The sequence below is a fragment of the Neofelis nebulosa genome, chromosome 2 (genome assembly GCF_028018385.1).
Source record: "Neofelis nebulosa isolate mNeoNeb1 chromosome 2, mNeoNeb1.pri, whole genome shotgun sequence".
Lineage (NCBI taxonomy): Eukaryota > Metazoa > Chordata > Mammalia > Carnivora > Felidae > Neofelis > Neofelis nebulosa.
In genome coordinates, this window is record NC_080783.1 from 3,510,474 (window position 1) to 3,653,147 (window position 142,674).

Consider the following 142,674-nt stretch of genomic DNA (forward strand, 5'->3'; position numbering starts at 1 on the left):
GCCTCCCTGCTGGGCAAGGGGACGGAGCCCCCTTCCAAGGACAGCTCCCTCTTACACTTTCCTGGGGCTGTTGTAACAAGTCAGCACAAACTTGGTGACTTAAAACAACAGAAACCTATTTTCTCACGGTTCTGGAGGCCAGAAGTTTGAGATAATGGTGTGCACAGGGCTGGGCTCTGGCCAGAGGCTCCAGTGGGGGGGTCCTTCCTTGCCTCTCACTTCTTCCAGGGCTCCGGGTATTCCTTGGTTCGTGGTTACACCAGTCCATTCTCTGCCTCCATTTCCGCCTCCTCCTCTCCCCGTGTCTTCTGTCTTCAATCCTTTGCGAGGGCGCTGTTCATCGCCGCCCACCAGGTCTCATGTCATAGTCCTTAACTTAGTCATATCTGCAAAGATCTGTTTCCAAATAGAGTCACATTCCGAGGTTCTGGGGCTTAGGAGGTGGACATATCTTTTGGGGGGGGTGTACCACCATTCAACGCACTATACTCTCCCAACTCCCTACACATCTCCTTTTCCAACAGAAATCCCTGTAGAGTGAGTTCTCTGCAGAGACTTGTGGGAAAAGATGAGAAGATTCAGGCCCCTCTGGGTCTGCAGGGAGCCATCCTGCTCTGTGTCACTGAACGGAAGGATAATAAAGTGTACGAAGGAGGGATCTCTCAATTTGTATTTATTTTTTATTATTTTTTTAATGTTTATTTATTGAGAGAGAGAGAGAGACAGAGACAGAACATGAGTGGGGGAAGGGCAGAAAGAGAGAGGGAGACACGGAATCCAAAGCAGGTTCCAGGCTCTGGGCTGTCAGCACAGAGCCCGATGTGGGGCTCGAACCCACAAGCCAGGAGATCATGACCTGAGCCGAAGTCGGATGCTTAACCAACTGAGCTCCTCAGTTTGTATTTATTTAACGGGTATTTACATTCTGTGTGGCACAGAAGAGGTACAGTGGCAGACTGGCTTCTCCTGGGTGCCTTTCTATGGTTCCCCTTTGGATGATGCTGGTGCCTGAATCCTTCTCCAGGCTCAAAGACTCTTGGCTGGACCTTGACATTGGCCTTGCTCCCTCCTGATCTGCCTTCCTCTGGGTCGGCTAGTTGTCTGTCCATCGAGCAATGCCTAGATACTCTCTTGAAATTCTCCTTAAAACCCCGACCCCCGTGATGAAGCACAAATTCATTGGCCTTTCAAGGTGGACATTTCAACCGAGTCGAATCTTATTCCAGAGAAGGCACCAGCATGATAATTTTAAGGCATGTCTGGTGAGTCAGAGAGGGTCATTTTAGGCAGGTAAGTACTCCTCATAGTAAAAAAACACACATGAACCCTTAAAAGGAATGGTAAAAATAAAAGGACAGAAACTGGGTAAAGAAAGGAAAGGGGTGGGGGAGAGTGTACCAGAAACCCTGCATTATTCCTCAGAAGTGCTGACATTTTCTGTTTGGGGCCTGTTGCCTAGCGAAATTCCACAACCGGAGCGTCATTCCTGCTGGATCCAGGCTGGTCCAGAAACCTCATGAGACCAATGGCTTCTACTATTTTAATATGTGGGTCAATGGAAAACAGTTGGAAATCTGGTAGTTGGTGAAAATTTCACTGGCCAGGCCCCCTGTTTGAATAGACGCATTTATAATTCAGTTAGTGCTCTAATAAATTACACCAAGAGGTAGTTAGAACGTTTAGGTTGGCCTTTTGGGGGGGCGGGGGAGTACAGCTGGGAGGGAGCTGAAAGACGGGGGCCCTCCCCATGAGGAGCCTCTGTTTGTCATTTGGACCTTCTGCAAAGCAGACTTGAAGGCAGGAGGCCTGCGGGACGTGTTTGGTCCCAAGGGATATTTGTTCCCACATTTGAAAATTCGAGGTCCCACCAAAAGTGTAGTTTGCAGCCTCTCTTGAAATGCTGGAAAATTCTGGCCGCTGTGGGCTGACACCCTTCGAGGAAGCGGGGTGTTCTCTTCAGTGGCTCCCACCTCGAATTAACTCTGCCAAACTGGGTGAGGGGGGGAGGCTCGGGGGGGGGGTGGAGTCTGAGAGAGGGAGGCCAGCTATGTGATTATATATGCTGTATATAATATTTTGTAATTTATATACTCACTTTTCATAAAGCAATTGAGATTCCTTACGACCACACGCAACCCTTTAAGAAAAAAAATTAAAGTACGAGAAAAGGAGAGATCCGCTGGGGAGATGGTTACAAGATCGAGATCAAGAGAACTAAAATTTTTTTGAAAATTGGGGGCGCCTGGGTGGCTCAGTCGGTTAAGCGTCATGTCACGATCTCATGGCTCATGAGTTCGAGCCCTGCATCGGGGCTCACTGCTCTCCTCGCAGAGCCGGGTTCAGATCCTCTGTCCCCCAATCTCTCTGCCCTTCCCCACTCTCTCTTTTTCTCTCTCTCTCTCTGAAAAATAAAATAGAACATTAAAAAAAAAAAAGAAAATTGGTTGTAGATGGAACTGATCACTTGGCTTCTGAGACAAAATTCTTGAAGTGTCAGTCTGTAGAACACGGTCTTTGTGGTGCCTTTTTGTAGCTATGCCCCAAAGATGCGGGAAACAGGGTGAAGACAGCATTTCGGGGGCCTGGCCAGTGGGGTCCCAGGAGGTGGGCCCTGCCCGCCAGTGAGAGCGACGGGCCACGGGCCGCATCGCCTGGGGGCCTCTGCCATTCTGCGCTCTTGGACGGCCTGAGGAACCAAGGACAGGGCGCATCGCGGCGTTGCAGATTCCTTTTATCGGTTTGGGATGAGTGAAGGTGGTCTTTTAAAACCCACATGTGTCATCGGGATGTTGGTGTAACCGTAGCTGCCATAACTCAGAGTCAACAGAGTGACACGATGTTAAGGCTCTGCTGTCGACCTCGTTCCGGGTCCGGCCCCTCCTTGCCCACTAAGGGCTGCTGTGGTGTTTCTTCGTAAATAACACCAGCACGTGCCCAGAGCATACATTACACGGATCAATTCCAATTGTCTTAGACACCACTAACTTAAAAAGCAGCTGTGTCATCAAAATAATCCCAATTATAGACTCGCTTTTTTGTCTTTTTCTTTTCCTGCTGTTGTATTTTAAATTCTCCCAGGGCTGGGGCTGGGGCTGTTTGCTGTGCCGAGACATCAGCCCCTAGGCTGTGCTGACAAACAGTAAATGCCCAGGAACACTGAAGAGTTAATGCTGTGTTGTTCTGATGCACCCGTGCCAACCCCTTTCCTCAAGGATCCCTTGGTGAGTGAACTCAGCAGCTGTCATGGCTGGAGAAGGACGCCGGTTCCCTTGGCACCTTCTGTGGGTTTGGGAGGAAGGCTGGCTTCCATAGGGCCAGCCGGACGCCGCCCACCTGGGGATGCGATTCCGGGGATCTTGGGAGGAAGCCGCCCCACCTTTGCCCACCTTCTCACCCGGCAAAGATAGCCCCTGAGGGTCATAATGGGATGAAGGAGGGCGGAGACGGAAGCTTCTGGAAGGCACTCCCAGGTCTTTGGAGTCATTGTTAAGTTCTAGTGGCCTGACAGAGATGCCTCTTGAGGACTGGTCCCACTGCAGGGCCTCATGGCTTACCTCCTGGGGTGATGCGGGGAGACAGCAGGGACAGCCAGCGGGGGCTGTGAGAGCCTCCAATCATGGCTGGTGCAGCAGCATGACCATCGCGGGCATCGTGAGCCACTGCAGTCGCTCCAGACCTGCCACCTCCCTGCCATTCCAGCCACACAGGAGTGCTTACAGGTCTGTTCCAGACCCTGCACTCCTCTCACTGTCCTCTCTGCTTGAGAGGCCCTCTCCCTGACTGCCTCCCCCTTTGGACAACTTGCTCTCCTCGCTGCAGACCCTGTGCACCTGTGCAGTATCTTCTCCTCCGGGAAGGCTTTCTATGGCCCCGCCGTCTTGGCTGCTTGTCAAGGGTGCAGGTCCCCAGAAGCGACTGAGTTAGACATTCAGGGGTGAGAGGTGGCATTGGAGGGGAGCTAACGTTTTTAATAAGCTCCCAGGTGATTCTGACTGGCAGCCGTGTTTCCAATCACTGCTCTGCTCGGAGCAGCCTGCAAAGGCTGTGTGGATTTATGTACTTATTTCTGGGGTAAGCTTCATCTGTGCTTTGTGCTTTCTCCCTGGAAATGAACGTTCAGCCTCAGATGCAGGCTAAGAAAATGCCTAATGCGGGGCGCCTGGGTGGCGCAGTCGGTTAAGCGTCCGACTTCAGCCAGGTCACGATCTCGCGGTCCATGAGTTCGAGCCCCGCATCAGGCTCTGGGCCGATGGCTCGGAGCCTGGAGCCTGTTTCCGATTCTGTGTCTCCCTCTCTCTCTGCCCCTCCCCCGTTCATGCTCTGTCTCTCTCTGTCCCAAAAATAAATAAAAAACGTTGGAAAAAAAAAATTAAAAAAAAAAAAAAAAAGAAAGAAAATGCCTAATGCATGTGCCTAACGTGAAAAATAGGTACATGGCTGGTTTGACCACGACATTCTCCAGGGAGAGGACTGAACGGGTAGCGGGTGTGTGACACATGGCTCCGGAAAGGTCGCCTACACGTCTCAGAGTGAACAACCGACTCTCAAAGGTGCTTTCTGTAGGCTGGGGTTTGCCCCAATCTCTTCCCGTGTTCACACACACACACACACACACACACAATGTGCACAGCAACTGTGTCCCTAATTTATAGAGGAGGAAACGGAGTCTGCAGAGGTTAAGGACCTGGCCCAGGTAAATCTCTGCAGCTGGGATTTCCTGCAGATACCCTGGCTCACAGCTGTTTTGGGTCTGGCTCCCTGCATGTGGGTTCAGTGACGCCCTGGAGCACATGTAGGAGCTGCTCTGGAGTGCTTTGCACCCCTGCCTCCATCACTCTCTGGCTTTGGGTCTCCCCTCTGGAGGGGGCACGGCTGCCAGCATTTCTGGGCAGGTGACTCCCATTCATCGGGGACAAGCCCGCAGAGATGCTGCAGGTGACAACCTTTATGAGCTGTGGCTGCTGCTTTTTGGGTGATGGGCTTCCCCTAGTGATCCCAGGGGCTGGGTGGAAAGCCTGACGGTGTGGCTGTCAGAGCCCTTTTCCCTAAGCACTCTGCAGAAATGTACTCCATCCCCATAGATCTAAGCAATTGTGCGCTGGGAATGCTTCTGGAATTTTTCCTGGGCTCCAGCACCTTGACCGTGGCAGCCACCAACAGGTCCGATTGCCGGCTACCTGGAGGGGATCCTTCCCTTGCGAATGAGAAGGTGACAGAGGGGTGTCCTGAGAATCCGTAAGCCTCCCTTGGTGCTGAGAGCCACATACATTTGTCTGTGTTTTGATTCTCTGGCTCCTGGCAGGTCCCGGCAGGTAAAAACCCTCAGGGGTGGCTTGCTGGTATGAAGGACGAATGGATGAGCGGATGAATGAATGAATGAAGCAGTGAATGAGTGGATGAATGAATGAAGCAGTGAATGAGTGGATGAATGAATGAATGAAGCAGTGAATGAGTGAATGAATGAAGCAGTGAATGAATGAAGCAGTGAATGAGTGGATGAATGAATGAATGAAGCGGTGAATGAGTGGATGAATGAACGAAGCAGCGAATGAGTGGATGAATGAAGCAGTGAATGAATGAAGCAGTGAATGAGTGGATGAATGAATGAATGAAGCAATGAATGAATGAAGCAGTGAATGAGTAAATGAGTGGATGGATGAATGAAGCAGTGAATGAATGAAGCAGTGAATGAGTGGATGAATGAATGAATGAAGCAATGAATGAATGAAGCAGTGAATGAGTAAATGAGTGGATGAATGAATGAAGCAGTGAATGAGTGGGTGAATGAAGCGGTGAATGAGCGGATGAATGAATGAAGAGGTGAATGAGCGGATGAATGAATGAATGAATGAAGCAATGAATGAAGCAGTGAATGAGCGGATGAATGAATGAAGCAGTGAATGAGCGGATGAATGAATGAATGAATGAAGCAATGAATGAAGCAGTGAATGAGCGGATGAATGAATGAAGCAGTGAATGAATGGATGAATGAATGAATGAAGCAGTGAATGGGCGGATGAATGAATGAACGAGTGAATGAAGCGGTGAATGACCGGATGAGTGAATGAATGAATGAAGCAGTGAATGAGAGGATGAGTGAATGAATGAATGAAGCAGCGAATGAGCGGATGAGTGAATGAATGAACGAAGCAGCGATGCCCCCATCCTGTTGCCACCGGTCTCCCCGGCCATGCGGCTGCTGGGAGTCCTGCTGGGGACATCGACGCCTCCATTTCCGCCCCTTCTCCGTCTGTCCGGGAAACGGGACAGAAGAGGCAGCCCACCCCCTGCCTCTGCTTGGCTGGCAGCGTCGACCTCCGTCTCCGGTGCTTCTCCAGGATGCGGCTGCGGCAGCGCGGCGAGGGGCCTCCGCTCGGGGCCCGGAGAGGTCAGGCGAGGGGAGGGCGCGGTGGGGACCCACTGGCACGGTCACCGTTACTGGGCACAGCACCTAGTCTGTTGCAAACAGTGGAAAAAGGAATTCACCGTTGCTTGTACACCATGAATCAGCGGCCGCCCTTGCTGACGGCGTCCTCGGTGAGTCTCCCATTACCGAGCCCTCGGAGGAGGGCAGGGGTGGCAGCCCAAGAGGGCGTGCCGGTGCCAGCTGCCATGAATGGCTGGCTGGCAGCCTGCCGGCTCCTCTCGGGACGCCTCGTCCACCCCGGCTCGGTGCCCGGCCCCTCCCGGTCTGTGGCTGCCGTGGCTGGGCTGGAGGTGAGCTGGCTCCCCACGCCTGCTTCCACCCTTACTCACTGCCGCGTCATCTTCCGGGAGTGTCCCCACCCGCCTGTCACCTTCCTCCCCGTCACCTCCCACCTCTATCCGCCTTCCCCGCGGAGGGTGCCTGGCACCTTCTCCCCCGGGTGCTCACCCTCCCCTCCCAGGCCTGTCCGTCAGCAGCGAGCCGGGTCCCTTGGCCAGGGCACAGAGGTGACGCCGGGGAACGTTGAACACAAACCCACTGGGGCGCCCTGTCGGGTGCTAAGAGGAGGCGACAGTTGCAGGTGTTCTGGGCAGAGAAGAAGGGAGAGGTAAAGGAACACTTCCAGGCAGGGAGAGCAGTAAGAGAGGCTCTGAAACGCCAAGGCTGCTTTCCTGTCACTTCTGCTAGACCGTCCTGCAGCCTTGAGAACTCCCTCACAGACTCTTGTCAACCAACCTCCACGGCAGCCCTGCGGGACCGGAAAGATGGGCGAATGACTCTCATTTTACCACAGAGAGAACTGGAGCTCAGAGACAGTAACCGGCTCAGAGTCCACGGCCACAGTGGTGGAGACCGGTGCCTACGGTCCAAGTCCCCTCGTCCGGTCCTCTGGTTCTTTCTGGCCCCTTACTTCTTGATTGCTTGGTCAATACAGGACCGGTGCTATCCTATCCTATCCCATCCCATCCCATCCCATCCCATCCCATCCCATTCCATTCTATCCTGTTCCATTCCATTCCATTCCATTCCATTCCATTCCATTCCATTCCATTCCAGTTGGTTTTTTTGAGGACAGAATATTTTTTTTAAATTCATTCATTTATTTTGAGAGGGTGAGGGGAAGAAAGAGAGAATTCCAAGCAGGCTCCACAATGTCAGTGCAGAGCCTGACGTGGGCTTGAACTCACAAACCCTGAGATCATGATCTGAGCCAAAATCAAGAGTTGGACGCTTACCTAACTGTGCCACCCAGATGCCTCTATTCTATTCTATTCTATTCTATTCTATTCTATTCTATTCTTTTCTTTTTTTATGAGAGAGAGAGAATCTTGTTTTTTTTTTAATCTTTTAAAAATCTTTCATATAAGTGGAATCATACAATACATGGTCTTTGTGATTGGCTTCTTTCATTTAGCATAATGTTTTCAAGCTCCAGGGGCGCCTGGGTGGCTCATTCGGTTAAATGTCCAACTTTGGCTCGGGTCGTGATCTTGTGACTCGTGGGTTTGAGCCCCGCGTCGGGCTCTGTGCTGACAGCTCGGAGCCTGGAGCCTGCCTCGGATTCTGTGTCTCCCTCTCTCTCTGCCCCTCTCCCACTTGTGCTCTATCTCTCTCTGTCTCTCAAAAATAAATAAATGTCAAAAAATATTTTCAGGCTTCATCCATGTGGTAGCTTGTATCAATCCTTCATTCCTTTTTAAAAAAAGTTTTATTTATTTATTTTTGAGAGTGGGAGAGGAGCAGAGACGGGGGAGAGAGAGAATCCCAAGCAGACTCCACACTGCCAGTGCAGAGTCCAACCCGGGGCTCAAACCCACGACCTGTGAGATTGTGACCTGAGCTGAAATCAAGAGTCGGTTGATTTCAGTCGGTGACTGAGCCACCCAGGCACTCCACCTTCCTTCCTTTTTAATGTTGAATAATATTCCATTGTATGCGAAGACCACATTTCATTATCTACTCATTGGTTGGATTGTTTTTGCTTTTTGGATACTATGAATAGTGAACATTTTGTGTGGATGTATGTTTTCATTTCTTTCTGATATAGGGCTAGGAGTGGAGTTGCTGGCTCATAGGGTGGGTAACTCTATGTTCAAGCTTTTGAGGGGATGCCAGACTGTCTTCCCAAGCACCCAGCAAAGTGGTGGTGTTTCATTCCCACCAGAAGCGCATGAACATTTCACGTTTTCCACGTTCTCACTTCCTGTCTAAGCCATCCTTGTGGATGTGAAGCGGCATCTCACTGTGGTTTTGATTTACATTTCCAAAATGACTGATGATGTTGGGTCTTTTCATACACTTATTGGCGATTTGCATGCGTTCTTTGGAGAAATGCCTGTTCAGATACTTTGCCCGTTTTTTTAAAAATTGAATTTTCTTTTTATTGTTGAATCATAAGAGGTCATTATATATTCTAGATACAAATCCTAGTTAGATATATGATTTGCAAATATTTCCTCCCATTCTGTGGGATGGGTTTCCACTTAAAGGTGTTTGTTTTTCAAAGCATGAAGGTGTTTTCAAATCTTTTTTTTAAAGATTTTATTTTTAAGTCATCTCTACACTGAATATGGGGCTTGAACTTACAACCCTGAGATCAAGAGTCACATACTTTACAGAATGAACCAGCCAGGAGCTCCTCAAGGCACAATAACTTTTATATTTGATGAAGTTCAATTTATTTTATTGTAGTCCTTATTCTTTTAGTGTCATATCTAAAAACCTTTGCCTAATCCATGTTGTTAAGATTTATCCCTAGTTTTTTTTTTTTCTAAGAGTTTTATAGTTTTAACTCTTACATTTAAGTCTTTGGTTCATTTTGAGTTAACTTTTGTAATATGATGTGTTATGATGGGAGGTAAGGGTCAAATTTAATTCTTTTGGATGTAGATATCCTGTTTCCTAACACCAGTGATTGAAAAGATGACTTTTTCCCTCGAAATTATTTTGGTACCTTTGTTGAAAATCAATTGAACATAAATGTATGGGTTTATTTCTGTACCCCATTCGGTTCTATTAATCGATATGTCTATCCTTATGCAAGTTCCATACCATTTGATTACTGGTGTTTTGTAGTTAGTTTTACAATCAGGAAGAGTGAGTCCTCCAGGTTTGTACTACTTTTTCAAGATTGTGTTGACTGTTCCAGATCCCTTGCAAATATCTATGAATTTTAGAATCAGTTTGTCAACTTCTACAAAGAAGTCATCCAGGATTCTGATAGGGAATGCACTGAATCTGTAGATCAGATTGGGGAGTAGTGCCTCCTTAACAATATTAAGTCTTCCAATCCATGAACATGGGATGCCTTTCCATTTATTTACTTCTTCTTTGATTTATTTCAACAATGTTTTGTTGTTTTCAGAGTGTAAGTTTTGCACTCCCTTTGATACATTTATTTTTAAATATTTTATTATTTTTGTCACTATCTTTAGGGTTTTCTACTTAGGTAATCATGTCATTTGTAAACAAAGATAGTTTTACTTTTTCGGTCGCAATTTGTATATCTTTTGTTTCCTTTTCTTATCTTATCAGAACTAGCTATCACTTTCATGAGATGTTGAATAGGAATGGTGAGAGAGGACTTCCTTGCCTTGTTCATGATCTTACCGGCAAAGTGTCTAGTTTCTCACTACAGATTATGATGTAAACAGTAGATTTTCTGTAGTTTCACATTATTTATAGTTTGTTGAGAGTTTTTTTTTTTTATCACAAAGGCTGTTGAGTTTTGTATAATATTTTCTCTACATAAATTGGTATGACAATGTGATTCTCTTCTCTAGCCTATGGATTTTCAATTTTTTTTTTAACGTTTATTTATTTTTGAGACAGAGAGAAACAGAGCATGAATGGAGGAGGGGCGGAGAGAGAGGGAGACACAGAATCTGAAACAGGCTCCAGGCTCTGAGCTGTCAGCACAGAGCCCGACGCGGGGCTCGAACTCACGGACCGCGAGATCGTGACCTGAGTCGAAGTCGGACGCTTAACCTACTGAGCCACCCAGGCGCCCCTGGAATATTTTTAACCTATCAATTAGATCAAGTTAATTGATAGTGATGTTCATCTGTATCTTCACTGAGTATCTATTACCTACATCTTATTGATTATCTGTTTAAGTGATTTATCAATTACTGAAAAAGGGGCTGTAGTCTTTAATTATGATAGGGGATTTAGTTTTTCTCCTTGCATTTCTATTAGTTTTTGCCTAACATATTTTGATGCACTGCTGTTGGGTGCATACATGTTAAGGATTGTTATCTCTTCTGGGAGAACTGGCTCTTTTATCATGCAATGTCCCTCTTTATCCCTGAAAATTTTCTTTGTGTTGAAGTCTACTTTGTCTGAAATTAAGATAGGTATCCCAACTTTCTTTGTGTAATGTTAGCATGGTATATCTTTCTCTATTCTTTTACTGTCAATTTATCTGGATCTCTATATTTAAATTGGGATTCTTATAGAAAACATGTAGCTTGGTTATTTTTCAATTCACTCTGACAATTGCTATCTTTAGTTGGCACATGGAGACTATTTCTATTTTCTTAAATGTTTATTCATTTTTTGAGAGAAAGAGATATAGAGTGAGTGGGGGAGGGGCAGAGAGTGAGGGAGACACAGGATCTGAAGCAGGCTCCAGGCTCCAAGCTGTCAGCACAGAGCCTGATAGGAGGCTAGAACTCACGAGCCATGAGACCTTGACCTGGCCGAAGTTGGATGTTTAACCTACCGAGCCACCCAGGTGCTCCTAGCTTATTCCTATTTTAAGTGATTATTGACGAAGATGGATTAACGTCTACCACGTTTGTAACTGTCTTTTATTTATTGTACTTGTTCTTTGTTCTCTTCCTCTCCCTTTTATGCTTTCTCTGGCTTTAAATGAGCATTTTATATAACTTAATTTTCTCTCTTCCCTCAAGATATCAATTATACTACATTAAAAACAAACTTAGTGGTTGTTCTAGAGTTTGTCATGCAAATTTGCAAATAATTGGCCCAATTTCAATGAACACTAAACTGTTTCACAGACAGTGGAAGTATCTTATTTCCAATCCTTCCCCCCTGCACCTTACAACTTTGCTGTCATGTGTTTCATATCCACAGGCCATAACCATCTCATCCATTGTTGCTATTATTATTTTGAGCAACTATCAATTATATCCATGAAGAGTAAGAACAATAACAGATTTTGTTTTACCTTCATGTATTCCCTCTTTGATGCTTTTCCTTTCTTTTTTTTTTTTTTTTTTTTTTTTTTTTTTAAATTTTTTTTTTAACATTTTTATTTATTTTTGGGACAGAGAGAGACAGAGCATGAACGGGGGAGGGGCAGAGAGAGAGGGAGACACAGAATCGGAAACAGGCTCCAGGCTCCGAGCCGTCGGCCCAGAGCCTGACGCGGGGCTCGAACTCACGGACCGCGAGATCGTGACCTGGCTGAAGTCGGACGCTTAACCGACTGCGCCACCCAGGCGCCCCGATGCTTTTCCTTTCTTTATGAAGATCCAGGTTTCCAATATCCTGGCCTTCTTGAGCCCAAGGGCTAAGGTCAGGCCGGCACGGGAAAAGTGTTAAGAAAGTCAGGTGCTACGGAGACCGAGGGATGGGCAGGGAGGGCAGGAGGTGATGAACTCCATTGGGGCCTTGGGGTCATGCTTGTTTTGGTTGAGTGGGTTAAGGACTCTGACAACCCCCAGAGTCCAATAGGGCTGTTCAGCAGCCTTTGCTAGAAGTTCTCACCAGTTTAGGACAAACTCATGCTTATTTTGGGGCTGATTGGAGAAGAGAATTTTTCCCTCGACCCTGCACTTAATCTGCCCTCAAATTTTGCACATCAAACTTGGATAACATACATGCTCATCATCTTGGAGGCTTGTGACCCCAAAGAACATTCTTAAAATTTGTATGGAAACTTCAAGTGTTCTAATCTTGGATGTGAATCCAGGGCTGGCAAGCTAGCAAGGATGGGCAAAGGAAACGTCTCTCTTTCCCCATGAGGCTTGCAGAGATGTGACTCAGAGCCACTTAAGTGATGTGGGTGACATGAGGAAAAGTCAAATCTCATTACAGTATATCTTCCGACAAAGACCAAAAATAGTGAAAACTGCCTACATTTTGAGGCTGAAAATAGACAGACTAGAGAAAAACTTGATGTTCTTTTCAGGAAGATTGTGGTTAGGGGTGAGAGAATAGAGCAGCCCCTAGGGGGAACCACAGGAAAATGAGAAGGGCGTTAAGGGAGACCCTGTGACTTGCAGGGCTGGGGAACCAGGAGGCTGAGTTCGGAGCTGACTGTGGTGCCAGCTCGTCCTGTGCCTGATGAGTCATGGTCTTTTCCTGCCTTGGTTTCCTCATCTGTAATGTGAAGAGTTTATACTAGATGCTCTCTCAGGGAGCCTTCGATTCTCAAATTCTCTACTTCTCTGGATTGACACATTCTGACACAATATGAGCTTCTCTTCTTTTGTTGCACCAGCAGCTGGAACGGACTCATGGGGAACGAGAGGCATCTATTGGACTGAAGGGCAAGCTGAGTTAACATTTCTCTCCTTTGCTGACTCACAACATCCAATTAAACCATGAGAGAAGAGGTTTTGGTTGGCAAAGCATGTGTTCCCTTGGTAGGTGTTGAGGAAGCAGACGTCCTTCGGGTCTCTTACAGAATCAATCAGGGCAGACGTCGTGGTGTTTGAAGAGAAGGGAGAAGTGAGGAGCATCGGGAAAGTTATGAATGGAGAAGGAAAGCAAAAGCCAGGGCTGGGTTCTTGGTACCGTCTGCCTGTCCCCGTCCCAGGTGCCTTTAGGGCTGCACTCTGGACCCAGCTGTCTTTCTTCATATCCTCACCTTGCCATGATGTTCAGGGCTCAACTGTCCGGGTTCACACCTCTTCCCTGCCATTTATTAGAAGGGTGAGCTTGGGCAAATGTCTTACCTGCTCCAAGCCTTGGTTCCCTCACCTGTAGATGCCAGAAGTGCCAGGGGTACCTGCTGGAGTTGCAGTGAGGTTAGGTGAGGCAAAACATGCCATGCCCTTGGCATTGGGCCTCCATTTGATGGTGGTCATTATCACTTGAGGGTGATGGCAGACGTCTCTACCAGAGTGCTCAGAGAGCCTATGGCAGATGAGGCTTCCTGACCTTGGGCGCCCCCGTCCAGGGACCAGGCCCCCCCACAGAGACTCAGAAGGCTGAGAAAAAGATGAAGGCTCAGGGAGGTTCCTGATGGTAGACGAAGAGTTGGCATCATTGGGTGGTGACCAACACCAAGATCAAAACCAAGCTTCAAACTGGGCCTAAGACCTGAAACTCAGCCTGCCTCATGTCCTCCATTAATGGGGCAGAGCAGAACAGTCAGGACTGTGTCTTTATAGAAGACTCCCAGCTGTGCTGAGGGCCCAGGAGAAGCTTCTGGCACTGAGAGGGAAAGTTGCTTTGGGAGGAGGTAAGAAAGGGGCTCAAGTCAAAGGGATGCATTAACCCCCCCAGAATGGCCAGGAAGGACCACTGTGCCTTTGAGTCGCAGAAGCTGTGAGAGCCGAAGTACAGATGTCAAGGGCACGTGGGAGGGTCTGGTTGGCACAGCCTCCCTGGGATCCAGAAGCTCAAGCGTGGGCACTGGCACTGAACGTTGATGAGCTCTGAGTTGGTTTGCAACTCTACATTCTAACTCCCTCGCAGATGGATGGCATCCATGTCTGAGGAGTGGTGGGTCATGACAGGATGACTCCTTGACCTGTCCTCCCTTCGGGGCTCTTAAATATATATGGGATATACGTACATATTGTAAAACACAAATTAAGTCCAAAGTTGCTGATCTGGAAAGTTACTATGACATAGAGTGACTGGTAATATCATGTGACAAACCAGGGAGAATCATTTAAAAATTTTTTTTAATGTTTATTTATTTTTGAGAGAGAGACTGAGTGTGAGCCGGGGAGGGACAGAGAGAGAGGGTGGGGGGGAGACACAGAATCGGAAGCAGGCTCCAGGCTCCGAGCTGTCGGCACAGAGCCCGACGCGGGGCTCGAATCCACAAACCGCGAGACCGTGACCTGAGCTGAAGTTTGTTGCTTAACCGACGGAGCCACCCAGGCGCCCCCAGGGAGAATCATTTTTCAGTAAATAAGTTCTTTTTTTAAAGATTACTTGTTTTGAGAGATAGAGGGCAAGTGAGCGGTGGAGGGGGGAGAGAGAGACAGAGAGAGATAATCCCAAGCAGGCTCCAGGCTGTCAGTGCAGAGCCCCATGCGGGGCTCGAACACACGAACCATGAGATCGTGGCCTGATCGAATCAAGAGTCCGATGTTTAATGGATAAATAAGTTCTTTCATTGGAAGCTTTCAAAGAACTCACCCAGAACAGGAGGTGCAGAGAAAATGTAACGGGTAGCATTTGACTTCGAGGAACACGAAGCCGGACACATTTAAGGAGAAGAGGGCATACGGGCAGATAGAACACTTTTATCTCAGGGAATGGTCTTGAGCCGTCTTTGCAGTACGTAACTGTTGCAATTACTACTAACCTAGTCTATTCGGCAGCTGTGTTATGATAGCAACCCATCCTCAGATCTCAGTGGCTTTCGACACTGAACGCTCATTTCTTTATCATGTTGCATAAAGGTGGCTGTGGGTGGCCTGCCGAGGCTCGGAGCCACGCATTTTGCAACCTGGACGAGCCTAACCTGGAGAAAAGGCAATTTTGGACCCACCGGTTTTGCAGCAGAAGAGAATGTTTGGGTGTTGCAAAACACACTGATGCGTTTCCGTTCTACCTTAGCTACTCATGCCGAGCTCGTCACCCCCGACAGTGGGGTGGGGGTTACAATCTGCGTGAGAGCAGGTGCTATAAGTCAACGGCAATGGGAGGGAATATACACTCTTCTCGTGGAGAAGAGGATGAAAATCGGCGGGGAAAATGATACACTCTGATAGACCCAGCAGTTTTCCTCTCTTCCTTGTAGACAAGGGAAAAAGAGGAGACTACTGGAAATTTCAGACTGACTTTGCATATGGCGGAATGAGTGGATCATTAGCTGGAATCCTTAAGTCAAATGCAGTGTGTCCTCTTCTCTAAGCAGCAACAGTTTCTTGGAACGCAGAGATGGCCGTTCATCTGCAATTAATGAAGACCAGATATTTTTAGCCATGTTTAGAAGTGGAACTCTTCCCTAAATAAGCGCTTTGTCTCAGAAGGATGATCGAAACCCTTCTGGAAGGCCTAATGGCATGGCTGACACATCTCTGTCCATGTCAGTGTCAGGCGGGGTTTGCAAACCGCGTCGCTGTCCTGTGCGCACCACGCGCCCCGCCGGTGTCCCCAGCAGCCACTCCACACACCTGCTTCAGACGAGCCTGAAGTTCGCTTATCGGTTTGTGGTAAGGTTGGAATCTGTTTCACGAAACACAGTCTGTTTGAATCGGGACAGAGACTCGGTGGCAGAGGAAGAGAGGAGAGGAAAGTCTTTTCAATGAAGACTCTCTCTGCTTCAGCCTCCTAGAGGGCAAATCCCCAAGGCTGAGACATCAGGTCACAGTAAAGCATTCCTTGGCTGTGTTCAGATTGTCTTTCACGATTACCTGCTTTTGTTTTGCAGGGCATTATGGGCTTCAAGAAAGGGTGTCAAGCCTTCTTCTTTTCCTTCCTCTCTTCTTATTTTTAACGTAAACATTTTTTTTGATGTTTATTTATTTTTGAGAGAGAGAGAGAGAGACAGAGACAGAGACAGAGCATGAGCAGGGGAGGGGCAGAGAGAGGGAGACACAGAATCCGAGGCAGGCTCCAGGCTCCAGGCTCCAGGCTCTGAGCCGTCAGCACAGAGCCCGACGTGGAACTCGAACCCACGAGCCGTGAGATCATGACCCAAGCCGGAGTCGGACGCTTCACTGACTGAGCCACCCAGGTGCCCCCCCCCCCCTTTTTTGTAATGATGAAACAAAACAACTATGTTTACATAAATTTATGCCTGGAAGTTAATTTTTTAATTTTATATATTTGAGAGAATCAGAGAAAGTGTGAGTGGGGACGGGGCATAGAGAGAGGGAGAGAGAGAATCAAAAGCAGGCTCTGTGTTGGTAGCGCAAAGCCCAATGCGGGGCTTGAACTCACGAAACCGCGAGATCACCACCTGAGCCGAAACCAAGAGTCAGACGCTTAACCGACTGACTCTCCCAGACGCCCCTGTTGCCTGGAAGTTTTAAACTCTAAGCCAAAAGATCCCTTTCTCCAAACTGAAGAATCGTGCTTCAGGACGCATCAACTTGATGCTGTGGTTAGGAACCCCCTCCTGCTTCTGCCCTCTCACCATGTTCAGAAAATTTGGAAACTAAATCTTAAACCCAGAGCTAAGTTATTTGATTTTCTTTCTGATTTTGTTTTTTTTTTATTCTTATTTTTTTAAAAAAGGATGTATTTTTTTTTTTATAAATTAAAGTTCAGCTACCCTCTGTCCCACCCTTCCTGAAACCATTTTAACTCATCGTGTTCTCTCTCGTTCTTCGTTCATCCATCTATCTGTGTGCGATGCCTGTACTGTTCTCAGTGTTTTCAGGACCAAGTTCTGACCTCCTGCTGTGGACGTAAGTGCGTAGCTCCCTTACCCACACCATCCCCTTCCCCCGGTTGGTAATCATGTCATGTGATTTGGTTCAACAAGTCTTCCATTATTATGAGAGTTATAATGGCCTCTTCTTTGGTTTGCTTGTCTAAGGGCTGATGCGTCTTTCCTCCCCCAGCTTCTTTCAATAACCATCAAACACTTCACTCATCTATGTGTTTTGTAAGTTCCTGGGACCTCCCTTTTGGAGACCCCCCACACTCTTGCTCTGGTTCTGGCCCGCTGGTTTCCAGATGGGCTGCACAAGCTGCTGTCCTTCATCATCTACTTGGAAATGTCCTTTTTCCTGCACCTTCTGTTAGATCCCTGCCTCCCGGAGCCCTAGTTTTCCTCTTTCTTGGTTTTCTTTCTCCACAAGGTAGAGCACATCCTTTAGCAGACTCCTGATAAAGGTACCGGGAAATAAATATTTGAGATCTGGCCTAATGGTGTCTTTACTCTGCCCTTGTATTCGATTAATAGCTGGTCGTGTGTAGCATTCTAGGATGGAGACATTTACTCTCGCAGACGTTTGAAGGCACCACCTTGTTTCCAACGTTGCTTCTGAGCATGGTTGACAAGTCTTCTGATCCCTAATGCTTTGTATAAAACTCCCCCCTTTGTTCGTTTTAGCTCTCAGTAAGCTTTTAGGATCTTTTCTCTTTATCAGTGTTTGTGAGATGTCACCGTAAGGTGCCTTGACGAGGGTCCTTCTTCATTCACCATTTCATTGTTCAGTCCCTCCGATTCAGGGCTTTAAAAAAAAATTACTTATCTGATAATTTCCTCCCTTTGGTTTTTTGTTCTTTCATGTTGTGATTCTGTTCCTCAGATGTTGGATCTCCTGGATGGGCCTGTAGTTTTCTTGTCTTTCCTGTTTTATTTTCCTTCTCTTTGATTTTTGGTTATACTTTCTGAGGGATTTCCTCTAGTTAACGTGCCAACATCTTATATTGATTGTTTTTGAAGTTTATTTTGAGAGAGAGAGAGAGAGAGAGAGAGAGAGAGAGAAAGCACTCCTGCACACGAGCAGGGCAGTGGCAGAGAGAGAGGGAGGCAGAGAGAATCCTAAGCACTGCCAGGATGCAGGGCTCGAACTCATGAACTTCGAGATCATGACCTGATCCAAGAGTTGGATCAAGCGTCGGATGCTTAACCGACTGAGCCACCCAGGCGCCCTTTGATTTCTTTTAGTTTTGCTATGACGTTTTCCCCAGATTTTTGGCAAATGAAAATTGTATATATTCATGGTGTACAACATGATGTATACATTTGAAACGATGACCACAATCAGGCTAACTAACACATCCATCACCGGACGTAGTTACCACTGCGTGTGTGTGTGTGTGTGTGTGTGTGCGCGCGCATGTGTGTGTGGTGACAATACTTAAGACCAACTCTCTAGGAAATTTCAAGAGTACTAGACAGCGTTAGTGGCTATCGTCACCATGCCATACATCGAATCGAATCCCCGGGACTTATCTTAAAACCAAGTCTGTGCCCTTTGACCAACATCTCCCCACTTCTCCAACCCCCTCAGCCTCTGGTTGCCATTGTTTTATTCTTTGCTTTTCTGAGTCTGGCCTTTTTAGAATTCACAGAGAAGTGAGATTTGTTGTGGTGTTTATAACTTCTGAAAGATTTCTTGTTCAGTAAATATTCTCCTTTCAGAACAAAACACCTTTTCTTGTTCTATGGATGCAACATATATATTTTTTTGCTTTCTGTGAGTATTCATTATTACCCCGTGAAAAGTTTTCTCTGCTCCCTGCATTATCTCTGTTTCCTCTAAGTCCCTTAATTAAATAACTAACTAATTAATTTCTGTTTATTATTTAAGTTTCTGCTTCTGGGGTGCCTGAATGGCTCAGTCGGTGAGGCGTCCAACTCTTGATTTCGGCTCAGGTCAGGATCTCACGGTTTGTGGGATTCAGCCCCTCGTCGGGCTCTGCGCTGACAGCACGGAGCCTTCTTGGGATTCTGTTGCCCTCTCTCTCTGCCCCTCCCCTCCCCTGTCTCTCAAAAATAAAAATTAAAAAAAAGTTTCTGTGTCTTACTCCTGAGTTTCCATAGCGGCCTTGACTGGTTGCCCAATTTTAAGAATGTGCGGTGACAATCTAGTTGGAAGCTCTATGTTCACAGGTGGGGCTTGTCGAATAACGAGCTTCACGGGAGACTGAGGACTTACCTATTTCCTGAGGGACTCTATATATTAGCATCCGAACATGTTTCCTTTGGGTCCCTGAGATTCTCAGTGGAGTCGCTTTCTGGTATCTGCTGGGACGGTGTTGTGGGTTGAAATATGTCTCTCAGAAAAAGGCATGGTCAAGTCCCCAGCACTCAGAACGTGATCTTTGGAAGTGGGGTTGCTGCAGGTGTGATAGGTTAGGAGGAGGGCACACTGGACAGGGTGGGCCGCTAGTCCAAAGTGACTGGTGTCCTTGTAAGATAGACATGTACAGGGACAGGCCATGTGACAACAGAGACAGAGACTGGAGGAACACTTGCTGTCTCTGGAACCTGGGAGAAGAAAGGCAGTATCCCCTCCTGGAGGCTCGAGAGGGAGGGTGGCCATGTGGACACCTTGATTTTGAACTTCCAGCCTCTAAGACTGAGAGACGTTAAACTTCTGGTGTTTGGAGCCTGCTGTCTGTGGCTCCTTGTGACGGTAGTCCCAGGACACAGTTCCAGAAAGTACAGACGACTGACCGCTGCTTGCTGCAGAGGCTGAGGGGCCAGCGGCTCAGAAGGGACACGTCCTCAGGACAGTGAAGATCATACTCAGTGGCCCTCGTCCCTTCCGTTGTCACTGTAGGGTCTCACCTTGCCCTATTCTTTTTCTTTTCTTTTTTTTTTTTTTAATAATTTATCATCAAGTTAGCTAACATACAGTGTATACAGGATGCCCTCGATTTCAGGGGTAGATTCCCGTGATTCATCGCGTCCATACAACACCCAGGGCTCATCCCAACAAGTGCCCTCCTCAATGCCCATCACCCACTTTCCCCTTTCCCTTGCCCGCCCTCGGTTTGTTCTCTGTAGTTAAGACTCTCTTATGGTTTGCCTCCCTCTCTGAAGCTATTTTTCCCCTTCCCCTCCCCCATGGTCTTCCGTGAAGTTTCTCAAGATCCACAGATGAGTGAAAACATATGATCTCTGTCTCTCTCTGACTGCCTTATTTCACTTAGCACGATACCCTCCAGTTCCATCCACGTTGCCGCAAATGGCAGGATTTCATTCTTTCCCATTGCCAAGTAGTAGTCCGCTTTGCCCGATTCTGTGCCCCGTGTCCCCAGGACCTGCAGTTTCTTTGCTTCCATGGCTCTTGGACGTAGCCTCCTGGTTCCTCTGGAGTGAGGAAGGGGTGATCCTCACGGGGCTGCCGTCTAGGCACCTGCGTCCTTCGCACTCAGACTCCCAGCTAATCCTTGTGTTTTCAGCCTCAGCTCACTCCTGAAAAGTATCTGGAATCTCCTGTTCCTGAGCGACCCACAACCACATATCAAACGTCCTGTCCTCAAGTTCCTCAGCTGAAGGGAATCCGCCAGGCTTCTGGGAACCCCCCAGGTCTCCCCCACAGAATTGAGGGTGCCCTCTTCTGCTCCCCTCCCCCAGTGTCTACTCCATGCATTCTCCCAGACCTCTTCCTTTGGTTTCCATCTCACTTGGGGTTTATGCAGGGAGGTCCTGGAGGGACGTGTCCGTGTCTGATGCATCTGGGCATCACCTCTTCTTCCTGGCCCAACATTTTCACAAAAGAGCCCCTCAGCACACATGTGTGGAATAAATGAAGGAATTGAGATTGCTAAAAAAAAAAAAAAAAAAAGAACCAATCCACCCATCCTTTCTAAATGGAAATTTATATTTCAAAGTTTAAAAAAATGAGTCAAGATTGGAACTTTGGTGTAGTCTGATAATTGTAAAACCAAACATCTCCTTGCTCAGAGTTTTGAATTCCAATCAACTGCGAAAGTTTCTTGGCTCGTCTCACGTTTGGGTTTGACATCCTTAAAATTAATCGGCTGAGCATGGTTTATAGCTCACAAAATTCTGGGAAGAATGCTATATTTTTCACTGGGCAATTTTACACAGATTTTCCTAGAGCCAGCTCAGTGCTGGCGATCTTTTCATTCCCCCCAGACGGAGGGGTCTAACATGCTCCCCCATAGTTACCTGTTCAAGCTAAATAAAAATCTCTTTCTGGAGGGTGTTTCTTCGCAAGAATGCACATTGTTTCAAGGTATTTCCTGGGCACTGGAAGTCAAAGACTTCCTGGAGGACTCAACGATCTGCCTCATGTCTCGCTGGGCAGATGCTTTAGTGAATGTCTAATTTCTATTTTTGGCTTTTGGGTCCTTGTGCCATGGGCGACAAAGACTTCGCTTCCTCTCTGTTTGGTTCAAAAACGGTTTTAAGAAAAATCACGGGAAATCAGGATGGGGCACATTTTTACTATTAGCAGAAGTCATCATGGAATGACCTTGGTAAAGATGCAGTGCCAGACTGATCTGCTAACCCAGGACTCACATTACAAAGTCACCCCGTGGGGGCATCTGGGTGGCTCAGTAGGTTGAGCATCAGATTTCGGCTCAGGGTAATGATCTCATGGTTCATGGGTTCGAGTCCTGCGTTGGGCTCTGTGCTGGCAGCTTGGATTCTGTCTCTCTCTCTCTCTCTCTCTGCTCCTTCCCTGCTCCTGCTCTGTCTCTGTCTCTCAAAAAATAAATAAATGTTAAAAAAAAAAAAAAAAGAAAGTCACCCTGTGAACCGTTTTTATTTCTGCGTCAGGCAGGACTCCTTTGATTACAAGTGTGGGAAACCTGACTCAAATTAGTGTAAAAAATGAATAACTTTTGGCTCACATCATCAAAGGGAAAGTTGAGACGGATGGGGTGGGACCAAACTGTGGGGTAGACTTGGTTTTAGGACATCTGGAACCGGGAAGCTGATGGCACCCTCCCTCTCTATCTCTCCCTTCTGCTTTGCTCTCTCGGGCTGGCTTCCTCCAATGGCTGCAAATACGGTGGCTCCTGGGCTCATAGCAGAGAAAGCCTGAGACTGGCTGGCTCTGGCACAAGCTGGAAACCCCTGAGAAGAGCTCAGTTTCGACCTCCCGTGTCCTATAGCCCATCCCTGGATCAGCCAGTGGAGGTGGTGCTGGAAAGTTCTGCAGGAAAACGACAGCTCTCTTTTGAAGCACGTGATGAGAGGGTGCATGATGAGAGCACATGATGGAGAACACAGGGTTTTCCTTCTTAGCCTCACAGCCTGGTGCGCTCTAGTAATTGGAGGTGAGATGTCTTTTCTCTTTAGACCCTCAAAAATTGTTGCAACAGCATCATTTCAGCAGTGGGTTGGAGCAGCGGGAGGGTCGCGTCAATACGCAGGAGTCAGGTGCATCGGGAGCGCGGCAGGGGGTAGCCAGCCCAGCAGATCTTTTCTATCATTGCCCTTGAGCTTGGGGTTGGGTGGGCCTGAATCTGGAGCATCAGACGTTTATGGCCTGGGGCAGGGAAAGAAGTGGAGGCTAGAAATCAGGTAGAGGCGACTGTGGTTGAGAGAGCCCGGGTTCCTGGAGGGTCGGCGCTAGACCTGTCCTGATGTCGCCCTGCACAACTGCCGCGCGGTCTGTAGGCGAGGAAACCGGGCAGCAGAAAGCTGAGCTGACTGGTCCAGACCTGTGGGGCGTTAGCGGCACAGAAAGCACTAGGGCGTCATTCTCACTTCCCGCTATGCCGCTTGAGGAGGCTTGAAACCGGCTCGGGGTGGACGGAGGAAGCCCAGCTACCGTCCGGCTGTGGGGTCAGTGGAAACCTCAAATCCTCGTCTTTAGTTGGTCTCACCATCCTTCTTCTCTTGAAAGAATACAGCTGCGTCTCTGGAGCATTTGACGTTAAGCTGCCTCTGGAACCTCACGCACCCCCTGTCCAAGAAAGTCAACTCCAGCCCCGTGGGCAAATCTGAGCATCTAACTACAGGCGCTTCCCTGAGCTTCGAAAGTGCAAGCTGTGCAAGCAAGCCAGGAAGCCTGGACACTCTCCCTCCATCCACCCTAAGTCCCTTCTAGGAATCTGATTTTTATCTTTTTAAAAAAATTTTTTTTAAATGTTTATTTATCCTTTTGAAAGAGAAAGAGTGTGAGTGGGGGGAGGGGCAGAGAGCGAGAAGACACAGAATCCGAAGCAGCTCCAGGCTCTGAGCTGTCAGCACAGATCCTGACGTGGGGCTCGAACCCACGAACTGCATGATCGTGACCTGAGCCAAAGCCGGACGCTCAACCGACTGAGCCACCCAGGAGCCCCCTGATTTTTATCTTAAAGGCAGAAATGCCTGTTAACTTTCCTTTTTGTCCTTTTTCAGTGCTTTCTAAGCATTGGCAAGAGCAGCATTTAATGCACAGGACTGTCTCTCCTCAGGAATGCTCACTTCTCTGGCCGGGGAAGAGGTGCTCCCAGGAGAGTTTTGACCGGAAATGCTCGTCGACTGTGTGCCCTGACCCCCCACCAAGGAAGATGCGACTATTTGCCTCTCTAGTTGATGTCTTTGTGGAGGTGCATGTGGAGCCGATGACAATGTGATCATCCTTTCATTTTAGGGATCTCGTGATCTTAAGATCAGGGCAAATTATGCCCAAGTGGGACTCCGCCTATAATGCTGTAGTCTTCCTGTCTGCTTGTTGTTCGCTGAATCTATTGATGCTTCTTGGGAAGATCCTTTTGGTCTCAAGCAATATCCTTGGGGCTGAGGAGTTGAGGGCGTGGGCTGTGACCCAGAAAAGGCCTTTGCAAGTGTGGAAGGCAGTGAGGCACCTTGTGACTTGCCAGGGGATCAGGAGCTCATCTCTCAACCAGGGACAAAGGTCACGGTGATGGGCTTCTCTCAATTCCCCAGGTGTTAGCCCAACCTGTTTCTTTAAAAAGAATTTTTTTAAGTTTATTTATTTTTGACAGAGAGAGAGAGAGAGAGAGAGGGAGTGTGAGCCTGGGAGGGGCAGAGAGAGAGAGAGGGAGACACAGAACCCGAAGCAGCTTCCTGGCTCTGAGCGGTCAGCACAGAGCCTGACATGGGGCTCCAACCCACAAACCGTGAGGTCATGACCTGAGTTGAAGTTGGATGCTTAACGGACTGAGTCCCCCAGGCACCCCAGTCCATCACGTTTCTGAACATTCCCACAAATGAAATGGGTCTCCATGTCAACTGAGATACAGCATTTACCACCTCAGGGTCATGTCCGTTGTGTTATTTACACTTTCTTCTCCATCGGCATGGACTTACTACGTTGAATTAAAATGGTTTCTGAGGGGAAATCATTTCACATTAAAAAAAGAAAAGAATTACAATTCTACTTAAGGGCATTCTTCCACATTATATTATCGCATAGATGCGATGGTGCGATTCATTATAATAGTCTGGACCTCTGGGCAGATTTTACGTGTTTGCTGGTTTGATGGGGACTGCAAATGGCAGATGGAACCGATCAGAAGAAATGCCACGGGAGAGGTACCAAAAGAACAGTAAGAGAGGCCGTCTTTTCAAGAGAAGAGGCTCAAAGCCCAAGAGGCAACCAGGACCAGGAGTCCTGTGTGTGACTGAGCTGGAGACTAATTAAACACAATATGGCATCTTCAGTCCCGTGTGGGTCCAGCAGTATTTCTTCTTTGTGTCTGTCACACGATACACATAAACACAGCTGTTGGAACTGAAAGAAACTTCAGAGCTGATGTACTAGGCCTGTACTGGTCGGGGGTCTGTACAGGGAAAAGGAGCACTTCTAGCTGTTATGGGCAGAAAGGGTTCCATTGTGGGGAAATTTGGGAGGGTCAGTGGAGTAGGCTTGGGGTTGGGCCTCCGGGAATGATTCCCAGGACTCCCTAGTCTCTCCCCTGGCCCTTTCTGGAAGGTGGGGACACAGGGGCTTCCCTGGAGAGCCTGTGTGGCCACCACCTGGGGTAGGAATGGACAGGGGTTGGGGAGGGACGTGGACACATCCTTGGCTATTGCCTGGAGGCTGGAATGTGGACTCTATGATGCCCAGCCCAGCTGCCCCTGCACCCCCACCACCCCTTGGCACCTGGGAAGCTGGAGTTTCCTTTAGAATTCTGTCTACCCTCTACTCTGACATTTCCAGAGGAGACAGCTCCCAGCAGCCAAGGACAAGCCTCCAAAATGGGTGCAGGTGTGAGCCATTAACGGCTGACACCTGCTTTGGCTGAGGTGGGGGCCCCAGGCCACGAAGGGTCTGGAAGAGGCTCCCTAGCACCCACACACTCTGCTTGCCAGCAGAAAGTCTCCGGTGTGCATCCCTCCATTTTTCCCACGTCACACCAGAACATCCACATGGGGAAGTCTAGCTCCCACCCAGAGCCCTAAAAACTAGCAAACCTGGGAATGGGATGTGCAGCTCTCTAACTTGTACCGAAAGGTATGGGGAGAGGTGCCGAGGTCAGTCCAATGCGGCCTTCAGTGGGAAACTGAACTGAGAGCTTCTGTGGCTTATGAGGTCCCTCAGGTGGCCGGGGCCCAAGACCCTCGATGTTTGGGTCAGTGCTGACATTTGAGATGGTTTCCTCCTGGGACCAGGTGGGGGAGAGCAACTTAGACATTTCAGTGACAATCATAAATCCCAGTGATTAAGGGAGAAAAAAAGAACCCATAGGAGCCTGGGTTGAGTTGCCACCACCTGCCACCAGCTTCTAGAAGTTTCTCTAGTCACAAGCGGTGTTGGAAAGGGTCTAGATCACCTGAAAGTAATGTAACCTTGCGTGTCAACTATGCCTCAATAAAAAAACAAAAACAAAAACAAAAAAAACCCCACTAATTCCTAAGACCAAGCAATATTTGAAAGGAAATGGTTGTATTCTTTCAAAAAATTTTTTTAATTTTTTTATTTATTTTTGAGACAGAGAGAGACAGAGTACGAGCAGGGGAGGGGCAGAGAGAGAGGGAGACATAGAATCCGAAGCAGGGTCCGGGCTCCGAGCTGTCGGCACAGAGCCCCACGCGGGGCTCGAACTCACGCACGAACCGCGAGATCATGAGATGAGCTGCAGTGGGACGCTTACCCTACTGAGTCCCCCCCAGGCGCTCTGAAGTAGTTGCATTCTTAATTGCAAAGAGAGAGTGCTGAAAGGGAACATCTAGGACAGGCTTGTCCGGTTAACCTCTGCGGGGCCACACTGCTTGGGACAGGAAGTCTTAATCTGAGGTTGCCTTATTTGCAGCAGGTGATGGCCTTGGACCCAGGGTTCCCCCCAGTGCTGAACTTGCGGACACCAACCAATGAAGTGCAGCCAATGTCCCCGCATCATGGGGCCCGGTCCGCGGCTACCCTGTGCGGTGGGGTTGCAGGTGGGAGCACCGGCGTCCCATGGGTAATGCGGTGGCCACGCTGAGCCTCTGCTCATTTCTTCTTCATCTACAGGCGCCGGGCAGGGAATTGCCACAACCCAGGCCCCCATCTCTGTCCCCTAGGCTGACATTCTGCCCGCTGAACCTTAAGCTGCGGAGGAGAGAGGCTGGCTGTGTGCATGGAGGTCTCTGTTCTTGGATGCCCTGAGGAAGATTTCCATGAGGATCTGGGCTCGAATACAGGCAGCCAGAAGGAAAGTAGCAATTGCACAGCTGTTTAGGAAGGACAGTACACTCTCAAGATGGGAGAGAGGGCAGGTCCAGAAGTGGCCACTGCCCTGAGGCTACAGGGGTCTTTTCTTTTTATGGAGGTGGGGGCCTTGGGCCACAGGATGGAGTGATGTCTACTGGGGGCTCCTGCCAATCATGAGGGAGAGTTTTGGACCCTACAAGGTTTGCACTGCCTCCCTCCCGGCAGCCTTCCCCCACGGAGGAGGCAGACTGAAATACAAATGCATTATAATGAACCTCGGGGGTCACCCTGGGGCAGAAGTTCAAGAGGTGAGCACAGGTTTTGCACCTGGTCAAAACTCCTGGTCTGTGGAGTTTTGGTCTGTGGCTCCTGGTCTGCCAGCCCCCTGGGGTGTTACAAGCCTCAAGGCCATGATGTTGAAAGCCACAAAGGCAAGATGTTGTACCCTCAGGCTTGTAAAGTGTTGCCCCGGATATCACAGCCCAGGCCTCCCAGCTCCTGTCTAAGCTGCCTACTCTAAGAGGGGACAGGCTTGGTTTCCAACTGTCTCCCCCTCTTCCCTACATTTAAAGGGGATAATCTGTGGAGAGGAGTTAATGATATCTTTACTCTACACTTGGCTGGACGAAGATCTCAAAGTCGTAAGTATCTGTTAGACGTTTCTTCATCTTTCCCGTTAATCTCACAAAGAGCCCCATGATGCAGAGCAGGAGAGGCTTGGGGGTGTTGGAGGCCAGGGTTTGGGCTGAGCCCTGCTCTGGCCCCCAGGGTTTTCTCACCTATAAAAGGAGGCCATAATCTCGCCTGACAACAAGAAAAAATAACAAATATCTATTTAAAGGTGGGAGGTGGTGGTGATGTTTGAGATAACGGAGGTAATGTGTATTAAAGTGTAGTGAAATGTGCAAGGGGCGGCTGGGTGGAGGGTGGTGATGTTGGGGTAACCCAGATAATGTGTATGAAAGTGTAGTGAAATGTGCAAAGCCTGGCAAGTTGTTTCTCAAGAATTTTCTTGCAGCTCTGAGCAAGGAAAGCGCTCTGTGTCCTCTTGGATGTGTCCTAGAGTGGCACCATCAGCCGCAGAGTCAGAACCATTATGTGGAGAACTTTTAAAAAAGAAGTCGTCCCATTTTCTTGCCTTTTCACTGGCGAACAGAGCTTTGCTCAGCAGAAGGCGGGGGGGGGGGGGGGGCGGCGGAGATGTTGATTGCTGGGTTTTCTATTTGAAAGGGAAGTTATTAGGAGAAGTCCCGATTCAGAAACTTCAAGGAGAAACGGGAGGGCGTGGTGAGGGTGGAGGGGGGAGATTGCATTTCCTGTTTGCCTTCCAGATGGTGTTGGAAAACACTGCAGGAAAACCATGGATACCCACGGAAAAAAAAAAAAAATCCAAAACTCATTCTCTTTGCCACCAGGGGCCCAGCCCTAAAGGTGACGAGTGCAAGAGGTGGATTTCTTTTCAAGAGTCGGCGTTTGCGGGAGTCCAGCTAGAGGCTTGTAGGGTGAAGACCGCGTTGGGAGGGCAACATCAGCCTGCAGCAGGGGCCAGAAGCAACAGAGCTCAGAGAGTCTGGTTTTCATTTACAGTTGGGTCAGGCCCGCGGTGGGGAGGGGGAGAGGAGGGGTCGGGAGGAGGGGAGGGGAGGGGAGGAGGAGGGGGAGGAGGAGGAGCTGGAGAGAGCCCTGACTGTATCCCTGGATCGGGTCCAGTTCGGAGCTCAGTCTTCCACTGAGGGCCGCCGAGTTCTCCTGCACTCCAGCCTCCAGCGAGGACCCGGAGGGCTTTTTCCTCCGCCGCCCGGAGCCCCTCTCCGGCAGAAAGGAGAGCAGACGCAGTGAGCGGGAGAAACATGCGTCAGGTTCGACCATAAGTGAACGCGGGAGCCCAGGGACACACACGTCTTCAGGTTCGCTCAGGGTGAGTGCGATTGCCCCTCTGCTTTCCCGAGTCTGCGGGCAAGAAGGAAATGCTTTAAACCCGGGGATCGTCTCCAGGAGGCTCTCCCGTTCGCTTGAGTCCGTTTTCTGGACGCCTTCTCCGTCTCTGGAAGATTCTGCTGAGTTGCCTTTCTGGCTTGGTGGCCCCTGGGTTTCTCCAGCTTGGGTAGGGCCGCCGCTTGCCGGCGAGCTCTGGGCTGCCGTCGGGTGGCGCCGCGGGCTTTCTCTGCCTGTCCCTCGCCAGCCCTGACTGTGGTGGTGCCGGGCTTGCTGCCGTCTGTTTTTGACGGCACTCGGTGGGGACCTGCTCTGTTTTTTTTCTTCTTTATTTAATTAATTAATTATTTATCTTTAGCACGAAATTTATTGTCAGATTGGTTTCCATACAGCACCCAGTGCTCTGTGAGCAGACGTGTCTTGGCTAGAGGATTCAAGAGCTTCCTGTTGAGCAGCTCTCTGGGGAGATTCTCTCTGAATTCTCCCAGCTGGGGGTGTCGGGGGCGGCGGGGGGGGGGGTGCTTTCTGCCCGGGGCCTGGCGTGGGCGGGGGCTGGTGGAGCACATCTGTGGCCTTCAGGGGTGACGTTGGTGCCCAGGCTCGGGGCGAGTCAAGAGTTCTCCAGCCGGTGCCGCCGGGCCGACCTCTTTTGAGGAACCTGAGGTCACTATTGCAGTCTTTACCCTCGGGGGTTGCAGAGAGGAGCTGCCGAGGTCGAGGTCGGAGGAGGAGAAAGCGTTTGGTGTCTGGGCTGCGTGCCCACTGGATAAGGCAGGCCTCCGGGGGCTGTGGGCCCGGCCCGTGGTGCCCACATGTGCTGCGGGTGCCAGACTGGGACGCCCAGAGGCCTGTTCCCTGGCCGGGAGAGCGGGACGTGGGTCCTCGCTCGCCCACGATGGAAAGTGTCTCCTGAGAGCTGCCAGCCAGCTTTGGGGACCTGTTTCAAGAGCCTGGTGTGTTAGAAAGTGGGCCGGGGTTGAAGCATGGGTGGGGTCCCTGGGCAGGCCCAGGGGAATACTGGGTCTGGGGTGGGGGGAGTGTAGAACAAAAATCAGCAGCTCACAGCCTAGCCCCAGGAGCAAACTTAGAGGCTGGTCCGGACACCCAGACTGGCCTGAGTGTAGGGCTGTGTCCTGCACCCAGAGGGAGCACAGGGGTGCTGACCCGTGCCCGCCCCTCCTTGCCCTGCACACAGCTATCCCCACACGAGAGCTGTAGGATCTGAGAGCCGCAAAGGTGCTCGGAGCTCATGTGGGCGGATTTTTCCCCTGCCTGGGATCCCCCAACCTCCCAGGGCATCCATTCTTAACAGTTGCGAAGCCTGAACAGAAATGGCTTCAAAAACCAAACATTCTTTGTTCCTAACCAGCGTTCTATTGGAAAGCAGTTGGCTGTTGGACAGTGTACCAGAACTTCTGAGTTCTTTGCTGGGCGAAAGGTAATGGCAGAGATTCTTGGTTGGAAGCCACTGAGGTGTGGCCCGCTGGTTTTAAAGATGCAGAAGCAGGGGCGGGGGCCCTGAGGTGCCAAATTATTGCTTGCAGAGGCCACAGAGCCAGTACGTGGTTGAGATGGTGGGTAAAAGCATCACCATTTCAGGAAAGCAGATGTCCGGGCAATGGAGGATCCCAGACTCACTTAACATCTGAACTGGAACGGGCTCTTTGATTTGTTTTCCCCAGAGGATAGTGTCCTCTGTCCTGTTCTGTTCTAAGTAATGGGACAATGGGTTTAGGCCCCCTAAGGCTCTCCCAGCCCAGCGGAGGGAGAAGGAGGTGCTAGGAGCTGGCAGGGACGTTGGCCGTACGACCTGAGAGCCTGAGGAGGCCTCCTTCATTCAGGTCACCTCTGGGGCTGGGGCCCAGAGGGGTGGGAACTGTATTTTACTTGGTTCTTAATGTGGGCTCGTTGCTGAGGGTGAAGGCACAGGGATGGGGAGGTGAGGGGCTTTTGTAGGAACTCTGTGTATAGGAATGGCCGTGTGATCTTGACCGTCTTTGTGGAGGCAAGGGATTGTATTGCCGTGAGGCTGAGTTTTCTCTTTTCCTACTCCAGCAGGGAGACAGCCATTAAGAAGACACTGGGTGGAGAACAAGACCTGGGAGGGAATGGCACACAGCAAGGTGGGGAGGTGTGGTCGTCCTGCTTTTTTCTTAGGGGGGAATTGGAGGGTGTGGCCGGGGAAACCTCTAGACGGTTAGCCTGTGGCCCAGGCTCTTCCATTTCCTGGGAGGAAGTGTACCCCTCTCCACCATGCCGTGGCTGTCCACTGATGGCCTGTATGGCAAATGTCCAAACGAGGGGTCGTAAGGACCTGTTTGATACCAAATCTTTCTGAACAGAAAGGTCTTTTCTTTCTGCACCTCCCTTTATAACAAAGTGTTTAGCATTCATACATCTGACTCTGTCCTCAGGAGCCCCTTTTGTCCTTTTTTTGTTGCTTAGAACCTAACACGTCACTGGTGATAAAGCAGGAGGAAACATCTCTAATCGATGATCAGTGATTGATTCCTACGAGGCTCCCCCTCCGACCGTAGTTTGGGGTTAGGAGGCCACAGAGGCCACCGCTGTATGCCAGCTTGAAACCAGTCTTCTGTCCCTTTTGAGAGTCGGAGAGGGTTCCCGCCCTGGGAGCTTGCTCAGCGTGTTTGGACAACCGGATGAAGTATGGTCCCTCCCAGTAGCCTGTACCACCCGCCACTGTTATGTGAAATTCCACATTTAGGGTTTAAAAGTCACCGACAAGGGGCGCCTGGGTGGCGCAGTCGGTTAAGCGTCCGACTTCAGCCAGGTCACGATCTCGCGGTCCGTGAGTTCGAGCCCCGCGTCGGGCTCTGGGCCGATGGCTCGGAGCCTGGAGCCTGTTTCCGATTCTGTGTCTCCCTCTCTCTCTGCCCCTCCCCCGTTCATGCTCTGTCTCTCTCTGTCCCAAAAATAAATAAAAAATGTTGAAAAAAAAAAAAATTAAAAAAAAATAAAAGTCACCGACAAGCCACAAATTCTGCCCCGTGAGACCGTCTCGCAAGGCATGCTGATGGCCTCAACCCACACTTGTGTTTGACCATTGGTTTTGTCACTGTTCTCTTTGGAACAACCTGAGGATCTGTTATCTTTTGGAGAAGAATCCCAGGCTGTTTCCCCATCTGAGTGGGACACGGTGAGGCAGTCCCTTAGGGTTTATGTGCCATGGCTGCGTAAACATCCACTGCCAGAGGCGTGACCTGACATTAAAAAAAAAAAAAATCCTATTAGTAGCTCTAGCCGAGGAAACGAAAGCCTGACATAATTCAAATTTTAAAGCAGGGAAGCATCAAAAAGTTCCTGTACATTCAGCTTTGAGCAAGACAAGGACGGTTCTCTTCATTCCCCACACTTCCAGACATGGCTTCTGTCTTTCCAGTGTGAAAATTCTGGAAGGTTCTATGCTTTAAAGAAAAGATGCTCTTGGCTCTCTCTGCAGCATGGGCAATGGCCCCTGACACCTTACACTCAGCACACACTGTGTCCTGATTGACGAAGGGGGGGGGGGTCTCTTCATGATGTTAATCTTTGGAAGCACAGTCTTTAACACCTTCTGGTCTCCTGGGTCTGTTCTGGGAGGAAGACGAAATTCTGGCTTAGCACATTCACCCGGGTGTAGCCTTTCCTGAAAATGCAGTGTGGTTTTCTTTCCTCTAGAGGGCGGTGTATCTTTCCGAACCCCAGAAAAATCTCGCAAGGGATGGGAGTCCTTCAGGGTGGGGTTTCTGGGTTTGCAAGGGTTGATAGACATCTCAACAGGGTTCATGGGTAACTTTACACTGTTTAAACACGTATATTTTTAAATGTGCCCATAATATCTGAAGTCGATATAAATTTAGAATTTTATTTTATTTTTTTTTTTCTGTGCTCAGGTATTGAAGTGAGATTATGTGTTGAAACGAGGCATTCTGTACTCTAAAATAATTTCATTACAAGGGCACTAACCATGTAAGAACTTACAAAGGAAACATTTTACCCACATCTCCTAAGAAAAGTTTAAATTAACAGTAAGTTGTTTCAGAACCCAAGTGAATTTGCATGTTCATGCCTTAATGTGTCCACATAGAATTTTTGAACGTAAAACAGGCAGTAATAATGTTAAGGTAGTAAACTGATCCAGTAACTCTCAGACTTCTCATTATCCGCCCTTTGCTGTTTCCCCCCAAAGGGTGACTTGGTTGAACATATTTTAAAAAATGCACACAGACTACGATAATTATGAACGTCCCATTTTAAGTCTTGGTTAATAAAAAAAAAAACATATATTACTGACTCTCAGACTTCTCGTTTGCCGAGCTATCCACTGTTAGGATCCCGAAGGACAGGATCCCAGCTCCGAGAGGAGGAACTTAACCTTGTACTCTGTCCATCTGTTCTCCTATTCATTCAAGCTGGATAAGCCTTGCTGTGCTCATGGTATGGAGCTTTGGGGTTGAGGGAGGGCACAAGGGTGAGTGAGACATAGACCCTGCCCTCTGGTTGGCAAATATGTGATTGCCATTGGGCTATTTTAAATATCAAAAAATTGGGCGTCTGGGTGGCTTAGTAGGTTAAGCACCCGACTTCGGCTCAGGTCATGATCGCACAGTCCGTGAGTTCGAGCCCCGCGTAGGGCTCTGTGCCTGCAGCTTGGAGCCTGGAGCCTGCTTCAGATTCTGTGTCTCCTTCTCTCTCTGTCCCTCCCCCGCTCGCACTGTGTCTCTCTCGAAAATAAAAACATAAAAAAATTAAAAAATAAATAAATATCAAAAAATTACCACCCTGGTGGATACTTTCTCCACACCCTTGATATTTCAGATGAAGGAATGGGGCACAGAGAGGTGAATTACTGGTCTGAGGTCACAGTGCTAATAGTCGAGCGAAATCAGAATTTCTGGGAGCCCCTGCCCACGGTGATGCACGCCCATCAGCAGGTGTCCGGGACCAGGAATATCCAGGGAGTAAAAGTCGTTAGAGAATATTCTAGAGTCATGTGAAGAAAGGCACTTCTTCCCATTGACCCGTCTTCCGTGGAGTAGCATATTATCACAAGTTTAGTTGGCAGAAGGGTAATTGTTACTTTAAAAAAAATCTGGAAAGAAAAAGGAGAGGAGAAAAGACAAACATGTAAAGTCCTGCCAAACCCTTTCCCAAAGGCAAATTATTAATCTTTTGGAGGGGTCTGGCTGCGTCTAGCATAGCATAATCCCTGCCGTCCTCCTGAATTCGAAGACTCAGGAAATAACCGGGAAACATTTGCGGGTTAACAGCGGCCAGGGGAAAGCACAGTAGGAAAAGGTTCGGTAACATTTCCCCAGTGTGTGCTGTACATTTAGTTTTCATGGATCCAGAGCATCGAGAGTTGGCCGCTGGACGGAAGAGCCCCTCGGGTGAGTTTAATTTGAAAATTAAAAATCGAACAACAGCTGGAGATGACTCAGGTCTCAAGGGAAGCCATTCCAGGAAACTGGTTTTTCTCTTCTGGAATCTTCATCAGTTGATTCAGCAGCCCGGGGCCAGCCGCCAGAGCAAGCGCCAGCTCAGCTGAGGCCCACAGATTGCCCAATGTGTCCCTGGGGGACTCTGTGTTTCTCGTGGGGGCAGCAGGATCCCCATCACTGGTCCCGCCCAGGGAAACAGAGGAGAGGAAATAGTCTCCGAACCTTGTCTGTCAGAGCATCAGCAGTTAGCCTTATTTTACGCCTAAGATAAGTGAGCCTGGAGAGATCAGCTGATCATTACTGATAGAGAGGAAAGGAAGTAGGAGTTTTCCAGGCTCTTACACTAAATCTGGTGTTGAGGATGTCCTATCAGACGTCTCAGCTTAAGGTTTTAAAAAGTCTATTTTAAGTGACTTTCTCTTCTAGACTTGATCGTGAGTCGGAGTAGAAAACAAACAATGTTGAACTTTTCCTTTCAATCTGAGAGCGCTTTAGCCACTTCGAATAACCCAGCAACGGAATGCCATGGGTTTGGAGAGGCCAGTAGCCCCAAAAGTCCGTGGCCAAGAAAGGAAGAGGCGGATGGAACCCGGCACCACGCTTCACGGGGCTGGAATGAGATGGGTGTTTGTGCAATTTCTTCTGAAGCAATTTCTAAGGCATTCTCTTCCTTAATGTTAAATCCAACCTAGTCTCTGCTCAGCGTTTATAATTAGCAGTATAAATGGAGAAGTCTCGTCTGGCTGCCTTCTATGTTTGCATGGTGGTGCCTAGCTCTCCCATCTATAGCAGATGTAGAACCTTCTGCTTCACGGTTATTGCCTTGGACCCTAGGAATATGTCTTCAAATACATTTCCAAGTATCTGGCACTTAATCTGAAGGATCTTCAAGCTGCCTTTATGGGGGGAAGGGCGCGAACCCTGACGGCGCTCAGCACATGCTTGCACGTGACCTCCATGAGGGAGGAGGCTGCTTGCAAGGGGATGTCCAAACCCCCTCCCGCTTCCTTTCTTGCTCTGTTTAGAATTCTTTAAATATTTTTTCAAATTTATTTTTGAGAGACAGAGAACGAGTGGGGGAGGGGCAGAGAGAGAGGGAGACACAGAGTCTGAAGCAGGCTCCAGGCTCCGAGCTGTCAGCACAGAGCCTGACGCGGGCCTCGAACCCGCGAACCATGAGATCGTGACCTGGAGCCGAAGCTGGTCGCCCAACCGACTGAGCCACCCAGGCGCCCCTGTCTTGCTCTGTTTAAACACAGGAGCTGCGGAACGGGTGTCGTTTTACTTGATTTTGCCAGGAGGGGCCAAACATCAAAGATCTTGGGTTGGCTCTTCAGCGTCTGGCAAGGACACTGTGGGTGGCAGTGAGGCCAGGCCAAAACACATAATCAGAAGAGTTAAAATTTTGCTATCACAGGAAACATGTTCAGAGCCTGGGTCAACCAGATAATTGTTTGCAGACGTGGATGCGTGGCTGATAATTCTCTTCTCTGGTGCATTTTCATAGAATGGAAAGAAGAGGTTCAAGAGGTTGTAAAATAAACAGTGAAAAAAAAACCACCTCCTGAGTTAGAGGGGCCTTCTTAGGGTTCTCCAAATCGCTTGAGGATCCCCCAAAGCTCTTTCAAATGGCAGGCATATAGTAAATTCTGTCCTCTTCCTTCTCTGGGAACCTAATGAATCCTTTCAGTTTTCTCCCTGGGGACAAGGATGGGGACTCCTTTCCCAGGATTCAGGCAAGAAGGGAAGGGGAGTAAGGGAAAGAGAGAGAACCGGGGTGGCAGCCAGCTCAAGGTCCCTGGGGTTTCCTGAAGTGTGAGTCACAGCAGATAGGACGCACTCCCGCCCCCGTGTCCTACACTGCTGTAGCTCCCCTGTGAAATGGGACACCAGGAGTTAACAGAAGTCCTAGGACTCTGGTAGGAGCACCAGCCTGATTTTAAAAAGCAGTAGTCGGAGAGGACGGAATAAATGCCCTCAAAATGGAGCCTCTGGAACTCTGGAAGTATTTAAGCCTTTGTTTCAAAATGATTTCCTCGTGTGCATGTGTGTGTCTCTTTCTTAAAAAAGCTTTCCAGACATGGAAAATGAAACAGCTTTTGAGTAGACTTAATGAAAACTAATTTCATGGGGTTGCTAAATAGCTCGGGAGAGTCTTTGGAGTATGACTGAATACGACTGCAAGTTGGAGGTCCGGGGAAAGCAATCTTTGTAATAAGAGCTATCTTTTTAAGTTTCAAACGGGCAGCTACACAAAGGAAAAAGGCACCTGGAATCCTTTTCCGAATGAGGCGGAGTGAAAAAAGGAATTACTAATGCCCAATAGAAAGATGAGAGTGAAAACTTAATGAAATTCTATTATTGAATCTGTTGCCCTTTGGACACAGACTCTGTGACCCAAAGGAGCACCTCACTCCACCCAACCCAAGGGGCTCAAGCAGCCGGTTTGGACTTTTTTTCATATTTAAAAGAATGGCAACAGTCAAATGGATTCTGTCGACACAGAATCTGTTACCAGAGAAGTCTATTTTTGACCCCAAAGGGATGGGGAGTTTCCTTGAGATCTGGGCCAGGCCTGGCTCAGTCTCTCCGGGTTTCCTGGGGTCCTTTCCATGGGCTTTGCGAATGTGGACTTTGGTTAGGATTCTGGGTCTGTCTTGTCGTATCCATGTGGCCTTGGGCACATCGCTTTGCCTCGCCTGGTTTTAGTTTCCCAGCTATAAAATGGGGTCAGGGTAGGGGGGAAGCAGCCACTGGGCCATTGGGAGGAGGGCGTGAAATCCTACCGTGAGACAGACGCACAGTAAACCTTACTTGTGCTCTCTTGTCTCCATTTCCTGGGGGGGTGGGGAGAGGCTGGCGCAGAGGGGGGGTGGGTAATGAGGGCGTGGCTGCCTTCGTCCCCCTCATTGAAATGAGCAAGCTCGGTGATCACCGGGGGAGACGACGTTTGATGTCTTTCAAAAACTTCAGTTTTAAAAATTGGGACTCCGTGGCATGATAAATAGAATAGATTTAATTGCAAACGAAAATATTAACGAGTATTCAACAGCTGGGCCAGGAACACTTGAGCCACGAGACTGGCTCCCAAGCGTGATGGCAAGAAAAAGTTTTCCCACCTGGGAATTCAGCTCAGCCAAGCCACGTGAGCTCATCGGTCACGAGCGGAGCTTGGATAACTCCTTATCGTGGCACAAGCATCGTCTCCAGAGTGGGAAGAGCTTTTCCCTTCTGCCCTCGCTGCCCTCCTCTCCCCACCCTTCCCTTCCCTTCCCTTCCCTTCCCTTCCCTTCCCTTCCCTTCCCTTCCCTTCCGTAACTGGGCACATTTTGGAAAAGAGAACTCCTATGCTCTGTATTTTGTGTCTCAATTGGGTAGCACTTTGTTTAGGGGGCTTCTTACCCTTAAAGATTAATATCTTGGAAATAAACATTTTTACATGTCACTTTCAACCAACTTAAAATTCCTTTTCCTTAGAGAACGGGTGAAGTAAGTAATGATTCCGGAAGATATTACAGATTTCATCTCATTTCCATTTATATGTTACGAGCTTTATCAAAGATGAGAAAATTATATTTTAGAATTTCTCAGTAGAGGGCCCACTCAGTGTTTACCATATGAGAGGACTGGTGGATTCCAAGAAGTCAGATGTGAGGCCCTGTGAGATACAGAGATGGTTAAAATGCCATTAGCAAACTGCTGACCACACAACACATCCCATGGGTCCAGGTTGCCTGCAGGGGCCTGTGGCTCGCCCATCCAGCACCCAGAAGTGGGTGGGCAGATCTTTGTCTCACGTCCTGTTTTTCTCGGCATCCATTACACAGTCTAGTGCTTTCCAACGAGGCCCTGTGATATTCTCTCGCTCTAATTCTTGAACAGAAGTACTCCTTAGAATGTTGCGTCTTGTGCATGGATCAAATCTTTCAAACCATTGAGCTGGACTCCCCAGAAGATTTGCATCAAAATTTTTTGTGGAAACGGTACTGCTTACACTTTAGGGGGGAGGTAGAATGGATGCTTTTAGAGCCACACGCGAATGTGGATCCTACATGTACACAGATAGGGTTTTGTACACATTTGTGGGAGGTTGACAGACCCGTGGATCCCATATTTAAAAAAAAGTTCTCGACCAATTGTAATATTACAGGTTTTTTTTTTTTTTTGAAAGGACTTTATATTTTTGGAAAGAATCCAGTAAAATTTAAATAGTGTGGACAATTTTCCTACAAAACAGTTTTCTAGTAGGATGCTTACTGCCTATAGGAAAATCCGGTGTTTGCTGTAATCAGAGGACTCACGAATAGCATGTGTACAATGTACTTTTACATTGTTCTAAAGCGTGTATTCTCAATTTATTGAGAACACACATACGCAAATGACAGACATTGCGTTTACTTCCTCCCCCTGCCCCCAAAACTCAGGAATAGGCCCAGCAGAGTGTGGGGGAGGGAAAGTATGGCTGGATGGAAAGATCTGGAAGATTCCCAGGGTGGAGCATGGGCTTGAGGGATCTCTAGAGTGCGGAGGCGGTGATGCTGGGGCTGTGTTAGAGGGTCATCCTCAGTAGAGAAAACAGACCGACCAGCCAAGCAGTGCCTGTGGGGACTGTCCTGAGCACCAGCCAGGACTCAACTAGGACTTGGGGACATCGTGGAACCAAAGCACTGGGCACTGGGGACTGCCCTTCTCGGTTGTATCAATCCGTGTCTAACGTGTGTTCACCGTTTCAAGCCAAGGTGGTTGGGCTATGCCTTTGAAATGTTGCCATTCTCACCACTCGCTGTCACCTTCTTGTAAGAGAGAAAGATGTCCTCTTGATGACTGGCTTTCCGATCATCGTTAGAACATGTCCTTGGCAGTGTTGATACATTTCCAAGAGAAAGCTGGATCGACCGGTGGTTCTATTTTAGCTGCCGAGAATGTCTTCAGGCTCTCAGAATTGGAATCACAGGGTGGTCTCGTCACAGGTGATACTTTTTGTGGACTTTCCTTGGAAATGCAAAGGCACAGAGGATCTTGGAATCTCCTCTCTTGTTTATGGTTTTATCTTTCTCGAGTCCTCCAACTTTTGGCAGGCTGGCCTAGGGCCCACGCTCTGTGTCTTGCTGTTTGTTCCTCCCAGCTGGGCCACAAGATTTGGACTCCAGCTTCTCCCTCTGGGCCTGACCCCTGGCAGGCACGACCGTGGGCCTGAGCTCTGGTTTTCTTTGTGCCCCCTGCACCCATGTGCTTAGGTGGCAGACTGCATAAGGGGCTGTCTCTTTGTTCTCCTTGGCCCTCGATGCTGTCTCGCTGAGCAGTTCAGCCGGACATTGGTCCTCTGCCAAGGCCACGTCACTAATCAGTCAGACTTCCCTCTGGTATCGTGAGTTGTGTTGTTCTGTACGACAGCATTGACAATACCAGACCGTCCTTGACGTTGGCTTCATTAGCAATGTGGGGAAGGCAGAGCTCCTGCCTTGCACAGCGGACAGCTGTGAAGAGAATCTCTGGGCCCATGGAGTGCCTAGGGGCAAGAGGAAGGTCACGCTAGAGAGGTCAAGCAGGTGCCAAAGCTTAGGGCTTAGGTGGAGCTGATTTCATAGCTCAGCTGGGACTTAGGGCAGAGATAATTTTCGCACCAGGTCTCAGTGTTACATCAGATTTTTTTTTTTTTTAAGTTTAGAGAGAGAGTGTAAGCTGGGGAGAGGAGTAGAGGGAGAGAGAGAATGCCAAGCAGGCTCCATGCTTAGCACAGAGCCGGATGTGGGGCTCAATCCCACGAACTGTGAGATCATGCCCTGGGCCGAAACAAGAGTCAGATGCTTAACCGAATGAGCCAGCCAGGAGCCCCTGTTACCTGTTTCTAATAGTTGGCTGTGTCCCGTAAGTGGAGTCTCGCGGTATGTGTCTTTTTGGAACTGGCTCATTTCATTTATCCTAGCGTCCTCAGGGTTCATGCACATTGTAGGGATATGATAGGATTCCCTTTTTTTAAAGGCTGCATGAGATTTCATTGTATGCGTACATCGTCTTTATCCGTATCCATTCACCCATCGATGGGCATTCATGTTGTTTCCACCGCTTGGCTATTGTGACTCGTGCTGCAGTGAATTGGGGTGTTGATGTATTTCTTTGCAATCCTGTTTCATTTATTTTGGCTATATGCCCAGAAGTGAGATTGCTAGGTTATACAGTAATTCTATTTTTGATTTTTTGAGGAACCTCCATGTAGTTTTCTCTAGTGGCTGCATTGTTTTACATTCCCACCAACAGGGCACAAAGGTTCCAATTTTTCTGCCTCCTCATCGATAATTATTGTTTACTATTTTTTTTTCATAGCCGCCATTCTAATGGGTGTGAGGTGATAGCTCATTGTGGTTTTGATTTATTTGCATTTCTCTGATGATTAATGATGTTGAGTATCTTTTCATATGCTTAACGGCCATTTGTGTATCTTCTTTGGAGAAATGTCTGCTCAAGCCCTTTTCCCATTTTTATTTATTTTTATTTTATTTATTTATTTTTATTTATTTTTATTTATTCTTTTGAGAGAGAGAGTGGGGGAGGGGCAGAGAGAGAGACGGATTCTTTTTTTTTTTTTTTTTTTTAATTTTTTTTTTTTTTTTTCAACATTTTTTATTTATTTTTGGGACAGAGAGAGACAGAGCATGAACGGGGGAGGGGCACAGAGAGAGGGAGACACAGAATCGGAAACAGGCTCCAGGCTCCGAGCCATCAGCCCAGAGCCTGACGCGGGGCTCGAACTCACGGACCGCGAGATCGTGACCTGGCTGAAGTCGGACGCTTAACCGACTGCGCCACCCAGGCGCCCCGAGAGACGGATTCTTAAGCAGGTTCCATGCTCAGTGCAGATCCTGACGCGGGGCTGGATCCCACGACCCTGGGATTGTGGCCTTAGCCGAAATCAAGAGTCAAGACACTCAACCCGCAGAGCCACCGAGGCGCCCCTGGCCCTCCTCCCATTTTTAAGTCAGATTATTTTGTTGTTGTTGAGTTGTGGGAGTTCTTTATATATTCTGTATTTGAACCCTCATCAGATACATGGTTTGTGAATATTTTCTCCCATTCTGCAGGTTGCCCCTTTCACTCTGTTGGTGGTTTCCTCTGCCGCACAGAAGTTTTATACATTTGCTACAATCCCATTTGTCTGTTCTTGCTTTTGTAGCCTGTGCTGTTGGTGTCATATCCAAGAAATCATTGCCAAATCCACCATCATGCGGACTTTTCTATTTTCTTCTAGGAGTTTTATAGTTTCAGGTCTTACATTTCGATCTCTGACCCCATTTTGACTTCCCTTTTGTGAGTATTATAAGGGAAGCGTCTAATTTTGTTCTTTTGCATGTGGAGATGCACTTTTCGCAGCACCATTTGTTGAAGAGACTATTCTCTCTTACTGTGTCACTTGAACACCCTTATGAAGGATCATTTAGCCATATAAGTGAGGTGAGGGACACTTCTGGCATCTCTGTTTTATTCTATCGACCTACATGCCTGTCTTTATTCTATTACCATACTGTCGTGATTACCGTAGCTTTGTAATATGTTTTGAAATCAGGAAACGTGACACCTCCAGCTATATTTTTCTTTCTTAGTTTCTCAAGATCACTGTGGCTCTCTGGCTCTTTTGAACTTCCAAATGATTTTAGGATGTTTCCCTCCAGATTTCTACAAAAAAGGCCATTGGAATTTTGACAGAGGAGGGTGCCTTCTGGTTTGGGGTGAGGAGAGGGTTTTGTTTGCGGGGCAAAGATCTGCCCATCTGAACATGAGCGTGGCTGGTTGGAAGTCACGCTTGCGGCCACCAGCTGGTGCGTGGGGATGGGAGACCATGCCACCAGGTGGTCCGCCCTCAGGTCTGGCTTCACAGGCTTGTTAATTCAATGGCCCTGGGCTTCTTTCATTCTGAGATTGGTGGTTGGCACACAGCAGGATTTTGCTGGGAAAAAAGTGCTAAACGGGAACAAGGGCGGGGTGCCTGGGTGGCTCAGTTGGTTAAGCGTCGACTTCAGCTCAGGTCATGATCTCACAGTCCGTGAGTTCAAGCCCCGCATCGGGCTCTGTGCCGACAGCTCAGCACATGCTCTGTCTCTGTCTCAAAAATAAATAAAAACATTAAAAAAAATTAAAAAAAAAGCAACAGGAATGAGGGCAAGATTTGCAGTGGTCCCAGAGGCCATGGCCGTGTTGGCACACGCTCTGATTTGGGCAAAGCCCATTCTCTCCATGAACTGAAGATTTCCTGGGGGATTCTTTCAGACACGATCTACAGTTAAGCTGGGTGTCGCAGACCCACCGCTTTCTGCGGCCACAAATACCTTTACCCTTGACTCTCTCTCTCTCCCTCTCTCTTTCTCTGCCATTTTCTGGGTGACATGCTGTTGTGGCCTGCTTCAGTCTGAGAGGAACGAAGGTTTAATTACCCATTTTGTTTGGTTTTGTTTTAGGTATGACCAAAGGAGTACAATCATGGGATTCAAAGATTTTCACTGACTGTGTAGTCAGCACTCCTTTTCGTAGAAGGGCTAAATCCTTGGTGCGTTGGTTTGTAATCTGAGCACCAGAACTGATCATTTTGCCTCCACCCTCTTTTCTTGTTTAGGTTCCCACTTGGTGCTTAGACACGTTCAAAATGAGGAAACATCGACATTTGCCCTTGGTGGCCACCTTTTGCCTCTTTCTCTCAGGCTTTTCTCTTACCCGTGCCCAACAGCAGCAAGCAGGTAAGATCCAGAAACACTTCTTACTTTTATTCAGAGGAAGGTGCTCTCTGATGTTTTGATCTTAGACCTCGTGAGCTTGAGCCAGAACTTAGATGTGACATAGGGGATGGTGGGGCCCTTTGTCTCAGGATGTTCGTTCAATGCACAGACTTCTCCAGATGCTCTGTATCCAGTGAGAGATGGCCTACTTTTACTAACCCTTGGGTTGATATCTTGGAGTTGGTTCACAAGTGGTTTGTTTTCACACTGGGTATGAGCGAACATTTGTGTCACAAACATCTCACCAAAATGAAGGGCTTTTCCGCACTCCTGGCCCTGGTTTGATCTCACGGCACCTAAAACCAGGACGAGACAATTATTGAGAGTAAGCATTATTTTCCTTGAAAACAAAACACCCAGATCACCCTCTTTGTGTAATTCTGGATACAAAAAGACATTTTTCATCTAGAATCAAGTCTGGAAAAAAAACATTTCCCCAAATGATGAAAAAAAAAAAAAAAGATCCAAATGAACCCTCTTAAGAATTTGCTTGCAGAGTTTTGGAAAACTTAGAAATGCTTCACGCACTATGAGTTTGGAGGGATGGCCTTGAGTCTCTCTCTCCTTTGCCTGGAGAGTTGGGTCTTGGGCAGGGATTCTCCCACTGGACGCGGTGGTCCTTAGATAGTGGGAGGTGAATGCCACCTCAAGGAAAGGGGAGCATTGCTTGGGGCATCAGGGCAGCCTGAGGTAAGTAGAGTCTGGGAGCTGGCTGTGTGCAGCCAGCCTGGCCCACAGCTGCAGAAGGGCCCTCCTCGGGCACCCCCTGCCTGGCGCCCTGAGCTTCCTGCTCCCACTGTCTTTGAGAAAGATAAATAATATCCCACATCTGCAAAGACTCTTCTGGCCCTGAAAAATATATAGTGACTAGTTAGGGTGCCTTTCTTCATGCCAAAAAGTCTGGGAACAATGAGACCTTTCCTTTCTCTCCAGTTATTGAAGTCTTCACGTAAGGAAGACATACTTGCCATGTGTATTTTTCTGGCAAAGTACGCCAAGCATCGGACGCTAGTTAACGTAAAGCGGCCATTTTCACTGTTCCTTCTTCTCGAGGCCCCGTTTCAGAGCCAAAAATGAAGAAGGAATTTTTAAAATGGCGGTTGGTTATCTCTGATGGAGTAGCCTGGTCTCATCAGGTGGGTGTCGGGGCTCAAACTGTCACAGAGAATCACGCTTGAGTTAAAAGACACGCCAGGGAATGTTTTCTCCCCAATTCTGGAGCCTTCTATTGGTTCATGGATGGGATTCATTGCATATGGAAGTTGGGCCAAGGGTTGCTGACCAACAGCTGTCCCTGTGCCCAGGTCCCTGCCCCTCAGGTAAAGTCCTCCCGCCTGCCCGTAGTGCAAGCGAGGTGCGGGCCACTCAGCTAACAGCACAGCGTAAGCCGAGTTAGGTTAGGAAGGCTTTGCGCCGATAGGAAGTAATTGCCGAACAGGAGAAAAATCTAAACCAATGTCTTTTTTTAAAGATGTCAAAAATGGTGCCGCTGCCGATATAATATTTCTAGTGGATTCCTCTTGGAGCATTGGAAAGGAACATTTCCAACTTGTTCGAGAGTTTCTATATGATGTTATAAAATCTTTAGCTGTGGGAGAAAATGATTTCCATTTTGCTCTGGTCCAGTTCAACGGCAACCCACATACCGAGTTCCTGTTAAATACGTACCGTACTAATCAAGAAGTCCTCTCCCACATTTCCAACATGTCTTATATTGGGGGAAGCAATCAGACTGGAAAAGGATTAGAATACGTAATGCAGAATCACCTCACTGAGGCTGCTGGAAGCCGGGCCAGTGACGGAGTCCCTCAGGTTATTGTAGTGTTGACCAGTGGACACTCGGACGACGGCCTTGCTCTGCCTTCAGCGGAACTTAAGTCTGCTGATGTTAACGTGTTTGCAATTGGAGTTGAGGATTCAGATGAAGGAGCGTTAAGAGAAATAGCGAGCGAACCGCTCAATATGCATGTGTTCAACCTAGAGAATTTTACCTCACTTCACGACATAGTAGGAAGCTTAGTGTCCTGTGTGCAGTCATCCGTGGCTCCAGAAGGGGCTGGAGGCACAGAGACCCTTAAAGACATCACAGGTAATGGCACCATTGCCAAGCTGCTGCCTGCCTCGCTGTTCTTTGGAGATAAGCTTGGCAACTGCTGGCATTAAAGCGACACTGTGGCTAAAAGGTGGGGGGGTGGGTGGGGCGGGACTGGGAAGAGATGGCTGTTCACAGGTGTAAAAACAAAGGTTTGACCACGCTGTGTCGCCTTCTTCTAAGGTAGCACTTTCCCCTGCCTCCAGGAGGGTGTTTTCCGAAACAATTAAATTTTATTTTATTTAAAAAAGTGCTTTTTTTTTAAGTTGACTTGTTTTGAGAGAGAGAGAGAGAGAGAGAGAGAGAGAGACAGAGAGAGAGAGACAAATCGAGCAGGGGAAGGGCAGAGAGAGAGGGAGAGAGGGAGAGAGAGAATCCCAAGCAGGCTCTGCACTGTCCGCCCAGAGTCCAATGTGGGGCTTGAACTCAACGACTGTGAGATCATGACCTGAGTCGAAACCAAGAGTCGGACGCTTAATTGACTGAGCCACCCAGGCACCCGGAAACAGTTAGATTTTAGCTCTAAAAAACCCCATTCTCATATTATGACCCCACGGGAGGGACTTCTATGATCCTTAGCCAAGGAAGCCTCAGCGTGGCCAGGCGAGCAGCTCACAAAGATCCCTCGCATCTGTTATTGGGACAGAGAACCCGTGTCCTGGAGAGAGAGCACCGTGTTGTGAACGCACGGCAGGGCTTGCAAAGAGAGAGTGATGGAGGGGCAGGAGGATCTTCTTGGGAAGGAAATCCAGAATGGTGGCAAGTGAGTTCCTGCAGCAGCCCACGAGGGGGTCCTGCCCAGTGGGGAGGAGGGGGACGAGCCCACGGGGGCCGGGAGGGGGAGGAGTCCTAGAGACCGCTGGTCATGGGACCTGGGGGACGCTGCCACCACAGCGTATGGAGGGAGACCAAGGGCACATCGTGGGGGTGCAGTAGTTTTGCGAGATGCTCACGGGGTGGCCCTCACGTGCGTAGGGCACGGTGGATAGGGGGCCGCTGGGGACCTGGGAGGCCGGTGCTCGGGAAGGTCAGCCACATAGACGTTAAAGTCTCTGGAGAGGAGCACAGGTGTGCCGTGTGGCTGCAGGCTGAGCGGGATATAAGGGAAACCCAAGGAAGGTTGCAGGTCCCTTCAGTGCGCTTAGCTGGGGAGGCGGGTGATTGTCTGAATGCAAGGGGGTGGAGGGGACAGGCAGCCTCTGCACCGGCCCCAGGAGGTGATCACAGGAGCAGGATTCACAGCCCGCTTTTCTCCTACGCTTTCAAAAGTGGTTGCTCCCCAGAGGGCTCAAAAACAGGAGGCGGGAGGCAGGGTGACATGTTGGATGGGGCAGGGAGAAGCAAGACTGGGGATTTTGAGACATAAATTGGCCAATCTAACTTTTTAATGTCTATTTATTTCTGAGAGACAGAGAGCACGAGCTGGGGAGGGGTGGAGAGAGAGGGAGACACGGAACCCGAAGTGGGCTCCAGGCTCCGAGCTGTCAGCACAGAGCCCGACGTGGGGTTTGAACCCACGGACCACGCGATCATGACCTGTGCCGAAGTGGGACGCTTAACCGACTGAGCCCCCCAGGCGCCCCTATATCGGTCAATCTAAAGGGCCACACGGGAGGGGCTTGTGGAAAGACAGAAGGGGCACGTGGAGTCTGGAGAAAGGGAGGGCTTTCTGGACTGCAATCAGGATAACGGGGGAATTGTAGGTAAACGGTATGGACGTCAGGTTTTTGTAACAGATTCAGAAAGCAGGGGTTAGGGAACAATATGACTAGAGGTCAGGAGAAGGAACTAGTCGTTCTGGGCAGGCAGAGCTTGGGTGGGAGAAGGGTTTCAGAGCTAACCACCCACAAGGCATGTCGGGAGGCTGTTCATAACATGGTCCGCCCAGTGGTTGCCCATGATTTCAACTCTGACAGCAGTGGGAATGCTAATGTCCTGCCAGAGGCTCTGCTTCTGACAGAGGAGCGGGTGACAGTCTGGATTCTGCCCGTTTAACCCCAAAAAGCGTTCTGTGCTACAAGTGACATGCCTCACCCGTGTTTCATGATACATGTGTTGATCCTGTCAGATTATAGGAGAAGAAGGTGGGACCCCCCCCCCCCCACCCCCAGAGCATCCCAAACCAAAATCTCCGGGGAACAAGGGGATGCTGTGAGGCTGCCTATACTGACTTTTCACCGATCATCACATTTCTGAATATAGGGATGATAAGTGATCCATGTCAGAAGGGTGAAGGGGTCCGTGGAGACACAGGACATCTTTTCTTTATTGCTGTTTTGGCCAAGTGAGGGAAAAGAGCGGACGAGTTTGCTTTTATGTTTAAATGAACAATCGTATTCTTCCATGAATGCTAAATGAGCCTTTCAACATGATACGTTTCCACACAGATGAAAAAAAACCTTTGTTTTTATGCCAAGAAAGCATCTCTGTCTTCTAGTGTCCAAGCCACTAGCAGCTCCGTGGTGGAAAATTAATCCGTTTATGTTGTCTTTTCTGATTAACTTCACTCTGCAATTCCTCCAGTATCACGTACCATTGCATGTCCCACAGCATAAATGTAAAATAATAATAATCCTCTGCTTCCAGAGGGCGTTCTAGAGATTGCTAGTGAGTTAGGGCCATTTCTTCCCATTACCTGTCCACTGGGTAACTCTTCTTCCCCATAGAGTGTTCTTGACCGTAATCTATGGTGTGTATAAAACGTTAATGGCCCCCCCTGTTCTAAATGAACTCTACTCACATAATCAGTCTCTGAAGGTGGTGTTCTTGAAAAATCTCTTTGTCATCCTTTTACAAATGCACATCACTAAAATGCAAGAGCTGTGCTCTGAAGTGAAAGCCCAAAGTGGTCTGTATTCGGTGAGGATTTCAGTGTGAGCCTTCTCTTCTTTGCAAAAGATGAACATTTAAAGCACTCACGAAATCTATCTACAGTTTTGTGTTTGCAGAGGAAACACACATACGATCTCTTTAATTTTTCTTAAAAAAAAAAAAAAAAAAAAGCATCCCACAAGCTGAGGAAGGCATTGTGCCCACATCAGTGTGCTCCAGAAAAGAATGTTTCCAACAGTGTTGAAGGAGCCTGACTTTTCCATGGACACGGTGAAAGTTTTCTATGGAAAATGCCCCAGAAGTGTGTGTGTGATACGTGAGCCACGAAAGCGGAAAACCAGGCAACTTCACGTTGTAAATTTTAGTTAGAGCTGATTATCCTTAGACTTAAAGCTGGTCATCGGTACGCCTTGCTGTACACAAGAACCCACAGCTCTTGTGTCTGTTTGAGGCTTCAGCTCACCTGGATAACACAGCATGCCAGTGTGTGTCCCATCATTGTGTGCGTAAGAGGACAATGTTGTTTTTTCAGTGATGACAAATTATCCAACATTTTTCTATGACCTGCTGCAGTTCAGCCTTTAGGAGGAGAAAGGGTCAAGGGTTTTCCCACAGGGTTTCTCTTAATTTGTACACTATTATAAATTGCAGCCAAAAAAGATAATGTAATAAATTAAGTAAAAATTAATAAACGAATAAGGAATGTGTCACCCTATGTATTAGGTTATCGTTTCTCTCTTCCTGAGGACCCTAGGCTCCTAGCTAATCCTTCTTTTATTGGTATGCACATCTTTTACGGTCTCTCAGGGTCATTGGTTCACGCCTGGGAGAGGTTGAGGGATACAGTGGTGTGATGGACAGAGCCTACGGCTCATATGATGATGCGGGCCATTTCTATGGCACTGCGCCCTCCCAAAGTCCTTCAGGAATCTTCTGTTTTGGCTAAAGAAAAAGCAAATGCGTTGGGATTCTTAGCAAAGGCCCACTCTTATTTCATACTTTTGTGTGACACTTATTAAAAACACAAGATCTTATTATCAAAATTTTATCCTTCTCATTAACCCTCATGTTTCCAAGTTATTATCTTTCCCTGTGCAAGGGATTCACCTGCAAGAACGTTGTCAGGGATTGTGTGTGAGGGGAGGAAGAGTTCTTCTGATTCAGGCAACCTCTGGCTCAGCTTTCATATGAGGGAACTTGAGTAAGAACATAGTTTCACTGTAGCGGAATTCTTTAATTTTATGAGATAAGATTTGTATCCTGTTTCCACAGTGAAAATGGGAGCAACTTTTTCTGGCACAAGGAAAAATTAATTTTAAACATAAAATGTTCACTGTCATGAGAAAGATCAGAACTCATGGTCTTACATACAATGTTGTGATTATATCCCAACTATAGCTTCCTAAAAATCTCAGAATATAAATATCACATATGCTCACATACAGTCTTTTCCTGTTCCTAACACACACTTAAGTTATTAAAAAACATTCACCAGAATAATTTTTCTTTTCCTCTAGTTTTAAATCAGTCCAATTTAAATTTTCTAGTGGAGCCTTTGAAATATTTCACTCAGGTTTATAGATTATTAATTGTTACTCCTTACCCAATGCTTCTGTGAAGTCCCCATCTTCCATAGTGGGATGGAAGTTTCTAGTTTGCCATTGTAAGGAGGAAAGAGGCCAAGGTCCCCGTTTTTTTGTCCATCTGTATGACCCCAGAACTAATTCTGATCCAGGGTTTATTAGAGGCTCATGGTCTCGCTAGGCAGTCAGTTTAGGACGTCATAAAAATAAGGTTGGATAATTATGTCATGACTGGTTTCATATCACTCTGCTTAACATTGTTCTGCATTATGTGATTGAATACAGAGGCAATAGCAAAAGTACGTGAACAAAACATCTAGCCTAATCCCAGACCTGTAGGTGAGTTCCACGCAACTCAATATCGTATGAGAAGAGAAGATCAAACCAAACATTTATCAGATATTTTTAAGATTAAAACTTGAAGTGTAGCTTGAGGTCTTCCTTTCAAATTCACAAAGTTGCGTGCAGGCCGCCATCTTGGTTTTTAAAGAGAAGAAACAGTAGTCCTTCCAGGAATCAGGTGTTCAACATGCTGGGATGATAAGTCACCAAACCCTGACTCTGAGCTTCTGTTTCGTAGCTGTGGATTTGGGCAAAGAAAATTCCTATATGCACTTGAGGATTATGAGAGAAACATCCAAAAATTAGAAATCATGTTTGGACCTCCTGTAGGTATGGTAACGCACAATTCCACGTGACAACGTTTCCCTCCAAATTTAGTAGAAATTTCTGGAGTACGTACTCATGATTCTTCCCCCAGAAAAGTGAATATGATGTTTTGAATTGTAACTAAAAAGATGGTACAAATGAACATTTGATATAAATGTTCCTATTTTACGCCATCGTTCCCGAGGAGTTGCCTCTTATCCATTCAGAATGCAGAACTAAAAGAGAATTTCACGTTCCTTAATCAACATGTGTTTTGTTTGTCTGTATTTCGTGTTTCTTATTGGTTTCCAAAGAAACATGTCAGAACACTGAACAATGCATGTGGTCACTTGTTCTAACGCTTTCACATTTTTTGCATTTCTTTCTTTTAAAGCACAAGACTCTGCTGACATTATTTTCCTTATTGATGGATCAAACAACACCGGAAGTGTCCATTTTGCAGTCATTCGCGACTTCCTTGTAAATCTCCTTGAGAGACTCTCGGTTGGAACTCAGCAGATCCGAGTGGGGGTGGTCCAGTATAGCGATGAGCCCAGAACCATGTTCTCCTTGGACACCTACCCCACCAAGGTGCAGGTTCTGGATGCAGTGAAAGCCCTTGCGTTCACTGGTGGGGAGCTGGCCAATATCGGCCTGGCCCTGGATTTCGTGGTGGAGAACCACTTCACCCAGGCAGGGGGCAGCCGAGCGGAGGAAGGGGTTCCCCAGGTGCTGGTCCTCATAAGCGCCGGGCCTTCTAGTGACGAGATCCGCGACGGGGTCATAGCACTGAAACAGGCTAGCGTGTTCTCGTTTGGCCTCGGAACCCAGGCCGCCTCCAGGGCAGAGCTTCAGCACATAGCTACCAGTGACAACTTGGTGTTTACTGTCCCGGAATTCCGTAGCTTTGGGGACCTCCGGGAGCAATTACTGCTGTACATTGTTGGCGTGGCCCAAAGGCGCATTGTCTTACGACCGCCAACCATTGTCACAGAAGGTACGTATGCTCTCCTCGCCATCTGTGTGGGAGTGGGGTGTTCTGTGTGTTGGTTTTTGTAGAAACAAGGCAGGCACCTCCAGAACGCTGCGCCTCAGGAGAACCTGTAAGTACCCACGGCGGGGTCCTTCTGAGATAGGCTAGCTCTCGGGGGTGCAACACAAAAGATCCGTGAGTGAGTGGAAAGCTCTCGTTACCACGTGTGTTGTCGAGGAAGTGTGCTTTTGAGGCGAATTCAAGAAAGCCGGTACTTGGAGACTATTCAACATCATTGTATTATTCACTTGCGATCCAGTCATCTGAAAAATGGACCTCAGGGGCTCATTACAATTCTGAGAAAATTAGTCCAGGACGATGGCACGGCCTCTAAGCCCGCGTGTTACAAGCGCCCTTGCAGGTAGGTGAGGGCTGCCCCGTGGGGCCCTTTCTGTGCTGGGTATTGAGAGCTGCGCTTCTGAAGGTAAGAAACCACACAATGCTCACTTGGCGGGATATTTACGAGAAACCATTTTCCTGTGCTTCTCAAGTTTCGGAGTAGTCGCGTTGAGTCGCGAGGTCATGACGTACACCCATTCAAACTGAGGGCCTTTGGCAAACTAGCCCAACGGGACTCGTTTATAAACATCAAACGAATCGCATCACGTAACGAATACGCATTTAACAAGCGCGGGAGGAGAATGTGGTTTTCAAAATGGAAATAGGAATACGGTTTTGGCTGGCGCCGAGGCAGCTGAGCCTCAAGGCACATCCGGTTGTGCCAACTTACGTTAGTTGGTGATCTCCCCTGTCTGCCAGAGGTCACCAGGGGCCTTCTGCATTATCACCGGGTAGGGAAAATCAGAGTTGATGCAGAATTACATCCTGAAAATTCGCTTGATATTTCTAGACCTCCCTCTCACCGGACTACAACTTACCAAGGTTGCTCCAGGCTCGTGTGCGTGTGGACACACACGGATGGTTTCCGTAGCTTTTGTAAACGATGAGGGAGCAGCAGGGCTGTAGCCGGGAGACCTGGCCTTCGGTCCCCGCTCTTACGTTAACCAGCTGTGTGATCCTGGGCAGGCTGCGCAACCACCCTGGGCTCTGGTTTCTTGAATGTACGAGAGAGGAGTTCCCCTGGATGAAGAGATTTCTGTTCCAGGAGAAGTTTCAAATTCTTTCTTCTTTTTATTTGTAGCAACACGTTGCTCACATTTCAGTTTTCCCTAGCTACTCGAATATTACCTCCTCACGTGCAGACGGCATCTTTAATCCTTGTGACCGATTTGTAATAGTTAACAAATGGCCCTGGCGATCTGGTCTGAGCTGGATACACAGTGCTTGCTGGTGGACGAGAGAGACGTGGCCGCCGGCCTGTTGCAGGATAATGGGGAGGTGGTGGAAATGGGGACCAGTGTCCAGACGCAAATATTCCGAGGGTCAGAAGTTGTGTGGGGCTGTACACAGAAGAACAGGGGGAGAGAGCTTTGGACAGGGTGGCCGGGGAAGGCCAGTTGGAGAAGCCACAAGATAGAAAGGGGGCAGCTGGTGAAGAACAAAGGGACGGTGTTCCAGGTGCCGCGGCTCGGGGGCACCAAGGAGCCTGGCTGCTTTCCAGAACTTTCAGCAGGCCGTGGGGCTGGAACTCGTTTGATACACGGAGGCTGGAGAAGCAACCAGTTTAGGGGGTGAGCGTGAAGCCTAGTGCCGATGGCGTGTCTCAAGGGCTGGAGAGGTTGCCAGGGCCCCGAGCTGCTAAGAAGCTGAGGAGAATGAGACCAGGAGCCCCACTGCGTGTGTCCACACGTGCAGGTCACTGGAGGCCCTGGCAGATCAGTGTCACTGCAGTGCTGGGGGCGCATGGAGAGGAGGGGCAGGAGAAGCGGGTGAGGGCAGAGGACACATCCTGCAGGGGGTAGTGGTGCAGGTGAGGCCAGCAGCCCACTGACTGGCAGGACCTTCCGTTTCACCTCCCAACAAGGGTGTTTCAAACCCAGTCCGGGCAGAAGACAGCTCTGTTTGGGTTGGCATCACATGCCAGGAAGGGGGATGTCGCTTACTGGAGGTGGGGGGGCGGCTGCCACTCAACAGTGAGTGAGTCAGCCTGCTGGTCGGGGCGAGAGCTGACCTGTCTTTTTATTCATCGCCCGTGTATATTGCATACATATATGTCTATACAGGCAGGGGATGCCGGAATCTCAGTAGCACTTCTACATCAATGGTGTAGGAGGGCTATGTGTGTGCGTGTGTGCCTCCAGGCAGGTTCACTATCCATGTGTGCGTGAAATGCCACACATGTGGTTAACTGTGCATACATGCATATGTGTGCATATATGTATGTCTTTTACGTACATGTTGAGGGAAGGAGAGGGCAGGGCCGTGTGGCATTCCGTGTCTTTCGCACGTACATAGAGGGAGAATCCCGCGTGTATGCACGTCTCTACGGAGAACTTAAGGACTTGGAATTCATTCTTTGTACCACAAGTTGATGCCAAAGCAGTGGTCTCCATGTGCGTGTCCTTGTGTGCTTTGCATCTATGTGTGCATTTACGTGTTTTCTCTTTTCGTAAAAATTCTTTTGATGTTTTATTTATTTTTGAGAGAGAGAGAGAGAGAGAGAGAGAGACTGAGCACGAGTGGGGGAGGGGCAGAGAGAGAAGGAGACACAGAATCTGAAGCAGGCTCCAGCCTCTGAGCTGTCAGCACAGAGCCCGACGCGGGGCTCGAACTCATGAGCTTTGAGATCATGACCTGAGCTGAAGTTGGATGCTGAACCAACTGAGCCACTGAGGTGCCCCTACGTGTTTTCTCTTAAAGAGGAGAGTTTGCACTAGTGATGTCCGTATAGTCAAACGTCAAGGTATATAATCCATCCGACAGTGTGGAGTATTGGAGGCCTCCTCACGTCCAGATACTTAATAAACTGTAAGCACTCCTCCCTCTATATCCTTGGGAGTGTTGGAAGTCCTAGCAGGTTTTTGGATTGAGTGTCATGCCTGACACGGTACTTTGTGCCCACAGCTCAGGTGGGCGTACGGCAGGTGGACACAGGCTTAGAGTCACAAGCTAGTGACCTTGCCCAGCTGTCTTTGCTTTGTAGTTTATCACAGTCCTGATACGTAAGTTGCACCTTCATGGTGCAGGTCTCTTAAATGAAAATCCTTCTGTGCCTCTTGCTGGTTTTGACATCGATTTCCTTTTTATAAGTTTTGTGATGTCAAGGAATTGTTTTTTTTTTTTCATTGCCTGAAAAACCCAGGCACGGAGAAGAGAACGGAAGACAACGGGGGTGTGCCCGCTCTATACTTTTGTACTTGGCAGTGGGTGTTTATGAAGTCACAGTTGTGAGATGAAGTGCCCTCTGTGTAGACACTGATTGCTCCTTTAAGCATTTAAGATCTAGCTTCATTCTGGACCCTAGAATCTAACCTACAGACTTTTGGCAGAAAAGGGCTTCCTGGCTTTTTTACTGACAACATGCTGCACAGGTGGTTGCTAAAGCTCGTTTTGTTTTTGTGCAACTATTTTGTCAAAGGTACTAAGGGGGTGGGGGTGGGTGGGTCAGGAGCCCTACCTGCCACCCCATAGGGAGGATGCAGCTGTCAGATGTGTGTTACGACTGGTTCTTCGGGGACTCCCGCTGACCTCACACTGGCCAGAGCAGATGGGAGTGCCCCTTGAGTAGCGTTAGCTGTAGAGACGGTCATAGTTGAATGTGACAGGTAAGGCCATTGTACTCACCTTATAACGTTGCTACCTACAGTCATTGAAGTCAACAAGAGAGACATAGTTTTCCTGGTGGATGGCTCATCCGCACTGGGACTGGCCAACTTCAATGCAATCCGAGACTTCATTGCCAAAGTCATCCAGAGGCTGGAAATCGGACAGGATCTTATCCAAGTGGCAGTGGCTCAGTACGCAGACACTGTGAGGCCAGAGTTTTATTTCAATAGCTACCCCAGTAAAAGGGAGATCATTGCCGCCGTGCGGAGAATGAAGCCCATGGAAGGCTCGGCCCTGTACACGGGCTCTGCTCTGGACTTTGTTCGGAATAACCTGTTCACTAGCTCGGCTGGCTACCGGGCCGCCGAGGGGGTCCCAAAGCTCCTGGTGCTGGTTACAGGCGGTAAGTCCCTAGATGAAATCAGCCAGCCTGCCCAGGAGCTGAAGAGAAGCAGCATCATGTCCTTTGCCATTGGGAACAAGGTTGCCGACCAGGCTGAGCTGGAAGAGATTGCTTTCGATTCCTCCCTGGTGTTCATCCCCACCGAGTTCCGAGCCGCCCCTTTGCAAGGCGTGTTGCCCGGCTTACTGGCGCCTCTCAGGACCCTCACCGGAACCACTGAAGGTATGGTGCGGAGCAAGTCAGACGCACAGCGGGGTGGTCTCCAGGCAGAGCCTTTGAGCTTAGATGAGAGACGGCTCTTAAATGATGGAAACGAGAGTGATAAACAGAATTTATTTTGGGCTTCCTTTAGTTGGGGACTGTGTGACTTAAATGCCATATGATACAGATGTATGTTTTAAAATGCCATATGATAAGAATTGTATGAACTTTCCAGATCATCAAGTAGAAATCTTATGACGGAAGCTATAGGACCAGGACCACTCGTCCTTACTGCTTCTGGCCTAGGAGGTCACTTCTCAGTTGTTACCTCTTGTCAGATGCCAGGGCTGTGTGTCTCCCGGTGACTCCTGTCCAGCCTCCTTCTGCCACCACCAAGATGTGGCCTGGCTCTTGCTTTCCTGAGCTGACAGTCCCCTCTCAGTGGCCCAGCCCCGACCGGTGCAGAACATTAACCCTCTCTCCTTTTCCTAAGGGCCTTTCCTTCAGTCAGTGAATGGGCATGGAGACAAAAAGCCCAGTGGTTTCTAAAATCTTTCATTTAATGTGATTGTCAGGGAAAAGTTATTTTGAAAGATACGATAGCGGTCTATGAGCTTACAAGTGGATGAGTAAAATTCGCCGTCCTTAATGAAGATGAATATCACGGCAACCAGCTTTTCCGCCACACAAGTGCACCACTGGAGGACTGTTGGATGCATGACTCACGTTGCATGATGCATGCTTTCTCCCTAGGCTCTCTGCTCTTCCGAAAGCCTCCTTCTCTTCTCCTTACCTCCTGCACATTTCCGGTCCACACTTTCATGGCCAAAGTTGATGGATAGACCATAGGATGAAATTAGTTGTTAGGTTTAAATTTTAGGGAGACACCAGGGAAGAGAGGGGAGATAATTTTCCTAAAGGCACGTTGTACTAAATGTGTTGCTACGTATCCTCTAATTTGAGCACTCTACTTGTGATTCCTCGTGTGTATAACCTCAGCCAGACGTGGCAGCTAGTCTTTTTGTACTTTAATGTGTTTCCACGATGCTATTATCTCACCTTGGAGGAATTCCTACGGGCTCTCCATTGGATTATTGCCCGACAATGCTGTGACTCCCCACAGAAGAAGGGTACCGGTAGGGAATGACAAAGGGCTGGTCCTAGGAATACTTCAGGATGAGAACATTCCAATTTTATTATTATTTTTTTAAACCTTCAGGATCTCATGTTCTCAGGTGGACTCGGGCTAACACTCGTAATCTATCTGTAAGTGGAAATCTCTCTGCAAATGTGTAGAGGTGAATCCCGGGGACCCCCGTCTCACACACGTAAACCTGACTGTGACCGTGGTCATAGATAGGACTGAGGCAGAAAGGCACAGGTCCCTGGTAGCGTTCACTTCTAGGGAAGGAATGTTCCACTTGGAGGATTCTGATCATTTTTGTTCGTTGCAAACGTCCTAACTTTGGCACTGTATCTTTCCGCGAGCCAACTTGGTTTCGTCAACTTGGCTATCGATATGCCTCACAAACACCAGCCGCCACCGGTGGAAAATATGCAGCCCTCTGCCATATTTTATGAGATGGACGTGCTTTGCCTCACCGACTGTCTGTGTGTTCTGAATGTTGGCATGTGTGCCCCGTGTCGCAGGCACACGTGGCATGCCCTCTGTGGTTGTCTGTGTCTCACTTTGTTTTCTGTGCTCCACTGCAGTTCACGTAAACAAAAGGGATATCATCTTTCTTTTGGATGGATCGTTCAACGTTGGCAAGACCGATTTCCCTTATGTGCGGGACTTTGTAATGAACGTAGTTAACAGCCTTGATGTCGGCAGCGACAATATCCGTGTCGGTTTAGTGCAATTTAGCGACACGCCAGTAACAGAGTTCTCCCTAAACACATACCAGACAAAGTCAGATTTGCTTGCTCATCTGAGGCAGCTGCAGCCCAAGGGGGGGTCGGGCCTGAACACCGGCGCGGCCCTGAGCTATGTCCATGCCAACCACTTCACCGAAGCTGGCGGCAGCAGGATCCGCGAACACGTGCCACAGCTCTTGCTCCTGGTCACAGCCGGGCAGTCCGAGGACTCCTATGGGCAAGCTGCCAACGCCCTAGCGCGCGCAGGCATCCTGACCTTTTGTGTGGGAGCTAGCCAGGCGAATAAGGCAGAGCTTGAGCAGATCGCTTTTAACCCGAGCCTGGTGTATCTCATGGACGATTTCAGCTCCCTGCCAGCCTTGCCTCAGCAGCTGATTCAGCCCCTAACCACATATGTTAGTGGAGGTGTGGAGGAAGTTCCATTCGCCCAGCCAGGTAAAGCTCCCCAGCTGCGCGGGGCTCCCTTCCCCCAACACCTCCCCGGTGGCAGGTGGCCCAGCCTGAACTCCAGCGTGTGGTGAACTGTAGAAGGAAGACCGGATTTCTGTGCTTGAAGTAATCTGGGGGCTTGAGACACTGTACCAGCAAGTTGAGGTTCTCTGTCTAAGGTTCATTAATGAAAGAAAGGTCTGGGAAATGCATCTTATCCCAGCTCCCCCCACCACCTTTTTTTGCCCCAGTGCCCGTGAAGTTTCTGGAACACACATCCAGACGGAAGGGAGAGCGTGAGGGATTGACCCCCTCTCGTATCGGAGAGTGCGTTGGGGCCGGTTAGAAATATTAACTAACTTAAGTATAGGAAAAGAAAACAACAACAACAAAAAAAGACACTGACGTTATTTTATTTATATGATTCTTTCATGTTCAAAATCTGCTGTATACACAAAAGTTATTTTTTACAAACCCAACAAGGGCTGCATCTTTATGTGATGATAAAATGATTTCCAAAGGAAGTCGGGAATATTACTGTTCTCGCAGATTAATACGGTGCTGAGGCCCAGATGCGTGGGACCTGCCAGCTTGTGGACACCACACAGTTGGGGAGCAAGACCGAGCCAGTTTGAAACCTAATCAAATACCTCCAAGAACCGTTTGACCTGAAGATTATGTTCCCGTTACATGCTACATGTTGTGGCCCCCTGTGGGCCTTCAGCCCTGTTTTCTGTTGGCTTAGTACAGCAGATTGGGATGCACTGACAGACAGCCTGACCCACAGAGCAACGATGGGTGCTATTTGGGGTCCTGGCCCATAACTGCAAACTTAGTGAAAAGAAAATCCAGTTAGAGCAGATATGTGTCAACTCCGTTATCTATGGGTGGCTAACCCACATCAGCCTTTGGCGCTAAAGACTGGTCAGTTTTTAAGACAAAGGACAGTAAGGACCACATTTTCCGTAGCTTGATTTATAATGGCTTGAAAACACTGTTCTCTTACAGTGATTGTCACCAAGAGTAGGACCCTCTGGGGCTTATGTTGTCTCGCTTTGTGGAAGAACCACGATGGGGGATCGGGTAGACCCCTCCAGTTCTAGGCCTTTGCAGATATGAACTGCTCTGAAATGAGGCATCTTAATGACAGCTGGTGCTTCAGGCTTCGACAACGGGTTTTCTCCCCTCTTGCTGGTACAGTGATCATCAGATGAATTATGTGACCCCCCCGTTACCAAATCCTAGTGGCGCTGGGCTGAAGTCACTCTGGTGCCCATTAGGTTCTCATCCCTCACCGTGTCCTAACCTACTTCTGTTGTAGAAAGCAAGCGAGACATTCTGTTCCTCTTTGACGGCTCAGCCAATCTCGTGGGCCAGTTCCCTGCTGTCCGCGACTTTCTCTACAAGGTTATCGACGAGCTTGACGTGAAGCCTGATGGGACCCGGGTTGCGGTGGCTCAGTACAGCGATGATGTCAGGGTGGAGTCCCGTTTTGATGAGCACCAGAACAAGCCCGAGATCCTGAATCTCGTGAAGAGAATGAAGATCAAGACGGGCAAAGCCCTCAACCTGGGCTACGCGCTGGAGTACGCACAGAGATACATTTTTGTGAAGTCCGCCGGAAGCCGGATCGAGGACGGAGTGGTTCAGTTCCTGGTGCTGCTAGTTGCAGGAAGGTCCTCGGATCGTTTGGACACACCGGCACTCAACCTGAAGCAGAGCCAGGTGGTGACCTTCATACTGCAGGCCAAGAACGCAGATCCCGCCGAGCTGGAGCTGATGGTGCCATCCCCAGTCTTCATCCTGGCCGCGGAGTCACTCCCCAAGATCGGAGACCTTCAACCACAGATCGTCAATCTCTTAAAATCCGTGCAGGATGGGGCGCCGACACCAGGTATGGCATGGGAATTCCGGTTGCTTCTGCGGCCCGGTACTGGAGGGTATGAGTGACAGAAGGCCGCTGGCTCTTTCCCCACTTGAATTGTCTAACGGTTCTCAGGGCAAAACAGGAGAATCCGGGTGACATGAGAATAATTAGGGGCACCTGGGTGGCTCAGTCGGTTAAGCCTCTGACTTTGGCTCAGGGCACGATCTCACGGTTCATGAGTTTGAGCTGTGCGTGGGGCTCTGTGCTGACAGTGCGGAGCCTGCTTGGGATTCTCGTTCCCTCTGTCTCTGCCCCTCCCCTCCTTGAGTGCTCTCTCCATCCCCCCCCCCCCCCCCGTATCTCAAGATAAAACTTCAAAAAAATTAAAACAATAAGTTAAAAAAAGAATTTCTCATAATTAGGTACATGATAAAGATTTAGACATATCAGTAGTTAAAAATCCATTTAAAAACACTATTTCTACTATAAGCACAATAAAAGCCACACCCGTGGATACGTTATAGCTAAAACAGTCTTCATCCGTATGATCTACCAATGTCTTATTTTAAGCGGGTCTCACCGTGCTGTAATTCATCCACAGTCCACTTACCAAGAATACAAGGTGTGATGAGAGGGGGATAGATCCGCACCCTAACTGCTGACCTAAAATTTCCAGCTGCTACTCCACGTCACCATGACTTGGTGTTTAACCGCTTTCCGTTTATTGGTAAAAATGCGGTGAAGAAAGTCGTTAATTGCACCTATAACCCTTTGGAAAAAACCCCGAGAATTTAGAACTTCTACATTGACTGTGGGGCCCACACGCTGTTGGCTTTGGATGGTAACCCAGACATCTGGTCTGTACGTTTCCCTGTTGCCCCGCTGTGACTTACAACAAATCATTTGAAACCCCCATCTGTGCAACATGCTAATGGGCAGGCGGGATGTACCGTCCTGTTTCTCCCCTGCCCAACACCGTTTCTTGAGGACACCTTGGAAAGTTGACAATGCTGCACAGGCACCGAAGGTTCTAAATTAAAGGCCTGTCCTTCTATCTACCTACCTGTCTGTATTGCTGTATTCGTTTTTGATTTCCGCTGTGCCAAATTACCATAAATTTAGTGGCTTGAAACAAAATGAATGCATCGTCTTCCGTTTTCGAGGTCAGCAATCCAAAACCAGTTTCACTGGACTAAAAGCAAGGTGTCAGCCAGATTGCACTCCTTTGGGAGGCTCTGGTGGGTCATCCATTTCCTTGCCTCGTGCGGCCTTCGCTCCTTGGCTTGTGGACCCTTCCTGCATCTTCTTTTTTTTTTTTTTTTAAATTTTTTTTTCAACGTTTTTTATTTTTTTATTTTTGGGACAGAGAGAGACAGAGCATGAATGGGGGAGGGGCAGAGAGAGAGGGAGACACACAGAATCGGAAACAGGCTCCAGGCTCCGAGCCATCAGCCCAGAGCCCGACGCGGGGCTCGAACTCACGGACCGCGAGATGGTGACCTGGCTGAAGTTGGCCGCTTAACCGACTGCGCCACCCGGGCGCCCCCCTTCCTGCATCTTCAAAGCAGCAGCGAACCCTCTTCTCTCTTCTCTGATCTTTGCTTCTACCGTAAAGTTCTTCCCTGAACTCTCATCGTCCCCTCTCCCTCTTAGAAGGACACGGGATTGATCACACTGGGTCTGCCTGGATAATCCAGGATAATTTTCTCATTCCCCAAGCACTTAATTCAGTCATACCTGCAAAGTCCCCTTCACCAGTTCTGGGGATTCTCGATCGGCTACCTTTGTGGGGCCATTCTGCAGCCCTCCATGATCTGTAGGAGATGGTCCCTCTCGGGTCCTGTGTGTCATGGATGCTGTCTCTCTCCCAGTTTCAGGTGAAAAGGATGTGGTGTTTCTGATAGATGGCTCTGAGGGTGTCAGGAGCGGCTTCCCTCTGTTGAAAGAGTTTGTCCAGAGAGTGGTGGAGACCCTGGATGTGGGCCCAGACCGGGTTCGTGTGGCCGTGGTACAGTACAGCGACCGGACCAGACCTGAGTTCTACCTGAATTCATACATGGACCAGCAGAGTGTGGTCAGTGCCATACGCAAGCTGGCCCTCCTGGGAGGGCCGGCCCCCAACACCGGGGCCGCCCTGGACTTTGTCCTGAGGAATATCCTGATCAGCTCGGCCGGAAGCAGGATAGCAGAAGGTGTCCCCCAGCTCCTGATCGTCCTCACGGCCGACAGGTCTGGGGATGACGTGAGGGGCCCCTCCGTGGTCCTGAAGAGGGGAGGGGCAGTGCCCATCGGCATTGGCATCGGGAACGCCGACATCACAGAGATGCAGACCATCTCCTTTATCCCCGACTTTGCCGTGGCCATTCCCACCTTCCGGCAGCTAGGGACCGTCCAGCAGGTGATCTCCGACAGAGTGATTCAGCTCAGCCGGGAAGAGCTGAGCAGGCTGCAGCCAGTTTTGCTCCCCCCAACGAGCCCAGGTAAGGAGGGGATTCCTTGGGTCATTGTTTCTAGAAACATCCGGGGCTACACGTTTGGCCCATGGGCTCTGAGTGTTCTCTGTTGGTTTCCTCTGCCTTGGGGGGGGGGGCGGGGACTGGCTTTTCACGAAGAATTAGGAGCCGTGTGCCTTTGGTCTCAGTGGCCGGAAGTGGTACAGGCCTGGGGACATGCTGAGATTCATGTTTGGGGCCAAATTAAAGTTTCAAAGAGGGGCAGGTGCATGCTTTAGTGCAGACCCCCCACGTCTGTGTAGAGGCTTCTGCACAGATATCAGAAGGGACGGGGCCATCTAGCTGGTGGCCCCAGTTCAATGTCAGTTCTATGCTGCCCCTAGCAGGTCCAGTCGGCAGCCTTCTGTGATCAGGGAGGGAGCTTGACCATAGGGTCCACCCAGCTGGGGGCACAGTCTCTGAAATATTGGTGTTTCTAGAGCCCAAGAGTGATGATTGCTTTTGGCTTGCCTGGTGCTAAGAAGTAAATGGCTTAATTGGCAGAATCCCATCTTGCTCTTATGACTGCAAGATTTATTCTGTTTCATTGTTCCTGTGCCCCTTTTCTAGGCCTGGTTACAGTAAACTAGAAAACAGTGGGAGCCTGGCCGCTGAAGGGGCACTAAGATGTGTCCAACCCCCTCAAAATACCCACTGAGGGCCTGCCTCCCCAAGGTACTCAGGTGGGAAGGGTCACAGTGGTGGAAAGCCAGCAGTATCCTTGTTCCCTGTGGCTTACATCTACAGAGTGCCATCTGAAGCCTCATGGCATGGAGAGGGGGAAAAGGGAAAGGCAAGGGGGAACAGAAGGAAGCCAAGAGTAGAAGAAGCAAGTGAGAGAAGAGTCAGATGCCAGATACGGTGCCCTTTGGGTGAATGAAGGAGGTGAGGGTGACTGACGTGGTGTTGTTAAAAAGGGCCGGCGTTTCCTCGCTGGTGTCCAGGACAGAGTGCGGCAGGCCCCACAGGCCTCCATGGAATGTTCTAAATGGTTTGTGATCAAATAAGTCTGGGAACCAGAGAGAGAGGTTCCCCCCCTCTAATTGATGTGTTTTGCATATCTCCAATACAAGAATGACACATTTCCAAAACTTATTTGGCTGCAGGGTCCTTTTATCTATGATGCCTCCTGAGGTACCAGTGTTCCCAAGAATGCACTTTGGAAATCTTGTCATAGTGCATATGCAACTTCTTTATTTTAAACACAAGCATATATGTCTATAGCATAGCTGCTCTCCCACACTTCAAAATGAGTATTTTCTACCTTCACCTTCTTCCTTTCCCACATCTTCTACACTCTTCTTCTTACCAGAACTGCTATCCATATCTCAGCCCTGACCTGTTTCCAGGTGAGCTGTCTCTGCCTCCAGGGCACCTTCCCCTCTGAGCAACCCAGGGGCGCCATTCACCATTCTCTGTCCTGCCTCACTGGCTCTCCAACGAGGGTGGGAAGGATGATTCCCTTTACAATATAAACATATAACTTTTTCTTCTTTCTTAGAAACTCTCTCTTGACGCCTGCTCCCCTCTCCAATAGTGCCTGAATCTTTTAAAAGAATTCTCTCAATCTTTACAATTCCTCTCTTAACCCACCCCCATCTGTCATTCGCTGTAGCCACTCCACAGAAAGCGCTCTTGTCAAAGTCTTTACATCTGGAAAAACCCAATGGTCAATTCTCAGATGCCCTTCTTCTTGATCTAAGAGAGCCTGATGCATGTCACAGTTAAGATCACCTCCTTCCTGAAACACCATCCTTATTTGGTCCAGACACGGCTCTTGTGTATCTAGTCTCTGCCTCCCTCAGAGTTTCTCTTCTTTATCCTTTTCTCATTCTTCCTCTTCTCCCTGGCTTGTAATCACTGCAATGCCAGGACTAACTACCGGGACTGGTATTTTAGCTATAGTAGCCAGAATTAAGATACTTTTCCCGTCAGGTAGTGATTCCATGACAGACTGGGAGGTGGTTCATGAACACTAAGAATCTGGTGCCAACAAATGTGAAACCCGTGGTAACATGTGATTTGCAGGTGTCGGAAATAAGAAGGATGTGGTCTTTCTCATCGATGGGTCCCAAAATGCTGGCCCTGAATTCCAGTACATCCGCACCCTCATCGAGAGGCTGGTTGACTACCTGGACGTGGGCTTCGACACGACTCGGGTGGCAGTCATCCAGTTCAGCGAGGACCCCAGAGTGGAATTTCTGCTGAATGCCCATTCCAGTAAGGATGAGGTACAGAATGCAGTGAGGCGGCTGAGGCCCAAAGGCGGGAGGCAGATCAACATTGGGGGTGCCCTGGAGTACGTGTCAAGGAATATCTTCAAGAGGCCACTGGGAAGCCGGATTGAAGAGGGTGTCCCTCAGTTCCTGGTCCTCATTTCTTCTGGGAAGTCTGATGACGAGGTAGACGATTCCGCGGCAGAGCTCAAGCAGTTTGGTGTGGCGCCATTTGCGGTCGCAAGGAATGCAGACCAGGAACAGTTGGTTAAGATCTCCCTGAGCCCCGAGTATGTGTTCTCGGTGAGCACCTTCCGGGAGCTGCCAAGCCTGGAGCAGAAACTGCTGACCCCCATCACAACCCTAACCTCAGAGCAGATACAGCAGATCCTAGCCAGCACTCGCTATCCTTCTCCAGGTAAGATGGGGTATTTATTGTTGCTCTCTGAGTATTTTTGATATAAAAAAATAACAGGTTCAAAGATCCATAGTACTCATGATAAGTTAAGTTAAAATAAAGGGACACCTAATATTGAGCCAGTTATGTCAGTGGCTTGTTGCAAGGAGGGAGGATGCACATGATCGTGAACCACGGAGCATCTCAGTAGAGGGCGTTAGGTCTTAGGATAGGATCAGAGCCTGGGGTAGGCAATTTTGTGGGAGGCTTAAGGAAATACGATTTGGCCTGGATTGGATACTGTCAAGAAGTGGAAGTAATTCTATGATTTGGTATCTTGCTTCATCTTATGGCTACAGCTGTAAATGGTGAAGAAGCAGTAGTCGTTCCTATTAGCAGGGAGGACAGGTGTTTGGTTATTTTCGTCGTCTTTTTGTCAGTGTGGACCTATGATTCTGACGTTCTGTGAAATCTTTTGTGTTCTACAGGAGAACCCAAGGCCGGGCTCTGTGTGCTGGGCCAGCTTTTCTCTTTCTCAATGTAAATGGCTGAGTTCTATGACTTGCTCAGCTTTTGCTGTGCTGTGTTTCCATTACAAGCAGCCCTACGATTTGTGAAGCGAAAGACAGGCTGAACTTGTTGAGTGGCAACATAGGACTAGTTAATAAAATAGCCTCCAAGAAGTATCTAGAATTCTAACTAAAAGGAAAACATGGCTCGTCTTTCCCAGGACTTTTGGATTAGTTTTGTAGCCAAAAATAGACTCACATAAAGAAAATAGGGGAAATAACAGTGAAAACAAAAAAATTGTATAAATGCTAGGGATATGTGGGCAAGAAGAAATACCATGAGTCAAACACCTGGGGAGCTGTTGTGGCACACTGGGAGACAGTTGGCATTCTCCGGGTGTCACTACCTAAGTGGTGGCCTTGGACAGAGAGGACTTTTGACCTTAGCTGGCTCCCTCTTCTTGCACACCAATGATGTTCTGGGAGATCTTGATCCCTTCTGGTAGTAACAGCTCATGATTTTGTAGATTCTGATAATCCAGTTGCTAAATGCTGTTTACATTTAAAAAAAAATTTTTTTTAACGTTTATTTATTTTTGAGACAGAGAGAGACACAGCATGAACAGGGGAGGGGCAGAGAGAGAGGGAGATACAGAATCGGAAGCAGGCTCCAGGCTCTGAGCCATCAGCCCAGAGCCCGATGCGGGGCTCGAACTCGTGGACCGCGAGATCGTGACCTGAGCTGAAGTCGGACGCTTAACCGACTGAGCCACCCAGGCGCCCCAATGCTGTTTACATTTTTAAAACTGGTTGTAACCCAGACTTCAAAGCCATAATTAAAATAGAGTAAACTTAGAAACTTTTGGAGAACTTCAAAGATTTTAAGAAGTGGACACTGTTTTGGTGAAAAAAGCCCAATTTTTAATGAGGAGTTAAAAAAATTTAATGTTTATTTTTGAGAGAGAGAGAGAGAGAGAGAGAGCGAGAGCAAGCAGGGGAGGGGCAGAGAGAGAGGGAGACACAGAAACCAAAGCAGTTTCCGGGTTCCAAACTGTCAGCACAGAGCCCGACATGGGGCTTGAACTCATGAAACGAACCGTGAGATCATGACCCGAGGTGAAGTCGGATGCGTAACTGACTGAGCCACCCAGGTGCCCCTTAATGATTAATTTTAAAAAGCTCAAGAGATAAACACATGTGCGCTAGCTTGTAATTTTAATGCTAGTTAACACTGTGCAAGATAGTGTAAGATAGTTCCAAGTTCAGAAACAAAAGCAGAAACAAAGCCAAAGAAACACCAGCCACATACTGAGTTTTCCTCTTCCTTTCTTTCTATCCGCAGATGTTGAGAGTGATGCTGCAGACATTGTCTTCCTAATTGATAGCTCTGACAGCGTCAGGCCAGATGGCATTGCGCATATTCGGGACTTTGTTAGCAGAATTGTTCGCAGACTCAACATTGGCCCCAACAAAGTGAGGATTGGGGTTGTACAGTTCAGCAATGAGGTCTTCCCAGAATTCTACCTGAAGACCCACAGATCCCAGGCCCCTGTGCTTGATGCAATACGTCGCCTGAGGTTCAAAGGGGGGTCCCCGCTGAATACCGGCAAAGCTCTGGAATTTGTGGCAAGAAATCTCTTTGTCAAGTCTGCTGGGAGCCGGATAGAAGATGGCGTACCCCAACACCTCGTTCTGTTTCTGGGTGGAAAATCCCAGGATGATATTTCCAGGTTTTCACAGGTGATTAGCTCCTCAGGGATTGTGAGTTTAGGGGTAGGAGACCGAAATGTTGACAGAACAGAGCTGCAGACCATCACCAATGACCCCAGACTGGTCTTCACGGTGCGAGAATTCAGAGACCTCCCCAACATAGAAGACAAAATCATGAACTCTTTTGGACCTTCCGGGATCACACCTGCACCTCCAGGAGTGGACATACCGTCTCCCTCACGGCCAGGTATGACCTCTGGGACACATAACTACAGAGTGTGACATCTGTTATTTTTTAATTGAAAAAAAAATGCAATTAGCATGTATTTTAATAGTTTTCTTCTGTTATGGTCGTTGCTGCGTATAATATTAGAAACTAAATCCTGGAAAAATGACTTCGTTGAAACTGTAGAAGGAAACATAACCCGGAAAGCATAGGGTCATTAATTCTTCCGTGAGCCTCCTATGAGGCTAGTTGTGGCCCCGCTGAAAGGTTCTATGAAAGTGCATTGAGGACTAACCGCAGATTCACTGGCTCTCAGAATAGGACAGCATCTTTGAGGTTGGCCAATCCATACCCCTCTTTTACTCTAGTCTTCGTTGTTTGATTATAATTAGGAAATTACCATCAAATGCCTTTCATTTTTGGCAGGCTTCTATGGAGCTCTTAGCATGCTGGCAGGCAGCCCTCCAAAGGTGTATAGGGTCTATTTCCTATTTCCAGTCTATTTCTCCCAGCCCTTTTTCGTTCTGCCCCTAGCATATCTCTCCCAATACCCGTCAGACACCATTGTTTATTTCTGACCAGAAGGATCGTGTTTAGCGGCATTTCCTAAAACATCTGAGTTCATGGACCGTTGAATCTGCCGTAATGCCATTTTGCATGGGATAACCAGGACTCAGTTCTCGGTTTCCCTGAGTCCTCCTGCCTCCTAGCTTTTTGTTCAGATGATTTATCATGTATCTTCTTGTTTTTAGCATGATGGTGGCTGTGAATTTGGGCCCTGTAGAGGCATGGAATAAAGCAAAGGTGTCTGCTGTGAACGAGTTATAAGAATGCCTTTTTCCAGTTATTTTACACTTTGTGTATTTGTTCTGGATGTGGAAACCAAATTTCTCCTTTCCATTTTAACCGCTTTTAGAGAAAAAGAAAGCAGACGTTGTGTTCCTGTTGGACGGCTCCATCAATTTCAGGAGGGACAGTTTCCAGGAAGTGCTCCGTTTCGTGTCTGAAATTGTGGACACGCTGTATGAGGGGGGCGACTCCATCCAAGTGGGGCTGGTCCAGTACAACTCTGACCCCACCGATGAGTTCTTCCTGAGGGACTTTACCACCAAGCAGCAGATTATCGACGCTATCAACAAAGTGGTCTACAAAGGGGGGAGACACGCAAACACCAAGGTGGGCCTCCAGCACCTGCGGCTGAATCATTTCGTGCCGGAGGCGGGCAGCCGCCTGGATCAGAGGGTCCCTCAGATAGCATTTGTGATCACGGGCGGGAAGTCGGTGGAGGATGCCCAGGAAGCCAGCCTGGCTCTCACCCAGAGAGGTGTCAAAGTGTTTGCCGTGGGCGTGAAGAACATCGACTCAGAGGAGATTGGGAAGATCGCATCCAACAGCGCCACGGCGTTCCGTGTGGGGAACGTCCAGGAGCTGTCTGAGCTGAGCGAGCAAGTTTTGGAAACTCTGCACGATGCGATGCATGAAACCTTATGTCCGGGCGTGACCGATGTTTCCAAAGGTAACCAATCCCCTTTAGGTACATTTTCATCCTGTCATGCCAATGTGGAGCATCTGTTGAGAGAGAGAGAGAGAATCCCAAGCAGGCTCTGCACTATAAGCATGGATACCAGTGTGGGGCTTGAACCCACGAACTACAGCATCATGACCTGAGCTTAAGTCAGATACTTAGCCGACTGAGCCACCCAGGCACCCCTGGACCTAGTTTAGATATTTAGATGCCCGCTGCTGGCCTATGGATTCCTTGAGCCTTTGGCTGCTTCAGGCATTCTGCTTATCCAACTGTGTGGGTTGGATCCTGGTAACCACTTAGCCCCTGTTATCGATAAGGATATCTTATCTTTCAGGGTAAGCGTGGAAGTCTGTATTTTCTTGATCTTATAAGATGTATTTTCCCCCTCTATTCTTGAATTCCCCAAATTATTCAGACTTACTGATCCCTGTTTCTGTTTATAGGCTCCTTAGATCAACTATTTGAGTTCAGAGTATTTGAGTTCTCAAGTGCATTTCATTTAAAGCACAATCTTGAGATGGATGTAAACACCTGCTGTAGAGCAGGCCAAAAGTGATGAACACTCCAGAAAAGCAAACACGTTAAAATGGCCTATGCTTTCAGTTCCTAAGAGTCAGCACTGGTGTTCCCTGAGAGAGAGGCAGACTGAATTGTTTCTCAAAGCTCATACATAGAGGATCTCATTTTGCCCTCGAGCGTGATGCCCGGTCCACGTCCTGGGGCTGTGCCTGTGTATTGGACCCATCTCGGCCACCTCGACTTAGAGCTCACTGCCTCCTTTCCTTTTTGCAGTCTGTAATCTGGATGTGATTCTGGGGTTTGATGGGTCAAGAGATCAGAACGTATTTGTGACCCAGAAGGGCCTTGAGTCCAAGGTGGACACCATCTTGAATAGAATCAGCCAGATGCAAAGAATCAGCTGCACCGGCGGCCAGATGCCCACTGTGCGCGTGTCGGTGGTGGCCAACACGCCCTCGGGCCCCGTGGAGGCCTTTGACTTTGCCGAGTACCAGCCGGAGCTGTTTGAGAAGTTCCAGAACATGCGCAGCCAGCACCCCTACGTCCTCACTGCGGACACGCTGAAGGTCTATCAGAACAAGTTCAGACAGTCCTCAGCAGACAACGTAAAGGTGAGCATGGGCTCCCCCCTTGTTCCAGGTTCCCGTGCAGTTTCTGGACTTGTACTGGTCAGGAGGAGCACCTCCGTGTCCAGAAGCCCCTTACCCCCAAGTGTTCTTCTAGAAGCGCTTTTCATGCTTGATGGGGTTGGTGGTGCCTGAACGTAAAAGTGCTTTATCGTCAACTGGTCATAAAAGTCCAAAATGTGATATCTGTCCCGTTTCAATAGTTTTACTTATGCTCTAAAAAAAATCCTGGAAATCAGTAATTAAGCTTGATTGAGCTGAATTTATGATTAATTCCTTTTTGATTATTGTCCTACCTGTTGAGTACATCACGGTCTCTTCTCTCATTCTCTCTGCGTGTATGTGTACCTACATACAGATACATACATATATAGTGTGAATACGCACACACATACACACACACACACACACACACACAGCATTAGTCTTCTAGAGCTGACAAGACATATTACTACAGAATGGGTGGCTTAAACAACAGAAATGTATTCTCCCAGTCCTGGACGCTGGAAGTCTGAGATCAGTCTCTGCTGGGTTGGTTTCTTTGGAGGCCTCTCTCCTTGGCTTGCGGATGGCCACCTTCTCCTTCTGTCTCCATTCGGGCTTCCCTCTGTGTGTGTCTGTTTCCCAATCTCTCTTAGAAGGAGACCAGTCACATCGGAATAGAGACCACATGGTCCCAGTGGCCTCACTGAATTTAATGACACTTTAAAAGCTCTATCACCAAATACAGTCATATTCTGAGGGACTGAAGTTTAGGGCTTCGACATACGATTTTTGGAGGGACATGGTTCAGCCCGTAGCGCGCGCGCGCACACACACACACACACACACACACACACATTTCTAGAAACTACATCACATACATTAGGAAAATGAGATGAATACTGTTTTTATTTTTATTATAATTTTTTTTTTTTTTAGTAAATCAAACACCACCATATACCCACTTCGTTTATCCCTCCTTTAGTGCATGGTATTAAAGAACCATGAGTGGGGATGACTGTTTCTCAACGTTGGCCCCAGTCTCCTCAACTGTGGATGGAGGGTTTGAATGGGCCTATCTCCCCGACCCCCGGGAGGTCATTTCTTTGTAATTTTGGCTGGGGTTTGACACCCTCTTTTACTTTTAGGTGGTCATTCATTTTACCGATGGGGTGGACGGAGATCTGGCTGATTTACAAAGGGCGTCTGAGGATCTCCGACAAGAAGGTGGGTTGTGGGCTTTCCAAACAGGAGAAGTTGGCCTGGGTGAGGCAGGGACACCACCCTGCTAGAGTCCTCTGGGGGACCCGGGGGACTCCTTCTCGCAGCCTGGCCCTCTGTCGCCTCCCTGGGGCTACCGCGGTTCCCCTCGTGCCACAGTCGGCTTCCTCACCAAATCCTGACCCAGGACCCTCAGGCTCTCAGACTCATTCGGGTGGTAGAACGTCTTGAAAGCATGATGCTTTTGCAAAAGAACATGACTTTGTGATTACCGCTTGAAAACATTACAACTTAAAGCAGAAAATGCACTTTGCTCTAAAATAAACAATGAAACCACATCTTCCAGATTTAAGGTAACTAGACAGACAAGGATGCCCATTATCAGATGTAATACCTGTTTATTTGGTTTGGAATCTGGTCACACTGATTATCACAAAGTGAATGCCAACACCAGAGGCTCACAAAAAGCATAACTTATCCTAAGAGTGTTCTCTATTAGCTGGCTTTTCCTGAGCCAAGAGGACGAGATTGCTACTATCTGGTGTTGGGGGTGTGGTGTGGCAACTCTCCCCAAGCACACCTGAGTTTTGTCAGACTTGGAGAATCTACGTATGAATGCGTTTCATGGTGTCACTTCCTGTATTCTGCTGATCAGTTTAGTTACTGACATTCCTTGAACAATTGCTAGAGAATTCCAAAGTTCCAGTATTTTAACTCTTCAGAGAAGCTAACTGGTTTGATTCAACATGTTTTAGGTAAAGGTCACATTTTATACTGAAGTTTTCTTTAAAGCAGTTTTTTAATGTTTACCTTTGAGAGAGAGCGAGAGAGCGAGAGAGTGCGAGTGAGCATGAGCAGGGGAGTGGCAGAGAGAGGGAGACACAGAATCCGAAGCAGGTTCCAGGCTCTGAGTTGGCAGCACAGAGCCCGACGCGGGGCTTGAACTCACGAACCGTGAGATCGTGACCTGAGCCGAAGCTGGACGCTTCACCGACTGAGCCACCCAGGCGCCCCTGAAGTTTTTTCTTTTAGAAAAAAAGTTAGGAGGGAAAAGCCATGGTGGTTCTGGAATGCCCAGCTGAGCCGCGCTGAATGTGCCTCCCCCTGCAGGCGTCCAAGCTCTGATCCTGGTGGGCCTTGAACGTGTAGCCAACTTGGAGCTGATGATGCAGTTGGAGTTCGGGCGAGGTTTCATGTACAACAGGCCCCTGAGGCTTAACCTGCTGGACCTCGATTATGAACTGGCAGAGCAGCTCGTGAGTTTTTGTGTCTCTTACGCACAAAGCGGTCAAGACACCCATTTTTTCTGTCATTTAAGATCACGAAGGCATTTCTGTTTGTTTGTTTGTTTGTTTGCGAGGTGAATGGCAGAGGGGCCCTTCGGGTGGGTAATTCGGTTTATTTAATTCACTTGGGACCTGCCTCGTGGCCATCCCAGGCGTGAGTCCAGAACACGGAGGTGTCCAAGAGCTGGGAAAGCAGCGAGCTGGAAAATGGGGCTCGAGGCATGCTGGTGGTGTTACCTGACAGGTTCCTCTCTGCTCCCTTTCGTGAGAACCTTTCCGTTCATAAGATGGCTGGGAAGGCAAGACATCAGAGTGACTGTCCCCAAACAGGAAACTGTCCTCAGCATCCAAAAGTTACATGTGAAAATAAGACGATGCAGGAAAAGAAAGACCGTTTCTGGGCAGAGGGGCACCTCCCTTGTCTTCTCTCCTAATTTCCTTTGGAGGAAATAAAGGTGTCCTCATGCGGCATCCTAATGCTGGGGTTCAGCCTCTCTCAGCCAGAGGTGCTAGCCCTGGGGCCGGGAGTGGGTGGGCTTTTTGGGGGACGTGGGGGTGAGTGGTCATCTTGGAAATTGCTTTCTGGTGGCAACAGTGAGATGGAGGATAAACTGACTGTTCCTTCTTCCCTCCTGCATTCTTCCTAGGGCTGGAATTGGGATTTTATTTTTTTATTGGGTGGAAGGAGGTTGCGTTAGTTGATGCATCCGGGCCATGGAGGAAATGAAAACTCTAGGAAGCTCGCCGTGAGAAAAGTGTTGGAGCACCACGAGTTTAGCAGATGGAAATGTTTGTTGGGCATGCGCTTTCCCAATAAGGTCAGGGGTTAGGATGGGAAGGGAACGTCGAGGGTGTCTGATGAGTGTGGCCGCACTGGTGGCCCAGAGTGGCGGTGCTGGTGGCCAAGAGGCGGGGACCACTTGTGTGTCGGCCCCACACCGCGACTGTTCCCAAGGTCTCCTCCCAGCTGGAGCCACAGTCTGTGCTCTGACCATGGTCCTGAGGAAGGGTGTACAGATCTCCGTTGTGGAACCGCATTCTGTCCCGGCCGTATGCAATTTATTTGTTAGGTCTTGCTCTTCGGGGTTTTAAAAATATGTAAGTTATGCTTAACATTTGAAATTTGGATACGTATGTTGGAAACTTTTAGAAATAAGGCCGAGCCTGCGGTGACACCGTGAGTATGATCTGTGTTACTTTGGTTGCTGTCCATGCTCCTACATTGGTGACTTCCCTCTGCCACCCTGACTGCTGAGCAGTCTTGGAGGAAATTCTATGCGGGAAGAAGATCATCTCTCACCGTGAAATCCACGTACATCGATTTTGACCTTCACGGCATATTTATGCTTTTTTTTTTTTTTTCCTAGGCATTTGTTCAGACTTGAACTTTCTTTTCCTTTTGGTAGGACAACATTGCTGAGAAAGCTTGCTGTGGGGTTCCCTGCAAATGCTCCGGGCAAAGGGGAGACCGCGGGCCCATTGGCAGCATCGGGCCAAAGGTAGGGTGGCTTTGCCCTTCTCTGACATCTGGGACCAGATTTCAGGAGAGTCCAAAGGGTTGCAACATGAGGCCTTGAGGGCTGCTGAATGCCTGCTGCCTTCTCTCTTTCCTTGGGGTGAGGGGGTCTGTTTATCATTTTATAAAATAATGCTAAAATCAGGGGTCCCTGGGTGGCTCAGTCGGTTGATTAATTGTCCGGCTCTTGATCTCACGATTCTTGAGATCGAGCCCTACATCGGGCTCTGTACTGACAGGGTGGAGCCTGCTTGGAATTCTCTCTCTCCCTCTCTCTCTGCCCCTCCTCTGCTCTCTCTCTCTCTCGCTTTTAAGATAAATGTAAGTAAACTTAAAAAAATAATGTTAAAATTAGTGGGCATCACTGACTGGCATCCTCATTGTGGAAGGTCAGCAAGGATTCTTAGTAGGTGTCTAAGTTACAGGAAACTGGCAGGATTTCTTGGTGGAGACGAGCCTTAAAGATTCTGATAGATTAATTATGCTGTAACAATAAGAAGAAACCCCAGTTCAAGGGGACACCTAAAGCCGTGTTACATGGTGGCATTGCTCTACCAAGAAAGGGGGGCAGGGCGATACTTGGAGAACAAAGAAAACTACGAGGTTTAACTGAAGCACGAACTTCCTCTGTTCTAGGGTATTCCCGGGGAAGATGGCTACCGAGGTTATCCTGGTGACGAGGGCGGACCCGTAAGTACAAGATGGCTTGTTCTTTAAGCTTTTATTGCCTCCTTGTTCCTCGCTCATTGGGGTTGAATTGTGGAGCTCATAATCTGTTCCATTTCCAATGACTTTCCTACTGGGATAACATCAGTTTCTAACCTCCTTAGCAGCTCCACTCAGATTTCTACACTGGGGAGAAGAGTGTGACGTCCCCAACAGGACAGATGTGGACATGAAATGAAGGCACTTTGCTGGTCTTATTTCAGAGGGAGAGACTTAATGGCTTCTGAGACTGGGGGCCACCGAGTGGGGCATACCCAGCAGACCCAGACATCCAAGCAGAGAGGGGAGTGAGCCGGGGCAGCGGCGCCCGGGAAACCCAACCAGGGTGGTCGTCGGGGTCACGCCCTTTAAGGGAGGTTTACTGACTTGGGTCATCAGTAGCCAGAGGGTCTGGTTGGGGGTTTGAGAAGCAGTGCCTGGGACAGATGTGGTCCGAGAGGCTTTGAGACACTAGAAAGAAGCCCAGCTCTGGGACGGGGATACAGGGTCCATGGGGAGTGGTGAAATCACAGGGTCCCAGCTGGCAGTGCTGGGTGTCAGGCTGGCCCCAGGACCCACTGGAGAGCCGGGAACAAGGGACCATGCAGAGGAACTGTCAGGCCCGGGATTCTGTGGGCACCCGACACTCATGCACACCCAGGACCCAGTGACCTGCTCACCCTGGTACCCTTTTGAGCTGCAGACCCTCCCTGGTCCCTCCAGGGGCAGGAACTGCAGGTTCAAGGCCAGGCCCAGGGCCGGGGGGTGCAGGAATGCTGGAGGCCCCACCGGGATGGAACAGCATCCCCGCCAGCCCAGCGAAATCCACTTTCTAGGCCACACCCTCCCGGGGCTGCGCACTCAGAGGAGGCGTGGTGGCCCGGAGCTCCGCCTTGTAACTGCCTTCGTTTCTCCCGCAGGGTGAACGGGGTCCTCCGGGCGTGAACGGCACTCAAGGTTTCCAGGGCTGCCCCGGGCAGAGAGGAATAAAGGTACTGTGTGCTGAGCCCTGCGTGAGCGTGGGGACCGCAGCACCAGGGCCCCGCAGGCAGAGGCTTTCAGTGGCACGTGCAGAAGGGAGACAGTTTCCCCAAATGCCTCCTTGGGGAGGAAGGCCCCCGGGGCCTCTGTGTCATCCGTGTGCAGCAGCCAGTGGCCTCGCATCGTGGCGAGAAGGCGCAGTCTGGCGGGTCAGCGGCACTGGCTGCGCTGGGAAGGGAGCCTGCGAATGAAGGAAGCGTTTTCTTTTTTTCTTTTTCTTTTTCTTTTTTACTTTATATTTCTTTGTATTTTTTTGTATTATTTTAAATATGAAATTTATTGTCAAGTTGGTTTCCATACAACACCCAGTGCTCCTCCCGGCAGGTGCCCTCCTCGATGCCCATCACCCACCCTCCCCTCCCTCCCGCCCCCCATGAAGGAGGCATTTTATACGGCCTGTAGAGCAGCCAGGAAGGAGTCACAAGGACAGAGAACACGGGCCGGGGGCGGGGGGCAGCAGCTCCAGCCCCCGGGGCCCCCCAGAGGAGCCAGGGTGGTATCCAGGCGGGGTGGAAGGAAGCAAGAGGGTGGCTCGTGCTGGAAAATTCCTTGTGTGGAATACTTGAATGTGCTTTCTCCTCTGTTTGCTGAGGTTTGAAAGCAGGTGCTGAAGGGAAAGGGCCAGCATGTGGCAAAGTCACAAAGGGGTCTTGTAGCCGGGTCCCTGGCTTTCAGGACCCACCCCTCCTGACCAAGGAGCCAAGAAGGCCACCTGCTCAGGGCCAGGGAAATTAGCCTCAGGATCCCCCACGGGATGGAGAGGGCACAAGGCAGACAGATGAATCCCCAGCACTGAATTTCAGACTCAGGGCGTTCAGGTGGGGTGGGCCCCCCCCTCCACTCCCTGCTGTTCTAGCCTCTTCTCTTTGGCCTTCAGGGAGGAGCTAATGTTTCCCCTTTCCTCTCCCTTCCAGGGCTCTCGCGGATTCCCAGGAGAGAAGGTACCTACGCTGGTTTTCGTTTCTGAAATTTATTTATTTATCTTCAAATTTTTGGGGGGATGTTTATTTAATTTTGAGAGAAAGCAAGAGCGAATGGGTTAGGAGCAGAGAGAGAGGGAGACACAGACCCCAAAGCAAGCTCCAGGCTCTGAGCCGTCAGCACAGAGCCCGATGCGGGGTTCGAGCCCACGAACCGTGAGATCACGACCTGAGCCGAAGTCGGACGCTCAACCGACTGAGCCACCCGGGGCGCCCCTCGTTTTTGAAATTCAAAGCGTTCCCCGTTTGGATCATTTTTCCTTTACCAGATGGCTTTCTCCCCTCACCGTGTGTCTTGTTCCCGTGCAGGGTGAATTAGGAGAAATCGGGCTGGATGGTCTCAACGGCGAAGATGTAAGCAATTTCATACTCTTAAGTCCCAACCGTGTCCGGTCCCGAGCATCCCTGTGACTCACGCTTCAGTCTACGGTGCAAATTGTGCCAGGAGTGACGTTTTCTTGTTGTCTTTGACAGGGGGACAAAGGATTGCCCGGTTCTCCTGGAGAGAAAGGGAGTCCCGGCAGAAGGGTAAGTATGTTTCCATAGTGTTTCCACTGTGGAAAAACTAAAAACTTTTCACCTAAGGAAATTTTTTTTTTATTCTTGTATGTAAAGACTGCTTCCTCCAGGCAGCCTTCCCTGATGTCCTCTGGGGGTGCTTCCGTGGTGTCTCCTGTGTCCTCTGTCCGTTGTGACAATTACATCGTATCTTTTAGCCTGAAGAGTATATCTCCTAGGGCAGGGACTGACTGTGTTCTGTTTAAATAAATCCCTGGTGCCTGGTCCAGAGTAGGTCCTAGTAAAGATTTGGGATTACCTGAACAAATTGGAAATATTTGGAAGTAAATTTACCTTCACATAAACGCGTAAACGGGAGATACTCTTCTTTTTAAGATTTATAAACTGAAGAATGTGATTTTTAAGGGGGAGGTACAAATTTGAAACCTTATCTAATTTTTGTCTCTGCTGGTATTTTTTATTTAGGGTGACAAAGGACCCAAAGGGGACAAAGGGGAGAGGGGAGACGTTGGAATTCGAGGTGACCCGGTAAGGGAGCTTTCTCACGGACAGTTTGGGACCCAAGTCTGGGGAGGGGGGGTCGTTGGGAAGTGAGTTGGGAGGAAGAGCTTTTAACCAGAGTTTTGAAATTGCTTTAGAATGTGTTGATAATGTACATGGCTTGTCCTCCTCCTACAGTTTTGGAGACACGTTTGCTCTCTAGCTGCAAAGATAGTGTTTGCAAGGCCTGTCATACGAAGGCCTCAGGAATTTCCCTCAAAGGTGGTCTCAAGGCGCTTTAATCTAGCGGGGTCGGGTGCTCAGAAAAGTATCAGAGGTGACAAAAATGTAGGACCTTGAGGGGCCACGCCTTGGCCACATCCCCCATAGCCCACCCATCTCACTCTGACAGCCTGATCGTGGGGTCCCAAACCACTCTCAGCCCTGGGCAGTGGGCAGCGGTCCTTCCTCAACAGGGAGAATAGTGCCTCACCGTCTCTCTTGCCTTGTTCTGGCCCAGAGGAGGGAGGCTGGCCGGGTGGGGAGGAGGGAAGCTGGCCTGGTAGGGAGGAGGGAAGCTGGCCCAGGAGGAGGGAAGCTGGCCCGGTGGGGAGGAGGGAGGCTGGCCCAGGAGGAGGGAGGCTGGCCCAGGAGGAGGGAGGCTGGCCTGGGAGGAGGAAGGGAGGCTGGCAGGGCAGGGGTGGGGGAAGGGGGGTGGTGGGGAGGAGGGAAGCTGGCCCAGGAGGAGGGAGGCTGGCCCAGGAGGAGGGAGGCTGGCCCAGGAGGAAGGGAGGCTGGCCCAGGAGGAAGGGAGGCTGGCAGGGCAGGGGTGGGGGAAGGGGGGTGGTGGGGAGGAGGGAGGCTGGCCCAGGAGGAGGGAGGCTGGCCCAGGAGGAAGGGAGGCTGGCAGGGCAGGGGTGGGGGAAGGGGGGGTGGTGGGGAGGAGGGAGGCTGGCCCAGGAGGAGGGAGGCTGGCTCGGGAGGGGGTTGGCCTATAGGTTTTGTAGAGCCATAGACTGAGAAGGGTGGCAAACTCTTCTGTTTACCTAAGGTGAATTTGAAGTGCCTTTTTCTTGCACACGTGGCTCATGTCCCTGACCTGTGTTGTCTGCAGGGTGACTCAGGACGGGACAGTCAGCAGAGAGGGCCCAAAGGAGAAACTGGAGACATCGGCCCCATGGTACGGTGCTCTGCATCCCCGGACCCCCTTTGCCGAGGGCTCACCCCCAGCCACAGGGGCCACAGAAGTGGTCTTCACGGCTATGGGCACACGAGGTCGGGTGTGGACTGTGTGCCTGGGAAGGCAGTCTCCAGCTGCTACCCAGAGGGGCTCCTTTTCTGCAGAATTTATGCCCCTTAGGTATTTACGGAAAGCGCTTCTCAGGCTCGTGCAGACGGCATGACCCCCGTCTAAGGGGTCCCACCAAGCATCCCCCCGCCCCCTGCCATGTGTACAAGCAACCCCCTTCCCCGTGGTCTCTGGCACAATATGCCAGAGTTGGACGAGAGTCTTATGCTGATTTTTTCTCCATGTCAGGGTCTCCCTGGGAGAGACGGGGTATCTGGAAGGCCTGGAGAAACCGGGAAGGACGTGAGTGCCTCTTGGGGCTCAGGGGGCTTTGTGGGGAGTCCTAGCAAGTGCCTCCTGAATCACCAACACGATCTGGGGCAGCGTTACTCAGCAACTTTTTACTTGGGGGCTTTGGGGTGGATTTCAAACATGTGGCTAGGCTCTGTCCCGCTAAATATTTAAAAAATCCAAACAGAAGCACAAACTCAGGAGGGAGTGAGGGGCAAGAAGGCTGATGGGTTGTATGCTTGTGGGTTTAGTCATTGTTTGTTGGTGCGGCTGTAATTCAAGCGACGACACCAGATTGTGTTTTCTAGTGAATTGCATCAGGCGGTTGCCTTTTCGAGACATTTCGCGAATGTCTGTTGCAGGAGAGCTCGTTGCGTCCCTAATCTCTGAGTCCCCTCGAAGAGCTGCTATGACCAAAGCTATGTACACGACCCTTGGGAAACCCTTGGCAGCTCCCAGGGCCCCGGGGAACACAGAGCGTGGCTCCAGAGGGGGAAGAGGGTCCCTGCACGGGGGAGGAGTGGCCTGGAAGTTTGTAAGGCGTCAGGGGCAGTCAGGATGGCTCTGCTCACAAGCTGAGAGAGCAGAGCGGCAGCAGGCTGGGTCTGGGGGGCCAAAAATGGTACCTCTGCCGTTTCCCCAGCACCAGCCACACGGTGAGGGATCCATCAGTGGCTGGACCCTCAGGGGGCTGTGCCCTGAGATGGGGGCTTTTGGAAGGGATGACTCTCACCCGTGATTACATGGTATGCTAGGGGCGTAAGTTTTAAAATTGTGCCTTTAGAATTCAGAAGAAAAACAAAATTTGAAAACACCATCTTAGAAGTTCTGAGTGTTACTGCGAGCGAACTGCAAACTGACCAATGAGGAAAGACCCCGCTGTTCTAACGAGCCACCCGCTCAGCGTGTGATGGAACCAAAACTTGTTTTCACGAAGTGACTTAAAATAGGGTCCTGCCTGCAGTTTGTTTTATTTCTGCGCGCAAGGTGGAGACCTCGGTTCACCCTTGATGGAGTCAAGGGCTCTTGTCCACCCGCTTCTTCCCTTGAGCTGGGGTGAGGCCTGGCCCGGGGGCCTCCGGTTCCTTCCCTTAGGACCTCGCTGTGCCCGGCTCAGGCCAAGGTGAAACGTGTCCTTCCCACTGGGCCACCTCACGTCTCACACAGCCACACTGGGGCTTCTGCGGGCTGCCTCTGGCCTGAGCACTGCATCACTGAGCACTTAGCCTCTGGTCGTACTCCTAGTTGTGCCCTTTGGGGGAGGCCAGGCAGATTGTTACTCTGAAGGAGCCGCCTGGCGCGTCTCCTTCTCCACTTGTCCACGTGTCATCCGTAGAAGGAGGCCAAGGCCTTCCATTAAAGAAGTTTCCACCATCGTGAATAATGTTAAAACAGTCACCCCAGAAGGTCTCTGGGCTGGCCCGTTGGGAGTGGAGAATGTCTTTCTTTGTTTGACGCCACAGATGGGCCAAGCCCCATAACAGAGCTGGTGACTTACAGTGTCCAGAACACTAACCCTTCACCTCACAAAGATACACCCAGGACCTTCATGCGTTCCCGTCCCAAACCTTTCCGATGGAGAGGAAGCCATCACAGAATCGGAATGAAAGCATTGCTTGTGCGATGGGCCCACATTTATTTGAACGAAGGGTCACCTCTGGAACATTGAGGAAGATGTTGCCAAGTCATGAGCCCAGACTAAGTACGGTTGGGCTTTTTAGGTTCACGTATGTGCACTCCCGATGCTTTACTTAGCTGAGTGTGTGTTATATTTGGCCAGGAGCGTTTGGAGAGTTTGGGACTCCCTTCCATTATAATTGACGTATTTCATTACTTCTGCCTGCAGTTAGGAAAATGGTTGAAAAACAGACAGGTTGACATTCCCATTTTTACATCCTTTTTTGAAATTGGCTGGGATCGTGCAGCCAGAAGGAGTCATTATTTTGCTTGGCAGGTTGGAAGTAACTCTGAAAACTCCCATTTGGGTGGCTAACAGGGCAGCGTGGAAGCAAAACTTGGCGGAGAGGAGGGCAGGAGGAAGGGTGTCTCTCTTGAGTCTGCTCAGGGCCGGCCAGGCACATTGTGTGGCTCGTGGCGACTCACGTCACAGAAAGCCCCGGGCTCCGTCCCCAGGCTCCCTCTCAGTTTGTGTGACTCCTCCACAGGGCGGCTTTGGCCGAAGGGGACCAGCGGGAGCTAAGGTAAGTCTCTAATTTGGTGCCTTTCTTCTGCCATCACACCATGACTCACCACGTGCTCTCAAAGGGCAAGAATGCAATCAGCCTGGGAGCCAAAAGCTTTGTCCCTCTGCCTTCAAGGCGTGGGGCTCAAACACCAGCCACCACCTTCTGTACCGACTCCGTGCATTTAGCCTCTTCCAAACGACTTGTGAAACCGCGTGGCTGTGGGGACCAGGGGCAGAGACTGAGGGGAGGAATGGAGCAGGGGGCGTCCGGGCATCCCTCGTCCCTGATGCGCCCGCTGACCTGCTCGTCGGCCGGTCTCCGCGTCTTGCTGTGTCTGCCTGCCCAGCTGTGCAAGGCAGGTTTGGATTCAAAAATCCTGATTTCACAACCATCCTGAGCAGAGGTGAGGCAGGTGTGGGAAACCATCGTAAGCGTGCAGAATGGCACTGGCTGTACGTGCTGAATGTCTCATCCTGGGGCCACTGCCCTGGTGGCCTCCACTCCCCTGTGGGGCCGTTCCCCTACCCCCTTGTCCAGACATGACTGTCAAATACACAGCTGACACTGGCCTCAACCACTCTGACCACCCCCCCCCCCCCCTTCATCTTCTTTTGTTTCCAAGGGCAACAAGGGCGGCCCGGGCCAGCCGGGCTCCGTGGGAGAGCAGGGCACCCGAGGTGGACAGGTCAGTACTCCCAGCACGGCCGTGCGCCTTGTGATGTTTGCCCAGGCACTCCAGTATGTGTTTTTAAATTGTTCCATGTGTTTATTTTTAAATGTTTATTTGTTTTGAGAGAGACAGGGACAGCACAAGCAGGGGAGGGGCAGAGGGAGCGGGCGAGAGACAGAATCCCAAACAGACTCCACGCTGTCAGCACGGAGCCCGACCCGGGGCTTGAACTCACGAAGCGTGAGATCGTGGCCTGAGCTGAAATCAAGAGGCAGATGCTCAACCGACCGAGCTCCCCAGGAGTCCCCAGATGGTTTTCAATTTGAATGAGGTGACAGCCAGTTTTATATAATCGAACCCAGAATTAGCTACCGAAGAGTTCAGTGGCACATAATACATTCACAGTGTGGTACAACCATTAGCTCTATATAGTTTGAAAACATTTTCATCATCCCCAGAGGAGCCCCCGAGCCCTTAGGCAGTCATTCCCGTATCCTCTCCTGCAGCTCCTGGAAACCACTGATGTCCTTTCTGTCTCTGGCCTGATGTGGGGCTCAAACTCACAAATCCTGAGAGCATGACCTGAGCTAAACTCAAGAGTCAGACGCTTAACCGACTGAGCCCTCCGGGCTCCTTGTATTTTTCTTAAGCTAACCTCCCCCTTAGTGTCCCGGGTTGGAGCTGCTGTTAACAGCTGAGACAGAAGCATGGTCTCTAGAGGTCTTTTTGGCCGGCGGGAGCGAGGCTCTGGGCTCTGTGCAAAGTGCAGGTGTCACCCTGACGTTCCTCATGGAACGCCACCTCAACGCAGCACTTATGTTGGCCTTTTACTTCTTCAGGGTCCACCTGGTCCCACAGGTCCCCCAGGCCTGATCGGTGAACAAGGCATTTCTGGGCCTCGGGTAAGTCCGCTTGATCCCACCCCTGTCTTTAGCTAAGCGGGAGCACGGCCCGCACAGGCTGAGGTCCTGCGGATGGTGTTACAGTAGACAGACTTCTCCCTTCGCCTCCCCCCTGCCAGCACAGACCCCGGGTCAACCTCAGTCCTCACGGCGACTGGCCAGTTTGCCTGAGGAAGTAAGAGACCCTTGGTCTTGGTGCTCCAGGGGCTTCTGAATCCCGGTGCTGCTCCTTCCAAACACTGGCCAGCTGGGTGGTGAGGCCATCCTGCACTTCCAAAGCCTGAGGCTGGACCTTTGTAAACTCTAAATCTGCCCCAATTGTCAGCTTATGCCAAAATGTTTCATATGTGGCCCCGGGAGTTTGCCTTGTGGTTCGGTATTCGGTGTAAGGCATTCCCCACCCTCAGGTTCAACACTGAAGCTGCTCCTTGAACTTGAACGACCACAGGCATGGACATGCATCTCGGGGCTCGGTGACCATGAGCAGAAATGAGTTAGCTGTGTGGGGCCCGGGTCCCCAGCACTGCACACTTGGTGTCCGTCCTGTCTGACATGCTGTTCAGGGAGCCACCCTGTCATGTGTTACAGAAAACAGTAATAACCGAAAAGGGGCAAAGAGCTGGCTTGTTGCTACAGAAATGGACAAAAAGGTGTTGCAACCAAGTAGGAACTTTGTGAGATCCCTTGTTGGCTTAGACATTCCTTTCCTGGTTCGCCGTCTGATAAATACCTATTTTCAAGGCTTTTGTGGGTTTTATTCAGCATTATTTAAGCTCTCATTAGTCAAGAGTTTAAGGTGGAGTGGGGGTGAGGTGAAACTCTTCTAATAGTCACCAATGACAAAGAGCTCCTACCACCTGTTTTTCGCATGTTCGTGTGGGTCATTTCTGGGCTCTGGAGGCTGCACCCCGTTTTAAGAGCTATGTTTCTTCATTATTTACTGACTCCCTCAGGGGATACATGTACAGGATTCTGCACCTGTATAATCAGGTGTCACTGTGGAGGTGTGAAAAGGGAGAGGAAACAAAGTCCCACAAAATCTGGGTTCTTCTCTTCTAGTCAGGGACTCGGGATATTAACTGCAACACGGGTTGGTTTGTGGAAGCTGGTTCTGAGCAGTCATACAGATGTGTTAGATTTGCACAAGCCACGTCCATGTGCATTTGGGTCCCCGGCACCGCACTTGGCACTGAGTGCTGCGGGGTGGGGGCCGAGTGCAGGGCCTCTGGCTGGAGGGTGAATATTTCATTGACATGCTCCTCTCCCTGCTCCAGGGAAGCGGAGGGACTGCGGGTGCTCCTGGAGAACGTGGCAGAGTGGGTCCCCTGGGAAGAAAGGTTTGTCTTAACCAAAGTAGAGCTCATTTCCTGAGGTCAGGGCCCAGCCATACCCTCTGTGGCCTTCCCCTCATCTGTCCGTGTGCTCACCTGCTTAGTCTGCATCCAGCCCCCCCAGCTGCCAGCCCGGCTTGGCCAGTGGGATCCCTGTCCTGTCCCACCTGAAGGGAACTCACGGGCTGGACTCAGCGGGTTGGCTTTCTTGTGGCCGGAACCTGCCAGCAGCTGGTGGATTCCCTGATCTGTTCGTGCCTGTGTATGTGACGGGAGTTTGGCCTCCTTGGAGTCATCAGAGCAGATGGGAGGCACTTAGCACAGCCCCAGTGTTGCATTGAACACACATTCTTTAAACACTGGCACCGCACGCACAGAGCTCTGCTGGCCATATTTAGCTAATCCAAGAGGCCCAGCTCCCTGACTCTTTTGGATAACAGCAGCTTGTCATACGAAGACTGCCTGAGAACCGACTTTCCATAAGCCTTAAGAAAAAACACAATTTATCAGAACGGGCCTCAAAGGGCAGCCTTTTCTCAGTAAAGGAAATGTGTTTGTGTGAATCCACGGTTGTCTCTCAGTCTCTTGGTGGTGGTGGGGGGTTTCCCTGCTGCAGTCAACACCCACTGACTTTACCTTACTGCCGGCATCACGTAGAACAGAAATTGCTTGGAATCATGTTTTAAATGGTCTCAGCCCCACAGCTGTCTCAGCCTTGTTTCTCGTGTGTAGGGCGAGCCTGGAGAGCCAGGACCAAAGGGAGGAGTCGGGAGCCGGGGCCCCCGAGGGGAGACGGTAAGATCAGGATGTGCTGTGGCCAATCCTTTGCTGGAAGGTGCGAGGCAGGGGAGATGGGGCCTTTCTCTGGGCTAGCCTTTCTCGTTGCAAATTGGGTTGGTCCTAAACAGGTAACTGGATAGTTGTCCCCTTGTGTCCTTGGGGATATGACCGAATGCAGTGAGACTGACTGCTTATAAATAGCAAATCAATTTCAAAATAAGTTTCATTACATCGGGGAATTGTGGGGAAAGACATTTTTTTCTTGTGTTTTTCCTGGGAAGTGAATGTGGGGACTCACTGAAGCTTGAACCACCTTCATTATCGTCCTGTAAATGGTTTGTGACCATGACTAGATGGAGTTTTTCTGCAGAGAAATAAATGTCCTTTGGTTAAAATGCAATCATATCTTATCAGGTCTCAGTCCAGATTGAAACTGTTTCCTTTGGATGAGACATCCTAGGAATAGAAGTTATTACCTTGATAGCTCATTTTTTAAAATATCTAAAGACAATCTGCTCACGAATGATACTTTTTTAATACACACTTCTGTACAGGGCAAAGAAATCTGTAGAATGTTTTAAGAAAGTTTTGAGAACCCGGTCGATCTGATTTATAATCCCAAACTTTAACATATTTTTGTGTGTGTGTATGTAACCTCTCTACAGAAAACTGAAGTTTGAAGGATCCGTTTCTGTTACTTTTAGTTTCAGAAGCAGAGGGGGAAAAATCAGGCTTTAAAATCTGTTCAGACCAGAAGGAAATCTCTTGATGGTGTGTCCATAAATTTGGGGGCAATGGCTCTTTAGCTGTTGATGTTTGCTTAAAACTTTAAATTAACTAAGTGGCATGCTCTGCGTCTGTTTTAGAGTTACCGGTGTATATATTTCACACATATTCTTCTCATTCTTTTGAAATAGTCAATGGAGTGCGGTTCTGAAAATCTCCCGCGAGGGTGTGATGGGACAGATTGGAGGGCATAGGGAGGGGGGTGTTTGGAAAGAAGGCAGTCCAGTGGCACGACCTGGAAGGAGGCGGGGAAGCCACGGTGGGGAGAGGAGAGAAGGTCTGAGCGCAGGAGACTCGGGAAGGCGTGAGAGACTGAGTCCTGCGTTCCTGCTAGAATCAAAGAGTCAAGGATGCGCTTTGGCAAGGCGACTTTTGGGAGTCCTTTCTGCTCTAAGAGTCTCAGACATTCCGCGGGCCTTTGACTCCACACCCAAGTGCTGTCTTTCCCGGTGGCTGTCAGATGTTCTTTTTATTGGTGGCACACCAGCACCATTTTCCCAAAGGAGTCCATTAAGCCCACTTACTTGCAGACGGCTGTCTTGTTTGTACCTGGAGGATGGGGTGGGAGCAGGAACACTTCCTCGACCTGGGAACCCTTCAGGGACCCAACGACCCTGTGCTCCGGGCTCTAGACAGAGTGGTTGTGGGGTGCCCAGCGTGGCGGCCTGCAGTAATGCTCCCTTTCCACCCCCAGGGCGATGATGGCAGAGATGGGGTTGGCGGTGAAGGACGCAAAGGCAGAAAAGTGCGTATCTGCTGAGGATTCCTGAGCTTCTGGCGTCTTGGGTCTTTAGAGAAGTATTTCTCAAAATTTTGTTGGAATATCATGCGTTTTTTTTTTTTTTTTTTTTGTCTTGGTGACTCTGTGGATGTATTTGTTTCTGCTCAAGAATAATTTCTTTTAGATGCATGTAAATTAGGAGCCAAAACTGAGTTATTTATTTGTCTCTTACAGGGAGAAAGAGGATTCCCTGGATACCCTGGTCCAAAGGTAAATAAATATTCCCCTGGTGGTGAAACGTCACTGTTCTGGGGGGCTGCGTCTGGCATGTTCATGGGCTGAAAATCGGAATATTGTGGTGTTAGTGTGGGGTCAGCCGCTTACGAAGGCCCCGCCCTCTCTGAGATACTCCCTCACCCGTTAAGTGAAGGTGACAGTGGACAGCGTTCTTGCCTTGGGCCTTGCGAGGGTTGGATCAAATGACAGGGCAATCACACACTTTGTAAACTTGACATGCTCTGATCTGTATGACATCGTCATCATGGGGGCAGTAAACTAAGGCTGCATCTGTGGAGGACACGGACGTACTAGTAACCCAGTGGAATGTAAACCAGAGTTAGCCATTTGGCTGCCCTGGGGAGTGTGGTCCAGATGCCCGGGGGCCCTCCGCTGGACCCTCCGTTTCAGAACTTAATGTGCCTCTTCCTGGCTCTCTTTGCAGGGTGCCCCTGGCGAGCCCGGGACGGATGGAGGACCAGGACCCAAAGGCATCAGGGGCCGAAGGGTGAGTCTGCCCGCACCTGGCTGCAGGTGGGGGATGAGAACACGTGTGGTGAACATTCTCCTTCTTCACCGGCAACCTGGCTGGTGGCATGTGGGGTACAAGAAAAGGAGTCCTAGGCCCCAGGCCAGTGTCCTCAGGACCCCTTGTGGTTGTCTGCACTGCCTTCTTCAGCCGTGCTGCCCTTACGGGGAGGCCCCAGAAGCCCTTCTGCTAACACATCTCAAGGATCACCAGACCCCGCGCTCCCCGCCTCCAAGGCATAACGGTCCTCTTCCTGAAGCTGCTTTTGGCTCCAAATGACTGTCTTCAGTGGATGTTTACTCATCCTCTTAAGATTGCACCGAGTCCTGAATTAGCATGTCGCAGTCTCGATGTGGGAAACGGTTATTTTTAGCTTGAAATATAGTTAAAATCATCATATGATCCTGTTAATTTGCTCAGTGGAGACAAACTGCATCATTTACTTTTCCAGGTGGTTTTACCACGTTGGATTGGTTATCTGCACCGAGCGCTGGTCTCACTGATTGCCGTTTATTGCATTCTTGCGCATCCGTGGATCGTCTTTTTTTTTTTTTTTTAATTTTTATTTACAAATTTTGTGACGTTTATTTTATTTTTGAAAGAGAGAGAGAAAGAGAAGGGGGGGGAGGGGCAGAGAAGGAGGGAGACAGAATCCGAAGCGGGCTCCGGGCTCTGAGCTGTCAGCACAGAGCCCGATGCGGGGCTCGAACTCACGAACTGTAAGATCGTGACCTGAGCCAAAGTCAGGCGTTTAACTGAGCCCGCCGGGCGCCCCTCCATGGATAGTCTTCTTAATCGTTCTTGGGCAAGCATCTCACTGTTTGTTCTGCCTTTTCTAGGGAAATTCAGGACCTCCAGGGGCAATTGGGCAGAAGGGGGACCCTGGCTACCCAGGACCATCTGTAAGTACCCACCCACCCAGTTCCAGTCCAGCCATGGGCTGGAAGCTTTACATGTGTCCCTTTGTAAACTTCCTACAGCCTCCTTCCCTCCCAGAAAAGACATGCTCCTTTTTTGTTGTCATTGATTTTTTTTTTTTTTATAAACCACTTTTCTTTTGATGTCACAATGGAGAAAAGAGCTTTTGAATTTGAGACTAACCAGAAACGTTCCAAAGAAGTTTCTTGTGGAACCTCGTGGTCTAGGGTATATTGTAATTTGCCTTTATAATTTCCTGGGGTAGGTTTGAGGTTTGTGTACAGGACAAAAAAAAAAAAAAAAAAAGAGAGAGAGAGAGAGAGGACAAGTTCTAATACCTCTTGGTTGCATCTTGTAGAAATAGTATAATTTATGTCAGACGTCGGTTTGCGAACTATTTCCTGTGGTCTATAAAATCCCCAAGACAGCTTCTGATTTATGGTTTAAAACCCATGAGTGCTAGGCCACCTGGGGCCAAGAGGGCGACCTTCTGCAGCTTTTCCCTTGCATTTCTTCATTATGAATATCTTCGTTTCCTTACTTGAATTTCTCCCTGTATTGTCTCCCTACGTTAAATTTCATGAGGTTCAAAGAATGATGGACAATCACTCGTATAAGGAAAGGTGGAGGGATTAGACTGGTCAGACTTGGGTAAAGGCTAAGTCAGGTGATTTCTGCCTTTAAGAAAGTGAAGCATTTAGTGGAGAAAGTTAAGGCAGTCTGCAGTCTTGTGGAAACGCACCTGACTGGCCCAGGAGACAACTGCTTGGCCATCAGGGCGGCTGTGTATTGTGATAAGACCCTGAGAGCAGCCATGGGTCTGTCCTTGGGCCTCCTCTGGGGTGGTATGCAGCCAGTGCACTTTAGATCTGGAGCTGAGGCTTAGCTAAGTGACGCGTCGCTGTCCCTTCTGTGAACAGGAGATACTAGGATTGCAGGTGGAAAGAAAGCTCTACTCTCAGGAGAAGTCATGTTTAGACTCGAGCCCAAATGTGTGATCCCTTTGATTTGTCACAACCTTCCAGGTTTTCAGGGTGTGGAGCTTTTTATTTTGCAGGGGAAACACTTCTGTCCTCAAAGTTTCCCCTCTCTTTTGTTCCTTGAGCAGTGAAGTCAGATTTACAGGGAGAGCCTGAAAATGGTCAAGGGCAGCCCAGACCCACCTTTGCTCCCTCAGCCGTGTTTCTGTCACATTGCTGGTCCCGTGCATCTGTGGTGCTTCTCACCCTCTCCTTCTCATCCCACAGGGTCCCAAGGGCAACAGAGGTGACTCCATGGATGTAAGTTGCATGTGTGTATCACCAGTCGTTGAGCTGTAAGCCTCTTGTCCGCCCCCCTCACGCTTCTTTCCTTTCTTTTTAAAGCAATGTGCCCTTGTCCAAAGCATCAAAGATAAATGTCGTAAGTACATGATCTTTGCTGTCTGTGACGCACGTCCGCTCTCATGTTTGAAATGCTCATGTAGTACCTGTGTTTCACTCCTCTCTCTGTTTCTTTTCTAGCTTGCTGCTATGGTAAGTTGACTTCAGCCGTTTGACTTTCTCCTGCGGGAAGAAGACCCCTTTCCCGGTAAGTAAAGTTTGTCTTTGAAAACCCGCCACTTCCCACAGGGCCCCTGGAATGCCCCGTCTTCCCGACGGAACTGGCCTTTGCCTTAGACACCTCGGAGGGGGTGACCCAAGACACGTTTAGCCGGATGAGGGATGTGCTCCTGAGGATCGTGGGCGACCTGACCATTGCTGAGAGCAACTGCCCTCGGGGGGCACGCGTGGCCGTGGTCACCTACAACAACGAGGTGACCACGGAGATCCGGTTTGCCGACTCCAAGAAGAAGTCGGTCCTCTTGGACAAGATCAAGAACCTTCAGGTGGCTCTGACGTCCAAGCAACAGAGTCTGGAAACGGCCATGTCCTTCGTGGCCAGAAACACGTTTAAGCGTGTGAGGAACGGATTCCTGATGAGGAAAGTGGCTGTTTTCTTCAGCAATAAGCCCACGAGGGCGTCTCCACAGCTCAGGGAGGCTGTGCTAAAGCTTTCGGATGCGGGGATCACCCCCTTGTTCCTCACGAGCCAGGAGGACCGGCAGCTTATCAGCGCGTTGCAGGTCTGTACCCTGTGGGCACGGTTGACATCTCCTTTGGCTCTTCTTGGGCTCTGAGAATGTTCTCGGGCACCTGGTGTCTGCTTGATGGATTCATGCACCATACTGTCCAAAAGCTCCTGGATGAGGCTGTTGTGATTGGCAGCTACTTGAGCGATATTTCCGGGACAGCCGAGTGGCTCTGACTCTAGAGCGACATCCACATGCCTGTGATTTATTCCCACTGGGTCCTTCCTCACCTGCTGGAGGAGACTCTCCCAGGGCTGACCCTGAGGCTGCCAGTGCCCTAGGGAGGTCCCCCAGACGTCCATGCACCCCTGTTCCAACCTTTCTTCAGCCAGGATGGTCAGCCTTCGCTGTGAAGCCGCAAAGTGCTCCCTTGTCGTTTGCTTAAATAGCTGGTTTAATTGTGACAATGATATATATCATAATTGGCTAATTCATCACTTAATATTTACTCAGTGCCAACGATGGCTGCATTGCTCAGGCCGAGTGGGCAGTGGGCATGATGGGAAAGAGCCCTTGTTCCAGCCTGCCCACTTTCTAGCTTTAAGTCACCGAAGTAATATGGTCATGTCACTTAACCTCTCTGTGTTTTAGGTTTCTCGCCTGTGAAAGGCAAAGTGGGGGAGGGATGGTCCTTACCGTCTTCCCTCCAAGACTGGGTATTCTATGGTTTTACCCCTGCCCACGTCAGCGAAAGACGGTCTGGTCATTGGTGCCGTCCCTCAGGGTTTATTCTGCCAAACCACAGGCCAGTTTGAGCACACAACGCTGGGCCTGGGAATCCAGCTTGGGCTTTCAGCTGTCTGCCCTCATAAGGGGCTCATTTATGTACATTTTCCCTCGTGTGGGCTGAGTGACCCAGAACCACTTGTGTTTCTTAACAGCAGTCTCCCAGCAAGTTCGAAAAGTCAATTATTCATTCATTAGTTAACTTTACTTTTACACGCAGTGAATACTTAGTGATGGGGTCCCAAGGCACCGTGATGAGCAGGGCTTCTTGAACCTTCTAGAAGCGATTTCACTACCTGCCTTGTGGTTAAATCCCCTTCTGGGAGAGTTTGGAGCTAACGTGTGTCGGTGGCTGTTATTGTGGCCGAGAATAACTGTGCCATTCAAGTGCCCACTATTTCCTAGAGCTATAGCAGCCATTTCCCATGCATCATGTAATTGGACATGGGGAATTTAACATTACCCCCATTTTCAGCTCAGGAAATTGGACCTCGGAGAGGTTAAATAATTTTCCTTTGGGCCCAGCGGAAAGTGCAGGAGAGGGATCTGAACTTCAGCTCAGCTCCACAGAAGAAAGCCTGTGTTTTCCTATTAAGCTCAGCACCTCCTCCCAAACCCCACCGACACCACCCCTGAGAAGAGGGGGTGATCTGTTGGGAAGGTTATTTTACGGACATGACTCGACTCCGCTGCTCCATTTTCAAGGAGTTACTTATCACGGACACTCCTACCAAGCGTTTCCTTTTGTTTGAACCAGATCAATAACACCGCAGTGGGACACGCGCTTGTCCTGCCCCCTAGGAGAGACCTCACCGACTTCTTGAAGACCGTCCTGACGTGTCACGTTTGCTTGGGTAAGGGCTTCTTGAACAGGACAGTCTGTTACAAGATGTACTGTAGTATCCACGGGGCGACATTTGAACAAATATTTGTCATCCATGTAAAGGGCCTGAGTTGCATGAAGATTCATCACACCTTGAGTTTGCCAGTGTAATTCCTACATAAGTAGTTTCCATATTTAAAGTGGAACCCCTCAGACCGAGTTTCTCTTTGATAGACAGGAAATAAAGGAGAAAGTAGGCTCTGCTTACATTTTGACCTTGGAGTCCAGATTTCAATGATCTGGCTTTGTGCCTTTCTAGAACACCTTTCTTCAGTGCGGCAAAGAAGTAGTTTTCTTCCCTCCCCTCCCCTCCCCTCCCCTCCCCTCCCCTCCCCTCCCCTCCCCCCTAATTCTTCTTTCTCCCTTCCTCTCCCCCTCCTCCCCATCCTTCTTCCCCTTCCCTCTCCCCCGCTTCCTTCCCTTCCCCCTCCCTCTCCCTCCTCCACCCTTTTTTCCCTTCCCCGTTTCCCTCTCCCTCCAGCATCTCCCCTCCCCCTCCTCTCCCTCCTCTTCCTCCTTCTAACGCCAATACCATAGTATCAGAATAAGGATTTCAGCTTACTGATCTGTTTGATTTAGTGTTAGGTGATGAAAACTGAAATCTGGCCACAAAAAGGCAACAAGCTATGAATAGGCTTCTGTATTATGTGACGATTTAATTACCCCAGACTCCCAACAGATTAATGTACAGTCTTGCAGTGGGAGTCACAGAATAAACGGGCTGCCTGTCTTCTTTCTAGACATCTGCAACATTGACCCGTCCTGTGGCTTTGGCAGCTGGAGGCCTTCCTTCAGGGACAGGAGAGCGGCGGGCAGCGACGTGGACATCGACATGGCTTTCATCTTAGATAGCTCCGAGTCCACCAGCCTGTTCCAGTTCAATGAGATGAGGAAGTACATAGGGTACCTGGTCAGACAGCTGGACCTGAGCCCAGACCCCAAGGCCGCCCAGCACTTTGCCAGGGTGGCGGTTGTGCAGCACGCGCCCTATGAGTCCGCAGGGAACGCCAGCGTGCCCCCCGTGAAGGTGGAGTTCTCCCTGACGGACTATGGCTCCAAGGAGAAGCTGGTGGACTTTCTCAGCAGCAGAATGACACAGCTGCAGGGCACCAGGGACTTGGGCCGCGCCATCCAATACACCATAGAGAACGTCTTCGAAAGTGCACCCAACCCACGGGACATGAAAGTCGTGGTTCTGATGCTGACGGGAGAGGTTGACAAGCAGCAGCTCGAAGAGGCCCAGGGGGTCATCTTGCAGGCCAAGTGCAAGGGTTACTTCTTCGTGATTCTGGGCATCGGCAGGAAGGTGAACGTCAAGGAGCTGTACAACTTCGCCAGTGAGCCAAGCGACGTCTTCTTCAAACTGTTGGATAAGTCGACCGAGCTCAACGAGGAGCCGCTGATGCGCTTTGGGAGGTTGTTGCCGTCCTTCGTCAGCAGTAAGTCCTTCAGGGGACAGCGTGGGCCCGGGTCAGGGTCTTCCTGCCAGCCCATACCCTCGGGCCATCAGGGACGTGGGGCCGCGGGCGTGGAAGAGACGTCTAGCGCGCTGATGCCGACTTGTTCGTTCATTCAACACACATATGTATGACACCTGTCGTGTCTCAGACGCACTTTAGGAGCCAAGGTTGATAGTGAACCCACAGCTGGACATCCTGTCCTTGTTGCCTCCTGTATTCAACCAAATTTGCCTGGGCGCCTCCCAGCCATAGACCCTGCGAGTATACCGCGGATCAAGTGCCCACTTATTATGCATGACATAATAAATGGGGAATCTCCTAGAAGGAGTTGCATTGATCTGGGCTTAGCCGCTAGCCCCATACTTGGAAACTTCTGGGCCTTTGCTGATGGGACTCTCTTCCCTGGGATCTCTCTCCACCTCTGCTTTAGCGGCAAACCCACAGTCATCCTCAAAGCATATCTCTAGTTGCCCCTACTCACCGTGAATGCTCCCCACTCCCAAGGCTTTCTCATCGTTAGTCTGGATGCTAATTACCCTATCTATCCCAAGGCCTGCTGGTTATTCATTTGTGTGATCTGTGGTCCCAGTAGAATGCATGGTCCCTGAGGGAGGGTATCGTTCTCCTGATGCCCCGGGGCCCGGCGGCGGCTCATGGCCCCAGGTCAGCGCAGTTCATGGCCCCAGGTCAGCAGAGGAGAGTGTCTCCTAAGTGAGGGAGCTGTAGGAAGTAGGAACAAACACGCATGTGTGGAGAGTTTATTATTCAAGGGAAAGGTGGGCTCTGTGAAAACAGCGTTCCGGTTTGTGAAGGCCTGTCCCTCCAGATCCTTAGAGGAAAAACATGAAGCAAAGGTAGGCCAGCAGGTTCACACTGGGAACGCTGTCACTGCCTTCCAAAGATTGAAAACAAAAGTTTTATTAAACACAGCATTGAGAAAATATTACTGGTAATTCAGTCACAATTTGATGTTCAGGAGCTTGGACCAACTTGTTAAACTCTGTGATTTTTCTTTGAGTCCTGTCTTCCCTTCACACTGAGTGAATCTTTTCTTCAACCTCATCACCCAACTATTGCCAAACAAAAGATTGTGGCTTGAGATGTTTTATGGATCGAGGACCGGTAGGCTTACTGTTTGAATTGATTGGACTTAGCTTGTCTGGGGGAATGAATGAATTCAACAGGTACACACGGACTGCCTGCTGTGGGCTCCACTGAACTCGTTAGCAGGTGAATTTTAATTTGCATGTGATCTACAGGCACTTGCAAGATATTTTTTTCCCTCTCTTTCTCTGCAGGTGAAAATGCTTTTTACTTGTCCCCAGATATCAGGAAACAGTGCGATTGGTTCCAAGGGGACCAACTGACAAAGAATCCTGTGAAGTTTGGTCACAAACAGTTGTAAGTATCGTCACGATTGTCTTAAAAACTACAGTGCTAGAGAGAGGGCGGAGGTCCTCCAGACAGTGTCTAACTTCATGACGGGGACATTGAAATCCAGAGACTGTGACTTCCTGAGGGACACGTGGAGCATGCCCTGCAGAGAATCTGTTGTATCCCTTCGCTTTTGCTGGGGAGCAGACTGCTCGAAACGTAGTGGCTTAAAACAACTGTTTATTTAACGCGCGGTTCTGTGGGTTAGCAGTTTCTGCTTGGGCTCAGCTGGGCTCGCTCACATGTTTGTGGTCATGTCAGCTGTCGGCTGTGGACGGTGGTCAGGATGGTCTCGGCCAGTTGGCTCGCCCCGGCTCCACATGGCCTCTCCTTCTCCAGGAGGCAGTGTTGGGAGTTGGCTCCCAGGTGGATGGGAAGGGTTCCGTGAGAGAAGGCAGAGGCCGTGAGGCCTCTTGGGGCCGAGACTGGAGCCAGCGAACGGTTACTTCTGCCGCAGTCTGTTGGCCAAGGCATGTCCGGTGGGCCAGCCGGTCTAGATTCAACAGCAGGGGACTACACTCCATGGGAGGCCCTGTCACATCACACCGTGAAGGGCATGGGAACAGAGAGGGTGGGGAGTTGGGGCCATGTGTTTAAACAGTCTACGGCACCTGGTGTGAAATGATCTCGTATGGAAGGACTGAATACATTAACCAAGAAATGGGCTCCGAGACTTAAAACGATTAGTGCCATGATAACATAGGTGATGGTGGTGACGTCAGGAGGTGACGTGCGTGTTCCTCCAGGAAGGCAGATGAGAGGGTGGGGGCTGGGGGGCTCGTACCCACAGGGATGCTGGCTCAGTTCCGTCTTTGGTGCCAACTCCAGGAGCGGAGAGGAGGGCCGGGTGGCCGTGTGACAGAGGGCTAGGCGATGGCCACGTGGTGGCAGGAACTGAGCCCGGCCGATGTGCCAGCAAGTTGTGCCCCTAGAGGGCATGCCGCAGACTGTCACGCTTTGTCGGGGAGCAGAGGGTTCTGCCTGTAGCCCCCAGAGGAGATGCAGACCCGACTTAATCCTTGAAAAATGAGTATGTGGCTTACTCCCGGCTGACCTCCAGGGTGGGGACAGAGAACCGCCTCCCTTTACCAGCCCTTCTGTCCTTCATCTCTTGCCCTTGTCCCTGGAGAAAGGTACTCCGTTCTCGGGCTGAAAATCACCGCTGAGGGCGCTGTGACCCTTTCTGGTGTCGTGATGTGTGTCCTGCTCTGTCCAGGTTCAGGGGCTCTCTTTCCCTCACCTTAATTATCTTTGGGATTCCTCTCAAACATTCTTAACCTTATCTTTAGGAAGACAGAATGGGCAATATAGCATAGTATTTGAGGTTTTATGACACCAACTGAAAAATATACTGCCGAACACACGGAGCGTGACAGCTCTAGGAATTCACGAGTGCCCATCTCGGGGCCGGAAGTGGACACAGGGTGGATCCGGGCGGCTGTTGGTGTCTCCTTATATTGCCGTTCTTTCTAGAGGTTCATAATAGATCAAGACATTGTGAAAAAAAACAACAACCACACACGCGAAAATTAATGCAAACAAACACACACAATAAGGTCTGGGAGTGAAAGTATACACCGACCTTAAAATTTTGAGCTCAGCACAGCATTTGGTTGAATGGATATTTTCTTATCATGAGAGTAGCTGTTAACTGTTTTTTTTTTTTTTTTTAATTCATGGCGTATATGTTTCAGTTGGTCAATTTTTACATTTCGCACGTTGTTCGAGTATTATTACTGTATTTTTGCTAACAAGAATAATAATTAAAGTATTTATTATTGTCTCTTTACGTTCTCCTGACCTTATTGTATAAATTACAATTAAGATGACGGATGTACGTATAGTACAATATAGGCTTCACTTTTTAAAGGAATAATTTATTTTGAGACAGAGAGAGAGAGAGAGAGAGCAGGGAGAGGAGGGGCAGAGAGAGAGAGGAAGAGAGAGAATCCCAAGCAGCCTCCCCACTGTCAGCACAGAGCCCAGCTCGGGGCTTGAACTCACCAACCATGACATTACGATCTGAGCTGAAACCAAGAGTCAAGACGCTTAACTGACTCAGCCCCCCGGGCGACCCTGTGGGCTTCATTTTTAATGATTCTATTACTTTGTATGCTTTTCAGTATCTTTTCTGTGGCATGATTCTAAAAGGAAAGAATTTAATACAAGCAATACTGATGTGTAATATCAGAACTACTGCGTGCATTTTGATAAAGCAGCAAATTTCACATAGCTCGTGGGATTGTGTTTTTGTAAACCGTAGATAGCTGGCAAAGACATGCAATGTTTAACAATAGTTAAATATTAAACAATATTTTATTATATTATATATTCTATAATATTACATTTATATATAATATGTTTATATGTTATACATAATATATAATATAATACATATTTACATATGTATTATTTATATGTACACATACATATAATATGTAATATTATATAATATATAAAATTATATATATAAAATATAAATATAATATATAAATATAAATATATATATTTATATTATATAAATATAGATATATTTATAAATATAATATAATACATTTATAATATTTATATTTATAGTATATATAGTATATAATATTTATAATATATATTATATATAGTATATAATATTTATAGTATTTATGATATTTATATTTATTATATATTATATATATAATATAAATATATTATATATAAATATGTTATATATATTTATATTATAAATATAAATATAATATATAAAATTATATATTATATAATATACTAATTTATATAAATATATAAATATATTTATATTACATTATAAATTAAATAATTAAATATTAAACAACAATAATATTAAACAAAAATATTAATATTAAATATTAAAATATTAAATAATATTAAAATATTAAAACAATAATATTAAAGTTAAAATTCTAATTAAATAATAATTATAAAAATATTTAACAAATAATGTTAAATAATATTAAACAGTACTTAATTTGTCTTAACAGAAATATTCCGAATAACGTGACTTCGAGTCCCGCATCCAAACTAGTGACCACAGCGAAGCCAGTGGCCTCCACGGAAGCGGTGACCACCACGACGAAACCAGTCACAGTAGTAAACCTGCCGGCCTCTAAGCCGGTCGCAGCAAAGCCAGCTGCGCCCAAACCGGCGGCCTCGAGACCGGCGTCTGGGAGACCCGTGGCCGCCAAGCCCGAGGCCACCAAGACGGCCACGGTCAAACCCGCGGTGGCCGCGAAGCCGGCGGCCGCGAAGCTGGCGGCCACGAAGCCAGCAGCTGTGAGACCCCCTGCCGCAGCCAAACCAGCGGCCGCCAAGCCCGAGGCCGCCAAGCCCCAGGCCGCCAAACTGGCCACCAGCAAGACAGACGCTGCTAAGCCCGTGGGTAAGAAAGCACCGTGAGGGCTGCCCAGCTGTGACATCCTTATTCCCTGTGCTCAGGGCACGTCCTTCGACGCCTGTCTATAAAGCAGTTGAAATGCCGTCACTGAGCTGGGGTTTGTGCATCTAGATGATGATGCGTTTTAGAAGGTGCCGGTCAGAGCGTGCGATTGTCAAAGCGTTGTTTTTCTTCTGTTAGGAAGCGGCCTGTCTCTTAGCTCTGTGAGGCTGGGGAGCTCCTCACAAAAAGCAGGTGAAATGGGTCTCCCGCCCTCTGCTGCCTCCTTCCCCCACTGCCCACCCCGGGCCCCGAACCCCATCTCGGGTTTTCCCGCGGGAAGGAGGCCCCAAGATGCACGCTGTGGCAATATTGGGATGTTTGGTGAATATTGCCAATATTGGGATGTTGGCAATATTGGGATGATTCCAATACTGGGCAAGTCACAGCCTGGATGATCAACCCCCCTGCCCCACAAATGCTGTCCATGGGGAAGACACCTTCCAGATGGAATGAGATAGGAGGGTGGGCGGGCTTAATGAGACCCAGAATTTGTTTTATTTTTTCCTCTGATGCTAGAAGATACTAGAGAGTCACAAACCATATAGAAAGGTGAAGGCGGAATGAGCGTGTCTGCGAAAAGGTAGAAATTGTCTTCATTTGATGAACAGAGAGAAAGCAGGGATTCCTTTAAAAGAATTTCCTGTCACGCCCTGGAGTTTAAATTTAACACATTCTAAATTACGGAGCTCATTCTGTTTTGGATGTCTCATTTCAGATTAGCACACTGGACTGTGTGTTTTCCTTTTCTTTTTTTTTATGTTCATTTATTTTTGAGAGAGAGAGAGAGTGAGTGGGAGCAGAGGAAGGACAGAGAGAGGGAGACACAGAATCCGAAGCAGGCTCCAGGCCCTGAGCTGTCAGCACAGAGCCCGACGCGGGGCTCGAAGTCACAAACCTCGAGATCGTGACCTGAGCCAGAGTCAGATGCTCAACCGACTGAACCCCCCCAGGTGCCCCTGGACTGTGTGTTTTCAAAGTTTCTCCTTAACAGCACAGATTCTCCATAGAAAAGAAATAGTGATGCATCTTGCTGATGAATAATGAGATTATGAATTCCACGTTTCGTGTATGTCGGTAGCTTACGAGACTAACAGTTCTCAGGAGCTCAAACAAGAAATTAGCTCCTTGCTCACCCGAATTCCCACCCAGTTGCCTGCTGATACATCGCTTCTGTTCTTTTGCTGCCTGTGTGCTACAGTCACGTGGGGTTTTAAGTTTTATCCCCACATTCTGCTTCCATCTGTTTTCCAGTTAAGGCGTCCCGCGAGGTCCAGGTGTCGGACGTCACAGAGAACAGCGCCAGAATCCACTGGGAGAGGCCCGAGCCCCCCAGTCCTTACTTTTATGACCTCACTGTCACCTCGGCCCACGATCAGTCCCTGGTGCTGAGGCAGAACCTGTCGGTCACGGAGCGTGCCATCGGGGGCCTGCTCGCTGGGCACACGTACCACGTGGTGGTGCTTTGCTACTTGAAGTCTCAGGTCAGAGCCGCCTACCAAGGAAGTTTCACTACAAGTGAGTACGTGAGCCACCCTGAGCAGCCAGTACCTGATTTCCGCATGGACTGTCAAACAGGACATAAAGGGGATGGTTCTTATTCACTGGATCTGAAATGATGAGGTTGTCCTGGGTGTTTTGGTTGTGCCCCGTTTCGTAAATTAATCCCGCGGAAGATGGGTTCCTTGTGAACTGTTGTCCTGCTGTGGGAGTCCTGGGATACTTTATGGGGGAAGCCAGATCCGTTTGGCCTAAGGTGAAGCCCCTTCTCTGGGAGAAAGAAATACATTCGTGGACCCGGACTGGGGCCTTGACTGCCCACCACGACCGTGTTTCTAAAGTTTGTTTGCAAGTTCAGTGAACAGAAAACACCCCCCAGAGTCACTGGCTTCTCAGAGAGGAACCTAGGAGTCCATGCTTCTTACCACCCTAAGACCAGGGGACACGCACAGCCAGGCGCAGAGGGCATCACATTCCATCCCCGGTGCACCAGGCTGTGGCTCTGCCCTCCGTGGCCTCTTGTCTCCCCGGCTCGGCCTCGGCACCGAGGCCCTCGACCTGCCCTTGCATGTGTTTCCAGGCTCTGTTAGCTACAATCCCACCATCTCCCTCCCCTTTGAACCTTCTCCCGGATTCCCCCACCCCCATGCCTTTCTATTTGGGCTAGCGTAATTCAGGTCAAGGAATTATGCCTGAAGAAAGGGAATTCCCATCAGTCACCATGTAATCTGTGAAGATGTGGGTGCAAAACGCCTTCCACGCTGGGGCTCCATTTTCATGGACGGAACCATATGGATGGAAGAGGTTACATGGGAAATGGGAGGATTTGTTCAGAGTTCAGAGATTCCCTCCATTTGCCCAATGAGATGAGTGGACCTCGGGAGTGTCTGTAGAGACTTGGCCGGTCTCTGTGTGTCGGTGGCTTGCCCTTGCATGAGATGGTAACCCAGAAAGGCAGCCTGCCTCAGTTGCTGAGAATTCCTAAGCCCTTCCGTGTCTGTGTTTCTTACCAGTCGCGTGTATTTTCTCTTTTCTAGAGAAAGCTCAGCCTCCGTCTCCACCACAAGCAAGGTCAGCTTCTAGTTCAACTATCAATCTGATGGTGAGCACAGAGCCGTTGGCTGGTGGTGAAGCAGGTGAGTTGTGAAGTATTGGGTCCATTAACAACACTAAGAAAGCATTCTACCAGACATTAAAACAAATTTTGTTTATTTATTTTGAGAGAGAGAGAGAGGGAGAGAGGGTGAGAGAGAGATGGAGAACACGTGCGTGAGCCAGGGAGGGGCAGAGAGTGGGAGAGAGAATCCCAAGCAGCCTCCACACTGTCAGTGCAGAGCCAGACTTGGAGCTTGATCCCACAAACCATGAGATATGACCTGAGCCAAAACCAAGAGTCAGATGCTTAACCAACTGAGCCAACCGGGCGCCCCTCTACCAGACATTTCAAAGCCTTTGAAGCCTCGACTCTGGGTCATCCACTGGGATTCTGATTCTCAGGCAAGTCTGGCTTCTATGGGAATGTTCCACCTCGGCTCTTTGTGGCCCAATGTGGTGTGATTCTGCGTAGTCCAAGTTGTAAATAGTGACTTTCCTTTCCTGTCACCAGACTCTTAAAAGAAAGCCAGATGGCCGTTGCTTTGGGGCTATAGCCAGGAGTTCATGTGTCTGTTCATCAGATTCCCCTGAGCCTCCTGTTGGGACTAGAGTTGATTTATGTTTCATGAAGCTGGAAGCATATGGATTTGTCCACTCAGTGACTTAATCTAATGACAGCTGCTTAAAAGAACACAAAACAACCAAGATTAGAACCCGTGAAAGGCATGTGTTTGGAAGCGAACCATGGGAGGGATGTTCTGGTCCTCATTCCCTAAGCACACACCCTGGCTTACCTATCATCCCACTGTCCGTGTGCCTGAGACCAAGTGTGTGTACCCTTACGTGAGTGACGAGTTCGACCTGTTTCTGGAACCAACAGCTGATATGTACTTTTGTTCCTGGGCATTGGGATTCCGTGATCCTTCCAGACCTTCACCCTTGTCCAGTGGACCCTGAGCTTAGACTGTTCTCCCTTAAGAAACTGATTATTGATATAGTTGGTGTGCTTTGTGTATATATAAGTGTTCTTCAGAAGATGTTGGCACCGGTCTCTGAAGTCAACATTCCATGGGCATTTACCTATGGTATTGTTTTATAGACCCCCCTCGCTGTAAAGACAAGTCCTTATTCTTTGATATGCTGGCCGCCATCCGGAGAAGGAAGGCGTTCCTCTTTACAATGTTTATTTCTTTTTTTTTTTTTTTTTTTTAATTTTTTTTTCAACGTTTTTTATTTATTTTTGGGACAGAGAGAGACAGAGCATGAACGGGGGAGGGGCAGAGAAAGAGGGAGACACAGAATCAGAAACAGGCTCCAGGCTCCGAGCCATCAGCCCAGAGCCCGACGCGGGGCTCGAACTCACAGACCGCAAGATCGTGACCTGGCTGAAGTCGGACGCTTAACCGACTGCGCCACCCAGGCGCCCCTACAATGTTTATTTCTGCAGTGGACTCTGATAGAAGGCATTTGCCGAGGCACGCTGCCTTTGTTCTGGATTTAAAAGCTCTGTGCTTTTTCAATACTCATGGCATTGTCAGAAGCAGCGACACATTGCTTTCTGAGCATTAGTGAGGATTCTTTCTTGTTTTCCTCTTTCTTTCTTTCTTTCTTTCTTTCTTCCTTCCTTCCTTCCTTCCTTCCTTTCTTTCTTTCTTTCTTTCTTTCTTTCTTTCTTTCTTTCTTTCTTTCTTTCTTCCTCTGAGAGAGAGAGAGAAAGAAAGTGCACAAGCTGGGGAGAGGGGCAGAGGAACAGGGAGAGAGTCTTAAGGAGGCTCCGTGTCCAGGGCGGAGGCCGACACGGGGCTCGATCTCATGAACTGTGAACTGTGAGATCATGACATCGCGTGTTGGATGCTTAACTGATGGAGCCACCCGGGCACCATGAGGATCCTATCATTTTACTCTTTGCTCTGCAAGTTTTGAAGATGATGTCTGTTTCTTCACCTCCAGTCTCCACCTTTCTGTAGAGACTGCATCCCATCCCATCTGTGTGTAAATAATATTGGATGATTTCTGTCTGCACACCCCCATCTCTTTGTGGCCCCTCGGGAGGAGAGGCCTCTTGATTCTCTTAGTTGTTTCTAGAGAGAATCTTCTCTATTGCTAGAATATTTTATGCCATCAGTGGACTTGCCCTGTAGCCGTGTATCTGTGCACAGATATATCAGTGATCTATATCTGTACCTTTATATATCTATATCTGTATCTATATCTGTATCTATACTGTATTATGTTTATATCCATCTATCTATCTCTCTTTCTGTCATCCATTAGTACAGCCACAACCCCTATTGACAGGTGGCATTGGGAGTTTAGTAGAAATAAAGTAACTAAGTCAATGCAGGAATTGTGAAACTATCATACACATAGGTGTGTAATTACTGCAAAGAAATGAATTACATACAGAACTGGAAAAGGTTTAAAAAAATCTGCTTTTGGAAGCAAGTTTAGGAATTGGTCTATGTTAGAGGCAGCCATGCATTTTTCAAACTCTTGCAGCCTTCCCACTGGAAAGGTTGGCTGAAAAATAAGACGTTCTCTCCTCTTGATATAAATTTATGGGAAAAGAGATCTAGAAAGAGATATCGAAGAGAAAGAGATGTAGAAAAGAGGTATAGAAAGAATTCAGGAATTCAGGGTAGATAGGGTAATTAAACTTCAACTTGTTCGAGATTGTATAAAAGGATTTTATAAAAGCTTTTAAGGTTGTAATTTTCAACTCAAACTAACAAAAGGAGAAGTATGTGGAGAAGACATCTGTCTTTGCCTCTTTGATTTCTGCACATAAGGCGTGTCCTGAGTCTTGCATGAAGACACCATGGTTGAGCCTTTGTCCCTTGCACGGGGGTCCTTTCAGCTCCTGTCCCCCTTCTGCCCCCTTCCTGGGTCACCTCCATGGTGACTTGGTTCCCAGCATGGCGCTCGAGCTCAGAGAGAAGCGGCAAAGAACTCACTAGGATTTCCCCAAAGATTTGGGTCAGGGAAGATGAAATTCTGACTTCAAAGTAATTGAAATCTGTCTGTTATTTCCTGGTCACTGGTAACTTTACCCCTCATAGAGAGTAGAGATTGTAAAATTCCTACAAATTCGGTGCTTCATTGAGAGAAAATGACTGAGAGTAAATTCCATGGCAAGACTTGGGGATATTTTTGGTTCTTTTTTTGTGTGGCCCAGAAGGGACAGGAATATATAAACAATATTTAGTTGATATAAACAACATAATTGTTAAACAAGAATCTGACTGGGTTGTTGTGTTTGTTGCTTAAGACTGAGTCATGGGTTCAGAGTTAGGAAAGTCCTTTTAATCCAGATCTTTAATTTTTTTTAAATGTTTATTTATTTTTGAGACAGAGAGAGACAGAGCATGAGCAGGGGAGGGGAAGTGAGAGAGGGAGACACAGAATCCGAAGCAGACTCCAGGCTCTGGGCTCTGAGCTGTCAGCACAAAGCCTGACATGGGGCTAGAACTCACAGAATGAGAGATCATGACCTGAGCTGAAGTCAGACACTCAGATGACTGAGCCACCTAGGTGCCCTAATCTAGATCTTTAACACTTAGGTCTCCTTTCACCATGTGGCAGAGAAAAGGGATTTTGGTGGTGCCTGTGAGTCTTTGAGAACTCTTTTGAAGGAAATCGATCAGATACTTACTTTAAAATGTTTAAACCTCCAAATGGGAATGAAGAATCAGGAGACAAAAGCTTCCCCTGTCTCCCAACCTCCTCCCTCCCCTGTCCCCTGCCATAGTTAAGTCATCTTAGGAATTTTTCCTAGGGGGGTAAAACATTTTTATGATACTCATATTTTTGCAGGTAAAAAAAGAGAGACAGTGAATCACTTTATTAAGTAACTTGTAAAAATATATTCACTGTATTCTTAGTAGCTGCATCTAAATATCAATTATTATGCATACTATAAATTATCTCTCCAAAGATGTTTTTTTCTAGGCAGTGGAGGCAAAGTTAAGTTTAAAAACTGGTTTTTATAGGTAGTTGTGAGTACAGTTTAATTTCTCTTATTTTTCGCAGTACCAGTTAATTAGAAACACGGTTTGTATTTACAAAGATGTGCCCCTTTCTTCGTATTAAAGGTTAGATACTTTTCCTTGCCTTTTTTTTTTAACCTCCATGAATAAAAGATTCACTGGGGTTTGTTACAAGGAACTGTATTTTGTTACAGCGTAGCACTTTGGATTTAGAACACATGGTGACCAGTGTTGGAACTCATGAACCGTGAGATCATGACCTGAGCTGGAACCAAGAGTTGGATGCTTAACCGACTGAGCCACCCAGGTGCCCCAAAGCTGATAACTTTTAAATGCTACTCATAGACACTATAGAAATCTCAAATTGGGGGTGCCTGGGTGGCTCAGTCGGTTAAGTGTCCGACTCCGGCTCAGGTCATGATCTCGTGGTTCGTGGGTTTGAGCCCCGCGTCGGGCTCTGTGCTGACAGCTCGGAGCCCGGAGCCTGCTTCGGATTCTGTGTCTCCCTCTCTGTCTGCCCCTCCCCTGCTCATGCTCTGTCTCTCTCTCTGTCTCAAAAATAAATAAAACATTTAAAAAAATTTTAGAAATCTCAAACTATAAAAAAGGCAAGATTTTCAGTTGAACCCTTTATGTTTTTCAAAGAGTAATATCTCTTTCTAATTATAAAATCATAGATATTCATTGTGGAGAATCCAGAACTTACAAAAAAAACCTAAGAAAATACGACTCCCATAGTTGAAGCATTGATGACCGCTGTTAATGACCCCATGCATAGCCCTCCTAATTTTTCAAATGAATAGAACGCGTGGGCATGCACGCACACATGTGCACACACACACGTGTACACATGCACACGTCTTTCATGTTTCTTAGGGCACCTTCCACCCCGTGGTTGGTGTTCTAAGACTCCTAGGTTGGCTCCCGTGGCTTCTGTGAACTGGTGGGATTCCCTGGCAGGGTTTTCCAGATGCCCTTGCCTCAGTTTCCTCTTGTATTTGGATGGTCACTGGTGCCCATTGACCAGTTCATATTTCACCGGCAAGTGTCACCAGAGAGTGATCTGAATCCACAACCCTTCAGGTCTGCCTTTTCAGATGGAACCTATTACGTGGTTATTCTCGGCAAAAGTGAATCAGGAAAGGTTATTGAAAATGTCGCTCCCTATTGGCCTTCAGGCTCCTGTTGGGTTCTCAACATAAGGAGGAGAAAATTAGTGAGTATGCAGCCTGACCTGCCTCTCGCATCAGAGGGGACTCCGGGCTTCTTTCAGGCTTGTGCCCAAAGGGCACACTCATTTTGGAGTGAAAACCTGGACAACTGTTGTGTCCAAACACTTGTTCTGGGGAAAAGCTCAATGAGGTCTGTCTAAGCAACACCTCTTTGGACAATAAGACATTTTTAGTTTTGTGTCTTTAAAATGGTTGTTTTAGCACAGACACAGCTGAGTCCCATCTACATGGCATGTCTCAGAAGTCAGGATGAAGAGAATGAAAACTACAAGGCTTCTTAGGGCAAAACCTTTCATTTCCATGCTTTAAGAGGGAAGAATCCCACGTTTTTGTCTTCCAACAGTGCAGGGCCCTCATTAATATGTTTCTCTTGGTCTACCAAATATCTGTGTGCCCACGGTGCCAGTGCCCCTATGTCATGCTGGTAAAGCTACAGGGTCTTAGCAGTGACTGTCACTGGCGTAAAGGTTGTGGAATTGCAGGAGTGATAGTTTGGTGATGAACCATTCTGATGAAAACCCTAGGAGGCTGGAGAAGCCAACCAGTCAGGGAACAGAGTGTCCTTCTGCAGGGCGGCCCCTGGGCTGTGTGGCTTCAGGTCTGGGGAGACTTCCCGTGTCTGTTTCAGAAGAGCACGGGGGAACGGGAACAGAATAGCTAAACAGAGGTGGCCAGGACTGATGGCACGTGGAACAAATTAGATTGAACAGACGTGAGCCATGTGGGGGATGCTCAGGGGAAGAAGGAAGGGGGACGGGTCAACCATCTGGCCCAAGCCTCACACTCAAAGGGGAACCCACTGGCAAATGAGGGATAAATTTTGGTGGTTGAAATACTCTTGCTTTGCTCACTTCCCCGCAAGACATTTCTTGAAAGCCAGGCATTTTCCTTTGGTGAGGAAGAAAGTTGTTTTTGTCATTGTCGTCATTTTCTTCTGGCTTCGTTGGGTCTTCCAAGGCTCTTGGTAGGGCCACTGGCTTTCTGGGCCCTTGAGAGGGTCTGCAACTAAGAGAGACTGTGGAGCCACCAGTCTGTGCCTAGGTGATGGCCTCCCCCATGTCCCCAGGGAACGTTTTGGGCCAATTCTGAGCCTAAATCCTGTGTACCTGAGTCTGGTCCATGACGGTTGACCCAAGCTTTGGTTCTTTACCTGAAGATTTAGGTTTTCCTTTCACTTCTTGGTGCAATCAGACCTGCACGTGCTCACCGACTCTGCCGCTGTGAGCAACCCACGGGGGTGGGGACGTCAGCCCTGCGTGGGGAGGGCCCGGTGACTCAGGCGTGTTGGCTACTCCCGCAAACATGTAGCACTGTCCCCTCCAGGGAGTTTTATAGAAGGAAGGATTACGTTTTTCAAACTTACAGAAGATGGTTGACATTAATGCTCCTCTTTCCCAGCATGACCTGGAGTTTGCCAGAAGACTCTGTAAACAGATGTTTTCCTGTGGAAGGGCTGTAAACTTTTCTTTGCAGGCGTTGTGCAATGGCTCTGACGTCACCATTACTTTGCAGCTGGGCCACACCAGAAGTAGGCATTGAAAACATAAACTTCCTTAACGGGACAAAGAATGCCTCCGTGTCTTCAAAACAGCTTTGCGATGTGACATTTTTGCCATCGTGCGTTTTACAGCAGCGGTCGCACTTTGCTTTGCTTGTTTAATTTGGCTGCTCTCGAAGGCTGCCAGCTACACACACACACACACACACACACACATACACACACGCACGCACGCACGCACGGGCATACGTGCACATACACTCAGAAAGATGTTTCTTTTCCACGTTGACTTTTATTTCCCCTCCACTCGTCTCGTAGCGAGATATACAGCCTTCTGTTTGAACTAGAATCTGACCAAACTTACTTGCCATTTGGCCGAGGAGTAGAAAGTGCCATAGTTTTAAGATGTAGTTTCTTAGCTGGGGCTTTAGTATTGAAGGAATTGGACAGTAAATGGCCCCGTGATTGGAAAAGGGGAAACAGTTCATTCCATCTGAAATTATCCAGTAACGATGGCTTGCATTTGGGGTCCGAGTAAAATTGGTGAGGTCCTTTCATCGAGGCGACTGCATTATTGCTGTGGGTGAGATTCATGTGCGTCCGACAGCCAGAAGGTGGAGGCGTGGGGAGGGTGACAGGTTTCCCTTCTCAAAACTCTCCTGTTTGCCTGGCCAGCCTTGTGATAAGACCTTCAGCCCCTCACGCTGGGAGCAGAGTCCTTCGCGTGTCCTAAGTGATGCTCTGTTCTCATCCTGTTATTAAAGATATATGTAAGCTACCCAAAGAAGAAGGGACTTGCAGGAAATTCATACTGAAATGGTACTATGACGCGGACACCAAAAGCTGTGCGAGATTCTGGTACGGAGGTTGCGGTGGCAACGAGAACAGATTTAATTCACAGAAAGAATGTGAAAAGGTTTGCGCCCCCGGTAAGTGATTGCTTGTTCTTTTTGCGTTTGTGGCTTTTGCAAATCAGACAAGAGGTCCGGGCCGAGGATTCACCTTTTTTAAGATATAAGAATTACAATGATTATGGTGGATAGGACAAAGGGGGTACGTTGTATCTTTTGATACGGAAGATGCTCAAATAGAACACGTGAAATTAATTTTCTGAATTATTGCTATTTCCTAAAAACATTTTTGTGTACTTGGGTTTTTGCCCACGAAGAAACACAAGACCAAACTATTCTTTCCTGTTCATCCTTAAATAATTTTGCTTCGTCTTTATACTGATGTGGACACTGGGGCCACCCAGTATCTCCGTTACATTGGGCAACTCGACTGCTAACACAGAAAAAAAACAGCTTCTCCGGGTGCCCGGCTGGTGCCAGAATGGGAAAGTACAGGGTGCCCAGGGGCCTGGCTGGTGATGCAAGGCAGCCGATGGGCTCAGATTCCACACGCAGACCCAGATCCCAGGCCAGGGAGTGCCAGGGGCGCCGTTAAAGGCACTGAGCGGGGAAGAAAGACTGGGGAGGAAAACTAGAAGCCGTGGGATCGTTTTTGTGTCCTTTTGGGTCAGTGATGTGGCTTTTTTCCCTCCTCTTCTCTCCCACCCTCACCGGCCCGCCCCCTCCATCAATGCTCAGCGCTCGTCAACCCCGGAGTCATGGCTGCCATGGGGACCTAAGCGTGGCCGACCAGCACCACATACCTCTTGAAGAAGGAGGCAGCCATTTCCGAGTCGTCTCTGTAGAAGCTCTGGGTGTAGACATCCTTGCACTGTTCCATTTCCCGCTTTGATGTACGTTCGAACTTGGGACGAACCGTTCTGCCGCATGACCTATCAATATGGTGCTAAATGTGTCTGTGGACCCAACGCTCTCTGTCTCCAGGCAGTTATATCGTATACTTTGAACCTTGTGTAATAGTTATCCACTGCTGGTGTTTACGTGGACATGTCTGTAAGCTCAGATCCCCGCTGGAGTTTCACGCTATGCCTGTGTCGGGCAAGTGTAAGATCTAGAACGGAACTCCAGATTTCACTGCTACTCTATATACTTCTGCTTGGTTCATTTCTTCCCTCTTGCTTAATGAGCATGACTTAATGAGCATGCTTAAAGAGCATGACTTTAGATGGAAAGCCTGTGTACGGTGAACAAATACGATTCCAACTTTCTAATCTCCCCCCCCCCAATTTCCTAGATTAGATGTCAAGCTAATTTTCTTTTCCTAAAGCCTCTAACAAACGACCTAGTTAGAAGGAAGCAAAATCCCTGAATCTTGGTGCACTGTTGTGGGACCAATGCCTTCATTAAAGAATGAAGAAAGTCATAATAGAGAATATTTTTGGCATTCCTCTAATGTTGTGTGGGTTTTTTTTTTTTATGCAGGGTGGGGGGGTGGGGAGGGGGTTTAATTTTAATTTTAAAGATTTTAGGAAATTTATACAAAGAAACTTTTTAATAAAGTATATTGAAAGTGTTGTGGGCTTGGTGTCATTGGCCGTCTGGTTTTCTGTAGCACTTACTGTCACAGTGACCCTGGGCCGGGGAAAGGGGGCCCAGCCCAGGCCCGTGGTCCTGGGCACCACCCTGTGTTTGCAGTGGGGGATCAAGACTGCCCTGTCACCAAGTGTGGGGACACCGGGGGCTCAGCCCACTGGCACTGCAGTGCTCTGGGACCCGGTGGATCACCCTCCCTGCTTAGGCCCCCTTTCTGGAGTCTGTGATCTTTTGCAGCCAGGCTGACATTTATCCTCTGTTCTGACTTCTGGCGAGACCCAGAGCCATGGCCTCCTTCCCTGCCTGTTCTTTTTATTTATTTTTTTTTTAATTTTAAGTTTGTTTGTTTACTTATGTATTTGTTTCTGAGAGAGGCAGAGAGAGTGAGCGGGCAGGGGCAGAGAGAGAGAGAGAGAGAGAGAGAGCATCCCAAGCAGGCTCCACACTGCCAGCATGGAGCCCGATGAGGGGCTAGAACTCACAAACCGTGAGACCATGACCTGAGCCGAAACCAAGAGTTGGATGCTTAATTGACTGAGCCACACAGGTGCCCTCCTGCCACCTCTTTAAAGTGACTGTTTCTGGAGTTTCAGTTTGCTCTCACCCCACAATGACTGAGAGATGGGACACAGTTGGTCAGGACGACTCATTTCTGGTCTCAAAGACAAAACCTAAGCTTTTTTCCCCTTAAAGGCCTTTTTCTCCCGTCTTCAGAAAGAACACAAGACCCAAATAAATACATATTTCGGGGGCACCTGAAACCCACTTAGGAGAGACACTGGATTCCTTTGCCAAAACACATCTGCTCTGACAAGTGCTCCTGACAGATGGCAGGGGCCGTGGGCATGGGCCGAGCTGCTTTGTGTGAGACCAGGGATGACCCTGTCACTTAATCCACGGAGAGGAACGGGAGGTCAGAGCGTGTGCAAAGTTCCCTGCGAGCCACTCCCTGTGACTTCCACCCGGGTCTTTGGGTGACATCTTTAAATTCTCAAAATACGCTCCGAGTGGCCCCATCTGCCTAGAAACTGGTGGAAGAAGTGAGCTGTGTGCCCGTATCGGGGTGGTGGACACGTAGAGGCAGAAGGAAGGGGGTGGGCACAGGAGACCTCTGTTGGGAATTTGCAGGAATTTGAGGGAGGACTCAAGACTTCACAGGACATCCAGGCTGTGAGTTTACCTGCCTTCTTTGGGACTGAGAGGGCCCGGATGGACACCAGGGCAGCTTCAAGGGAACCAAGAAGCTTTGGGAAGCCCTCGGACACTCTCACAGTTGGGGCATCCCCCCGACACCTCTACTCACGTCCTGTGCAGAAGCCCCGTGGGGTTCCTCTCATGCGAGCAATGCACCACACCAACCCTCCCCCACCATGGGCCCTCTCTGCCCTCTAGGTCATGCTGACTCCCCTTGCCATCTTTAAGGACCCCTTTTTAGGATAAGGCCATCCCAGGGGACTTCGAAGGAGCTCCCTTCACATGGATATTCAACCCGGGTGGGAAATGTGCATTCTGTGACTTTCTCGGGAACAGCTGCCCCCAAAGTCCCCAACCTTAGAAGAAGAGCCCCCCCCCTTCCCTATAAATAGGCCCATGTGCCTCCCCTCGGGCTGCGTGTATTCGTCAAGTTCGTACCATCGGGGCAAAGAAATATTTGCAGTGGGGCCAGGGAGAGGGGGCATCGCAAGTGCAGTGGATGGAACGTAAGCCATGAAACGGTCTGTGATCGCTCGCTGGGGCCCCCGCACACTGGGCGGCTGACACAACAGAGATTTATTCTCTCACAGCCCTGGAGGCTGGATGTCCCAAATCAAGGAGATGGCAGGGGCACGCTACCCCTGGAATCTGTAGGAAATCCTTTCTTCTTCCTACTTTCTGGTGACCTCCTGCCTTGCAGCTGTATTGCTCTGGTCTCTGCCTCTGTCTGCACAGGCCGTCTTCTCCTAAGGACACCGGTCAGATGGGATTAGGGGCCCACCCTACTATGGTATGACTCACCTTAACTTATTATGGCTGCCGTGACCCTATTTCCAAATATCCTGAGGCACTGGGGGTAGGAGTCCTGGCATATCTTTTGGGGGGAAGGGAGTAGAGAGTGCACGACTGAGCCCATAACACAGCACTAGCCATTCCTGTACCTGCTCCCAACCTGCTTGCTCCAGGGTCTAGCTAGCCCTCCAGTGAGGGCTTTCCGCTGAATCCGATCACTTCCTTTAAAAATACATTTTTTTAAAATGTTTTATTTATTTTGAGAGACAGAGAGACAGAGCATGAGAGGGGGGAGGAGCAGAGGGAGAGGGAGACACAGAATCTGAAGCAGGCTCCAGACTCCGAGCTGCCAGCACAGAGCCCGATGCGGGGCTTGAACTCACAAACTGAACCGTGAGATCATGACCCGAGCTGAAGTTGGATGCTCAACCGACTGAGCCACCCAGGCACCCCTGAATCCTATCACTTTCTAGTCGCTTTTGGTTATGGAAACCACCGCTACTGGTTCTTAAGGCTGGGTCCCATCCTTTTTAAAACTTAAAGAATATGAGTGGGGAGGGGCAGACACAGAATCCGAAGCAGGCTCCAGGCTCCAAGCTGTCAGCACAGAGCCCTACTCGAGGCTCGAACCCATGAACCATGAGATCATGACCTGAGCCGAAGTCAGAGGCTTAACCGACTGAGCCACCCGAGGCGCTCCAGGGCTTAAATATACACTTCACAGCCTTTCGCTGTGAACCCCACACAGGCTGGATTCACTGCCCTGCGTGGAGTCAGGGTGGAGAAGTCTGTGGATTATTCTCTTCCCCCATTCGTCTTTGTAGCCAGGCCTGTGGGGTTCTGTGCTGCAGCGCCCTCCTGGCTTCGGAGCGAGGCTGGCCCTGGCTCCCTGCTGCTGCCCTGCTAACCCACCCTGCCCTGACCCGGCTTCCCTCTGAGTCAGGGTCCCCAGTCTGGCTTCTTGAGGCACATATTGGTTCTCTGGAGGAAACTGGGGGCCTACTTTGGGCAGTGTGGCTTCCTGCCACCCTAGGAAGTGAGTCCCTTCCCTTCCCCGTGGAAGGTGAAAGAAGCAAGCACTGCTTTGCCCTCTCAGGGCCACCATGACCTTGTGCCATCTATCTTGTTCTATCTCAGCAGTGACTCGGGGGCAGTGTGCTTTGCGCTGGGCCCTTGACCAAGTCTGAGAGAGCAGAATCTAGCAGGTAGGTAATACCCGTCTTGTGGGAACTCAATGAGCAGAGAATTCTGGGCCCTGGCCCCCTTCACGACGGGCTGAATACTGCACTCCCCCATTCTTGGCCTTAGGGGCATCTAGAAAGAAGACTTGAACCCAAGACACTGGAGAGAAGCTTCTCACACATTCCATGGCTTACGCCATACAAGTGCCCTTTAACAAGCTGCCTCTGCCCACCTCCAGCAGCTGCCTCACGTCTCCGCCTTCTCTTCCCTCACCCAGATGCTTATAGCCCTTTGTGCCCACAGTGGTGCTGGCCGACCCCCCCCCCCCCCCCGCCGGCATGGGCACTTCGCCTGGGAAAGCAAAACCCCAAGAGATGGGGAATGGTGGACATTGTGCTTCCTGCGCTGTTCCCAGGACGTCTATTTAGCCCCCACCAAAAAAAAAAAAAAAAAAGAAAAATCAACTTTATGGGGCATCTGGGTGGCTCAGTCGGTTAAGCATCCAACTTCAGCTCAGGCCATGATCTTGTGGTTCATGAGTTCGAGTCCTGCGTCGAGCTCTGTGCTGACAGCTCAAAGCCTGGGCCCTGCTTCGGATTCTGTGTCTCCCTCTCTCTCTATTTTCCCCTGCTGGTGCTCTGTCTCTCTCTCTCTCAAAAACAAATAAGGTTTCAAAAAATAAAAAAAAATCAGCTTTGCATACAAGAAAACGCACCCATTTATGCATATTGTTTGCTGAGTTTTGACAGATGTTCCCATGGCATCCCACTCATACTCACGATGTGTAACATTTCCCCGTGTGCAACTTTGCTCCCAGTAAATTTCCATGTGGAAATTTATCCCAAGGAAGCAATCAGGTGCACACAAATTTTTGTCCAAGGATATTCCATGCAGCATTATTTGTGATGACAAAAATGAATTTGAGGCCATCAAAATGGGTAACGAGAGGGGGATGCTGAAATTCATCATGCTTTGCTGACAACAGAAAACGAAAAGTAACCATTAAATAGGTCAAAATGTTGGTAAGTGGCCCAGGCCGCTAATCAGTTGCAATTTATGATAGAATATTAAAAAATGATACAAATCTGTATATTTAATGCAATAATAGCACACACACACACACACACATACACATGCACACACACAAATATATGTTTCTTTCTAACAAAGGGAAAATATATTAAATAAGCAAATGCGGCAAAATTTTCCTGGCCAGCTACTGCGCTGTCCTTTCCCTCACATCGAGACCCTAATCTTCTAGCTGTTTCTCACCCCCATATGAATTACAAGATAGAGCCGAGCAGTCCTCAATGGGCTCAGCCACACCAGATTTCCCATTTTAGCACAAATATCTCCTTTCTAGATGATTCTGTTTTGTTCAACCAACACTTGGTTACGTTCATTCATCTTACAGACACTGAGCACATCGTGTGTGTCCCTGGGGGTTCACGTTCTCATGGCGGGAGACAGACAAGAGTGGAAAGTGGGACAAGAAGCGAATGCCAGCCAGGCTGCTATGGGAGCTGGCCCTGCTGGGGCAGGGGGGCCACCCAATTCCGGCAGGGAGACCTGGGGGCCTGGCTGGGGAGTCCGCTGTGACGGAACACTTGGGGATGTTGAGGGAGGCGGCCAGGTGGCTAACTGAGGAGGGTTCTGAGAAGAGGGGACCGTAGAGCACAGAGTCCTCCTCTCAAGCAGAAGGAGGACCACTGGGGAAGACCGTGGCAGGGCTGCGGCGAGGCAGGGGAGGGCTGGAAGGCACGCCGGTGGCCCCATAACCCCCCTGGCCTATACTCCGTGCCACAGGAGGTGCCACTCAGCAGCCCCATCAAGGGGCCTGCGTGCTCTGCTATGAATTTTAAAGGGTCCCCTGGCTGCCTTGGATGGACGAGACATCCGAGCAGCGAGACGGTGGCAGCAGTGACGACGCTATGGCAGAAACTCAGGTGACAGTGAGGGGCAACAGTGGCCAAGACCGAGAAACAGTCAAGGAGGCGAAGTGTGGGCTCTGGGTACCTTTTGATCTGAAACATGCAAGAATGGATGTAATTTCTGTGTTCCAGTTTTTCACATTTATTCCCACCAAGGAGCTAAAATAAATTCCTGCGTTAGATCATCTGTCCTGAGCTTGTGTTCAGCAAAGTGTGGTCTGAGCCGCAGGAGCCCTGACCCCTGACAGCTGTGGACTTCTTTCCAAGACCCGTCCTTTTGCCAGCCCATGTCACAGACGCTGTGTCCTTCCTCGAACCCTGGTGGGCCCCAGATCCGAATGTCCACATGGTTCTTTCTGGGGTAGCGCCAGAGAACTGCCAGATCGGCCGTCTGAAGGTGGCTTGCCACACAAGTTTTGGATTTTGTGAGCAAGGACTAAACTTCTACAGGTAACGCACTGAGGTTTGGGGCTGTCCTAGCAGCTCGTGTGACATTAATAACAATGCGTCTCCATCCAGGAGCAGTTGTGTGTCAGGCAATGCACGAGGTGTTTCGCACACACTGACTCACACACACTCCCTCGGGCAGTGCTGTCTGGGTGTGGTCGTCACTCCGGTTTTCATAGATGATGCAGCAGGGGGGTCCCAGTGGTCCAGTTCACCCAGCTAACGATCTAGTGGAGGCCGTATCTGAGCCAGACGTCGTGACCCAGATGCGCTCCAGAGTTTCTGAGGACATCCTGGTTCCTGCAGGACCCTCGCCGTCTTCTCCAGGGGCTTTGGACTGCTTCCCTGGGGGTTGGATTTCGGCTGTGGCTCTGTCTTCTCCCAGCACAAAGCAAGCCCTACCCAGAACCCTACTCGAGACCTGTTGTCACTTTCCGTGGACACAGGTTCTCTCTCTGTCCTGCCCTCTTCTTTGTGTTATAATTGTTCTCATGTCTTTCTCATTATCCAGAGCTTCTCTGCTCAGGGAAGGACTCAGAGAAGCTAGACGTTCAGCTCAAGTTTAGGGCCTGAGTAGGGAGGATGGCCTGCTCAAGCCTCTGCGGCCAGGTCACTGGGACATCTGTTTGGACCCAACTATTAGCACGTTTCAGTCCGTATGTCGTCATCTTGGCTGGATTTGTGAATATAAGTGCCTTCAACTATCCTTCTCCAACAACTTTCTATATAACTTAAAAAAAAAAATATCACAACAAGCATGAATGGAAGCCGGTCTTTTTGTAGGAAGCCAGTTATCATGAACTCGGAAGAGCAATCTTAAATTTCGTCCCCCATGGTGATTCATTTTTAGGGAACAGTTCAGATTTCCCTGCCAATTCCTTGTTGTCGAACTTCCAGCTGGACCTGGTTGCTCCTCAGGAGCCAGGTCGTCCGGGCCCACCCATCTGGGAGCGGCTTCCAGAGAAGCTGGGGGCTGTTGGTGGAGTGGTGCCACCGGGCCACGGTCCAGGCTGCCCAGTGGCCTGCTCCTTCTCCAACTTCAGTTTGTCGGTCTGAGCTTTAATGCTGTCTGGGCCTCCCACCTTCCCCCGAGCTGACATGATGGGCTGTTCTTAGCGCCACTGGGTTCTCGGGGGTGGGGGTGGGGGTGTCTTTCTGCTTGTTTGGAATCACAACTCCAGAGCTGGACAGTCCTTCAGAGGTTCGGAGGCCCAGTGGGGAGCCAGTTCACAGATGTCTTTCTGCATTTTTCCTGATCTTGGAGGCCTACATGGGCAGGCCAGAGAGCGAAATACCGAAGAAGGGGTATTTTATTTATTTATTAAATATTTTATTTTTGAGAGAGAGAGAGAAAGAGAGAGAGGAAGCTAGGAAGGGGCACAGAAAGAGCGAGACACAGAATCTGAAGCAGGCTCCAGGCTCTGAGCTGTCAGCACAGAGCCCAACATGGGGCTCGAACTCACAGACCGTGAGATCATGACCTGAGCCGAAGTTGGACGCTCAAGCGACTGAGCCACCCAGGCACCCCAAAGAAGGGGTATTTTAAAGTTCAGTTGTTATAGCCCAGAGACGTTTGGGGGGGCGGGTAATGGGGGAACAGCCAGGGGAGAAAGGGCCAGTCTGTGCATAAGGGCAACACCTTCCAAGTAATACTCAACCTGGAAAGTAGATACTCTTTTCCTGCCTTAAGTCACAGGTGTCTGTGAAAACCCTCAGGCCACGCTGTTGCAAAATGTCATCTTGTGGAAGGGGCTTGGGCATCTGTAGATGGAACTCGCCAAGCAGGTTTGAATTCGACAGGAATGCTGAAGTTCCAGGATTGGCACTAATTTTCCGGGAGATGTTAGAAACAGAAATAGCACGATACAAAAAACAAAAACAGAAAACGGTGAAGTCGATGCACTCGAGGAAGAATACTTCCACTTGGAAAGACCCAAGTTAGAGCAGTTGTGTTTGATGGGAGCAATTCTGGTTTAAGAAGCTCGTGGTCATTTGTGCACCAGTCTTTGTTCAGGTGCCTCTAAGAGCAGACCCTGACTGCTGGGTTGTAAGTAGCTGGTTCGGGAAAGTATGTGGGAAGCGCAGTTGAGGGAATTGAAAGGAAGTACAGAGAAAAGTCAACAGAAGGTGTGTTAATTTTGGGCAGGCTCCCCCTCTGGGTGGGGTGGCCGTAGACACCTGGGGCTTCATCCTGCTGGGGAGCCGCCAGGAGCCGGGGAGAAGTGTGATGAGGGAGGGGAGATGGGCGCCTGTGTCTCGACTCTCATCTCTCGTGGTTGGGGCTACGATGGGGGCGTTAAGTCCCAGCACTTCTGGGTTGCTTAGGCCCACACTGTTGCTACAGAAAGTCCTCAGGCCAAGAAGCAGGGAGACGTGGGCCCTTGGGGTGGAGAGCTGTTGGCACACCTGGACCCGTCCACCGTGGCTGCGGGGGAGCTCACAGGTGGGCTGAAGAGTGTGACATAAACAGCAACGGCTAGCAGCCTGCTTGGACACGAACCCACGGGAGCTCAGTGGAGACAGAAAATCGAGCCGATGAGAGAGGATTGTCAGGGAGGACGGAGGGGATGCTCTATTCCTGGCTACTCTAGTGGGAGCAGTGACTGAGCAGACACTCTGAGCTCTCCCCATGGACCCACATGGGCCCGGCACTCCACCGGGCTGGAGGCGGCAAACTGTCTTGGCGAAGGCCCATCCGGTGTCCCTCGGTGCAGGAGCTCTAGAGAGAGCCATGGTGCTTGTGGTCTGCATTCTGGCTGCGGCTCCGGCTGTTGGGGGCTCCCGTCCGTTTGGGGAAACGAACTGGTTTTCTAAGTCTTCCCGTTGTTGCTGCTAGCTACTCGATATCCTTCTAAGAAAGTAGTTTCCTGTGTGTGTTCACCAGAGTGAGTTTCTGGCACTTGCAGCCTAGAAGCTGAAGTGGGACAGACTTTTGTGGAGTAGGTACCATGTGCCAGGTGCTGCACGAGGCCTCCAGACGCAGGACGGACGGTACACGCTCCCTGCCTCTGCAGCAGTCAGACTGTGTGGAAGTAAGGATGCATCACGGGGGGCCCAGAGGGTCTGGGCAGGTACCGGGGGGGTTAGGGCAAGCCTTCCTAGCCGTTGGTTTATCAGCTCGAGCCCAAAAGGCAAAAAGGGAGCCAGCCGTGGGAGGACCTGGAAGAACATTCTAGGTGGAGAGGAGGGCCGGGTCAAAGTCTCTCCTGAGTCTGGTGCATGGACTCTGGTACTTGGGAGAAACGGCAGGGTGGCTGCTGTGGCTGAGGCAAACACGGGAGCGGGGGTCTCAGGAGCCGTGGCCCCGGCTTAGAGAAAATGGAGGCTTGAACCAGGCGTTGGCCATGGCAGTGGAGAAGAGAGGACGGGTTCGGACTTATTTGGGGGATAGAATCCACACGACATGCTTACGACTTAGAAACATGGGTCAGAAAAGAAGCTAAATGGTTGGTGATGCCTTTTACTGAGATGAGGAAAAACGGAGGGGGAGGGGGAGCATCAGTGTTGGTTATCTTCAGAAGTGCGGTTGGGGACTCAAGAATTGTCTCAGGTTCATTTTATTTTATTTTCATTCCTTCCTTTAAATGTTTATTTATTTTGAGAGAGAGAGAGAGAGAGAGAGAGAGAGCGCATAAAGGGTGAGCGAGGGGCAGAGAGAGGAAGAAGGAGAGAGGGAATCCCAAGCAGGTTCCACACTCTTAGTGCAGAGCCTGACTCGGAGCTCCGTCCCATAGAGCCACAAGATCATGACCTGAGTCGTAGTCAGGAGTTGGACGTTCAACCAACTGAGCCCCCCCAGGCACCCCTCTCATGTGCATTTTAATTCAGGAAGCCCACCGATCTTCGAAGTGGTGTCAGGAAAACAGATGGAGCTCCAGGGAGTGGTTGGGGCGAGGGGTATAAATGTGGCTGCTTGGGAACATAAAATCCTTTGAGCCATGAGTCCCGATAAATGGCCTGGTCTGCAAGTAGGTAAGGAAGGGAAAGGGAGTCAGGAGAGGCCTCTCGGCTCGTTGACAGTTCGGGCCGAGCGGAGGAAACAGGCCAAGCCCAGGAGGGACGGGGGTCATGGGAAGCACGAACGCAAACTATTTCAAGGACACGGAGACTTTTGTTGCACTGAGTCCTGCTGAGACCGGGCCGGGGAGGTCTGGAGAAGACCCGTGCGGATGCTGACGTGTGCAGTACATGTTCTCAGCCGCCGGGAACTGGAGCCCTGTCTCGAATTGGCTTGGGCCCTAGGAACAGCCTTTGCCTCCGCTGCATAGAAAATCTGGAGCCTGGACTGCGCGACTGGCCAGTCAGGTGGCTGGATGATGCCTCTGAGGGTCCAGGTTCCGTCCTCGTTGCGTGCTGTTTTCAGTTTGGACTCACCCTCCACCTGGTACCAAGATGCTCTCATTTGGACACGGCACCATTGCAGGGAAGATCAGGACCCGCGCTTCTGTGGCTTTCTCGGGAGCGAGGGAGGGTCTCCCCACAGCCCCCAGCAGACATCCCCAGTCATTGGCGGGACGACTGGCAAAGAAGCCCCCCACCCTTCAGGCCCAGGAACCTAAAGATAGGTGGGATGGCGTTCAGGAGGATGTGGGTCGACTGTGTCCACTACTGTATCTATCCATCACGGTGCGGGTCTGCGTGTATACATTCACGGCTCATGACGGTATGTGCCATTTAAGAAACCTCATATAGTTCATCCACTAGTATGGTAAAACCTTGGTTTGCGAGCATAATTTGTTCTGGCAACATGCTTGTAATCCAAAGCATTTGTACATCAAAGCGAATTTTCCCATAAGAAATGATAGAGACTCAGATGCTTTGTTTTGCAATCCAAACATAGTCGTATAAAAATGATTACAGTACTGTCATATAATCTGAAGTAAAGAAGAAAATACAAAATATAGAGAAAGACACAAATTAACTCACACTTTGAAAACCTTTGTGGCTGGCACGAAGGAGGCAAGAGAGAAGAGGGTTGTTGTGTAGGACGACTTTCACTATCACTAACTGATGTTGACTACCGAACCGTATTAATAAACTAGTGTCCTACTGTATTTAATGTAATTGGAAATAAAGCGGGAGAGAAAAGGGTCTGTGTCTGCTGGAAGCCTGACCTAGAATGAAGCAAAGCCTCGCTGAACTTACTCTCACGTAGAAAAACAAAGGAGTGTCCATAGATGCTTTGAAGTGACAAAAAATACACTCGTGCCAGTTATGGGCACCTTCCAACGTTCTGAAAAATCACTGATTTCCACCAAACACCGTGGCCTGAGACCAAGCATCTGAGCACGGGAGGTGATCACCTACAGTCTTGAAGAGAGAGAGAGAGAGAGAGAGAGAAGAACCATTGGCTCAGTTGTGATCATGTGGTGTTTGATGTCACATACTACTCGATTGCAAAAGACGTTGCTCGTTTATCAAGTGAAAATGCATTAGAAACGTTTGCTTGTCCTGTGGAACACTCGCACAACAAGCTACTTGCAATCCCAAGGTTTCACCGTACAAGGTAGATTCTTCTCGATGAACTCTCTTGACGTTTTCCAAAGGAAGAGCAGAATAGCAGAAACAAAGCTTTATAGCTTTTGTTAAGGAGGAGCACTTGAGCTAATGGGACTTATTGACATTTAGTTTATTGTGGTTCCATCACGGTGGCCCAGGAGAACTCCGGACTGTCAGCTCCACTGCCTCCACGAGGCACCTTTCACTGCAGGTCTTGATTCGGATGTCGGGGGTCCCTGCCCAGCACTCCAGCCCACACCTAACTCCCCACCCTCTCAGTTTCCTGGCAGCCTTCACTAACTCCTGGGCCAGGTTTAATGCTTGTGACCTACAGCTAGGTTTTGGCAAACAGTATGGTGGTTGAACAGGAGTCTAGGGCTGTACAAACGGCTTCAAACATTTCCCCATCTATGTTTTTCTATATCTAGTGGGGCAACAGAGGGCTTGGCCTTACGCACAACAAATGGTTTGTTGGATTTCCGACCTCATCAAGGGAGTTAATACTACTCACGATAAGACACAACTTCAGGATATCAAAACCAAAGATTAACCACTTCCAGAAACACAAACTTAGGCAGATTTCACTGTATTCAGAATTAAGGTAAAAAAGTTAGAAATACTCTAATCCTCGGACGCCTGGGTGGCTCAGTCGGCTAAACGCCGGACTCTCGATTTCAGAGTTTCTTGGGTCCGATCGTGATCTCATGGTTGGTGAATTCAAGCCCTGCATCAGGCTCCGCCCCAACAGTGTACAGTCTGCCTGGGGGATTCTCTCTCTCTCTGCCTCTCTCTCTTTCTCTCTCTCAAAATAAATCAATAAAAATTTAAAAAGAAAGAAATATTCTAATCCTAATTCTATTCTGTTTATTCTATTCTATTCTATTCTATTCTATTCTATTCTATTCTATTCGTCTTGGAACATATTCTGAAAACTATTTCCTTCTGTGACATTGCCCTGGGAAAGGCGTGAGCTGAGGACTGGGTCTGTTTAGCATCAAGCTCTAACCAACTGGCTGGGTGAACAGCTTTGATTTGTAAAGTAAATGTCTGAAAGGGATTTATGTGAGTGACTCTAAAGTGTCTGCCACAAATGAATCACACGAGGATTGTCTTTCCTCAGACTGTCAGAATGCAACGTAGCTGTCGGCTCAACTCTTCCTCCGTATCTGAGTTTCAAAATAGAAACCTACTTTCACGTAAAGGATGCTCGTGCCCGGGCTCCCTTGCTGGGCCCAAAGAGCCCTCTCGGATGGAAATCCGTCCTCTGCGCGGGGTCCGTGCTCCTGTCCCTGTGGCCACCCGATGTGACTTTCTCAGGCCTTTTAAGGAAACGGACTCAGCGTCTGGAAGCATTTCAGCCGCTCCGTTCCCGTTTGCACACATGGAACCCATCGCCTGCCTTTTAGCAGGAGAACATCTGCCAGCGTGGCAGAGAGGAGGGGCTAAAAATAGCCTGGGGTAGTTCACTAGGCTTTGCGGCCACAGCCCATTTATATCTACTGCGAAAATATAGGAACTGTCTCCTGGGTCTCGTTGGGACCCTAATTCCCTCGTTTGGCGGAAGCTGTTACTCAGGTCCCACCCCAAATTGATTTTTGTTTTTCAGAGAGGGGCCCCCCCCAGCATGGAGCCCCTCAGGTCGGTCGGGTCTGTAAGTGCCCTGGCAGTGAGGGGGGTCATGCCTCCTTGGCGTCTGGGCCCCCAAATTCCTCCCCTTCCTCACTACGGGGTTTCCAAGTGGGCAGAAAAGACCAGGCCACAGCAGCCGCTGTGACCGCATCTCAGAGACCACCCTCAGGCTCCGCCCCTGAGTCTGGAGCTCACGGGGTGTGCCAGGTTTAGGCGTGGTCACAGACCCCGACCAGGGTCACAGATGACTAAGGTCAGAGGACAGGCAGATGGGGGACTCGTCTCTCTCACAGGCACGCAGGTTTGATGACTTTAATACACGATTGCCGAATAAATGTCCTCTAGGCAAGAGTGGCCCTTGGGCCACCAGTTTTCAATCTCTGGTTCAGAGACACCGAGTTAAAATTCAGTTTTCGCTGCGTCCGGTCTGTCGTATACGGACTGTGCAACATTTTGCAGCCGTGGCCTGGAAATGGAGTCCCCTCGACCTTAGGGTCACCGCATGTGACCCCAACAGAGGTACAGAACACATGGCAGGGCCTGGAGGGGTTCACCCTGTGCCCGACTAGGACGGTTGCCAAAGTTGTCTGAGAATTCATTACATTCGGCGACGCTGCTTTCGTATAGGCGCAGCAGGGTACCTGAGGGAATCCCCTGCTCGTCCTGGATGTGCTGGGCTTCGGGGCCCTGAGGAGAGAGAAGAAAACGCCCGCTATGGGAGCCAAATGCCGGAGACATTTTCATAAATGAAATTCCCGGAGGAAGAAGTTTCTGGAAACAAAGCTACAGACCAGGTCCCCCTTCTCAACCTGGCCTTGGGTTTGGTCTCCTGCGGTCACAGCTGGCAGCTATAAAATCCATTCGGATCTAGGACAGTCCTGCTAGAGCACGCTGGGGGGTGGGGCGGGGGGCAGGTGTGAGTTTCAGTGCCCGGCCCCTATTGCGGCTGGTGTCTGTGCTCCGTGCCGTGTGCCATACGTGTGTCATTCTGCGGGACTCGGCGTTGACAGCCTCGGACAAGACAGAGCCTTCTGTGTCCGGTCTAGTCGGGGCGGCAGATAACGCACGCGGCAGTCGCAGTTCTGTCTGCAGAGCCCCTGTGAGCCGTGAAAGGCAGCCGGGATAAGAAAACGGGAAGTCTCGGCTCTTGCCCCCACGTAGCCTTCAGAGGTAGACACACCGGCAAGTGAACACAGGTGGGGTTTGCTCTAGTCGAGGTGACAATGAAGAAGAGAGGAGCTAAGGAGAAGCGCGTCTGAGTGTGCCCCGGGCCCCAGGGGCAGGTGACAGCAGGGCTGGTGGCGCCACAAGGCCACAAAGCATGCAGCGTGGGCACCTGAGGGCCCAGCAATGCTTGGCTTTGGAGGGAGGACGGTGTTCAGGGGGACATGAGCTTTGTTATCGCTGACCTCCTCGAGACGGTGGAGATCAGCCGGGACTGAGAGTCTCAGGGTAGGTCTTGAAGGGCCCGGCCTGTCATGCAAAAGAGTGTTTAATACGGAGCAGGTGAAGGGACATCGACTAAAAATTTAAGAGGGCAAACAGCACGATTACATTTCATTGTAGCAGGACAGTCTACTCCCCACCGGCTGTCGTCATGAACTGTTTGGTTTCCGTCGAGGGAGGCAGGAAAGGAGGCTATGAACGGTCTGGCTGGAAATGATGAAGACCCTGATAAGGGCCGAGTGCCTGGGAGGAAGGAGTGGTGGATGGAGGAGACGCGGGGCTGGAACGAGAGGGCCGGGTGGCTGCTTCGATGGGACTGGTGAGGACAGGGGGGGCCGATGGTGGTTTCCAGGCCCGGGTTACAGAACGGGATGCGAGGTGGAGCCATTCCTCGAGACGGGGAACACATGATGGGTTATGGAACGGTCGGGAGAATGACGACTCGTGGTCTTGAGGCTCTTATGGTGCGAAAGCTGCTAAGCAAGCATCGGCCACACAAGAGAAGCAGAGGAGGGAAGTCAGTTGGACGACAGATTCAGGAGAATCCCTGTGCCGTGGAAACCTGGGACACAGATGCTGTTGCCCAGAGAGACTGTGGATCGAGCAAAGGGAAGCAAGGCAGGCTCCAGGTGCTGGGGAACTGGGCGGGTAAGGAGAGACCTGGGCCCGGAGGTGGAATCTTCAGAAGGGTTCACCGGGAATGGGGGATGGGAAGCAGGAGTCAGGGGAGTGGATTCTGCAAACGAAGGGCGACGGACGAGAGAATCTCAAGGGGAGAGAGTATTTAGTTGTCACCTACTAAACAGATCACGATGGTGTTTCTGGTTACCGATCAGGACCCTGGAGCCTCCTTTTGACGCACCTGTGATCTTTCACACCTGTGCATGACCCACAATGATACCAGCTCACTTTTCCTTTTTTTATGTTCATCTATTCTGAGAGAGAGAAAGAGAAAGAGAGAGAGCGAGCATGAGTGGGGGAGAGGCAGGGAGAGAGGATCCCAAGCAAAGTGAGGGTCGATCTCACGAACCATGAGATCGTGACCTGGGCTGAAATCCAGTCGGACGCAATGGACTGAACCACACAGGAGCCCCCATCAGCTCGCTTTTCGAAACACCCACATTGTTTCTACTTTTTCATGTTAATAAATAACATGGTGGCAAGTAACCTTGTGCATGGATCTTAACCCAGCTCTCTTTTTGTTCCTGCAGAATATATGGTAAGAAATGGAATATACGGTCAGAGGGCCATTCTCCGTCTTGTCGTTTGGCATGCATCACCAAATTGCCCACGAGAAAAATGATACCAATTTGTACTCCTACTTATGGGCTTTGAAATGTTCCATCTGTCCGTTAGGGCTATGTTGATTTTGTGAACTCTTCGCCCATTCGATATATGAGAATTTATGTTGCACAATTTTAATTTTAAAATTATTAGAGAAGTTAAAATTTTAAACATTTAGAATGCAGTCTAAACAGTTGCAAAAAGTCTAACAGCAACGGACACAATGGCTTTTGCAGGCCAGAGACTGTGCTCCGTGTCTGGAGCCCATTGCATTGCATTCTTCCAGTAAAAGTGCAAGTTTTTCAGGGGCGCATGGGTGACTCAGGTGGTTAAGCGTTTGACTTCAGCTCAGGTCATGACCTCACGGTTCGTGGGTTCGAGCCCTGCTTCCTGTGTCTCCCTCTCTCTCTGCGCCTCCCCCCCTCGCACTCTGTCTCTCAAAAATAAAATAAAAACATTTAACACAATTTAAAAAAAATGCAACTTTTTCATTTTGTAGGCAGGGCGACGGAGGCTCAGGGAGGTTTTGTAATTGCCCTGAGTCACATAGCCGCTAAACGGACAACCTGACTTTTGAATTCAACACAGTCTGAAAGTCTGCCTTGCTATCTGTGCTATTTTTCTTTTGGCCTATTTATTGTCCTATTTTAAAGATTTTTTTTTTTCACTCATTGAAGGACTTTGACAAATATTGCACATTTTCAAAGTGTTCACCCTTTTCCTGATATTTTCATGGCTTTAAATTTTTATGAGCTCATACCTACTGTTTTTTTTCCCCCTTGCAAACCTCATCCCTGCTGCCATGCATATAAACGTCATCTCTGTCTCCAGGTTAGAACACCGTGTAGCAAATGCTCTCTGGGCATCTGCCCAGGCCCCTGGCTTTTCTCCGGAGGCTGCCCCATAGCCCCGCCTCCTGGTGTCAGAAGCCATGTCCTCCTCAAGGAACCCCGGCAAAGGGCAGACTCCCTGGGGTCCGTTGTTAATCGTAGAAGCAAGGTGAGTTTCAATTGTCACATCCGGCAGGCAAGCGTTTAAGAGTGGTTGACTCCTAGATCTCAGGCTGTGGCCTGAGATCACCGTGCGTATAGCAAACCGAAATCGAGAGGCAGCTCACCAAGGTTCTGTTGCCAGGGAAACCCCAACCAAATGGGGGCCTCGGGTTTCTTAGCATCTCGGGGCATCCTTGGGCCCCAGAGCCAATGGGCCGACTGTGGCTCTACGTGACTGCTAGTGGAGAAAGAGGGGACCCAGCACAGGAGCGCCATGACGCAACACCGCACCTGTGCCCAGCCCGCCCTTGCTCCCGGCAGGATGCCCAGACCAGGTGCCTTTCTTCCTGTCCTCGGTGTGGGGCATGGGAGAAACGGCCACTAGTGCCACTTCCGTCTTGTGTTTCTTGACAACATCCCAGGGTTTATTTCTTCGCCTTTTGTCAGGGTCTGGAAGAGTCCCTTATTTGGCTGAAACATGCAAAGGCTGGGAGTATTGAGTTTGGCTGCTTACAAGTTCTACCAGAGCCCAGGAGCCATGCAGCAGAGGCCCTGGGCTGCTTGGTGGGAGGCTGACAGCTCGGTTAGTGGGAGGTTTGGTCATTCGTCACTGCTGGAGACTCCTCCCACACGCTCTCTGCGCCTCCTAATTAGCCTCCAACCCCTATTTCTTCCCTCTTTTCTAGATCTTTCCACTGTGCCTATTGGATCACCTGTATCATGGCAAACTCCCCTTGTATTCTCAAAAACTTTTCAGAATCTTTTTTTTTTTTTTCTCTTACTTGCCTTACCCTAAAACTGGTTTTCTGCTAAAGGGAATGCTCTCTGCCTCCGTTCTTTCAAGGGTTTTTCTTTGAATCCCAGCCATACCAGGGCCAGTAGGATGGGTTTGCCTTCTCTGCTCCCCATCACCATCTCCCAGAGCTGCCCCCCACAACCTCATGAAAACCACTCCGTTCCATTTGATTGCCGTCATCTGCCCACGTCTTTTCACTCCCCTCACTGAAGCCTCCCCCACCCCCAAAACTCTGACCATCCCTGGAGATGACAGTGTTGCTCCCCAAAGCACGTTCCAGTGGCTTCCTGCATGCAGCTCTCCAACTCAGATGCTGGTTCCGTGAGCCTCACCTGTGGCAGTAAGGAAGCACCTGTGGCTGGCTGCCAGGAGAGAGATCTGGTGACCAGGTGTTTGGAGGGCACTTTTCCAGTGAAATGCTCTATGTGCAAGGCATTGCCTCCTATGAGCCCATACATTTTGGGTAAAACCATAAAAAAGGGGCACCATGAAGTTGATTAGTTCAAAGTTGGCCTGAAACCAAAGTAAAGTCACACCATGCACATGGGAGGACATCAAGACTGGAGGCCAGTGGGGTGCAAATAGCCATCAGCTTCATTAATTTTCACATGTGACTTTTATTCCTTTTTTACTGCATGAGACTTTGGGAGCAAGGGTTTGGATTAGTGTGCGCGTATGTCTCTCGAAGCCTCTTGAGAGCCTCTTGCTTAATGCGCGTGCACAGAATGACGGGTGCACGTGTGCGTGTTGGCTATAGGTAACGAAGGATATGGGACACCTCTGGGGACGTTTGGGGTTGTGTGCCAAAGTCCTGCAGATGGTGAATTTATCTCAGCTATGAAAGTTGCCAGCTTCCACCTCCTTGCTTGGGTATGGCAGGAAGCCAAGTATGTGATTCAATGCCATCTTGAGAATATGGCCTGGTCTCCTCACCAAGCTGCGGGTTAGAGGGGTTGTGTATACCATTAGGAGGATTCTTCTCATATTTGTCTAGAAAAGCCCTTTAATTAGAATTGCTGAGTTATTTTGTTACTGTATCTCCATTATTTGTATCTTGCTTCCATCGTCCTCAAATTATTTTCATTTTATTCCTCTCGAATCATGGTAAGACGTTATCTTTTATAATCTCTGAATCCTTTTTAATGGCATCTTCCTTGTTCATACCCTCAGCGTATGCTATTTCATTCTGCCTTTCCGAATTTAAAAACTTTTTCAGTTGTTTATTTTTTCATTGCTTTGAAAATTAATTTTGTAAACTTCAGGATTTGTGTCTTTCAACATTTATTTTTACTGCTATTAGCTTATTTTCTTTAGAGACTTTTTAGTTTATCATAAGACAGACACTTGGAACAGCGCACGGGGACCAGCTGTGAGGCCCCTACTGTTGCTTTGATCCACCACAGAAAGCCCCTCTGAGACTCCGTGAGGGGCCAGTGACAAGCTTCGACTGGACAGAGTCACAGCGGAGTTCCTGTGGATTTTGGAACCCATCCACATCCCCTTGAGCACATAAGGGCTCTTCTTTTGGAGATGGCTTCTGTCATGCCAGGGACACGGGGTGGCCATCCTGCGTAGGTTGCCAGTCATGGGCCAGGTGTTGCCCCGCCAACCTGCCACGGACTCGGGTGAGTCCAGCTTTGGCTCCATCCATCAGTGGAAGATCTGGGCTGGTACAACAGAGTCTGTAGACACAGGAACTTGGCACGAGCTAGTAGGCGACACTCTTACTTCTCTCACAATGTGGCCCCTTCTTTAGCCCACATCTGTGACTATTACGGAGGAGAAGAAAAATGGAGCATGATCTATCTATCTATCTATCTATCTCTCTCTATAGGTACATAGATAACTGCAAATTGTGTCAGTGCCTTGTGACAGTGGACTGATGCTGTGTGAAGCTATTTGTTATTCAGGGTACCCTGAAGAAGGAAAGCAGCAGGGAAGAAGCTTCTAAAGGCAGAACTCTGAGCAATCATCTTGTCTACTTGGTGTGAAGTAACCTTAACAGGGAGGAAAATCACAACAAATGGTGTCATGTCCTCAACACCGCCTCCATCCGTGGCAACCAGGGGTGAAGAAGTGGCGGGCGATGAGGAGCCATACTGATTCATGGAGCATGACACGGAAGTCAGGGCCCCAACTGAGCAGGACTGGAGGATTAGAGGCAAAGAGATTTGGGGTAAAAGGCTGGGCCTTTTGAAACGAGCCCAGAAGCTGAGAATAGTCATCTTACCTGAAAGGCCACCCAAAGAGCCCCACTGTAGGGGGTGCTCTCAGTCATCAGGCAGATGGGATGACTCACGTCGGGGAGCTTTTTTAGCTTCTTTCTTCCAATGATCAATGGCTAAAAACGCCCACGTGGCCCTAGAGTTTGTGCTAAAGCCTATGATTGGGATCCATGATAGAGACTCTGTTTTAGTAGGGCTGGCTTGGCCATTGCCGCTGTTGTGTGGTTTGCTTGCCGGCAAATTATGCAAACTTTATCTCCCTATATGGCGTCGTGAGGGACCAACCAACAACTCCATATGGCAGGTTGATAACATTGGCCCATGGCACCATGAGGGAACAGTGATGGGTCCTCCTTGGGACAGACCTTGACTCCGACATTGGCTTTGCTTCTGGTTACTGTGCTCCACCAGCACCACCATCCACAAACTTACTGAACACCTTATTCACTGCCTTGTCTCTAAAGGGAATCACTTTACAACGAATGAATTCCATTGGTTTTATCATGTACCCCATGGCCCAGAAGCAACTGAGCTTACAGAAGAAAGGGTGAGTTGGTGAGGGTAGGTTGGTTATGGTGAAGAAAGAAACAAACCCCAACACAACCATGGGTGGTTTCTTACTCACATTTCAGGCCCAGCCCCGCCTGAACTCTGGCTGGTGGAGGCTTCATCCTGACAAATGTTTCCACAGTTACCAAGGTAAGAAAAAAAAAGAAAAGATAAGGCAATGCATTCCTTGCCGGGAGTTAGCACTGCCACTCCTATGTCATTGGTCACATTGAGGCACAAGGCAAACTTAAGTTCCAGGGAAGGAAGAAGGACTTTACTACTAGGTTGCTGGAAGGAGAGGAGAACCAGAATATATGCGATCATCCTAACGATTGATATAAACGGTGTGCTGAAAATGCAGATGGGAGCCAGCCGGGGAAGAACGCCTTGTGATGTTATGATGTTGTTCTACAGGCTGTGCTTGAGACCCATATACAGTGCTGCTTCTTTCGTAACTAACACATACGGATCTAAGAACAATGAGATGGAAAGGAGCGTGTCATTTTCCACAAGTATCCCTGATAAACTGATTACATTTTTCTCTTCGGTGGCCATGTTGCTGGGATCTTCTGCGTGAGAGATTTTAGTACTCTAGAAAGGATAGCTTCTTCCATCCACTCAGCGGGAAATAATGCTGCTACTTGGCCATTCAGGGCTCCTCATGCTACGGAGCTAACCAGCAAAGGAGTGGATTATAGTGCCTGCATGATTGATCCCGCTCCTCAAGGGTGAAGGGATTATTCGCTCAAAATGGGTGGAGGGGAATACAGACGAAGGCCCCAGGGTCCCTTGCTGTGCCTCCCTGGACCACCAAGCACACTGCCATTAAGGAAAAATCATCACCATTCCACAGAGGCAGGACCACCAAGGGCTCAGACTCCTTGCCACAGCGGATAAGGCTCCTCCCTGGCTAAGAGCCTCAGCCAACTCCATTCACCAATGATCACAAATGTACCACATTAACGCAAGATGTTAAGAATAGGGAAGCTCTGTGTGTCTCAAAAGGGGGTGTAAGGGAACGCTATTCAGTACTTTCTGCTTGGTATTTCCACAACCTAAAAGTGCTAGAAAAAAAAAAAAAAGAAAGCCTACTGATGCCAAAAAAAAAAAAAAAGAAAAAGAAAAAAAAAGAAAAGCAAATACCAAAACCCCCCACAACAAATGGGAAAAGATTAATCGGGGGGGGGGGGTGTTCTTTCAAGACGCCTAAGTAAAAGGCATTTAGACGTTGGGTAGCTGATGAGGTTTGCTCCCTGGACAAATGCCATTTTTTGGCTACTCAGCATTGTCCGCTGTTCCAAACAGCTTCTCTCTTTGCTGTTGGGATGGCAGGTCCAGTGACCATCTCTCTCCACAGTAGCCAAAGGAGCAAGAATGCCTCCCTGACCTGGTTTTGTCAAGGGTTGGCCGTGATAGTCACAGAGGCAGATGATCGTGTCGTGACCATGACAGAGCTGCCCCCCCCCCACCCCCTGTAGGGTAGGTGGGGCCACGTGACTTGCTTTGGCCAATGATAATGTGAGCGGAACTTACACACCCCGCATTGGGATAGAAGTTTGAAGATGACATGATGGCCCACACTCCCAGGAAGTAACAGTGTGGGCCTCCTTTGGCCCAGATCCTGAGATCTAGGGCAAGCAGGGCTCCCTGGGTGGACCTCAGGACATGCAAGAAATACAGTGGGGGTCGCAGTAGGCGTGCTGTGTTGGAAGCATCAACTGCCACTTAACCCCGACCAGGAAAATGCGAACCTGAGAACACCTCTGAGTCATAAAGGATGCAAGTCTGAAGGATGAAACTAAGGGGAGGGCATCACTCCCACTGTACATTGAGATGTGTGCATGTGTATATATTTTTACTAAAGTTTTTTAAAGTTTATTTAAATTTTTTTTTTCAACGTTTTTAATTTATTTTTGGGACAGAGAGAGACAGAGCATGAACGGGGTAGGGGCAGAGAGAGAGGGAGACACAGAATCGGAAACAGGCTCCAGGCTCCGAGCCATCAGCCCAGAGCCTGACGCGGGGCTCGAACTCACAGACCGCGAGATCGTGCTGAAGTCGGACGCTTAACCGACTGCGCCACCCAGGCGCCCCTTTAAAGTTTATTTAAAAGAGAGCGAGAGCCAGCACAAGAGAGAGTGGAGGAGGGGCAGAGGGAGAGGAAGACAGAGAATCCCAATCAAGCTCCGCATCATCAGCGAAGAGCCTGACTCGGGCTCAAACTCACGAACCATGAGATCACGACCTGAGCCGACATCAAAGAGTCGTTCACTTACTCTACTGAGCCGGGTGCTCCCCCCTTCCTCACTCAAATCTATACATTTAAAAGCAGGCAGGAAGGACTCACCACAGGAGTACCCCAAGCGATGATGGCAGGGTGGGTGATTTTTGCTTCTTCTCTGTAGGTTTCTGTCATCAGATTCTCTTTTATTTGGATAGTTTCATATGTTATTCATCATGGGTTGTGTTGGGTTTATTTTGATTTTTTAAAATTTTGCATTAAAATGCCATTTACTGGATTGCTGAGGTGTTTGGGGCCCCCTTCAATCTTGTAACCAAGGTGAGTGGCTCACCCGCCTCCCCTGGGGTCCCACCCTCCCTCTGCTCAGCGCCAGGATGCTGTCACAGCCTGTGTCTGTCCTTGGGGGCAGAGTCCAGGTCTGTTTCACATACCATCGAATAAACACCACCTGGCACAGTGCCTGGCCACTGTAGGAACTCAGTGAATCTGTGCCAATAAATGAGCATGTAATTTAATAATAATAAAGCACAGTGTTCAAAAGGCAGAGATGAAGAGGGTGATCTGGGTGGAATGAGCTGCCCCCCCCCCTTTTTTTTGAAATTGACCTTTTCTAGCTTTGCTCAGCAAGACCTCCTCCCTTGGAAGAATCAGTTCTCCTCCTTCCTGGGCCAGTTCTGACCAGGGCAGGAGATACGCCAGCATCCTTGGCTCACCACCTGGCAGGGTCCAGAATTATTCTTCTATCTGGGATCCAATTCCCGCTTCCCCAGCATGTTCTGAGTGGTATGACTGAGCCCCTCCCTAGTCCCTGCTGGATGCCGTCATTGACCCTGAGTCCAGAGCTCAGTTCTTATCCCAGTCTCCTTTTTTTTTTTTTTTTTTTTGATTGCCAGGACTTTTTTTTTTTTAATATGAAATTTATTGTCAAATTGGTTTCCATACAACACCCAGTGCTCATCCCAATAGGTGCCCTCCTCCATGCCCACCACCCACTTTCCCCTCCCTCCCACCCCCCATCAACCCTCAGTTTATTCCCAGTATTTAAGGGTCTCTTATGGTTTTCCTCCTTCCTTCTCTGTAACTCTTTTTTCCCCCTTCCCCTCCCCCATGGTCTTCTGTTAAGTTTCTCAGGATCCATATATGAGTGAAAACATATGGTATCTGTCTTTCTCTGTATGACTTATGTCACTTAGCATAACACTGTCCAGTTCCATCCACGTTGCCACAAAAGGCCATATTTCATTCTTTCTCATTGCCAAGTACTATTCCATTGTGTATATAAACCACAACTTCTTTATCCATTCGTCGGTTGATGGACATTTAGGCTCTTTCCATAATTTGGCTATCTTTGAAAGTGCTGCTATGAACATTGGGGTACAAGTGCCCCTATCAAAATTGGCAAAGATGAAGTCACGCCAGTCTCCTGGCTGAGGCCTGGATTCCTGCTTGATGACTGCTCCTTCCACTACCACAGAATATTGACTCCTCTGCTCCAGCCCCTGTCTGTGGATTACGGGGGCCGAGGAGCACCAGCTTCCCCCATTCGGGATGCAAACTGATCCACTTTGTGAATCCACCTGATGGCTTTTCCTTGGATAACCTCATCTGCTGGGATATGCCTCAATTTGGACACAGGGCATGAGTCTTCCTGGCTTTCTCTAGCCATGTCTGATTCTTCTTCCCTGACTCTACAGCCTGTGTGGGTAGAGATCAGAAGCAAATAGCTGTACTTCAGAGTCTAGGGTTAGAGGGAAGGCACACGGGCTCTGGCGTGTGGACAGTAGGGTAGGACCTTGGCACCGAGGAAGCCCCTTAGCATCTCTAAGCTTTAGTTTTATCACTGCAAAAGGGGTTCACTGAGCTAACGTACATGGAATGTTCTTTGTAAACTACGTAGTTCAATATAGTTTTTTATTTTAAATCTTCTGTGAATACCTCCTTTTGTTATGACAGAACATGATTTTTTCCTCATTGTCCAAGGGTGTTACAAATACTATCATTAAAGCCGGAAGCTACTTTGCATTTCTGCAATTTTTATCTTAACTCAGCGTGCTTCCACTGCTCTCTACTTTTAAATTACTTTTCATCTTAAGTTTGATAATTTTGTTATTGCGAACACTTGTCAAGTTTATTCTGAAGCGCTTACACATTATATAAGGTTTTCTTATACCTACAAGGAGATCTGTTGGGGCTCATGATATAATGACGGAAAACTCTGACACACTGACAAATGTTAAGCTTGAGATCAAAGGCAATGCTAAGTCATCTGTGGACGTTGGTCTTGTATGAATTAGCCTTGATTTATGTCAAAGAAAACATTTGCTTCTGTGTGAGTCATGGAAGATCTATGCTCTAGCTTGGCTTTGGTGTTGGCAATTTCATGTATGTTAATTATTTCACTCACCCTTCACGACAGTTTTCTATAGAAGGTACAATGGAGGAGAAGGTACGATGAAGAAGGTATGAAGGGAGAGAAGGGACCATAAGCCTATCTTACAGATTAGGCAACTGAGCTCTGAGATGTGGGGTGGCCAGGTCAAGATCACACACTTGATGAGGGTGCTGGCTTTTCCCTGGGTCCTTGTTTTACCACATTTCACACACCTCCAACCAGCTGCTGTGTGTGTCTGCGTTGACCATTTCTTTGGTGATTGCATGGCACCAAGTAGCAGGTGTGGTCACATGAAGTTACGTAGTACATGAAGGAGAGGGATCCCTTCAGTGAGATTGGCTCACTCCTTTCTTTGGATGATCCATCCCAAGGGCACCAGAGCCATTTCCCAAAATACAAGTCGGGTCATCAAGTGTGAAACTTGTTCTGTTAAAACAAAGCGTGATTAACTTTCTTCTGGGATTAGTACTATGAATGTTTTCGGCTATATCAATTGTTCCAAGCCTCCAAACTGTATGTAGTCGGTGCATTTTTAAGGAAGTTCTGCAGCTAGAACTTCCCCGAGGGTTGCACCCAGATGTATGGCATTCCTTAGCTGGTTGAGGACATTGAGATGCAGCCAGGAAAGGTGTGCTCAGATGTCAAAATTGTCTCAAGGGCACAGTGATGGAGGACATGTCCGTGGTTTTCGAAGCACATGTTCATGATCTCAGCTAAATTGATACTCATCACAACCCAGAGAGACAGGAAGAACAGATACTGTGTTCGTTTCATTGACAGGACACCGAGGACACTCGGGGGTACGTGCAAAGGTGTAGAAGTCACACCTGGTTATATGACCCTGCTTTTTGATTTTATGTATTTTCACAAAAGTAAGAATGATGATTGCAATTTTTGGTAAGGTGACTTGTTTGAACCCATTCTTATCACTGAGTTTCACTCAGTGGAGGATCTGGGGAACATAAGTACTCTAATGATAGCTGCCATGACCCACAGACATCATTTCCTGCTTTCACGGGAGTTTAGCTGGGAAATGTGGTTGACTTAGTGCATAATCTGTTCCTCATCAAGTCATTTGATGCGCCTTTTACGATCTGCTTGTGGACATGTTGGAGAATTATGGGGTGGAGCCTGGCATAATGAGGTGAATTACTAAGTGGCTAATGGTGTCCAAAGGAAATGTTGACTCAGTAACCCAAAGATTTTTGGTCTTTGTGTTGCAGAACTCCGTCCCCAGTTCCACACTGCTGAGCATTTTTTTTATCAGCGCCGTGGACAGACATGCCGAAGTCATTTTCACATTTATAGGTGGTGTGAACCTGGGAGGTGAGACCTGATGGAAGAAGGGGCTGGATCTATGAAATCCACTTTGATTGGCTGGAAGGCACTTTTGTTTGGGTCTGCTCACCCGAATCCCACAAATAAACTACTTTCCAACATATAATAAAGTGATAGTATTTAGTAGTAGCATGTTACAAATACCTTAACGACCTTAATATCAGTTAAAGCTGAAGAGATGCTGTGGCATACCCAGCGAACAGGGAGTCTGATCTCAGAGAGTTTATAGAAGCGCGGTATCTAGGTGAGGATCTGATTAGGCCACTCTCAAGGAATTGCCACTCTGGAAGGGGCCCATCAGTGAACACTAGTATGGCAGGAGAGTGTGCCCTGAGTGTGGGGGTGGAGGGGGTCCCTGGTCTGGGAGGGTGGTTGAAGGAACCAGATCTCTTCCATGCGGTCAACAGAAGATGTGGAGGTAAAGAGGTCATCATTAGTCATTTCCTGTGTATATGTGAAAATCTTTCTCCGAGAAAAATTATTCTTGTTCTTTTTCACTTTAAGATTTAAAACCAAATGGCTAGATGGTATAAAATGAGGTGGGCTACACAGAGTTGGGATTGGTTTTTTATTCCAGATTCTACAAACCCACAGAAGGAAAGACTGAAGATGGGGTTTGACCCTATGATTTTGTTGCTCACTAGGAGAGTTTACTTGGGAAATGTTTCTTAGCAGAGATTGAAGTCATGCTCAGCTTTGAGTAATGAGGAGGCTTCGAATTTAGGTTTTCTTTTTAAAATTAATTTATTTAAATTCAAGTAAACTAATATACAGTGTAGTATTGATTTCAGGAGTAGAATCCAGTGATTCATCACTCACATACAACACCCAGTGCTCATCCCAACAAGTGCCCTCCTTAATGCCTGTCACCCATGTAGTCCGTCCGCCCTCCACCTCCCTCCACAAACCTTCAGTTTTTTCTCTGTATTTAAGAGTCTTTTATAGTTTGCCTCCCTTTCTCTCTTTATCTTATTCTTTCCTTCCCTTCCTCTATGTTCACCTGTTGTGTTTCTTAAATTCCACATATGAGTGAAATCATATGATATTTGTCTTTCTATGACTTATCTTGCTTAGCATAATACCCTCTTGTTTGATCCATGTTGTTGCAAATGGCCAGATTTCATTCTTTTTCATCGCCAAGTAGTATTCCAGTGTGTGTGTGTGTGTGTGTGTGTGTGTGTGTGTGTATTTATCTCTATCTATTTATCTGCCTATGTATGTATATCTCTCTATCTATCTATACACACACACACACACACACACACATATATCATATCTTTTTTATCCATTCATCAGTCGATGAACATTTGGGCTCTTTCCATAAAACTGCTATTGTTGATAGCACTACTATAAACATTGGGGTGCATGGGTCCCCTTCAAATCAGCATTTTTGTATCCTTTGGATAAATACCCAGTAGTGCAATTGCTGGGGTGTAGGATAGTTTTATTTTTAATTTTTCGAGGGATTTCTATACTGTTTTCCAGAGTGGCTGCACCAGTCTGCATTCCCACCAACAGTGTAAGAGTGTTCCCCTTTCTCTACATCCTCGCCAACATCTGTTGTTTCCTGAGTTGTTAATGTTAGCCATTCTGATGGGTGTGAGGGGGTATCTCATCGTGATTTTTATTTGTATTTCCCTGATGATGAGTGATGTTGAGCGTCGTTTCATGTGTCTGTTGGTCATCTGGATGTCTTCTTTGGAAAAGGGTCTTGAAGTACCTCCAGAAGTCACGCAAGCAGCAGGAAGAACAGCATGCCAATAAGATGAGAGGTTGAAGAATGTGGCTGTTATGAATGGGAGTGTTATAGGCAGACTCATATTTGAATCCAGCTAGCTATGCACCCTTGCTAGCTATGCAACCTAGAGGTAGATAGAATTATGCCCCCCCCCCAAAAAAAAACCATCCACGTCACAATCCTTGGAACATTGGAATATGTTACATTACATAGCAGAGGGGAATTGAGATTGCAGATAGAATTAATTTTGCTGGACAGCAAATTGGGAGATTATCTGGGAGGATTCAGGGGGAGGGCAATATAATCACACGGGGCCTTAAAACTGGAAGAGGGAAGCAGAATATCAGAGTCAGAGAGTGAGGAGTGATCATGAGAGAAAGGTCAAAGCCATGATTAGCTTTGCAGGTGGGGGGTGGAACCAGAAAATGCTGGTGGCTTTTAAAGAAGGGAGGGGCAGAGAAACACTCTCTCTAAGAGCCCTCAGGAAGGAAGTCAGCCCTGCCCACCTTGATTTTCTCCCAGTGAGGTCCATTTTGGGAATTCGACTTCCCAAACTGAAATAATACGTTTGGGTTTGTTACAGCAGCAGTAGAAAACTGACACATTTGGGTTAGCTCGATCTCTCTGAGATAGCTTTATTTAACGTGTAGAGATATTAATAACTAATAATATGAATCCAAGCATTCTTGCAAGTAAAGTATCTAGTACCCTACTTGACATATTGTGTGTGTTCAGGAAAAAAGATAGTCATCATTACTATTACGAAAGACAATTTTATGTGTGAGTTTCCCCCCAACATCATTTAGGGGCCACAAAAACCCATAATAGTAATCAAAATACTCCTTGCAGGACCTCCTAATACAATCATTGCTTCCCCTGTATCAGAAAACATCATCACTAAAATACAGATCCAGAGTCACCTGTCTTCCTCAATCCAGTTTTTGGAGAAAGATTAATTGACCCAGCTGTCCAGTTTGGGTCAAGTACCTACTTATCCACTCTTAATATGACTGACTACATGAATAACAGGAAAGGGTACTTTCTAGAAAAGTAGTACTAAGCAAATTGTCTAGGGTAGTCTGGAGTCCTGTGGTTGGCTGTCTAGAACACACATGCATGTGTGCACACGCACACACACACACACACACACACACACACAGAGTTATTGCATCCAGAGGTAATAGCACAGAACTGCCACTGCTTGCAGTATAGACCCTTTGGTCAAAACTATTTCTTCCCATGCATGCTCTTCGAATGTTGCAGATATAAGTCCTCACAGCCTGCAACATGGCGCTAAGTGTCCATCACATGTGATGTGAACTGGTGGAGACAAAACAAGATGGAAATGGCGAAGCACCATCCACTGGTCAAAGGTTCAGAGAGCCCGTTGTTTCCTTCTGGTTCGAAAAAGTAATGTACGTCTCTTTGTTGACGTGTTGCCCTGGAGGTGGATTGAAGCCCTTGGTAAGTCGGTCCAGAGGCCACAGCTTCTGTCTGTTGAATGATTTCCTTGTTCTAGGGCCCTTCTGGACAGACTTGAGAGAGTAAATGAGCAGATTTTCCTGTGTCGTGGATGAGTGTGGACTACTCATCGGTCTAATCCCTTCCCGAGGTGCATCTTGGAGACTGAGGGGGAAATCTCAAGATCCTCTCAGCTAAGCTTGCGCCCTACCTACCTAAAATATTGCTAAGATTCCTTTCTCTTGTTTTCGAGGGATACATTTGTAAATTTGCAATGCCAGAAATGTTGAATAATCGTGATTTTTTTATTCATCAGGGCCATTAAAGGAAACTGCCCATGCTTGGGCAACTTTTTAATCTTTTTCATTCTGAATTAAATCATCTATAGAGGTATGAATGGGGAAAATACACAGGGATGTGAATCCTGGGGAACGTATTCTCTTAACAAGCCCTGGACAGTAATCCCGGACTTCTCAGGTTACATTCAAACCTTCAGACCAAGTTTGTTTTTGTTCATTTTTTCCCCTTCATTTAATATGAATTTGTGGAAAGTCTATTATGTTCTGGGCATTGGGAATATAACCATGAACACAACAAAATTGTTCTTTACAGGTAGCTTACATTTTAGTGGAAGAACACTAGATCAAAACTGTGAGCTCTTCAGCAAAATCCAGCCTCCCTTTCTTTGGATGCATACTAAAACTCTATTTCTCAGCATCGCTTAAAGCTATATATGGCCCTAAAATTGAGCCCTTTCTAATCAAATGAGTAAAAGTGATATATCTCAATGTGGGGACAGTGAAAACCTCCTATGCATATCTCCCCGTGTTTTATTATCTTCTGTTTCCTGGATTTGGGGGATGATTGATGGAGCCACACAATGGAAGGAGTGTGTATCCCTGAACGACTGCAGGGGGGAGGATTGACCTGCTGACTTGAATACCTCCCCGGGTCTGTTATGAGAGCAAGAAATAAAACTTGTATTATGCGGAGACACTGTCTGAGTCTGTTTGTTATTACATCAGTTTAGCCTACCCTAAATAATATACAGAGAAAGGCAAATAAATATATAACGTGTCTGCTGATGATAAGTGCTGAGCAGAAAAATATAGCAGAGTAGGATAATCGACAGTGATGTGTGTGTGTCAGTGTGTGCGCATGAGTTTATTCTTTATAAATGGTGCTGAGGGAAAGCCTTTCTGGAAGGAAGTCATCTGAGCAGACGTCTGAAGGAAGTGAAGATGTGAGCCAGCCATGAAAATATCTGATGAAAGGAAGGGGTGTGGTAATTAGGGAATATCCCCGGCAGGAACAATCACAAACACAAAAGCTCTGGGATCGGCTTGGCATTAGAAATGGGCAGTTTCACATATGGCATGTTTATGTGAAACCGCATTATTGCATTGCCAGAAATAGAGAGAAACAACCTCCCTTAACAAATGATAAACTTTCTCTGCTGTTTTTTCTGCTTCTGGGTGATCACCTTGGACTGGAGCTTGCGCTCTCTTTCGTCTCCTTACTAAGGCGGTAAGAGGGAGTCAAAACATCTTGGTACCATGATATTTGTTCCCAAGTATTCTAAAGCTCTAGCCTCAGTAGGTGATCTGAGCCCCAGGAGATAACAGGAATTCTCAGCTTTCCTTCTCAGGATGGAGGGGTCTTGAGGATTATCACCTCACCTCTATTTAACCAATTCCGTATGTCAGGATCAGTTACCTGCCATCAGTTTCTGATTTTTATTCATATAAATATCTTGCTAATAAACAGCAGAAGCCACTAAGCAATAGGGGAAGTTTTAATGATTATTGAGTTGGCTTTTGGAATTCGAAGACTAGAATCATAGATTTCGCACTATCTGGAGGCTGCCTGTTTATATAAACAAACAAATAAATACCCTACTTTATTCTGCATGTGTTTATTTGACCATGATGTATGCATCCACCTGAGACACAGCACAAGTAGCACAGATTGCATGAAAGCAACCAAGCCAAAGAAAAAGATCGTTGCAAAATGAAAGAGACTGAAGAAAGAACAGGATAGAGGCAACAAACAAATTTCAAGCCATACGTAGGAGAGAAGAAAGGTGGAATATGTATGTAAATACAATGAAAAATTCACAAAACCTTGTACATCACTTTCTTTGCACTGTGTGAGATGATTCTTAGCGGCACTGCATATGGGATAATGGCACAGGCTTTGGAATCCCATTGACTGGAGTTCCGATACAAGACATACCACTTATGACCTGTGCCTCCTCGGGCAAATTATTTAGTTTCATAGAGTTGTTTTCAGGACTCAAAAATATAATGATTATAAAATACATGCCCCAAATACTTGGGATTTGTAAACTCTAATAATATACATTTAATTGCAATATATTTGAGAATCGATGTCTCCATCCAATTATCCCTCATAGGGTATCTGTTTCTTAACATAGGGTATCTGTCCCTCTTCTAAAGACTCTGTTATCTCTTGGGAGCCTAGGGAGTGAAGAGATAATGAAACTAGGAAACAGACTAACCATTTTCCTTATTCTGAGCTTGAGTACACAGCGGGACTCACCAGCTCCCACATATATCCCATCCATCTTGTAGGTGGAGGGTCCAGACAATGAGTTCTAGCCAGGGAGAAGGGGTATGTGTTCTATTCTGTTGAGAGAGTAAGAAGGCACCCTCTTTAATTTCCCTATGATGAACCTGGCCTCATGTTTGTGATGATGTAGCTACAAAATTGTGGAAGCATCATTAGCCTGGGTCCTTGAATGACTGTGTGGGGCAGAGGCCACTGCTGCATCACACAGGACACGCAATGTGAGTAACAACTAACTTTTTGTTGTATTAAGCTCTTGAGATTTTGGTGTTGCTGCTTACTACACATGACCCAGCCCTCCCCAGCCAGCACCGCTCCACTAACGTGCCACTTGAGCAATGATGGAGAAAGACTAGCGTATCTCTCACATACAAAGAATCCACATCACTACACATCGCTACCATTGACGGGAATCTCACTACAGATTTTATGTCTGCTGCTACAGTGTCATTCTTTGCAGGGGGAGAAGTGGCCAATTCCACCTCCTTTCCCTTAGCACCTGGCACAGTGTTTAGCACCTACTGGCTGCCATGGATGGTCATTAACTGTCTCCTGGTCATTGTCCAATATGACCCAAGAGCTAGAACAGGACTCGGGGCCCTTTACCTGAATTCGCATTTTCATTTCCTTACTTAATTCCTCTGAAATCATTGACGTCATGACCGTAGGAAAAACATCGGATTGACTTGGTCCATTTTTAGGTTAAAATATTTTGACATATTCATTTTATTTCTTTGAAGGCATATCCCATGCGTCTGCGAAAAATGTAAAAGTGGAATTAGGTTTTTAACTTTGTTTCCGCAAAGAGGAATTAAAACACTTCTTGGGAGCTCACTATGAACTCGTAAAACACGGCACTAAAACCTGCCCGAAGTTCTAAGAAAGAGACAGTGTTTGGAGAAATTTAAAAATAGCTATGATGGTTTCATTTACTTTACTTCTTTGGTCCTCAGTTTCTCCATCTGTGAATTGAGGGTAATTTTACAGATGAAGCAACTTGGAAGCAGTCAGATCAGGTGCTTAAGAGCACAGACTTGGTGCCAGATCCCCCGGTTCCCATCGCAGGACAGGGCGGCCAGTCCCTACCTGCACGGACAGGTTACTGACCTTTCCTGTGC

The 142,674-nt window shown here is 48.7% G+C and overlaps 1 protein-coding gene across 1 annotated transcript; it reads left to right on the forward strand.

Annotated features, from left to right (window-relative positions):
• The first annotated feature begins 28,285 nt into the window (after positions 1-28,285).
• Positions 28,286-109,690, forward strand: COL6A3 (collagen type VI alpha 3 chain). The gene is made up of 44 exons (XM_058700152.1): positions 28,286-28,531; positions 42,595-42,715; positions 44,226-44,843; positions 50,304-50,906; positions 54,649-55,233; positions 56,926-57,525; positions 58,841-59,413; positions 61,258-61,866; positions 63,907-64,512; positions 66,343-66,957; positions 67,853-68,452; positions 69,257-69,594; positions 70,740-70,818; positions 71,923-72,068; positions 73,505-73,597; positions 74,251-74,304; positions 75,240-75,311; positions 76,275-76,301; positions 76,650-76,694; positions 76,815-76,868; positions 77,325-77,387; positions 78,454-78,519; positions 78,877-78,930; positions 81,084-81,119; positions 81,727-81,789; positions 82,614-82,676; positions 83,951-84,013; positions 84,740-84,802; positions 86,268-86,318; positions 86,529-86,564; positions 87,016-87,078; positions 87,939-88,001; positions 89,265-89,297; positions 89,382-89,418; positions 89,520-89,531; positions 89,628-90,121; positions 91,611-91,707; positions 92,477-93,175; positions 94,495-94,597; positions 97,624-98,021; positions 99,330-99,593; positions 100,613-100,711; positions 108,151-108,315; positions 108,976-109,690. The coding sequence occupies exons 2-44, from the start codon at positions 42,625-42,627 to the stop codon at positions 109,014-109,016; spliced, it is 9,534 nt and encodes a 3,177-aa protein (XP_058556135.1). The 5' UTR covers positions 28,286-28,531; positions 42,595-42,624; the 3' UTR covers positions 109,017-109,690.
• The last annotated feature ends 32,984 nt before the right edge of the window (positions 109,691-142,674 follow it).

Coding starts and splice junctions, on each gene's coding strand:
- COL6A3 (XM_058700152.1), top strand. CDS start 42,625: ATGAGGAAACATCGACATTTGCCCTTGGTGGCCACCTTTTGCCTCTTT. Junction 59,414..61,257: donor GGATGGGGCGCCGACACCAG/GTATGGCATGGG, acceptor TCTCTCTCCCAG/TTTCAGGTGAAAAGGATGTG. Junction 74,305..75,239: donor CTGGTGACGAGGGCGGACCC/GTAAGTACAAGA, acceptor TTTCTCCCGCAG/GGTGAACGGGGTCCTCCGGG.